General features: G+C 45.8%; 2 protein-coding genes across 17 annotated transcripts; both read right to left on the bottom strand.

The window, feature by feature from the left end:
- Positions 1-8,338: 8,338 nt before the first annotated feature.
- On the bottom strand, positions 8,339-86,051 carry PPP6R1 (protein phosphatase 6 regulatory subunit 1). Of its 9 annotated transcripts, XM_084805518.1 has the most exons (24): positions 85,954-86,013; positions 65,146-65,195; positions 60,050-60,282; positions 57,453-57,639; positions 56,053-56,190; positions 53,838-53,903; positions 53,345-53,457; positions 51,789-51,902; positions 51,006-51,171; positions 50,217-50,369; positions 48,931-49,074; positions 48,372-48,436; positions 47,060-47,175; positions 39,923-40,008; positions 38,465-38,554; positions 37,334-37,431; positions 34,562-34,619; positions 34,328-34,476; positions 29,504-29,652; positions 28,185-28,359; positions 27,882-27,964; positions 23,734-23,830; positions 13,644-13,766; positions 8,339-10,991 (listed from the first exon to the last, which is right to left on the bottom strand). In XM_084805518.1, exons 3-24 carry the CDS (start codon positions 60,274-60,276, stop codon positions 10,988-10,990), a joined length of 2,601 nt encoding a protein of 866 aa, XP_084661644.1. In that variant the 5' UTR covers positions 60,277-60,282; positions 65,146-65,195; positions 85,954-86,013; the 3' UTR covers positions 8,339-10,987. The 9 variants fall into 9 exon arrangements, with proteins under 9 accessions (XP_084661644.1, XP_084661642.1, XP_084661647.1 ...); XM_084805516.1 differs by lacking the exon at positions 65,146-65,195 and having other exon boundaries at positions 85,847-86,051; XM_084805521.1 differs by lacking the exon at positions 65,146-65,195 and having other exon boundaries at positions 48,931-49,029; positions 85,847-86,029.
- A 6,247-nt stretch (positions 86,052-92,298) lies between these two features.
- HSPBP1 (HSPA (Hsp70) binding protein 1) lies at positions 92,299-120,256 on the bottom strand. 8 transcript variants are annotated; one of them, XM_084805525.1, is made up of 9 exons: positions 120,183-120,256; positions 118,067-118,178; positions 113,525-113,694; positions 106,138-106,351; positions 104,455-104,679; positions 102,855-103,010; positions 99,907-100,003; positions 99,162-99,273; positions 92,299-93,875 (listed from the first exon to the last, which is right to left on the bottom strand). In XM_084805525.1, exons 3-9 carry the CDS (start codon positions 113,651-113,653, stop codon positions 93,798-93,800), a joined length of 1,011 nt encoding a protein of 336 aa, XP_084661651.1. In that variant the 5' UTR covers positions 113,654-113,694; positions 118,067-118,178; positions 120,183-120,256; the 3' UTR covers positions 92,299-93,797. The 8 variants fall into 8 exon arrangements, with proteins under 8 accessions (XP_084661651.1, XP_084661652.1, XP_084661648.1 ...); XM_084805526.1 differs by having other exon boundaries at positions 118,101-118,195; XM_084805522.1 differs by having other exon boundaries at positions 118,067-118,195.
- Between the last annotated feature and the right edge of the window lie 1,640 nt (positions 120,257-121,896).

Here is a 121,896-nt window from a genome sequence, read left to right on the forward strand (position 1 = left end):
ATTACTGCAGACGCTGACTGCAGCCAGGAAATCAGAAGACATTTACTTCTTGGGAGGAGAGCAATGACAAATCTTGATAAAATAGTGAAGAGCAGAGACATCACACTGACAACAAAGGTCCGCATAGTTCAAGCAATGGTATTCCCTGTAGTAACCTATGGCTGCGAGAGCTGGACCATAAGGAAGGCTGAGCGAAGGAAGATAGATGCTTTTGAACTGTGGTGCTGGAGGAAAATTCTGGGAGTGCTTTGGACTGCCAGAAGATCAAACCAGTCCATACTCCAGGAAATAAAGCCAGACTGCTCACATGAGGGAATGATACTAAAGGCAAAACTGAAGTACTTTGGCCACATCATGAGAAGACAGGATACCCTGGAGAAGATGCTGATGCTAGGGAAAGTGGAAGGCAAAAGAAAGAGGGGCCGACCAAGGGCAAGGTGGATGGATGGATGATATTCTGGAGGTGACGGGCTCGACCTTGGGGGAGCTGGGGGTGGCGACGGCTGACAGGAAGCTCTGGCGTGGGCTGGTCCATGATGTCACGAAGAGTCGGAAGCGACTGACCGAATAAACACCAACAAAATAGATATAAGAGATGTACTCACACACACGTGTGTGAATCATAACACATGGTTTGCGTACCAAAGGTCCCAGGTTCAATCCCTGGCAGCACCTTCAAATAGGGCAGGGAAAGACTCCTGTCTGAAACCCCAGAGCTGCCACCCAGTGTAAACAATACTGAGCTAAAAGTAGATGGAGCTGAGTTGTGAACCATCCAGACAGCTTCAGCTATTGGCCAGTATAAAAATAAAATTAAAAAATGTATGTATGTATGTACGTATGTATGTAGGTATGTATGTAATGGACTTATACTCCAGATCCAGGAGCGTAACACCTACAACCCAAAACTGCAACATGGGATCTTCTTTTGAAACCTGTTAAGGGCACAACCTTATGCACGTTTAGACAGGAAAAAATCTGACAACCCCCAGCACTCCCCAAGACTCTTACACAAGAGGGGATTTTTGAAACATGCAGGTTGGAATGGAGACGTGGGAAAAAAAGCCGTACCAACCCAAACGTAGTCTTCATTACAGAACTACGAAAAGACCATAGTCACCCTGACCTCTTTTGTATCTGGACACGATTTCAGCTTCCTCCCTGCCTGCCCTCCTCCCTAAAAAGAAACACAATTAAAAAACAAAACAGTGGTGGTGCCTCTGGGGCAGCCCACCTTCAGTTTGGAACGTGAGACACTGGGCGAAGACCAGTGCCAGAATGGACGCTCTTCACCAAGAAAGGAGAACTCTTTGCTGAGCAGGACAGAAGGCCTCGAGGGCCATGCTGCTGGCACGTTGGGCACAGAGGGCAATGGAAAACTCAATTAGAAACAGGATGCCAGGAAATCTATGTGGCATGTCTCAATCCTCCATGGGCACGTGGCTCACTCTCCACCCTGTGTGCCTGCACGTCATTGCCTCCGCCTTGCCACGAAGCATCAAAGCAGCAGTTTATGACCCAAAGAAGCCATGTTGCCAGGGAAAAGATGTGTTTTGGTTTTAAGGTTAACACTATCTTTAAAGCAGTATCACAGGGGGATCAGAAGCTAGTCCTATGCTACAGGGTAAAAGGGTCTTTGGACTTGCCGTGAGCATTTCTCCTCTTTGGAGCAGGGAGACCGTGGCTCCTCCCATGGATCTGAAGACAGGGTAAAAAAAACCTTAGCTCTGCGAGTTTAAACTAAACAAGTTAACTCTCCATCTCCTCTGCTGGAGGAAAAGTTTCCCCTATCAGTTTGAGACAAGCTGCAGTGGGATGATTGCTTGAAGAAAGATACTGTACGAGCCCTGCTCTTAGGCAGAATGAGGCAGCCACCTCGGGCAGCTGACTTCAGGTACCATGAAAGGGCAGCAAATTGCTTGTCACTTCAGGTCTTACTGTTGCATGCCTCCTCCTCCCAGGGGGAGGTGCTTGTGGGAATCTCTGCCCTGGGTGGTGCCAAGATAGCTTGGCCAGCCTTCGGTGCATCTGCACCTTGCAGTGGGAGGTGGGCAGGAGGCAGCAAAATATCTTGGGCCTGCCCTGTGTACCTTCTCCAGGGGAGGACAAGGGGGGAGCCTCCCTGGACTCGGCAGCAGACGTTATTCCAGCCCCAGAGGGCACAGCCCCCCAAAGGAGAGACGCTGGCACTCCATCTTGTACAGGAGCGGCAGGCAGGCCTGGCCCTCCCACCCGCCAGCGCGTGGCCTTAAACCCTTTTGCTTTCCCTGGGGAGGCAGGGCACTGACCCCCTGCTCTCTGGCCGCACCCCTGCCATGGGTTGTCCACATCACAAGCGTTTCCTGGGCTTGGCCTCGGCCCCGGAGACGAGAGAGGCAGCTGTGCTGAAGTGTGGCGCATTGCACAGGAGCAGCTGGGCCATATTGCGCCACACCAGCCTTGATGCAAACACAGGGACACGACTCCACCAGCAGCTTGCTCTCATTAAGTCAAACCAACAAACGAAAGAGGCCAGCCCGCCAGTGCTGCTCGGGAGCCTGGAGAAGCTGGCAGATCCAACGCCACCCGGAGCCGAGGCTGAGGCTGGAGCAGGGAAATGGGTATGCAGAGGCCTGCCACCCAGGTGGGAATCGTGGACCCTCCGGAAAGACACGCTTGACAGCGAGGCGAATGCTACAAGGTACAGGTGGGTCCTCTCCCCTCAAGAGAAACTGATGCGCAAGCTTTGGAGGCCTTCAGATCCCTTCATCAGGCAAGATGTTACAAAAAGCTGGTTGGGGTGGAGAAGGGGGAGGAGAGAGAAAAAAGGGCTGATAATGTTAAGAATAGGAAGATTCTGCATGGTCAGAGTCTTAAGGCTGCAGACATTCAAACTGGACTCTAGCAGGTGCGGTGAGGCTTTCACGTTGTACCTAGGACCAATGGAGGCTGGTGGCTCCAATGTCAGAGGGGCAGTGAATCCGCTCCAGGTTTTAGTCAGAACTCGAAAAGAGCTGTACAAGGTGCTGAACCTATTTTGGGGATAGGTTTCAAGCTGCTGCCACATGTTAATTATTTGATATACTTTTAAGGAGAATTATGTGAAACAAGCACAGAAAGAAATGCTGAACATGAACTGGGTTCCACTTTTCCGGAAGGGAGTGGCATGTGGGATAGAACTGCCTGCCTCTCATAGCTAGTCTATAAGGGAAAGCAGGAAGACACACAGAACACAAAGTGGCAAAAACAGGGAACAAGGAGTTCTTGCATGTGTACAACCAAGTTTAGTGTTGCCTGTTCGGGAATAGTATCTTTAGTTTCATTAAACTGGCATTAGAAAGGAAGGAATTTTATGAGAAAAGGTAGTGAGGGAATGATATTAATAACAGCAAAAATTATAGTTTCACAATACTAATGCAGAATGTACTGAATGAAAACAGGAACAAAAGAAGAGGGGAACCAAAGTAGGATTAGGAATCATAGGAACATAGGAAGCTGCCTTATTCTGAGCCAGACCATTGGTTCGTCTAGCCCAGTGTTGTTGGCACTGACTGGCAGCAGCTCTCCAGGGTTTCAGGCAGGACTTTTTTTCCTGTCCAACATAAGATGCCAGGGACTGAACCTGGGACCTTCTGCGTGCGAAGCAGGTGCTCTGCCACTGAGCCACAGCCCCTCAAAAAATGTATGTTCCAAAATTCATAATGGAGAAAGAAACTTGTTGAACTGCCTCTGCCTGCTTAAAAGAGCAATCCTATGGCCCCTAGACAGCGGGGGGGGGGGGGGATAGGATAGCTCAGATTCTTGGACCCGAGGTCAGAGACAGAGCTCTGACCTCAGGCCCAGGAGTCTGAGCCCCCCTCCACTTTCTCCTTGGAGCCAGCACAGAGAGAATCACGCCACCTGCCCCTCGGAGGTTGCAGAAGCAACCTTGGAGGGAAGGTAAAGGGGGTATTCCTGTGGGCAGGGAGGGGAGGAGCTTGGGGAGGCTGGCTTACAAGGAATTCTCCGGCCTCCCCAGCCTCCTTCCCTCCCCCTCCCTGATGCCTGACAAGCGCGAAAACCTGTCTAGCTGAAATTCAGAGGAGGAGGCGTGCAGAGGTGAAAATCACCTCTGCGCTTTTTCCGATCTGCATAGGATGCCCGTCAGCCTCTGGGTTTGGAGGCTGACGGGCATCCAGATAGGATTGCATCCGAAGACATACAAAACTGGCAGAGAATTTCAGGAGAAAAGCTAATGAATAAATAATATTAGAAATTAGAATTAATAAAATGTAATGCAAAATGTACTGAATGTTACCAGGTACAAACTAAGAGTGGAAGCGAAATGATGGGGGTGGGGGAATCCAATAAAAAACCTTTTTCAAAATTCAATAGGGGCAAAGAAGAACTAAGGTGTGGTGAAAATGCCTGGTGAGAAAGCAAAGCAAGAGACAGACAAAAATAGGGTGGTAATATAACACAAAGTGAGACTAGAAAAAGTGCAGAACAACAGGGACTAAATTCAAATTATTTCATTTCTTTTTCCTAACTAGGGGAGAGAGGAATTGATTCACTACCAATACACACATGGAAAACATAGAACTGGGAAACTAAAGGCTATCTCACAGGAAGAGACTTCGCAGGAAAAAAGGATCCAGTTAAAGCAGAAAGAATGAAAATATGAACAAACAAAATTTGGAGCCAAGTGACCCTACCCTGCCCCAACACACAAGAAACACCTATTTATGCACTTCCTACTCTTAGCTACACTGTACATAGAACTTGGAGAACAGGAACATAGAAACTGCCTAATACTGAGTCAGACCCTTGGTCCATCTAGCCCAGTGATGCTGACACTGAGTGGCAGCAGCTCTCCAGGGTTTCAGGAAGGGATTTTTTCCTACCCTACCTGGAGATGCTGGGCACACTCCGGGAGAGAGCGCAGGACAGGGAGGCCTGGCGTGCTGTGGTCCATGGGGTCACGAAGAGTCGGACACGACTGAACGACTGAACAACAAACCACTGAGCCATGGCCACTCCACATGGAAGACAAATAAATCTCAATCCTCCTGCAAAGCACAGTGCCCCTGGTAAAATGTGCCCTAGCATTGAAGGTGGACCTGTCTGTCACTCAACTGTACTTCCTTGCCCCTCCTAGCTTTTTTAGAGAAATTAAGCTCTTTTTCTGCTTTTTTTTTTAGAAATAAAATGCAGGAGACATTTAAACCATCAGAGTCTCCGAAACATGAGTAGCCAACAAAGCTTCATTCTGAAGAAACTTCAGTTCTGATGTATTTGAAGAGAAACCTGTTTTGCATCAGGAAGCAACAGAACAGGTTGGAAGTGGCCCAGTTCTGCTCAGGCTTTTGGCTTTGTCTGAGTGGGATGCATATCCTTACTGTTACCATTCCTTCCCACACCCTCCTCCCCAATCTTGGCTAAAGTGCTTAAAATGTTTTACCTATAAAAGTAGCCCACTGGTTGGGTCATATTTAGAATAGACTCATTGAAATCTATGAAACATTAACTTAAATTCCATTGATTTCAACAGGTCTACTCTAAATGTGACTAAGTATGGATCCAACCTGTTTAACCAAAAAAAAAATTGCCTACAGGAGTCCTAATCAGGGTGGTATAGGTGTTCCTAGATTGAAATACTATTATTTATTTTATTATATTTTGTTATATTTTGAATCTATATTCAATAAACAAAAAAAGCCTTCTCCAACCTGGTGCCCCCCAGAGGTGCTGGACTTCTGGCTGCCAATGATGGGAATTGCAGTTCCACACATCTGGAGGGCACCAGGTTGGGGAAGGGTGTTCCAGAGCATGCTCTTTTTCAGGATTAGGACAGAACATACGCAATCCACAAAGGAACCCCCAGACAGGCGTACCACTTTAAACCAAATGAGGAGACAACTGACCATATTTTCTTTATTGATTTATTTGTAAACTGTAGGTTTTTTGTTTATTGCATTTCATGCGGTTGTTTAACCTACACCCACTTACTTGGGTGAATGCCCCATTGTACTATAGATGAAAGGAAAGCATCATGATCAATTTTACTTTTAAAAAATACATTTCATACTGAAATGTACAATAATAAAACAGGAATAATGAAACAGGAAAATATGTTTCCTTTATGGTTTATCACTCCATTGTACCTGCAAGTGGGAATAATCTGCACCTGTGCTCCATGTATCACTGCTTTCCAAAATTGCTAGTCACTACACCTCTTTTTCATTTAGTCTGCAATCCTATACTTACTTACCTAGGGGTGAACCTCACTGAACTTAACGGGGCTTGCTTCTGAGTAGACATCTGTAGGATTGCTTGGGTAATCTCATACCACAGTCACCTATCCCCACCAGCCCATCAAACAGCTTGAAACAGGTGTTTAAGGACAGCCCACCTCATGCACCAGTTTCCCTGCAGAATTGGCCCCTCTTGCCATCACCTGTTTCGTGGAGTGGGAGGCCTTGAATCTGCTGGGAATGGGCTGGGCAGCGATTGGTCTTTCACTTTCTCACCCACTTTCTCAGCAGTGTGAAACTTGGCCCCCATATCGAACATTTTTGAGGTTCAGGTGGAGAACTTCATGAGTAATCTGAGAACCCTACAGAGATCCTGAAGCTCAGTCATGCTTGCTGCTGTTTTTGTTTCCCCAAACTGCACCCTGGCACATTCAAAGGTGCACTATTGGGGGAAAACATGGCTCCCTCTTCACAAAAAGAAAAAACCCAGCCAAGTTGTCTTGTCTCTGGTGTCCTACTACTTGTGATAAAAAAAAACTGCTCACTTTTGAAATGGTTAGTTTGCATGTGTCTTGATTTCTCCTCTCCTAGGGGCTTTGTGGACAGTTTGAAAGTGGGGGTGATTACTTTTCTCTTTTTACTAATCAAGGTAGTGAGTTGTCTTTACTTTTAACTCTTCTTTCACCCTTGCAGAGAAAAAAAAGAACAAACCTCCTAGCTGCCATGGCAACAAATGGCTTGCTGTTGACAGACATTTGTCAGTTATTCCAGGCTCCAGCCTAGAAGTTTGCATATGTGCCCATGCAGATAACTGTGAAGTTTAATATGTGGACAATCCTACCTACCCACACACATTCTCACTAAAAAAACAAATGAGTAAGAAACAATCTATATACATTTAAGATTTTATCCTCTGATTTCACTTTTGTAAGATAAAATTTAAAAAGTCCTTTTTAAAAAAATAAAAATTTAAAAATCCCAAGGTGCACAGCCCTAACGCCCCCTTAATATGAATGTCAAGTCTCAAGTGATCTTGAAACTATGGCGCTGACAGACACAAATCCTCCTGAAACTATAGTACTTTCAGACATAAATCCTTCTAAAACTATGGTGCTGACAGACACAAATCCTCTTATTATACATGATTCATCCTTGGTCCAGAGCCCAATGGAGGTGTCACTTTCTCCCACGTGTCCTCTTGCTGACACATCAGCCAAGGAATTCTGGGAATAGTAGCAGGCTCCTGGTTTTCAGCCCAGTTGACTCAGGGCTCTAGCATGCAGTCCTAGGAGGCGATCACCCACCTATCCCATTTCTGGCAGTGCCACAGAATTGATCCAAGACCATGGCTCTTGGAGCCAAGAGCAAGTGATTCATTGATCAGCCCTCTACGTACGTATGTAGTCCAAGGGCCACTGGGAGATGGCATCCTCTGCCTGCCAGCAGGAACATCACGGCACAAGGGTGAGACTAACCTGGACCTGCACATTGGCCACAGAAATAGCCGCCATGGGGAGCCATCCCTGCTGGAAAGAACCCCTATTAGAGCTGAGAGCAATCTGGCCCCATCTGCCAGCAAAGAACGAGCTGCGACTCCACTCCTTGCTTTCCTCTTCCCTCCCCTTTCCTTTTGTATCGTGACTATTAGATTGTGAGTCTGCTGACGAGAGACTATCTTATCTTGCAATATTTGTGCAGTGCTTAATACTAGGCCTTTTATACATATTAAATTAATAAATTAATAAAGTAGTAGAATGAAGTGGTAGAATGGACTGTACTTCTTCTGACAAGGAGACAGGAGCAATTTTTTCAAAGATGATGCTCTTTTGCTTAAAAGTACCCATAAATAAAAGGGTTGTACATTAGGAAGATCCTAGCCCAGCCTGCTCCTTGCTCTGTTTTCTACTTGCAGGGAGTTCTTTACATTGAGGAGCATTCAATACTGGGATCTTCCACCTGGAGTGGTACAGTCCACTCTACTACTAGGGCTCTACAACCTCATCCTGCAGCACATGTAGAGCACACTTAAGGGCAATGCAGAAGTAGAAGCCCTGATGACAGAGAGTGGGGAAGAAGGCAGCCACAGAGATATTGCTGTGCAGAAAACAAAACAGAGAAGAGCCTATTATGGCCATAGAATCTCTTTATTCAAACAGAACACAAACATACACACACAGGGAAAAAAAAATAATTACCGACATGGCATGACGCAGATGCGAAAGGCCAATTCTGTCCTGTGGTTTAAGAGCTTCAAGAAATATTGCCACTTATATTGGGGGGTGGGAAGAGAGAGACAGGAGGGGGTATAAATCCCACCTGCAAGTAAAGAGGTGGAGTGGAAGGGAAGAATGCTTAGTGCTTATGCAAGGGAAATAACCCCCACTATGACTTCTCTTCCTACCGCCTTTGATATTCAAAGACTGGCTTCCACAAACCCTGGTATTCAATCTTCTTGTCACCCCCTTCCACCCCCCACAGGCACTGGCATTACCTACCCTCCAAATCTCAAGGCGTTCTCGGCTGAGCCTTTTGCAATGCTCTTGTCCTGATTCTGTAGTCAGAGGCAAGGATGAGGCAGTGATTTTATTTTATTTTTTAAACACTATAAAAGGAGCTACAGAAAGTCCAAAACATGTCAACAGCTTGGGGTGGGAGGTCCGAAGAAGAGGGAGAAAAAGCAGTAATTCTGGGGCCTTTGGTGGAGAATTCTGTAGGAGCTGGTAGGGGTAGGTACCGGAGGGATGGGAACAAGAGCTCCTTGACCTTCGAGGAAGGGTGTGATGAGGTCTTCTTTGGAGCAAGTATTACAGAGAAGGGAGGCTGCAAGTCAGGTCCCCTGGACACACTACAAGGGTCATTTGGGTCTTGTGACTTGGAGCAAGAAATCTGGAGGAGGCAGGAGAGTTTGTTTTCCAGTAAGTAAAAAACACTCCCCCCTCTCCCCCACACAACCCAAGCAATTCTGGGATTTGGGGAGGGAGGAAGAATATGCTGGGATATGAAGTTACATTTCTGGGATATATACTGGAGGCATGTGCAAGGAATTCCTCCACTTTCTGCAAGACAATTCTCCCAAATGGAAGCCCTCCGTTTTTCCCCACCTGCCTTGAGGGCAAAGAACTCAGTTTTTGGATCCCACATGTGATCTATGTTTTGGGAGAGGTGAGCAGGCCAAAAGGGAGCCACCGACAACACTTTTATCTATAACATGCAGTTCGTGTCTCTTGTATCAGCAATACTGAAACTGGAGGGTGAACCTCTCAAGATGCACCAGTGCAGGAGACACGGAATTGCAGAACTTCCCTGCCATCCCCAGAAGAAACCGGTAGGCTTTTCCAATCATGGATGCACCACTTGGGGCTAAGGATCCTCTCCTAGGCCAAACGGCATCTATGCCACCTGCAGAAAGGCTATGTGGTTGTTCCCCACCTCCCCAGACACGGTTGCCATGGGAGGGGGCATGCAAGGATGGGCTACTGTGCTTCTCCCCCCCCCCCCCCCAATACAGCTGATGCTTGGATCTGTGGGAAAGACACCAGACATCCTACCAAGCCCTTTAACAGGTTACCCCCAAAAGGCAGAAAAAAATGGATGGGAGAAGCAGAACCCACTGGGAAGAAAATGGGACATGGTCAAGCTTAAATCCCAGTGAGTTCCTGAACGTACATGGGGGGCGGGGAGATCGAGATGATGGTAACTTTTGGAAGGGTTAATCCAGATTTCATGTTGGCATACACACAAAACGCTCCCAAATATATCTCACTGAGTAGATTTGTTGAAGCCCCACTCCTCTAAGTGATGGGCAGTTCGAGGGGTGGGGTGGGGTAGGGGAGAGCAACTTGTTTCAGCCAGGACAACATAAAGGGCTGCTCTGTTTTTCTCTCCCAGCCAACCACTGCTCTCTCTTGGAGATGAGCTTCAAAACGGAGTCATGGAGACTGAGCACATACATGTTAAGATGCAAAAAATGGGATTTCATCCCAACATAGAAAACAAATTCCGTATGAGCCCTGCACCTATCACACAATCCCACATACCTTGCTGCTGCTCTAAACATTACGGCTTGAGGTAGCAGTCCTCAGAGAATACCATTACAACCTTCTGAAGCAAACCCCCAATCTTTCTGGCCCTGTGCGATGCTTCTGTTAATCCCACCGACCTCCCTACAGACAAATTTGGAGGCAGATGCTGTGGGGATGGAGAAAAGGAAAGGTGTGACAGATTTGTGCTTGCCAGTGGGGCACTCTAAGGTCGAGAGAGGTGGTTGCTCAATGGTTTTTCTCCTTGCCCTATTCAGTGTTACCCCATCAGAAGACTTCTAGTACAATTCAAGCATCAATTTTAATAGCATCAAAACAGACAGGTTTGCTCAGTGCAGCAGTGTGTATGTATGCTTACTGGGGGTAGGGGACAAGGCATTGTGCCGAAGTAGGAGAGAGACTACCCCCCAACCCCGGGGGATGTTGTTGCTGGGATTCACCAACCAATGTGCCACAAGGAGGAAGATGCTCTTGCTCTTGCATGCACATCCATTTCTCTCGCAGGTGCTTGTTGGTACCAGGTCCTGATTTTCTTCAGTGATTGCTCGGGGTGGGATAGGTAGAGAGGCTGGGCCATTTCATTGCCCTTGCTGCTTTCTCTTCTGCCCCCCCCCCCGCCCCCCCTGCCCACAGGGATGAAGGCACCGGAAGGACTGGGGACAGTCCCTGGCAAAACGGACTCAATCGAGCAAGCAGCCGTGGTCCTTCCCCAGTGACGAGACCCACTGAGAGGCTTTATCTGGGGAGAGAGAAGAAGGGAGAGAAGTATGGTAACTTTTTTGTCTATAGCTTATATAGCATGTTAAGGAGTGGATGTGGGTGTTCTAGGAGTGCTGCATGATCTGGGAGTTTTGCATCTTAATGTAGGTTAGCATTCTCTTTTTGGTATTAAAAGCACCTCCCGCCCCCAAGTTTCTGGTCCTCACGGCTGCAGAGGAAATTTTGGCATCAAAGCACCTTTGTATAGAAGTAGCAACTAGATGTAAACATGGTGGGAGGAATAAAAGGGACATGGGGCTGGCAATCAGCAAAGAGGAGAAGATGGTCAATATTGTGCACAAAGTGCACTAAACAAAATCAAAATTCTGTAGAATAAAGAGCTTAATATACCTAAACAGGTTGCAGAAGGAAGCAAATCTGCATTATTTTACCTAAGGTATTTTGCTTCAATTAGCAAAAAGTGAGAGGGAAAGTTATGCAGGACATGAAAGCCCCATCCTGACTACTGGAAACCTTACTGAACATTCCTGTTTAACCTCTAAGATTCTACCAGGCACTGCTTCCACAAAGCCAAACCAATCTCTTAAAAAAAGAAAGAACCAAGATGCTAAATTCTGTGCTCAGCAATGATTTCTCATTTTGCACAATATAGAGACTGGAAAAAAATTCAGAGCTGTAGATGTTACACAGAAAATGACAACCAAAATGACCGGGAGGATGGAACATCTCTCTTACAAAGAAAAGGCTTAAAGCAATTTGCTCTCAAAACACCATCCAGTGAAATTCACTGGCAGTAAGATTTAAGAAAACACAAAGAAAGCATTTAAATTACAAAATTCTTTGCCACGGGAAGTGGTGATAACCACTAGCATAGATGGCTTTTAAACAGAGCATGGACATTATTATTTTTAATTGTGAGCACTGCTAGGAAAGGGATATAGGAGAGAACATAACTAAGAATGATTGGCCTTGGTTATATAAAGATGTGGCAAAATATGTGATTTCTAGCCCCACTCAAGGAAAGTGTTGATAGGATTCAATGTCATTGGTACTTGACTCAAAATTGTTTGAAACAAATTTAATCCGCAAGAAGATAAATGTTGGAAATGTCTGGCTCTAAGAGCAGGTAGTATACTTGGCGGGTGCAAACCTCGTGTACACCAAAAAGGGAATGCCACAAATAAACCCTTGGAAGTTTGCAGAATCGAGGCAAAACTTGATACACAGCTGCCCCTAGTAGGGAGGCACCTGACGCTCCATCAAATCCTCCGTCCCTTTCCCCCCCTTCATTCTTTTTGTTTCCCCCACTGGCAGTAGCATGCTTTGGATGCAGGCTCCCCCCCCAACTGTGCACTATGTTGCAGCAGTGCTAATTTGCAGTAGTGCAGTAGCGCATTGGCGCTATTTCACAATTGTGTACTTTGGGCTTCAGGCAATTGGCGCTTTCTGCTGCTCCTTATTTTTAAGTTAGACTATGTTGCAGTAACAACGTAGCATGAAATCACAGTAGCGCTTTTGGGAGATAGGGCAATTGGTGCTATATGATGCTGCTCTTTATTTTCACGTTGCAGTATGTGGCAGTACCACAGTTCTCATTGGTTATCTTTACCTGGCAGCTAGGTAAATCTGGGAAATACAGGTCTGCTGGCTGGAGCAGAGCCACGGCAGAAGTTTTGCCTGCTCCTGCTGAGCAACTCCGTAAGGATCTTTAAACCACTCTATAAGCCACTGTGAAGTACCAGACACCATGATAAAGCCATGGTAGTTTAAATAAACCTTGCTGCAGACCAGGGCTTATCTGGGTGCTTTATTTTGGCTTAAACTGGGGAAAACCACTCACAGATGACACAATAATCCATGGTGGTTTATCGTGGTGTGAGAACCCAGTCAATGTGTTATATTTCTGGAAAAAGTGGGAAGGGTAGGACACCTCAGTGGGCATGAAGGAAGTGTCTGGGGATGCACTGATGCCCAGGAGTACCATGTTGCCTACCCCTGTGCTAGTGCAAAGTTTCTACCACTGCTTTCATCCTTCCACAAGTGTCAAATCCAACACTTGTGATTCTGCAAGCCATTTCACAACTCGATACAACTTCACTAGGTTAGGTGTTGCTTGCACCTGTTGTGGTTGAACAACTTCTGCTGGAACAACACTATCTCTTGCTAGCATAATGTTGCTTATAACCCAAAGAGGAAATATATTCCAAGGGGTAAATAACAATAAAAAAAGTATTAGATACTTTCATGGAATATGTTAGCTAGAAAGAAAGCCTCTGTTTAGAGGCAATGTAGCTCTAGTTATTAGGTTATGGAGACACAGAACACAGACTGGCTGGCAAGCTCCACCAGACCCCACTTGGGAGCAGCCCATGCTGGAAGAAAGAGCACTGGACTAGACAGAATTTTGGTCTGATCTAGCACGATGGTTCTTGCAACTTTTTTGGAAACACTGAAAAATGGAGGAGACAAAACCTAAAGGAAATTGTAGAATTACAGGGAAGAGGCGGAAGAAAGGGTTTGTGGGAGAATCCCACATTACTGTCTGACCAAAGGACTCCCAGAAATTGCTGCCTAGCTCCTGTCTCCAACTACCATCCTTCTTGCACCCTTGCAAAGATGAGTGATCAAGAAGGCAGCCATCTATCACGATAGCTATCCCCCAACGCCTTACCTGGCCACCGGTGGTTGATGCTGCTGCTCTGTCTGTGGGGAGCTGTGCTCAAGTCGTGGAGCCTCTGTTGTCCCCTGAAGTGGTTGGGCGGAATCAGAGGTAGATGGGGGAGGTTCTACTGTGCTGTGGAGAGGGGGGAGAGAGAAATGCATGCAACTGATTAAAGGGTATGAATGACCAGCTTCTCCCAATCTTTGGTCTTGTCATGCCACACAAAATTTATACATATATATCGGATTTGGTGTAACACACACCTTTCATACTGTGGCCCCCCAAGATGTTTTGGCCTACAACTCGCATTAGCCCTTCCCAGCATAGCCAATGGTGAGTGATTATGGGAGTTGCAGGACAAAACATCTGGAGTGCCACAAATTGCTCACCCCTGCTCTGTATCTATTACTAGTAAAGTGTCATTTGTCTTAGCAGGCTGTGTTTGTCCCATAGAAGTTAATGGTTCCCAATGGCTATTACAGAAAAGAGTAAAGAGTGGCAAGTCAGGGACAGTGCTGAGGTGGCAGCAATCACTGCTCAACCCTGAAATGGAGGAGGAGGCATGTTTTCCTTTACATCAGTCTTTCTGGAGTGTGGCCCTTTAAATCTCTGCCACATTTATTAAGGTTATTTTAAGCTGCTTTTCAAAATCAAATAATTCCCAAAGTGGTATACAATTCAAAATCAACCATACAGATACACACAACAAAACAGAAGAAGGACAAGATAAAAATCAGAGCCGGCAAAAACAAGAGAGGCCCTCCCTCCACCCACTAGTTATAAAAAGCCTACTTGAAAAATAAGGTTTTAAAATCAACTGCTTAAAGGATGAAGTTGCCAGAACTGTTGCACTGTGTTGGGAAACTGATTCCAAAGCTTAGGAGACACATCTTAAAAAGACACGTTCAGCAATAGCCACCAACTTAACAGATGGCGTGACCACAAAAAGACTCCTAACACCCCAGATTTTACAGTCAGAAAGAATCATATGGCAGGCTGCAAAGATCTTAGGCCCAGACTGTAAAGGACTTTAGAAGAGCAAGCACCAGCACCTTGAATTTAGTCCAAAAGGAAGGAAGATGGTAACGTGAGAGCCAGCTCTTGTTTTGAGCTCTGCATCTTATCTCTGCTTTTTAGTATTTTTTTAAGAATTTTAACTGCTTGAGCTGTTTTAATATTATCAAACATTTGCACTGGACTTAACTGCTGTAACAGGCCATGTTTGAGCAGCAAGTTTTGTTTTGTTTGTCCTTTTACGGACAATTTTTATAGCTGAAGGGCTTTATCTGCCTTAACTGCGGGGAGCCCACATTAATAGTTGGAGTCCCCTCTGGCCTTCATTGTTTTATTCATCTTATCAATTGGTGATACAGCCTTGAGACTTTGTTTTAATTTTTTAAACTGCATTTAGGTAAATCTCAGTCATCACCATCATTTATAATTTTTAACAATTTCTGCCAGTGTCTGCTACTATATTAAGGGACAAACTGCCAGCACAGAGAGCCCAAGGAACAGAAAGGATTAGAAAGTGATCTCTCTGTGAGATGCAGGAAGCAACCTATTTACCAGGGCCCACTGAGGTGATGGTGATTGAGGGCCCAGAATTTAACTGCGGTGTCTTGGGACCCTTGGCCATCGAGAGTTAAAGGAGGAATAAGTCAGACCCATCTGCCATTTCCCAGAGGCAGGCCTGGTGGTCGTAGCCCTAGAGTGAGGTTTACAGAGCATGATTACAGCTCTGGTGAGAGTCAGTGGCCACGTTCAGACGTCACTTTAGTCCACAGTGGCTTAATAAGCTATGCACAGTAGCTTATTTTTGAAACAGTCCACGATGCCCCACCATACGATCATCAGGCTAATAAGCTACTGTGCCCAAACTGACCCATCTCCCCACCCAAGCAGTGGTGCTGTTTCACCCATTCATTACGTCACAGCAGGGTCCACAAGGAGCGAAATTCCACTGTGCACCAAAAAAAAAAAAAAAAAAAGGTGGTACAAATAAACCCTTGACAGTTTTTAGGATCAGGACCAAACTTCATATGCAGCCTCTCCTAGTCAGGAGGCACCCAAGCACCATCAAAACCTTGCACAATTACACCTAGAGAAGGGAAAATCCTGGGTGCGCCAAAAAAGGGATGGCACAAATAAACCCTTGAGAGTTTGCAGGATCAAGACCAAACTTCACACACAGCCTCTCCTAGTCAGGAAACACCTTGACACACACACAAAACCCTCAATTGTGCATTTCTCCTCACAGCCATTGCTGGCATAGACACCTTTAGTGTTCTTAAAATTGCTAAAGCACTATAGCGGAATTGCACATCCCCCACCCCCGCCCCCAGACACTGCTGGCAGAGCCGCTTCTGTTCCCAATATTGCTAAAGTGCAATTATGCATTTCACCCCATAGACATTGCTGGAATAGCCTTTTTAATTGTTCCCAGTAAAGCTAAAGTGCTAAATCAGTTAATCGGTAAAGCGCAATTGTGCATTTGGAGGCATTCAAGATGAGGCTGGACAGCCATCTGTCAGGGATGCTCTGACTTGGATTCCTGCATTGAGCAGGGGGGTGGACTTGATGGTCTTATAGGCCCCTTCCAACCCTACTATTCTATGATTCTATGTTTTCACCCCATAGACAGTGCTGGCATAGTCCCTTTAGCTGTTCCCAGTAGAATCAGCAATGCCCAACAGAGAATACCTGCAAGGAAAAGAGTGACAGCGATCTGAAATGCTCCTGTCGCATCACTCAATAGGTGATCAAAATAACCCACAGTGACCGCCAGACAACATGATAACCCACGGTGGGTTAAATAACCCTTATTGCAGACTGTGGGTTAACAGAGTGGGTTATTTTAGCCAAATAAGCCATCATGGGTTATCGTGATGTCCGAACCCAGTCAGTGTCTCCGCTATGCGGTGGGAATGAGAATCTGATTTCAGGTGGGCTGATAAGAGGGAGTGTCTTTCCGGATAAATCAAACCTGCTGTTTGGAAGGAAGTGATTTTGAAGAGATACAGAGGAGTGGGAGAGGTACAAAAAGAACATTTGCCCATCCTAATCTTGAGACATTGTTAGAGATCTGAGACTTGTTTGAGATCCTCCAAATCCTCAAGAACAACTAAGAAGTTTTCATTCAAGGCAAACTATCAGTCCTATAATATCAGGAATATAAATCTGAACTTTGTCAAAACATATTTATCAAAGGACAAACACATGTTCACCCATACTGTCAGTTTTTCTCTATTTATATTTGTTTAATAAAATTTTGTAGTTGTGGTATCTGTGTTACTCACAGTATGGGTGACACTAAATGTCAAGATAGCTCAGGTTCTAGTCCCAATGCTCCTAAGCCTAAGCCGATCAGGACTGATTCCTTCTTTGTTTCTTCCTTTATGGAGTTTAATGTTCCCACCACTAATCGATATGTAGCTCTTAATCCAGAAATGGTAGGCCTCCTAGAGGCCGCCAACCATGCTCATTCAGGTCTGGTGGAGGCTCCAGAAGTAACGCCTGAACTAGTACCACCTAAATAAGACAGGGATTGGGAGAATGGAAGAATTTTGGTTGACCAATGCAATTCAGTTGCCCAGACTGTGACATCAATCTATACTTTGTGAACCAGGTTTAAAGCAAGTTTAGACGGACTGTCCTCCAGATTAACTTTTCTGAACCCTGACTGTAAGGACAAGCAAAAACCTAATGATATTCAGTTTATATCTTCCTCAGTGGCTGGTGACAATTCTGAACCTATAGAAGTGCAACTGCTGATCTAGTTTCAGCTCTTCTTGGCAAGGAACAAGATACTATTGTGGACAGGATGGCTGAGTTGCACAACAAACTTCTTACTCTTAGGGAATTAACAGCTCCTATTACACTCAAGTCAACTTTGGTTAGACAGATATTTCTAGTATTTGACCCTGTGAGTCATAAAGAAAGAGAGTGCTCTCATCAGGCAATGAAAGCAACAGAATATAAAGAAAACATTCCCGTATCCAAACAGTAGGCTTGAAATCAGAAGACTGGCAGTCTGTGTGTTATATGGAGGATTTTGAATTAGGATTTCAAATTTTGATTAAAAGCCCAGGTGTAGAACCCAGATCAGTTAATCACAGAAGCAAAACATGAGCATATTTATTGACAGTGACGGGGAATTAGATAGAATCTAAAGTTTGGACCACTGGGATAGAGAGCAAAGCCCTTGAAGGGATCAGCCAAATACAGTCATGTGAAAAAGAAAGTACACCCTCTTTGAGTTCTATGGTTTTACATATCAGGACGTAATAAAAATCATCCGGTCCTTAGCAGGTCTTAAAATTAGGTGAATACAACCTCAGATGAACAACAACAGATGACATATTACACCGTGTCATTATTTATTTTACAGAAATAAAGCCAAAATGGAGAAGACATGTGTGAAAAACTCAGTACACCCTTACTGCTTCCATAGGTATGAAGAGGCTAAGTAGCAGCCAGGCGCTGCTAATCAAATCCCCTTGATCATCAGCAAGTGTGACCACCTCTAAAAGCCGAAGTCTCAGGAGTTTGCTGGTCTCGAGCATTCAGATGTGTGTTAACACAATGCCAAAGAGTAAAGACATCAGCAATGATCTTAGAGAAGCAATTGTTGCTGCCCCATCTGGGAAGGATTATGTCTGTCTTTGACTTAGTGAGCAGATCTAGATTATGGCGCAAACTAGAAGCCACCAATATAAATAAAAAATTTCTGTTTTTAATTAAAGAACTTCATACAAATACAACTATGCACGTTTGCACAGACCACCTAGGAACATTGACAAAGGACATCAACATGACTAGGGGAGTGAAACAGGGCTATTTCACTAAACAAAATCAAAATTCTGTAGAATAAAGAGCTTAATATACCTAAACAGGTTGCAGAAGGAAGCAAATCTGCATTATTTTACCTAAGGTATTTTGCTTCAATTAGCAAAAAGTGAGAGGGAAAGTTATGCAGGACATGAAAGCCCCATCCTGACTACTGGAAACCTTACTGAGCATTCCTGTTTAACCTCTAAGATTCTACCAGGCACTGCTTCCACAAAGCCAAACCAATCTCTTAAAAAAAGAAAGAACCAAGATGCTAAATTCTGTGCTCAGCAATGATTTCTCATTTTACACAATATAGAGACTGGAAAAAAATTCAGAGCTGTAGATGTTACACAGAAAATGACAACCAAAATGACCGGGGGGATGGAACATCTCTCTTACAAAGAAAAGGCTTAAAGCAATTTGCTCTCAAAACACCATCCAGTGAAATTGACTGGCAGTAAGATTTAAGAAAACACAAAGAAAGCATTTAAATTACAAAATTCTTTGCCACGGGAAGTGGTGATAACCACTAGCATAGATGGCTTTTAATCAGAGCATGGACATTATTATTTTTAATTGTGAGCACTGCTAGGAAAGGGATATAGGAGAGAACATAACTAAGAATGATTGGCCTTGGTTATATAAAGATGTGGCAAAATATGTGATTTCTAGCCCCACTCAAGGAAAGTGTTGATAGGATTCAATGTCATTGGTACTTGACTCAAAATTGTTTGAAACAAATTTAATCCGCAAGAAGATAAATGTTGGAAATGTCTGGCTCTAAGAGCAGGTAGTATACTTGGCGGGTGCAAACCTCGTGTACACCAAAAAGGGAATGCCACAAATAAACCCTTGGAAGTTTGCAGAATCGAGGCAAAACTTGATACACAGCTGCCCCTAGTAGGGAGGCACCTGACGCTCCATCAAATCCTCCGTCCCTTTCCCCCCCTTCATTCTTTTTGTTTCCCCCACTGGCAGTAGCATGCTTTGGACGCAGGTTTCCCCCCCCAACTGTGCACTATGTTGCAGCAGTGCTAATTTGCAGTAGTGCAGTAGCGCATTGGCGCTATTTCACAATTGCGTACTTTGGGCTTCAGGCAATTGGCGCTTTCTGCTGCTCCTTATTTTTAAGTTAGACTATGTTGCAGTAACAACGTAGCATGAAATCACAGTAGCGCTTTTGGGAGATAGGGCAATTGGTGCTATATGATGCTGCTCTTTATTTTCACGTTGCAGTATGTGGCAGTACCACAGTTCTCATTGGTTATCTTTACCTGGCAGCTAGGTAAATCTGGGAAATACAGGTCTGCTGGCTGGAGCAGAGCCACGGCAGAAGTTTTGCCTGCTCCTGCTGAGCAACTCCGTAAGGATCTTTAAACCACTCTATAAGCCACTGTGAAGTACCAGACACCATGATAAAGCCATGGTAGTTTAAATAAACCTTGCTGCAGACCAGGGCTTATCAGGGTGGTTTATTTTGGCTTAAACTGGGGAAAACCACTCACAGATGACACAATAACCCATGGTGGTTTATCGTGGTGTGAGAACGAGATAGGGCAATTGGTGCTATATGATGCTGCTCTTTATTTTCACGTTGCAGTATGTGGCAGTACCACAGTTCTCATTGGTTATCTTTACCTGGCAGCTAGGTAAATCTGGGAAATTCAGGTCTGCTGGCTGGAGCAGAGCCACTATTTACTTGCACCCTTTTTGTTCAGTGTTTATATCAACAATATAGTGGAGGCTCTAACAGTCCCTCCCTTCTACCCTCTGTCTATATGGGACCGTAAATATTCACTCTCTTGTATGCAGATGACATGGTCCTTTTATTGTCAACCCAAATAGGGATGCGAAGGCTACTGAGGAGGTTTGGAGAATACCGTAAAAGTGAACATCTTAAAATTAATCACTCCAAACCTAAAATAGTAGTGTTTGCCAAATGACCAAGACGACACAAATGGACCCATGATAGCCAGCCTATTATGCAAACCCCCTCCTTTATGCAGCCCCATCTTTTAAGTATTTAGGGATCCACTTTTCAGAAACATTTTCATGGAACAGTCACAAATCTGACGTTAACAGCAATTAGATTAAAAAAAAAATAACAGGCCTTCATTAAAGAGAAAGGTACCTCCAGCGCTTAAAATATTTAGAGGGAAAGTGTTAGCTCAGCTTCTTTATGGTATGGAATATGGGGTAAGGAAAGGCTTGAAGAATTGGAAGTTATTCAAAATAAATTTCTAAGATATATCTTAGCTCTACCCCCAAACACCCCAGCTGTTCTACCTCGTACTGAAGTGGATTTACCCTCTATTGCTGCAAGGGCAAATAAGGCCCGGTTTTTATATTTTAAGACTGTTGGATATGCCCAAGCAATATATAGCAAAACTATTTCCAAGAACAAAACAGTAAAGGAGGTTGGTCCCACGATATGAACGAAAGACTTGCCCAATATTCCTTGACAGTGTACCCCTTCTTTCAGGAGCGAGTTTCAAACAAAACTCCAGGACTAGATATATCTAATGGATGCAAGACAGGACAGGCCAACTATCCAGTCCTCAGGTTTTAGTAGATGGTATTGTGGTTTTTAAAAAGACGACAGGCGTCCATCCCCCTACCTTCAGATTCTGACATTTTCTCCTTTGAGGCAAGCCTTCACTGAGCTACACTTTCAGACAATGGCCTCTGCCTATTTAGATGGAAGGTATGCTAAGCTGCCAATCACACAGTGATTGTATATTTGTGGAGCCTTACAAATAGAGAACATTGTCCATTACATGTTGTTCTGCAAACTGTATTCACCTTCAAGAAAGAAATTTATTGCTCCGCTGTTAAAAACAATGTCTGGTAGAACATTCTCTGAGAAAATACTAGTAAGGTTATCTGATAATGATCCCTTAGTTACTAAACAGGTGGCCTTGTTTGCAATTGCAGCTAAGGGCTCAATCCTATAGGGATAGGCGGCCGCCTCTGAACTCGGAGGAGACCACCTATCCAATGCAGGGCAGGAGCAGTGCGGAGGGGATCGTCCCCTTCGCGCTTTGGCTGCCCTGCATTTGTGACTAGACAGACAGCCGATTTCAGCTGTCTAGCCGTGGGAAGTCGGAGCGGGGGGGCAGATGCCAGACAACGCAAAGGAAGCTTCGAAACGGCACTTCCGCCATCCCCGGCCCAGCCCCAGGAATGCCCTGTTTTTGCTGATCCATGCTCCTCTTACAAGCACGGGTCCAATCCGAGCTGCCTACAAGGCAGTGCGGGAGGGGATGGAGGTCAGTTCTCAGAGAACCGACCTATCCTATGGCTGACTAGCCGCTGATTAGAGGCCATAGGATTGCTCCCTAAGAAAATTAGAACAAAGTTCTTAAATTCTATTGCCATCAAGTGTAAAGGTGATGACCTATCCCTGTTTTAACTTTTTGTAACAACCTATGGCATATAGAAATAAACTCTTGATTGATAGTCCAAAACACAAACATCGGCAGCTGGTGGAGCTTCTAAAGAGCAAGTGATATGGACTCTCTACAAATATTCAATATTGAATAAAATATCCTTCTGGCTGCCAGAGTTTGGACTAGTAGTTTAGTAATACCCTTCAAAATGTAGCTGTGCAGACAACGGGCCTCTCTGCACAGGTGATTAATGGAGCTGGCCTTCTACAATGCACATGCCCCCTGCAGGCAAAGAGGGCACACCACATCAGACAGGCCAGTGAATTGCATTTTGCCCTAGCTCTGTCTTAAGACAGTTGGACAACATGTCCAGAAAATGTAATCTCAACTTGTCACATAAGATCAGTGCACTAAGATCACTGGGTGAGGCCCTTCAACATATGCCTTCTATAACAGAAATGCATTATGAAGCCACAAAAGAGGGAGTCCTTTCTGTGGTGGCTCCCACAACTCTGGAATTGCCTTCTGAGGGATATTCACCAGGTGCCAACATTGCATTCTTTCAGGTGTCAGGTGAAAGACTTTTTTATTTGCCTGGGCATTTTAATCAGTTTTTAAACAGCAATACATATTATTTTCTTGCATAGGAAGTATAAAGTGTTCAGTACAAATATATTAATAGGTTTTTAACTGCAGTATGATTTTAGCTCATTGAGGAGCAGTTTTATCCCTCTCACATTTAAGAATTGACATGTTACTGTATTTTATTGTTGTACTCGCTTATCTTTGTACACCACCCTGAAACCCACTTTTGTGGGTGAAGGGCAGGACAGAATTTAGAAAAACGAATAAAATAAAATGTAAAGAAATATTTTATTTTCCCGTAAACATCATTTTCCAGGAAAAGTATCATCAATAGATGCACATTCATTTAAGGAGAGAGTAGGCAGCCTATTCGCAGCAATCTGTTCAGTAATTCCACAGAATGGTAATACAAAAGGGTCTATAATTTTTGGCTCATCTCAGTAGCCAAACCACAAATTGTTGTCACCAGATTCCTTCCTCTCCCCTCCCCTGCCAGCTTGATGGAGGCAAACCCCTCGACCCCACAGCAGCCAAAGAAGCCCTCCCCATCAGCCCCCCATTTTCCTGTGAGAAACAGAGGTGGGGAGTGTACCAGCTTAAGCAGGGTGTCAGCCAAGCCCCTTGCCATACTTTCTTCCTTTGGAGCAGGAAAAGGCAAGGTGAGAGGCTTGCTGCTTTGGCCCTGCATAGTGAAGGCACCGTGGAAGCCTTGGCCACATGGTGCTGTCAAAACACCCCAGCCTTCCTCCCAACCCTGGAGCTGGAAAGAAGCAGGGACTGCCCTGGAGCTGTTGGGACAATCCTCTCTTCCCCCACCCCCATGACTGCAGCTTCAGAGTTGGGAGGAAGGCTGCTTGCTTGTCATGGCCACTAGAAGGCAGTGCCACACTTGCCATGGAGACAGTGGCGAGCATCAGTGTCAAAGCGGGTAACATGGGCCAGCCTTCCCAACCTGGTGCCCTCCAGATGTTGTGGACTTCAACTCCCAACAGCCCCAGCCAGCATGGCCAATGGCCAGGAATCCTGGGAATTTCAGTCCAAAACATCTGGAGGGCACCAAGTTGGGGAAAGCTGACAAAAATTTATGCTTGTTCTCAGCCAAGAGAAAAATAAAATGTATATATGTTTATATGTTTACATGCATCCCCCCCCCCGTACTTCATAACTTTTCCAGTATACCTGGCTATTACTCGAGGGGTTTGCCAACATTCATGTACGTATTCACTTTGAAGACGGGCACCCATCCAAAAACAACCTTTCAGAGGAACCAACAGCCAGCTGCCTCATACTCTTACCTGGCTACTGTTGTCACGGTGGAGGGATTTGGTGGGTCGCATCCTTCTGGGGGGCCTGTATCTGGGGTAGGAGAATCCTGTTGAACACTAGAAGTTACTTCAGAAAGGGGAGAGGGAGAAAGATCAGAAATGGATATGCAAAGTGGATAAATGGGGGGGGGGGGCACGCCAGGTATAGAGGTGAAAAGCTGAATTTAACTACCATAAATTTCATCTCCACAGAGTTGGTACGTTTCTGAGCCTTCAAGCAGAACAGCTTGCAGGGTTTTTTCCAAGTTTCCTTTCCCATTCATATGGACTAGACATACAGTAACATATGGAAGGCCCATAGCCTTGGCATTTAAAGGAAGCCTATAGTATTAGATGGCATCAAACTCCCACAGCTGCACAGAAGGCCATATACAAGACACTCTGGAACTCTGTGAGTTCTGACTGGGCTGATAGTCAGGGGAAATGAGAGGAGGGGAGAGAAAGGAAGAGCACACACAAGGTGGTGTAAGGGGTAGAATTACAATGCCTTGCATAAGTATTCATCCCCCTTTGACTTTTCCACATTTTGTTGTGTTAGAACCTCGAATTAAAATGGACTTAGTTAGGATTTCTTATCACTGATCTACACAAAATAGTCCATCATGTTGAAGTGGGGGAAAAATCTACATATTTACAAAACAATTTATGAATAAAAAACTGAAAAGTCTGGATTGCATAAGTATTCAAGCCCTTTGCTGTGACGCTCCTAAATAACTTCTGGTGCAACCAACTGCCTTCAGAAGTCACATAATTAGATGGAGTCCACCTGTGTGCCATTCAAGTGTCACATGATCTCAGATTAAATACACATGCTTCTGGAAGGCCCCAGTCTGTTGAAGAGCATATCTAAACGAACAGCTTCATGAAGACCGAGGAGCTATCTAAACAAGTCCAGAATAAAGTTCTGGAGAAGCACCAATCAGGGTTGGGTTATTAAAAATATCCCAAAGTATGAACATCCCCTGGAACACTGTTAAGTCCATTATTACAAAACAGGAAGAATATGGCACAACCGTGACTGCCTAGAGAAGACCATCCACCAAACCTCAGTGACCAGGTAAGGAGGGCATTAGTCAGAGCAGCAACCAAGAGGCCAACGTTAACTCTGAAGGAGCTGGAGAGATCCACAGCTGAGATGGGAGAAACCATCCATGGACAACTATCACCCAGATGCTCCACAAAGCTGGGCTTTATGGAAGAGTGGCGAGAAGAAAGCCATTGCTGAAAAAACCCATATGAAATCCTGTTTGGATTTTGCCGAAAAGCATGTGGAAGACACAGCAAACATGTGGAAAAATGTACACGGCTTGGGAGCGCAGTACCTGATGGCACACCTCTCCTGAAATGAACCTACCTGTACTCTACCTACCCATTCAATATATAAGGTCCTCCTCCAAGGGAAGCTCGGAAGGCAGCCTTCTCCTCTCCTTCTGACGGAGAGGGCCTTCTCAGTGGTGGCCTCCCATCTGTGGAACAAGCTCACTGATGCAGTCTGCCTGGCGCCAACATTGTTATCTTTTCGGCACCAGGTTAAGACCTATCTTCTTTCCCAGGCATTTGGCAGCACATGATGAGTTTTAAGCGGTCCTGCATGTGTCTTTAGTTACGACTGATGGTTCAAAGTTGTTTTTAGTCATATGTTGTTTGTGTATACTGTCTGTGTGCTTTTACGTAAATGGCTTTTAAATTTTTTATATTGTATTTTAATGTTTTAACTTCTGTAAACTGCCCAGAGAGCTTTGGCTATGGGGCAGTATAGAAATGTAATAAATAATAATGAAGATGATGTTCTCTGGTCCGATGAGACCAAAATTGAATTGTTTGGTCTTACCGCAAAACACTATGCGTGGCACAAAGCCAACAGTGGTCATTGCCCTGAGAACACCATCCCCACGGTGAAGCATGGTGGCGGCAGCATCATGTTGTGGGGATGCTTTTCATTGGCAGGGAGCCCATCTACATGGGAGGTTTTCTTCAATGCTGCTGTGGCTTAAAGTCCTTAGAGACACATGACGTTGTGGCCACTCTGCAGCCACCCTGGAGTTTACCTGTGAGGAAGCTGCATTTTTGCAGAGTACGTTTACTTCATTGTTTTCCTTTAATTCGGCTCCCCTGCGGTTCAGCTGCTGTGTGCCCATCCCTCCACTTTAAATTCAGTATGAGTGGGGCATTCATAGGGGGGTGTCTTCCATCTGGCCGTGTCCTCGGTAACCTAGGTAACTAGAATAACTAGCCTGCCTTTCCAACACATCAAGGTGCTGGAGCGCTCTTTTGAGACTTCAGAATCATGCTGCACTTCCTTTTCACTAGTGGGAGTAACTAGTCTGTGATTATGCACTTCTCTGATATTTGCATTACTTAGCTTCTGTGATTTTGTGTGAAGTCGCTTCTCTGATATCTCATAACTTTGCTTCTCTGTGATGTTTGCAGTAAGGGCTTAAGGGCATAAGCCCTTATGCACACAAAGGCTTAATAGCAGTAGCAATCTACCGCAATTTCAGGATCAAGGGAGCAGAGAAGCCTGTCATAGCGAGCAGGAAGCTCAGGGAAAGAGAAAGGGCAGTTGGAAGCTACAACTCCACAACAGTTTGCTGGAATGGGGTGGAATGGGGGGGGGCACTGTGCTCTCATAGGGAGCCTTTAGATGTTGCGCTAGAGAATGGGGGATTTTGCCTTCTTCGTGCAAAAGTGTGCACATTGGGGAAAAGGAAGGGAGCTCTAACTCTGTGACAGTTTGCTGGAATGGAATTGTGAATTAGTTACTCTCCATAATGTAGTAGCAGGGGGGAGCCTGGAACAGGGGTGGGGAAACAAGCCTCTCTCATTGGTTAAGCAGCTCCTACCAGGCTGATGCTGTTCAATTCCACTCCCCCCACCCCACTTCCCAACCGGAAGTATGTTCCTTTCAAGTGCTGTGTGACTCTTGAAAACTGGATCTTAAGGGTATGGTGCACTCGGCTTATCTTGCTTCATGTGTCCCTGACAGACCAAAGCTGATTCCATGAAAATCTGGATAATACTCCAAATGTGCTTCTCATTCTGTTGTCATGAAGCTTTATTTATTTATTACATTTATATACTGCCCAACAGCCAAGGCTCTCTGGTTGGTTCACAACAAGAACCCCCCAGCTCCCACCTGGGACTGGGAAACTGCTCAGGATTGCGGGCAAGATGGATGGAACCAAATACAGGGCAGTTCTATAGGAAAACCTGTCTCAGTCTGCAAGGGACCTGGACTGGGGCAGAGGTTCACTTTCCAGCAGGACAATGTCCCTAAACGCACAGCCAAAGTTACACTGGAGTGGTTTAAAAACAAGATGGGCCATCTGTTCATCAAGGTCTTTGGAGGAATCTCTCCCAGTGTCTTGGCTCACTGGGGAGAGTTCCTCCCACAGCCTCTGATCTAGCTGCTCCAACTCTGATTCAGAATTGGAGCTGGCAGACATCACAAGGCACTTAGACTCATCCCTGACATTAGGTTGCTTTGTATTAAAAAGTGAACCACACTAATTTCTCCCCAGTTCAAGCAGCCACCTTGAAGGCTTTTATTCAGGTCACAAGCAAAACTGTCAGCAGCCGGGTCCTATTTGTCCCTAATGCCTTACAGAAAGGACCAACCGACTATCATCTACTGCAGGGATGTGGAATATCCGATCCACAGAGGTCCAGCATTTGGCCTGCAGAGCCTCCATGGGTTACTCCAGATGGCAACGCTTGGTCACAAGCCCTGCCCCATAGAAGAATCCTCACTGTTATCTCTGATTGGAGAAAGGCAAATGGGTGTGTGGGGTGTGTGTGACAAAATTAAAACCCTCCCCTGCGTTCTGGTTCTGCAGTCCTGATCTACATAAATGAGAAGAAAGCACACAAAATGTCTTCCCCACAGAAAGGAAGGCACAGATCACCTGGCACAGATCAGGCAGCTGAGGTCACAGAAATGTTTGGTGAGCATTCAGAAAATGCGTTGCTTGAGTGTTCTCGTTTCATAGCAAGGGGACCACTACATGCTATGCACACTGGCAAGTGCTGAGGAGTATGGACAGAAGTGACGATGGGGAAACCAGTGGTGTGTTCTGGATACAGGCACACTGTCTCTGAGGATCCAGAATGTTACTCACCTCCTGCGAGCGATACATTGCTGTGTGCCACTTCCTGAGGGAGGACTGCAGTGGAGGCAGGGCCCACAAGTACTTTGGAGGGGCTGGAGAGGCAAAGAGATAGAACAGTAAGAAAAAGATGAACCGTGCCCATAGAAGCCCCTGCCTTGCTGCCCCAGACCTGTCTTCCTCAGCATCAGGCCTCTTCAATGAGATTCAAAGGCCCGTCTGCTCAGTCTCCCTAACATGCCCCCCCCCCCCCAATACTCTCCTGGTTTGAACATCCATGACATCTTGAACAGATGAAGCATTCCACAGCCTCACCTCTCTTGCTGTGACTGGGGCTCTGCAAAGGAGGCCCAATTCCCATCTGCGGTGGGGTGAGAGGCATCTGAATTGGGCCGGTCCCACACTGCTGCTCCTGTGTCAGCTGTCAAAGGCTGCGAGGGCACCATAGATACTGATGAAAGATTAGAAGGGCTGTCCACCCAGCTGGAATCTAGAGAAGAACAGGTTTGCACAGGAGGTCAGATCTAGCCAATGCTATAAGCCACCCCCTGGTAGGAAAAGGGTGGGTCATTATATGTCATTTTAGCCATTGCTCTATGGCAGGGGTGTTCAACCTTTTTTTAGCCTAAGGGTTGAAACCAATTTTGGAAAAGCTTTCAGGGGCTGGATGGGGCTGAAGGAAAAAACAGCAGGGACAAAATACCCCAAAATATCAGCATATTTTAGTTTAAAGCTTTTATTGTCAGTAATGAAGCCTTAGGAAAGGCATTTTCCTTTTAGATGGGAAAAAAACTGTGCAATAGCCAGGAAACCACCAAATGAGAGGTTGTCAGGGGAAAGGGGTGAGTGGAACCAAGGGAAGAGGTTGTGGCCATCTGGGGAGCTCTGGACAGCCAAATTGGGGGCTCAGGCTGGCCAAATTTGACCTGCAGGCTTGAGGTTCAACATCATTGCTCTATGGCTCTGGAAGTTTATGCAAGACAGCTAAGCACAGTACCATATTAGGGTGACAGGGCATCACTGCTGCTACCTCCCTTCCATGTTCGTCTTCATAGGTTGTAACCATAAGAGACAAAGGCTTAAGACACAGATATCTTAGCTTATTAAGCTGAGATATGCAGGAGCCTTGCACCTGTGCAGTCCTTGCTCCCGCTGCCCCTTCCCAGTCTGGCGTGCCAGGAATGAAGACCTCCTGGGTTAATTAACCATCATCTCCCATTCTGTCCAAGCTGGGAAACTATGGTTACCAGGCTGAAACAAAATCCAGATCTTAAACCAGAGCTGGTTTAAGATCTGGGTTTTATTGTGATCCTGGTAATCACAGCTCCCATCATCCCAGCCACCAACTTGGGGTAGGCTGATCTCCACTACTCAAAAATTTGATACAGGGAAACAGAAGGGCTCATAGGTATGGTGGTCTGATCCAAGTAGAGGTCACCTGGGTGGCTCTCGTCTTGCAGCTTTGCAAACAGGTTGACAACCTTCCCATTCACTGTGCAATGATGTAGCGCTATTCACTTTACTCCCTCCCTGCCTCCCGCCAAAATTGGTCTGGCTATGATGGATTCTACTGTGACAAGCCTCCATTTCATTTCCCCCGCCCTCACAACCCAGGCACCCCAGAAAGCCCTGACCTTCTAACGTTCTCCCGTCCTCCATTTGTTCACCACAGCCATTGCTGACATGGCTGGCATCTCCATCTCCCCCGCCAGGATCCTCCTCCTCGCCTCCTTCTCCCTCTTCCGAGTCCTCGCTGTCCTCACTATCAGTGCTGCCAAGGCTTCTGTACAGGGGGGTGGGGGGTGGGGGTAGGAGGAAGAGAAAAATGGAGAGAAAGGAATGGAGATGTTCCAGATAGTGTGTACAACAACCAGCTGCCTTCTCCATTCCAACCCTGATTCAAGGAGCCTGGCTCACAGGAATGTATCTGGCCACCTTATACTGAGTCAGACCTTTGATCCATCTAACTCAATACTGTCTAGGCCATTTCAGAGAAGCTTTTGGGGGCCACATTCCAGTGATGGGTTTGGACGAAGGCAAAAGGAAGTGGGGGCGAAGGCAAGAGGGGGGGGCAAAACATACTAGCATGTTTTAGCTCTTACTGCCGGTAACTAAGCTTTAGGAGAGGAATTTGAATCTTTTAGAAGGGGGAAAAAGTGGCTCAAAAGCCAAGGGAAATGGACGGGGCCCTCTGGGGGAACCCTGGAGGTCTGGATTAGGACCCTAAGAGGGCTGGATTTAGCCCCCGGGCCTGAGGTTCTGCACTCATGGTCTACTCTGATAGGCAGAGGCTTCCCAGGATCTTAGGCAAGGCACTTTTCCAGGCCTGCTACAGGAGACCCTTTCCCCAGGGAGCCTGGGTATGCAGCCTTCTACGTGGAAATCAGATGCTTGCTACCAGAGACTGTTCAGTAGCAGAAATCATTACAGAAACACAGCCTCTGTGGCCACATGTCAAGAGGAGAAAGGTAAAAAAAAAAAAAAAAGAAGGAAGCATTGCTGTGAGGCAGGACAGGTTTTCTCTCTACCACTGAATGGGGATAGAGAGCAGTCCAGCCAGGATAAAATAAAGTTTCGGACCGGTTAGAGACATTCCTAAGACTTAACTGGCAAAATCTGAGAAACTGGCAATGGCAGGGGTAGTGTAATTGCTGGAACTGGCCACAAAAGTGGTTCTTACATTAGAAGGAACAAGACATAAGTGCAGAGAGAGGGAGATAAGTCCTATTTAGGAAATGGGTTCCTACCCAGCTAAAGGGACATGTTGGAAGGATGGAACAGGATCCCACAGTGCTCTTCTTTTTCTTTTTAGCTGTGTGCAACCAAGGGCACAATCCTATGCATGTTTAGACAAAAGGAAGTCCTACAGTTCCCAGCATTCCCTAGCCAGCCATGCTGTCTGGGGAATGCTGGGAGTTGTAGGTCTTTTTTCTGTCTAAAAATGCTGCCTGAGGATTGCTGGGAGTTGTAGAGCTTTTTTCTGTCTAAACATGCCTAGGATTGCACCCTGAATGGTTTCACATTCAGTGCCAAAATTCCCGTCTGAAGTAAGCAGTAAAAAAAACAAAAACAAAATACCGGACTGGGATGGGAAGAACCTGGCCTCTTATATAAGTCTTAGACTAGACATGTTAGGAAGAAAAAATTGGTCCCCAAACAGAAAGTCTAATAGTTGGTCTTAAAATGGAGACAACTTACAAGGGAGTCAATACCAAATAGGATATGGGAAAGGGAATCAGATCTAAAGACAGGGCCCTGTATGTTTTAGAATATACCGGCAGATACTGTACACTGACTCATTGCAGGCTTGGATTTCACTACTACTACTACTGCTGCTGCTATGCATTATTAAGTGCTTTTAAGCTGTGCTGAGCACTGTACAAACCAAGCAGTCCCCCCCGCTGCAGTGTGCAACAGCCCATTTGAGAGATCCCAGCGGCTGTGCCCTTCTTTGCAGCACTTTCTGGGCTCATGGCTGGCATAAGGCCCTGAGGTGCCCTTGTGTTTAGTGCCAGGCATGAGCCAGAAAGCCTCCACCCTGCTTGACTAGTCAGAACGATTGGAGAGGGGTAGGAAGAGCTGTGAGGAGCGCCTCTGTAGAAAGGAAGGCCTTGTGGGCTTGAAGAGCTACACAGCAGCCTGCTTACTCGGTGGAGAAAGGACATACACTTTGTGAGTCTTTCTTTTGCCCACCAAAGGGAGAGGAAGTCACCTCTACAAGTCCTGCCAGCCAAACTGAGAAGGGGAAGGAGTCCCCCACCCTCTTCCCTATGAGCAGGAAGCATGTTCACAGCAAGTCCAACATTTCTATCTAGAGATATACAGTCATGTGAAAAAGAAAGTACACCCTCTTTGAGATCTATGGTTTTACGTATCAGGACGTAATAAAAATCATCTGGTCCTTAGCAGGTCTTAAAATTAGGTAAATACAACTTCAGATGAACAACAACACATGACATATTACACCGTGTCATTATTTATTTTACAGAAATAAAACCAAAATGGAGAAGCCATGTGTGAAAAACTAAGTACACCCTTACTGCTTCCATAGGTATGAAGAGGCTAAGTAGCAGCCAGGTGCTGCTAATCAAATCCCCTTGATCATCAGCAAGTGTGACCACCTCTAAAAGCTGAAGTCTCAGGAGTTTGCTGGTCTCGAGCATTCAGGTGTGTGTTAACACAATGCCAAAGAGTAAAGACATCAGCAATGATCTTAGAGAAGCAATTGTTGCTGCCCATCAATCTGGGAAGGGTTATAAGGCCATTTCCAAACAATTTAAAGTCCATCATTCTACAGTGAGGAAGATTATTCACAAGTGGAAAACATTCAAGACAGCTGCCAATCTTCCCAGGAGTGGACATCCCAGCAAATTCACCCCAAGGGCAGACCGTGCAATGCTCAGAGAAATTGCAAAGCATCCAAGAGTTACATCTCAGACTCTACAGGCCTCAGTCAGAATGTTAAATGTTAAAGTTCATGCCAGTACAATTAGAAAAAGACTGAACAAGTATGGTTTGTTTGGAAGGGTTGCCAGGAGAAAGCCTCTTCTCTCTAAAAAGAACATGGCAGCATGGCTTAGGTTTGCAAAGTTGCATCTGAACAAATCACAAGACTTCTGGAACAATGTCCTTTGGACAGACGAGACCAAAGTGGAGATGTTTGGCCATAATGCACAGCGCCACATCTGGCGAAAACCAAACACAGCGTATCAGCACAAACATCTCATACTGACTGTCAAGCACGGTGGTGGAGGGATGATGATTTGGGCTTGTTTTGCAGCCACAGGACCTGGGCACCTTGCAGTCATTGAGTCGACCATGACCTCCTCTGTATACCAAAGTATTCTAGAGTCAAATGTGAAGCCATCTGTCCGACAGCTAAAGCTTGGCCGAAATTGGGCCATGCAACAGGACAATGATTCCAAGCACACCAGCAAATCTACAACAGAATGGCTGAAAAAGAAAAGAATCAAGGTGTTGCAATGGCCCAGTCAAAGTCCAGACCTCAACCCGATTGAAATGCTGTGGCGGGACCTTAAGAGAGCTGTGCATAAACAAATGCCCGCAAACCTCAATGAACTGAAGCAGTGTTGTAAAGAAGAGCGGGCCAAAATTCCTCCACAACGATGTGAGAGACTGATAAAGTCATACAGAAAAGGATTACTTCAAGTTATTGCTGCTAAAGGTGGTTCTGCAAGCTACTGAATCGTAAGGTGTACTTAGTTTTTCACACATGGCTTCTCCATTTTGGCTTTATTTCTGTAAAATAAATAATGACACGGTGTAATATGTCATGTGTTGTTGTTCATCTGAGGTTATATTCACCTAATTTTAAGACCTGCTAAGGGCCAGATGATTTTTATTATGTCCTGATACGTAAAACCACAGAACTCAAAGAGGTGTACTTTCTTTTTCACATGACTGTAACAGAAAAAGGGGAGGGGGAGCAGGATGAACAGCTGAGGAATGTGTACTTTAGACAGGAGTCACAAAATCAAAGAAAGGGCCATTTAGGCCACCGAGTCCAGCCCCCTGCTCAGTGCAGGCATCCAGTTTAGAGCGTCCCTGACAGATAGCTGTCCAGTCTTTGCTTGAATACCTCCAGAGAAAGAGAGCCCACCACCTCTCTACGCAGTTGGGTCCACCGGTCCTATTCACAAAATCACTGAGGGGGAAATAAACCATGGTGGCCTATTTCCCCTGCCGTGCATGCTGGCGGGATTTGCATAATTACTTGGTGGCACTGCTTGCCATGTTGTGCAAACCCAGCAAGGGTGGCTTGTTGGTTAACAACCCACCCCCCAACCCTAAAGCAGCCCATGGGTTCTGGGTGGTTTGTTAACCACAGCAAACAAGCCAGCCTCACCAGGTTCACACTACATGGCAAGTTGTGCCAGCGAGAGTAATTGTGCAAATCCCCCTGGCATGCTATCAGCACATCCAACAGGGGGAAATAAGCCACTGTGTTCTCACTGTTAGGAAGTTTTTCATGATGTTCAACTGAAACCTGTCTTCCTGTAACCTCAGCCCGTTATTTTGTATGCTACAGTCTTGGATGATAGAGAACAGGTCGTGTCCCTCTTCTGTGTGACAACCCTTTCAGTACTTTAAAAGTGCTATCATATCTCCTCCTCAGTCTTCTCTTCTCAAGACTAAACATACCAAGTTCCTTCTATTTTTCCTTGTAGGACTTAGTAAAAGCTATTTTTAAATACATGTTTGCAATTAAAGCAGGAGGAATATGAGCTAGTTTGAGGTTAGGGAAAAAAAGAAAGAAAGAAAGAAAGAAAGAAAGAAAGAAAGAGTACTTAGACGTTTCTGAAAATAAAAACATGCAATAGGAAGACTATTCTAAGTGAAAGGAGAAGCAGAGGGAAAAGCTAGGAGATCTGGGCCTGAAATCTGTTTGACAGAAGCCCAGAGCAACACTGGGCCTTGTGCAGAAGATCCACCCCTACCTGACTGCTGCGGGCTGCGTCGTGCTGGAAGGAACAGCAGCCTCCTTCTCCTGCCAGATGTCCTCCCCATCAGAACCGTCAGCCTCCTCATCGTCATCAAACTGCTGGATCCGCTCCTTGTAGCAGATATCAAAAAGGTTGGAATTGGGCTGCGGGAGAAGGGAGGAGAGGTGGATCAGAGCATGGGACAGATTCAGTGGGAAGGAGAGGCAGCTTTAGAAGAGCGACACTTACGCTGTCATCGTCCGCATTCAAGGAGAAGGTGATGTTAGCTGTCTTGTCGAAGGGGGCGCTGAAACAAAGCAAGGAAACTATGGTGGAGGTTGGAAGACATGACTGCCTCCTCCTGTGCGAAAGCAGCAAGGCCTCATTTGGAAAGAAGGGAAGGAAGAGGGATCCACGCACTGTATTGGGGGTGGCTGGGTATTTCTCCTTTTATGGAAGCTCCGGAACTAACAATAAATTGTTTCACATTTATGCAGCACTTCAGAGTGTGCATTCAAAGCACTTTACAAACAGTAATCCTGTACTGGTCAGTATTATTACCCCCATATTGCAGGTGGGGCTGCTGAGAGAAAGAGAGTAGCTTGCCTAAGCCCACAAAGTGAGCGAGTTCATGGAGGGACTCTCCAGTGTGTGTGTCTGTTTTAGCTATACTTGCTCTTCTTCAAGCCATGCAAGGTTTCTCTCCACACTTGCATTTCAATAAACTCATCCCTCCCCTTGGGCAGGATTCCCTAGTTCTCATGCCCTTTGCCAAAGTCCCCTTCCCAGAAGAAACAGAAGCTTCAGATCCCTTCCTTGTTCCCAGTATTAATTGGAACACTAGCAAAGAATCCAAGGTGGCCGAACACCCAAGGTGGGAGGGCTTTTTTGTTGGTGGCTCCATGGAATTATTGATTTATACTTTTGATTTTAATGGGTGCATGCGTTTTAAGAAAAGGATGATTTTGTGCTATTATTTTTTTATTTTACACTGCCTTGTGAGGGCTATTATGTGCTAAAAGGTGCTTCAGAAATACTTTTTAAAATCTAGGCTGCCAACAAATGGGAGGCTGTAAAAAGGCACAACTAAACAAGACTTATACACCCACCCAGTCACAAAACATGGCAACCAGAACCAAGGCACCAATAGTCACCACCACCAGCAAGTGGGTGAGCCAGCCATACAGCCCTCCCACCAACCCTCCCTGCAGCAAGAGTCATGCTGTTGTCAACCATCTTATTTCCCCCCAAGAGGCACAGGGTAGCTAGCCACCCTTGAACACACAAAAAAGAGTGAGGCTCAATATGCATTTGTGTAGAATAGATCTGGGCTTTCACTTATAGCCTGATCTGCCTGGGTGATGTTATCCTTGGTGGGAAAAAGTTAGGCAGAACTGCAGATACGGAGGGGAAAGATATAGCCCGATGCCCCCGCTTGTGGCTTGAAAGAGGCATGGCAGCGCATTAGGCATTACCTTTTCAGCTGTCGGAAGTGAGCACTGCAGGGCAGATAGGCAGAGAGAGAGGGAGAGAAAGAGAGAGAGGCAGACACATGAAATTGGGGGGCTGGGGAAAGAGACTGCCCTGGGGTGGGGCGATGAGGGGATTGCCAGCAAAGCCCCAGTCTCCCTCTCTTGCACTAGTTCTGTCCTCTGAAGGATAAGATGCATGCTGAAGTGGTCTCAACAAAAAGGAACTGGCAAAGAACAAACTGCCGGGTAGTTTTTTCCAAGGACAGTGAATATTTCCGATGGTTAACAGGACCCAGGAATCCAAAGCACCTTCCTCCTCACCAGGCGAGACTGGCTGGTTCTAGCAAGCAGAGCAAAGCAAGTTGGTAGCCAGAGCCTCTGGGATAGAAGCTGGGTCTGGGCAAAACCCCATTCTCCTCCCCAAGAACCTAATCACCTTGGCTTCCTAGCTTTTGAAGGAATCCTTCATGCTCTGCTTGCAGGTCTTCCTGGGAGCATCTGATTATCCACTGTAGGAAGTAGGATGTTGGACTAGAATAGCCTTAGGTCTCATCCAGTTGGGCTCTCTTTACGTTCTGATAACCCACAAATCCCCTTTCAAAAAACCCAAGAATCCCAGGGTCTGCTCCATCAGCCTAGGCACCTTAGGGAACAGAGGTTGACACCTCAGGGAACAGAGGTTGACACCTCAGGGAACAGACGTTGACACCTCAGGGAACAGACGTTGACACCTCAGGGAACAGAGGCTGACATATGGGTATGCAAGGCAAAGCTGGAAACATCCCCACCCTTACTTTCTCTAGCCATCTTCTCAAGAGAAGCCAAGCAACGGTGATTTAAAGGCCCCTAGCTCCCTCTCAGGATGCAGGGCGAGCATTGAGCACAGCCTTCTCCAACCGATTCTTCTCCAGATGCTTTGGCCTACAACTCCCATCGTCCTCCCCAATCAGCATGGCCAATGGTCAAGGATGATAGAAGTCGCAGGCCAAAACAGCTGGAAGGTCCCCAGTTGGGGAAGGCTGTCCTAGCATCTCCCATGGGCTGCTTGTCAGCACAAGAGGCAACAGGCCAAACCTCTTCACTTCCTTCCCAGGTTACTATTGTGCCTCCTGGTCACTCCATGGCAGACTGCCTGGCGCAAGGATTGTGTGTGCAATCACATGCAAATTACATGCGCCCCAGCTTTCTGGAAGGCCAGTGAATAATCTGCTTCTTGCAGGTGAATTCACAATTGAGCGGTAAGAAGCTAAACACTGATGCAGGTGAGGATGACCAGCGGTGACCAAGTGTCCCCTCGCTCTTATCAGTCCAAGCAAATGCAAACCCACATATGGGGCTATAGACAACACCCACACACCCTTTCTGGAGTTCTGGCTCTGAACTCCTCATTAAAACATGCTCCCTTCCCAAAGAACACAGAAAGCCCCCATGCCATGCTACTGGTCTCATAGGAGGTAGGGATTACTGTCAGCCAACAAATGAAGAAGTTGACAATACAAAGCAGGGCACGGGAAGAGGCAAGGGAGAAAGCGATCATGGTGTCACTAACTTGACATTCTCTTCCTGCTCGCCAAATTCTTCATCATTAAAGCCAAAGTGGTCAATGAACACTGAAGTCATCTGCTGCAGCTGATAATCAACAAAGGCCTATTAAAAGAGGAGGAAGAGGAGAGAAGGAGACCATTCAAATGGGAATACTGGTGGGCGGGGCAGGGGTTGGGGAGAAGCTCACACACGTCATAACAGAGACTGACAAGGAGGGCAGATAGTTATTAGGTCTGATGCGACTAGCTAAATCTCTTCACAAGAAACACAGATCAATAAGCATTCTTTCCCAGACCAAAACCATGTATTCCCCATCAGCCCTTAATCTGAATTTAGAGAGTGAACCCTGCCTGGACTCCACTGACAGGCAGGGGCTCATCCCAAACACCATTTGCCTGGTATGAGTAGCAGCTGCCTAGGGTTATTTTATATCATCTAATTTTGTAACCTGCTTTTCTACATAAAAGATACAAAGTGGAGTACAAGTCAGGAAGACTGCAAAAGTCATTAAAATTATAACTGGAAGAACAAAATACCAGGATTCCATATCCAGTGCCTCAAAACAGGAGTGGTGATGAGAAATGAGGATGACAGGACTGATGTGTATTCCAGAATCCCTTTCCAAAGGAAGATGCCACTTCCAAGGTGAGCACAGTTGCTTACATAACCATCCCTCACTTAACAGCACAGATGGAATTTTCCTCTGGAATAGGAGGGGCCATTTGTCAGAAGGAACAAGGATTCTGCATGGCCACAAGCCATCTAGAGTGCAGAATACATTCCCAAATATTCAGTCCCAAATGACTGAAATGGAATCCCAAGCTTCCAATTTTTAAAGAAGTTTCTAGCCCTCATTTATATCAAGTAAGTGTATTTATTTCCATAATCAAAGCATAAATTGGCTGAGGGAAAGGAAGAGGGAAGGGGGATGACTAGAAGGATTTTTGGACCAAGTGTCACATTTGTAGTGCCAGGCCTGCCTTGAGCTAAAAAAAAACAAAAAACCCTGTTCTAGGTTCCTAAGTAACCAAGCACATGAGGATGGTTCCAGCCCTGGACTAGGCAAGAGCAGACCAAGGGCAGGAGATGAGGTACCAATCTCTCCCAAGGAGCCTGGATGAGCCCACCCACTTGCCTGCTGCAGGACAGCCTCCTGGGGGAAGCTAAACTCCTTGAGGTCGTTCTCATCATCATCGCTTGATGAGTGAAGGTTGTGCATGTTAACCTGAAGGAGATGAGAATTTGTTAGGAGAGCCCTTCGATAAAAAGAAGAAAGACACCAGGTAGAGGTCAAAATTAAGGTTAATGGAACCAACTGCTTTCTATTGCTTGGTTCCTCATCAGAGGCTCACATCAGAGCTATTAAGCTCCTCTGCTTGGCTCCACCATGCCTCTTTTCATCTATCTGCTGTCCCTTCCATTGCCCCACACATGTTCCTCCCACCACCACTCCCACTCCCTGATTTGCTGTGGCTGCTGGCAACCCGAGTCCTAGCTGCCAAGGTTGCCTTAGGCTACTGAGAATGGGCAGCACAGAAGGGACATTAGACACCTGGGACGGAGGCTGCAGCAGCTGCAGCAGACTCAGAGGATGGTCCCCAGGGAAGCCATGCAGGACACAGAACACATGGGTCAGGTAGCGATACTGGTATAATGTAGTGTTCCCCTATAAATACCACCACTGCCAGCCAGCCAGCCAATCTGAGCATTTTGGTTGCTAATAGCCATCAACAGCAGGAGTGGGCAACTTGCGGACTACAACTCCCATCAGACCTAGCCAGCATAGCCAATCAGGAGGGATCATGCAAGCTGAAGGCCAAAACATCTGGAGGGCCACAAGTTGCCCACCCCTAATTTAGAGCAAGCAGTCTTTCAACCTGGAAGGGTTTAAAAGTGGACACACAGAACCCGGTTTTCCTCAACGGCAGGGGTTAAACCTAGAACACGTGGGACATGACATTAAGAGGTAATACGCCTGTGAATGCAGAAAGAAAGGGGGGGGGGGTGTCACCTTCCCATCTCAGGTAGAACCTATTTCAGGACACTGTCAACCTGTTTTAGGACCCTGTCAAACCACGTTATGAACAGATAAAACGGCCATTTTTATTGAATTACATTTTATGAATTTTATTACATGTATTTAGGGATGTCAGAGAAATCCGCCGCAGACCCCATTGAGGCCGGATTCAAAGGAATCTGGCCTCCGGAGTCCACGGTGGAAGAGGGCGCTCACCTCCCCCACCCCCGGAATCCGCTAGCCTATTGCGTGAAAAACCACAAACGCAAATGGCGTAGTGGACACCATTTGCGGCCGTAAAGCCCTTAGTTTAAGCTAAATGCAGCCATTTACGGCTGCATTTAGGTTAATCTAAGAGCTTTAAGGCTGCAAATGGCGTAGTGGATGCCATTTGCGTCCGGATTCCTTCCTTCTCAGCAATACGGCATGGCAATGGCAGCCGTATCATTGGCTATACGGGGAGGAATGGATCACCGCCCCCCCTGTGGACCCCACCCCCGGGGACGGAAGGTAGGGGTTTCGTACATCCCTACATGTATTACATTATATGAAAAACAAGCTAGAGAGACAACTCACAAGATCCACAGTGTTCTTCTTGTTAGTCTCTGACAAGGGCCCCGAGACAAACTTATCCCACTGCTCCTGCTCCTCCTCAGGCAGCTCTGCAAAGTAGAAGATGTGAGCCCAGGACTTGGTGGACAGGAAAATCATCTTCCTCCACAGTACACAACAGTACCAAGGAGAGAGAGGACAGAAGGAGTCACCATATAAGGTAGCTTGGAGCCAGAGAACCCAAAGGAATCCTGCCTTCCTGTCAGGGCCAGCATCAGGTGTAGACATGATCAGGCACCTACCAAGGGCCAGCACCCCAGCAGGGGCCCACTGATAAGAGCTCCCTGGAGTTGCTCCACCTCTTTACAATTGCAACCTGCTTGTTCACCCTCCATTTGCTCTGGCCCAGATAATGGTCATGGTGAGGAGGAGGAGCAGTAGATGCTACAGCCTATGCTGGCTCTCTGCCCATCAAACAAGTAAGGGGCAGAAATGATGAGAAAGAGGAGGAGCAAAAGGGGCCACTTTCAGGTGGTGAGAAAGTAGAATCACCAAGGGAGGGGGCCCACTGAGAGTGTCTTGCCCAAGGGCCCTCCGAAACCTAAAGCCAGCACTGCTTCCTGTTCCCTTCCTGTAACCCATCAGTCCCCTTCCCTCCTCTCACCAGGACCCATACTATCAGCAGGGACCTTAGCTACATTGCTTTGGGGGCTTTCGGCTGAAAAACAGCATATAAAAAAACCTTTGGCTTACTTCCACTAGGAGGTCCAATAAATGAATATATGTGCACCAATTTACAAGTTCACAGCAAATGGAATTATGCAGCCAGTTAACCTGACTTCAGCTAATTATATTTGCTTCAGACAAATATAATATTGCACTCATAAAGCCCACTGACAGGTATCCCTTTCTTCTCATCCATGTGGGAACAAATGATACCGCCAAGCGGAGCTACAAAGAAATCACATCAGACTTTGAAGCTTTGGGAAGGAAACTCAAGAACTTTGGGGCCCAGATAGTTTTCTCATCCATACTTCCAGTAGTTAGATGAGGGATAGAAAGGGAACGAAAAATACTCCGGGTGAATGACTGGCTACAAAGGAGGTGCCAACGAGAGAGATTTGGATTCTAGGACCACAGGCTCTACTTCCTGGAAGATGGGCTGTTGGCTAGGGATGGGTTGTACCTCACAAAGGCTGGGAAGAATGTGTTTGGCCACAGCATGAAGAACTTCATCAGGAGGGCTTTAAACTGAATCCTACGGGGAAGGGAGATGTAAAGTTGGGGGTAACAATGGACGTAGGCTCATGCACTGCAATGGAGAGAACAGGTCTAATAGCGCCCAATAATAGTCTTCAGACACATGTAGGAAGAAAGCCAGACCTTGAAGCACATGGTCTTCGATGTCTATATACTAATGCCCAGAGTATGGGAAACGAACAGAACGAACTTGAACTCTTAATACAGGAGGGAAATTATGACTTGATAGGTATAACTGAGACTTGGTGGGATGACTCTCATGACTGGAAAACAGAAATTCAAGGATATAACTTGTTCAAAAAGAACAGGAGGAACAGAAAGGGAGGTGGGATTGCACTGTATGTGAAAAATACATATCTCTGCACAGACATACAGGAGGATGAGCTTGGTAGCCCCATCGAGAGCATCTGCATCTAAATTAATGGAGCAAAGAATAAAAGGAACCTGGTGGTCAGAGTCTACTACCAGCCACACAATCAAGGAGAAGACGAAGATGAAACTTTTGATAAGCAAATAGCCAATGTTTCAAGGAAGCATGATGTAGTAGTAATGGGGGACTTCAATTTCCCCGATATTTGTTGGGAGACAAATTCTGCAAAACATGGCCCCTCCAGGAAATTCCTGACTTGTGTGGCAGACAACTTCCTCCTACAGAAAGTAGAAGAGGAAGGAATTAGAGGATCGGCTATCCTTGACTTGATCCTAACCAACAGAGATGACTTAGTGGATAAAGTAGCAGTTACAGGAACTCTGGGGGAAAGCGACCATGTTGTACTTGAGTTCTTGGTTCTAAGGGAAGCAAAAGCTGAGTGTAGTCAAACGCGTACCCTGGATTTTAGGAAAGCTGATTTTAATAAACTCAGAACAATGATCAGTAAGGTCCCATGGCAAGCAACACTAACGAGAAAAGGAGTCCAAGATGGGTGGGAGCTTTTAAAAAAGGAAATTCTCAAGGCACAATTACAAACAATTCCAACAAGAAGAAAAGGTGGAAGACAACAGGAGAGGCCAGTGTGGCTTCACAAAAAGCTTAGAGATGACCTGAAAACAAAAAAGGACACATATAGGAAGTGGAAAGAAGGCCAAGCAACAAAGGAAGAGTACAGGCAGGTAGCACAGAATTGCAGGCACAGTGTCAGGAACGCTAAAGCTGAGGTTAGCGAGGGACACTAAAAACAACAGCTACGTGCATAGTAAAAGGCAGAGGAAAGAAATGGTTGTTCAGTATTAAATATGGATGGCAAAACAATAACAGAAGACAAAGAAAAGGCAGAGGTGCTCAATTCCTACTTTGGCTCAGTCTTCTCCCAAAAGAGGGCCTACAACCCCCCTGGCAAAGGCGAAGTACAAGCTGAAGGGGCAGGATTGCAGCTTGAGATTGATAGGCATATGGTCAAGGAACACCTAATTACCTTGAATGAGTTCAAATCTCCAGGGCCAGAGAACTGCATCCTAGAGTAATAAAGGAACTGGCAGAAGAACTCTCAGAACTGCTGTCTATTCTCTTTGAGAAATCACGGAGGATGGCTGAAGTGCCAGATGACAGGAGGAGGGCGAATGTGGTCCCTATCTTCAAAAAGGGCAAAAAGGAGGAACCTGGGAACTACAGACCAGTCAGCCTGACATCAATCCCTGGGAAAATTCTGGAGCAGATGATAAAGCAATCCATCTGGAAGCACCTTGAAAACAATGCAGTGATTACTCAAAGCCAACATGGATTTGTCAAGAACAAGTCCTGCCAGGCGATTCTGATCTCATTTTTTGATCAAGTCACCTCCCTTGTGGACCGTGGGAATGCTGTAGACATCATATACCTCAACTTCAGCAAAGTTTTTGACAAAGTGCCCCATGATATCCTGATGAGCAAACTAGCTCAAAGTGGGCTAGATGAAACAATGATCTGGTGGATCCACAGTTGGCTAGAGAATCGGACTCAGAGAGTGCTTATCAATGGGACCTTCTCAAACTGGGGAGAGGTAACGAGTGGGGTACCGCAGGGCTCAGTCCTGGGCCCAGTGCTCTTCAACATTTTTATGAATGACTTGGAGGAGGAGGTGCAGGGAATGCTGATCACATCTGCAGATGACACCAAATTGGGCGGGATAGCTAATACTTTGGAAGACAGAAACAAAATTCAAAGTGATCTGGATAGACTGGAGTGCTGGGCAGAAAACAACGGAATGACATTTAATAGGGATAAATGCCAAGTTCTGCACCTAGGAAAAAGAAACCAAAGGCACAGTTACAAGATGGGGGATACATCACTCAACAACACTACAAGCGAGAAGGATCTTGGAATTGTTATCGATCACAAGCTGAATATGACCCAATAATGGGATGTGGCTGCAAAAACAGCCAATGCTCTTTTGGGCTGCATTAATAGAAGCATAGCTTCCAAATCCCGGGAAGTACTAGTTCCCCTCTACTCAGCACTGGTTAGGCCTCATCTGGAGTACTGTGTCCAGTTCTGGGCACCACACTTGAAGAAGGATGCAGACAAACTGGAGAGGGTTCAGAGGAGGGCAACAAAGATGATCAGGGGACTGGAAACAAAGCCCTATGAAGAGAAACTGAAAGAACTGGGCATGTTTAGCCTTGAGAAGAGAAGACTGAGGGGAGAGATGATAGCACTCTTCAAGTACTTGAAAGGTTGTCACAGAGAGGAAGGCCAGAATCTCTTCTCGATCATCCCAGAGTGCAGGACACGGAATAATGGGCTCAAGTTCCAGGAAGCCAGATTCTGGCTGAACATCAAGAAAAACTTCCTGACTGTTAGAGCAATACGACAATGGAACCGATTCCCTAGGGAGGTGGTGGGCTCTCCCACACTGGAGGCGTTCAAGAGGAGGCTGGACAGCCATCTGTCAGGGATGCTCTGACTTGGATTCCTGCATTGAGCAGGGGGTTGGACTCGATGGCCTGTAGGCCCCTTCCAACCCTACTATTCTATGATTCTATTCACTATCCACAAAAAAGGATTAAGTTTCTGAGGTCATGGCTGTTTGAACTTTTTCTCTAAGAGCTGGCTTGACCCCTTTCAAACCGATGCAAAGTAGGAGCTGTAACAGGGCAGGGTGTGTGCACTTCAGGCTCACATGAGGAAACACCCCAAAAATATCTATGTGGGTTGCTTGAAAACATCCCAAATTCATGAACTTTTTGTTTAATATTAATCCCTTTCTCTGAGAGAGGACAAGGGTATGGAACACAATTATGTCTTTAAAACTGAAGACAGCCCCCTTCCCATCTCTTCCAATAATAGTTCACAAGCAGGTCATGAAGGAAATAGTCCTTACCTACCTACTGCTACAGTGGCATATTGCCTTTGAGCATGGAGGTTTTATCTAAGCTGTCGATAGTTAATAGCCATTAGTAGACCTCTCCTTCTTAGGTTAGACTAATCCTCTTTTAAAGCTATTGATCTATAAGAATGTAAGAGACTTGCAAGACCAAATCAAGGGTCCCATCTACAGCAGCCTTCCCCAACCTGGTGCCCTCCAGATATGTTGGACTAGAGGGCACCAGATATTGTTAGCGGCCGTCCAACACATCTGGAGGGCATCAGGTTGGGGAAGGCTGCTCTAGAGCAGCGGTCAGCAACACACAGCCCGGATGTAGACCCCACTGCGTCACTGAACTGAAAAAGCAACAACCACAAAACCCGGCACTTTTGTGCTACGGAGGACTAAAAGGATAAAAATTAGCTTGCAAACAAGTTAAACGTAACCCTTTTAGCATTCCATAGTGTTACAGAGCTGTTTGCTGTCAAATTTTGGCATCAAACTGGCAATTAAAAAACAATTAAAAAACAATTTTTAAAAAATTGGGGTGGCCCAGAGTGAAAATGGCCTCGAGAACTCCCGCAGTTGCCCATCCTTGCTCTAGAAGAAACTCTTGCAGTGAATAGATGAAATAAGATCTGCAACTGCTTACTAGGAATGCTGGGGAACTTTTCATGCTCCTCCATGAAGTTAAGAGTTGCTGGGTATCCTCTTGGCAAGTCAAAAGACCCTGTCTTGTTCTCCACCTTCCCCAGCACACTTAATTTTATTATTACATTTGTTATTATTACATTTATATCCCACCTTTTTTCCTCTTGCAAAGAACCCAAGGTGGCTTATATGGTCCTCCTCCTCTCCATTTTATCCTCACAACAACCCTGTGAAGTAGGGTAGGCTGAGAGTCTGTGGCTGGCTCAAAGTCACCCAGTGAGCTTCATGGCTGAGCGGGGACTAGAACCTGGATTTCCCGGGTCCCTGTCTAATGACTACATCACACTAGCTCTATTATTGGCAATAACAGGAAGGAGAATGCCCTACCTTCAGTTTTTCAGGATCCTCGCATGCCTTTCAGGTGGGTCTACCACGCTATCCTCCTGGGGTGGGGAGGACCCAGCAACATGCCTTACGACTGCAAGAAGAGTCCCTGTGATGCAGTGACTAGAGCAGGGGTGGGAAGCCTGTGGCTCTCCAGGTATTGTTTGCCTCCACTTTCCATCATCCCCAGCCAGCATAGCCAATAGTCAGGGATTATGGGTGTTGTAATTCAACAGCTTCAAGAGGGCTGCAGGTTCTGCACTTCTGGACTTGAGTGTTGGATTTGGACTAGAGGATTCAAGCGCAACAGATTTTATTTTCTTGGGCTCCAAGATCACCGCAGATGGTGACTGTAGCCATGAAATTAAAAGACGCTTGCTCCTTGGGAGGAAAGCTATAGCAAACCTAGACAGCATAGTAAGAAGCAGAGACATCACCTTGCCAACAAAGGTTCGTATAATCAAAGCTATGGTTTTCCCAGTAGTAACGTATGGCTGTGAGAGCTGGACTATAAGGAAGGCTGAGCGCCAAAGAATTGATGCTTTCAAACTGTGGTGCTGGAGAAGACTCTTACGAGTCCCCTGGACTGCAAGGAAGTCAAATCAGTCCATCCTAAAGGAAATCAACCCTGACTTCTCACTGGAAGGACAGATACTGAAGCTCAAATATTTTGGCCACCTAATGTGAAGAGAAAACTCCCTGAAAAGACCCTGATGCTGGGAAAGATTGAAAGCAAAAGGAGAAGGGGACGGCAGAGGATGAGATGGCTAGGTAGCATCACCGATGCAATGAATATGAACTTGAGCACGCTCCGGGAGAGAGCGGAGGACAGGAAGGCCTGAGAGTTGGACACGACTTAACGACTGAACAACAACAATTCAAGCTCAAATCCCATTCGGCCATGAAGCTCGCTGGAGGACCTCAGGCCACATTCTCTCAGTCTAACCTATCTCAGAGGGATGTTTGTAAGGATGAAATGAGGTGAAGGACAACACATATTCCACCCTGAGCTGCTGGAAGGAAGGGCAGGATAAAAACGTAGTCATCCCTTCCAATCGAAGTTTCCAGCAACATGCAGGAATTTGGGGTTCCCAACATTCAAGAGGTCAGACTTGTTCATTTAGCACAATACCCACATCATCGTCATCATCATGACTTTTTATACCTTTTCTTTTCAAAAAACCTCCTTTCCTGGTCCCTCCCAAATCTGAAAGCAAAACTTCCAAATGGAAAACACATACAAAGCACATTGGCAGAGTTCTATAAATTCAGAAATTTAATCTTGGTTCTTAAGGGTTCAAAATTCAGACTATTCCACATCCTTTGGTGGAGAAAGGCAGCTCACTCCACCTCCCCCTTAAATGAGAATTCCCTGTATTAAAGATCCTACCCGAGAGTCAGATGCACCCCTGCACTGAGATAAGGGGCCCCTGTCTCCCCACCTGAAAGGCAAGGAGTTGGATGCCCAGAATGCTCCTACAGGCCAAAGACTCACTTCAGCAGTAAAGCTCCCTAGAAGCTATTTGAGCTGACCCAACCAAGGCACTCAGCCCACCACACCCTGAAGGCTGCCCATCCCTGCTACCTTTCAAGAGCTGCTTGACGAGGGTGGAGTGGGGCCACTTCTCGGAGCCTTGAGCTAAGGCATTGGCAATGCGGGTGAGGTGCCCCATGTAGCCCTTGCGTCTGCCCCCATCCGACCTGCAACAGAAGGAGATAGAGAGGATGGAGGTGACCTGATAACAGAAGACAGAGAGGGTGGAGGCAGACAGGTACTGGCGTGGACAAGAAAAAGCACAGGAGACATTGCAAAGGGAAGGGAGACTTTGCAGGTGTGGGCAACCTAATTTCAAAAACCCTGTTCATGCAATCAGTTTAAAGTTCTGGCAAAAACGATCTGCCCTTTCTTTGGCAGCTTGCTTTATGGGAAGGAAGAGGGAGAGAGAAAGAGTGGCAGAAAGAGAAATGGGGCGACCCACCCACTTTTGGCTCTGGCCCTGCCCACTGCTGGCTGTGGTCCCAATCACTGCTGACATGGAGCCCCAGGAGGGAATGCGGCCTTCAAAGAAAAAGGGTTGCCCATTTGCCCCTGCTTTAGAGTCTGTGCTGCCCTTGCAGGTCAAAACTAATGAGGTTGTCCTGGGTTTGGGCATAGAGTTGATGGAGGCTACAAGGAAAATAGGACGCTGCCTTGTATCACGTCAGACTATTTGTCCATCTAGCCCCATACTGCCTATCCTGGCTGGCAGCAGATCCCCAGGTCTCAAGAAGGTCCCCTCACTTGCTGCCTGATCTTTCAGCTGGAGACACCTTGAACCTGGGACTTCTGGATACAAACTGAAATCTCTACCCATGAGCTACGGTCATTCCCCATGAAACTATGAGTTTTGCTTCACCTCACAAGTAGACCTTTTCCTCCATTGCCACCCCCCACCTGTAGCCTGGGTTAAGCTCTACCCACTCCCACTGAAGACTAGAGGCTGTCAGAAGGCATCCCAGAGGCATGTTATTTCCCCACTCCCAACAGATTTTTCACATAAGCAGCGGCAGCTGTATTCAAAGTGCATGGAAGAGTCTGAGGATCTTGGGTGGCAGATCAGAGTCTAAAAGAAACAGAAGCAGCCAGTGAAATGCCATGGGCAAAAGGGGTTAAGGGAAAGGCCCTGAAGCATTAGGGGATGAACAGAGAGACGGATCAAAATAGGAAAGAACTCCAGGAAGAGCAAAGGGCACAGAAGGCGAGGGTGGCTCACCCAAAACAGGGTTACATGGCATTATGATGCACTCCTACATTGCTGTTTGCCCTGGGCTAGAGACCCTTAGAGACTCCTGTTTCCCAGACAAGGGGAGAGGACCATCCACCTGTGCCACCCCAAGCTTCCCCATTAAGTACTCACTGTGACTGCTCATTTTCTTCCCAGGCAGACAAGATTCTTTGGATTAAGCGACATTTCTGCAGCAACTACAGGGAGGGGCACAATGGAGCTCACTCACATGAAGAATGCCAAGTTACATGAACATCAGTGCCCACATTGCAATAGCAAGGATTCTAGTTTCTCAACTGGGATCCTAAAGGTTTCAGCTGACAATTTTAAACAAGTGTCTAGCTCTCACTGGTGTAGAGCAAAATCTAAAGAGGGGGGGGCTAAATGGAAGATTCCGGAATTGAAGTGGCAGAACTCTGCTTGACCTTCTTACCCAGCCCTAAATATGGTTTGCAGCTTAGGAGCTTGTCAACTAAATCCAGCCATCCACTCCTGCCCTTGCCACCTTTACCCTGTCACACTCACTTAACCAGCCCCTAAGTTTCACCCCCCGATTCTTCCTCTTCAGTTTTCATATGTGGAGTCACTTGCTTGAAAGCAAAGGGAATCTATTGCTCCTCCCTTTCCAAAAACCTGCTCCCCCACCCATGTGAAAAACCTTGAAATCACAGGCACACCATATGAGACTTACATGCTGGATGACAGCGTTCTCTGGGAGGGGCTCGGAGTGGTTCTCAATGGTCTCATCCCCAGCGTGGGAACTGAAAACACTGCTAAGGCAGGCCTCCACCTGAGCGTGCAAGAAGTTGTTGTATGTGTACTTGAAGTAGAGGTCCTGACAGCAAGAGACAGAGGCAGAGTACGTATAGCCAGCTAGTAATTTATAGAATACCATGTCTCATGTTTTACACATGCGACCCTAAAATTAACACCATACTACCCTTTGTAATACCTAGGTGATAACAAATAGTGGTGCTGTAAACAATAACACAGATATTTCCTAAAGATGTAATACTTAGGCGATTGATTTGTTTGATTAAATCAATTCAGCATGTTGATCGACTAGAAAAGGTGCCTTCAATTAATTGGGCAGACTTGGATTCCTGCACTGAGCAGGCGGTTGGACTCAATGGCTTTGTAGGCCCCTTCCAACCCTACTATTCTATGATTCTATGACTTTAAAAAGACAAATTAATACAAGATTATAAAAGTTGCAGGTTGCAAACGCCATCTCAGTGAGAAAGGGATAGGAGTGGGAAATGCATTTTCTAAAATGATGCCTGTTGCAACACCTTAAATCAAAGCAAACATGCTTTCTCCCTTTATAACAATTGTTTCTTCTCACGCAGATTTACTTGACAGATTCAAACTCATAGGGCTACTTCACAGGTCGTGGCAGCAATTCCTGGGTTGTTTAACTAACAGAAGATGAACAGAATGGGCACCTGTTGGGTTAACTCTGAGTTTAAGCTGTCTGGGTTATTTAAACAACTCAGTTTCCAGGTTTGCACATCATGAAACCAAGAATGGGGTGTTCCTGGGTTGTTAATTAAAAGTAGAAACAACTCATGTGCTCTGCTCGTCCTCACAATTCCTAGGTTAAACCACCCAGGAATCACCACCACCATGATGTGCGAACGTGGTCATATATAGTCAAGATTTATTTAATCAGGTGACAGCTCTAGAATTTCTCCAACAGCTACACTACAAATACAACATCTGTATGTGTGTGATCAAGACAGGTCTTTTAATACAAGGTTTGGCATTTATTATCAAGCAAATACTACAAAGATAACATTTTTTTCATAGGTGTTGCCCTATGTCAAAAAAGGAAGATTCTAGCAAGCCTTTTAAGTTTCTAGAAATTTACATGTCTTACTCTGCCAGCAGCTCCTTAGAATTAGGGTAAGCAATTTTCTTACAGGTCAGGGAAAACCGAGTTTGAAGCAACAGCTGACCAGCAGTGTTGGTACTCACCAACATCGTGTCGAGGGCCCCAAGCTCTATAATCTCATCCTGCAGTGCTGCATTGTTGGTGCCCAGTGAGCTGGCCAGCAGCTTCACCACATGCAGGCGTGTGTTTCCTAATGGAGGATCTAGAATTCCCCATGTTGTCTGCAAGGCCTCTTTCTGCCAGAGGGAGAGAGGTGCAGAAATCTTATTTTTTAGCATTTCACCTCCCAACTCCATAACCCACCCTCAATATAGCTAATTTCTCCCTTCCACCTTGGCTGCCCCAGAGAGAGGGGTCTCAGGATATACCAAGATCATGGAAATTAAGCCCTGTCACCATACACACACACACACACACACACACACACACACACACACAGCAAGCGCGCATATATTAGATTTGTTTTATGTTTTTGATACTGTGTACACCGCCTTAGGATCCTGTAGATGAAGGGCGGTTTATAAATTTAAAACCATAGATTTTCCTAGCACAGAGCTGAAAGCAAACTACAGCTAGTGAATGAGTTGCCCTTATTCAAAAGACCTCCCCGCACCCCTGCCAAACCCTTGGAAAGGTTCCTGCAGATACTAACTATGCTTGTGGGAGCCACCGTGGTTGGGAATACCTGGGCTTCTTCTACCGCAGTGGGTTGAGGAGAGCACCATTCCACCCCAAGAATTTCTTAACTCTAAAGTGCCCTCATAGCCATGCATACTGCTAGGCTTCTCTCCACCCCACCTTCTTCACTCCCAGTCTAAGAAGTAGCAGCAGCAGCAGTGCGCGCGCGCGCACACACACACACACACACCAACCTTTGGTGGGTCGAGGAGCAGCCGGTGAAGCTCCCTGAGACGCTGTTTGATGGCAAGCAGAGTGCCCAGACTGGCCTGGCTGGAAGCCACTTCACAGTTGGGCCCAGTCATCTCCATCTGCCCCTCCAGGTTGCAGTAAAAGCCCCCCATGCCACCCAGCTCCGTCCTGCAAGGGACAGCAAGGCTGCTCAACATACAGATCCAAGGCTGTGTGCACCAGAAGAACACACACTTCAGATATCTGAAATCCATTCTAAGGAAATTCAAATCCTTTGAATAAATTATGCAAATCACGTTCATCAAGTCAGATGTTCTGAATTATGGCTTTTGAATCCATCTCTTTCTTTGGCATAATCCATTTTGCTTTCTGGATTCATGTTGTTGGAAAAAGAAAAAGGGGAAAAATGCTTTAACAAGGTTTTGTTTGCTTTAAACACAAGAATTGGAATGACAAAAGTGCAAACTTATGTCATGAAAGATATGGAGACCGAGAACAGGAAACTGTTCTCACAGTAAAGATGCAGAGTGCTAGGCAACGGATTCTGAAGCCCTGGCCCCTTACGCAGTCCCACTCTGGTTACTAGGGTCTTCCCAAGACACTGACTGCACGTTTCTGATCTGCTGATCACAAAACTATTTTAAAAGGAGGAAATGACCATCAGGATGCAACACCACTGCAACAAGATGCACCTGCTGAGGTACAGAACGTACAAGCCTGCTAACCTCTTTGGCTCTGCGTAGTTCCCTTGCATGTAAGACACTGCGCCCCACCCCCACCCCTACCTGGGTCTGCGCGGTTCCAGCAGGGTCAGCAAGACCTGGATCCCATTGACGATGACGGACTCGCTCTGTTCTCCATCCAGCATATTGCTTAGCAGCTGCTCAATCGTCTCCTGCCTGGATGCAAGGGAGCAGGATTGGAACTGGAGCCACCTCTCTCTGTAGGAGCCTACCCAGTCCCAGAGGTCAGCTTCAGAGGCCCTTCTCTGTGTGCCCCCTCCGACAGAAGCTTGGGGGGACGGGGGAGGGTCAGTTCAGGAACTGGGCTGTGCTGTGAACATCCTCCCCAAGGAATCTTATCTGGCACCAACACTGTCATCTGTTCCACACCAGGCAAAGATGTACTTATTTTCCCAGGCATTTGGACATTAGTTATGGCCAGATTGTTGTGGGCTGCTATTGTGATGTTCGGTCTAGGCTGTGAGCAAGGCGAGATGTTGTGTATTTGTGGCTGAACACTTTTCATATTGCACTGGTTTTACTTTGTTTGTATTACAGTTATTTTTATTTGTAGTATTGTGCTGATTATGGTTTATATTGATATTTGTTTGGGGTGGATTGTTTTTTTCCTGTTATATTAATCATGGATTTCTGTATTGTGTGTGTAAGCTGCTTCAGGACTGCTTTCTGCAGTGGGAAGCAATGAATAAATTTAATCATCACCATCACAGTAGCAGTAGTAGTAGTAGTAATAATAATACTAAAGAAAAACAGCTCTGTCAGAAATAAAGACTCACAGAGAAGATTCTCAATGATGCTGCAGAGTGATGCTCCTGATAACCAAGCACAAAGGTGTTTATGCCCATACTTGGTGCATGCTCAGAGGCCTGTTTCTTTACCCAAAGGGAGGGAATAGCACTGAGGTCATTCAACCAAAGCTTTAGAAAGATTCAAACTCTTTCTGGGGAAGTGCAGAACACCCTAATGTGGGACTGTATAGAGACCACAAATGTAGTTTTAAAAAATTCATTCATCCTTGCAACAACCCTGCACGCCTGTGACCTGCCCAAGGCGACCCAAAGAGTTTTCAAGACTGCCAGGTTCAAGCCTGACATGCTATCCATTAGGCTGTGCCAACTTGGAACCATATGAGAGACCTCCATTATTAACAGCCACATCGATGCCAGACGCAGGGACCTGTCAGTTTTGGGCAACGGTTCCTTGAATCTCAGCACCAGGTGAGGCACCACTGCATAGCAAGCAGGATGTCAATGGAAAGCTAGGCAGATTCATAGATAATTTTTGTGTGTTGACTGTAAGGCTCTTACTGATTACGTTTCATAAATAATGCTCAATATTCACTCAGCCAAAACAATGGCATTACACCATGCGGTTTGGTTTAAAGCCCACCCCCACTCCTCCAAATTTCCATTTATAACTGAAAATGCAGTCAGAAATTCAAGATGAGAAGACTTTTGACAAACAGAGAATAAGTTTGTTATTCTTTTCCGAATTCATTTCAGCTTTAGAAGGGTGACAGCCATTTTTAACCTAAAGGCAGCAGGGATGCATCTTTTGCCCCCTGCTGTTGCCAGTGATGTCACCGGCTTGGTACTCACTTTTCAAGCGTGGCGAGTAGCTGGTCCGGCTCAGGACTGTCCTGGATTTGGATCATCTGCTCACGGCTCAGCCGGATGATGTCACACAAGGACTGTGAAGCATTGGAATGTTGCTGTGTGGAGCAGGAAAGAAAGCAGAGAGTGAAAAAGGCATTAAGACTCACCCAGAGGGAACGGCACCTCGACATACTCAGAATCCGTATTTAAGCAGTCGCATGTTTGTGTTTCCATTTCTGTCTACTGTGATCAGCCAACAGAAGGAGGTTCTAGGCCAGCCTTCCCTAATCTGGTGCCCTCCAGATATATTGGACTACAACTCCCAGAATCCCCCAGCCAGCCATGCTGGCTAAAGAATTCTCAGAGTTGTAGCCCAATGAATCTGGAGGGTGCCAGGTTGGGGAAGGTTGTTCTAAGCCCTGACCTGTCCCTGCTCGGACACAGACACCCTTCTTGGTAGAAGGCAGAAGAGCATTAGGGCACACTGACTACTTACATTGTCATCCTTTGAAGGGTGGATCATCCCAATGAGCCTCTGCACAATCTTCTCCTCATTTAGCCACTTCAGATTATGAAAAACAACAACAACAACAACAGGCAAGATTAAGGAAGTTTCTTTCAATCCTGTTCCAATTATCCACTGAAATCTGTCCAGGGACAGAAGCAGACATGCACAGTCAAGAAATGCCCTGTAAATAACTGTTCTGTAAATACTCTGTGTGGCCTCTGAGAGGCTATAATGTATCTGTGTAGTGCCTAGTACTGTCGCTGTGCTGAAGGCCTGTTTTAGTAGTAGCTGCTTGGTGATGTTCTGGAGAGAGAGAGAGAGAGAGAGAGAGGATCATTTGTAATATTTTTAGATGGGGCCTGGATCAGGTAAAATCAATTTGGATTGGCTGGGGATTCTAGCTAGGTGGGAAAGAGCAATTGGAAAATGACAGTTGACAGTTAAGTAGTGGACAATTAGGGACTGAGGGAGTCTGCTGGAAACCAGAGAGGGAGAAGGTCTGCTGGTTCATGGGTGGTATTATAAAAGGACTGGGAGAAAGCTGAAGAGAAAGTGAAGGCCTGAATATTAAGCTATTCCTTCTCTGTGGGATAACCATATGTGGCTGGTGAAGATCAGGAGTAGGGAGCAGGTGGCGGTGTTATGCCAGGAGGCTGCCTTAAGATCTTGCCAGAATGTCACACAAGCAGGCAGTAGAAACCCAGATAAACTGGCCAAGCAGCTGGAAATACAACAGGAGGAGTTTTGAGAGGAAGACTGTACCCAAGAGCTGGACCTGGCTGTGAGTGTATTTGGCTGGGGTGGAGCTTGAGGGAATCTGGCCTGAGGTAAAAGAGGTCTTCAAAGACTTGTATTAGCAACAGTGCCTCTTGAGTCCTTAAGGAGTGTCCGCACGCATTCTTTTGAAAACCCCAAAGTAAATATTAGTATTCACTTATGTACAAAATATCCCTTTAATAAATTACTTGTTTAATAGTTCATTTCATCTCTAGTGGTGGTGCCCATCATGCCTAAGCCTCTTATTCCAATCTTCTAGGAAGTTTTAAAGTATTCTAAGAGAACTGGTGGTAGTGGAAAATGACCAGTTTGTGGAACTCTTGAGTTATAGTGGCAGAGAGTTCCTTAGGCCCTGAAATATAAGCATTTGCTAAAAAATAAGGAACGTCATAGGTGAGATTGCCCAGCGAAAGAGCAGTTTCCCCATAGATGGTGGCAGCGCTGCAGAGAAATTCCCCATTCACACACTCTGCTCCACTTATACTCCACAACACTGACCTCCGTGACCCACTGAGTCTCCAACAGCTCTACCAGCACCCTTGGAATCTTACTGATAGATGCCATGTAATTCTGGACTAGAGAAGCCTTCATAATGGAAGACAATGGGAGGGGAACAAACACCTTGAAATGAGGATGCAGTGAAACACTTTCCAAACAATTACATGAAGCCGCACGTTATGGAGAACTGTGGGATGTTTTGCAAGATAGGAATCTCCGAAATAACAAGATGTTTGTAGGGGAGTATCTGTTGCATAGGGTTGTGAGGACCTAGGGATGGCTACTCTATGGAACAGGAATATTCTGAAGTCAGGTATGTTTCTACACAGCCCCCAGAACCACAAGAGAACCAAAGCTCAGTGAAAATATACAAAGCCTGGTGGGAGGGTATCCTTCTTTAAGAAGGATGGCACCTGAAGTACCAGGAGAAGAGGCATCCAGTTGCTTGATAATGAAACCTGGACTAAGCACTCTTTATTTACACATTTTCTAATCACTTTAAAAAAAATGTTCACAAGCATCAAGCATTTCCTCCCACCTATAGGAAACCACTTTTTTTGATAGCTAAGGCTGCTGCTTCTCTAGCTGCTTCCTCCAGATAGGCAGAGCAGAACCCATGAGGAACAGCCAGATGAAACAGGTTGCAAATTAAAAATCAAGATGTCACAAGGTTCAAATCAGGAGGACTCTGAACAGCAAAATGACCACATTCTCCATCCAAGCCCATTTAGCCACAGCTCTTTCACCTCTAATTGTTCCAGTGAATAAGGCAAATATTATACTTTTAAAAACTTCCGTTCCATGATGGGTAAACTATTTCTAGACATATTGACCCAAGGCCACTAAGGCTGGATGTAAAATTATGTTGCCTCTTCTTTCAAAGAAGAGGGCAGAAGGTAGCCAGGAGTGCCTGTAGAAGGACCCTTACATTGAACACGTCTTGCCTGAGCTGCGGCTGCTCCACACACGTGAGGAGCCGCAACAGGAGGTCCATGATGGCTGAGGTACCAATGTGGCGTAGCAGCAGGTTGACAAAATCATCCTTCTTGCGCAGGAAGGCAACTATCTGGAAGACAGTCAAGCATGTTAGCTGTGGGAGGGATGGGAGAAGAGAGGTCAAACCACCTTTGGAAGCAGGTGGCCAGTTCTATCAATAACGTGAGAACCAAACTTTGGAACGCCTCATCAGGAGAGAAGTATGGTACGTATCACATACAAGTCAGTCTACCACTGGTTTTGTGAGCTCCCTTGAATAGGGGCTACACCAGAACTCTGCATAGTAATGAGATTTTTGCATTTTTGCAAGATTGGGGTGGTATAGTGGTTAGAGCAGGGGTAGGGAATGTGTGGCCCTCCAGATGTTGATGGACTGTAACTCCCAACATCCCTCACCACTGGCTATACTGGGTAGCTCTGATGGGAGTTGCAATCCACTAACATCTGGAGGGACACACATTCCCCATCCCTGGGTTTGAGTGTCTGACTAGGACTGGGGAGGCCCCGCTACAAATTACCACTCAACCAATGGCCAGTCAGTTTCTCTCAGCCTAGCTCAGCCTTCCCCAACCCAGTGTCCTCCAGATGTTTTGGACTTCAACTCCCATCAGCCCCAGGCAGCATGGCCAATGGTAAGAAATGCTGGGGATACAGTCCAAAACATGGAGGGTACCAGGTTGGGGAAAGCTGGCTACGCTCATAGCTGTGTTGAAGATAAAAGTGAAACTTAGCATGTATGGTGCCCTGAGATCCTTGGAGGAAGGGACAAATAAACAGCAATAATAGGAAAAATACACACCAAATGACTAAAAACCCAAGAGCAGCCCTCCTGCATCAGACCAAAGGCACATCTTGTTCAGCACCCTATTTCACAAATTGACCAACCAGATGCTTCCAGAAGCTCACTGGGCTGATAAGGCCCAATAACGATGCTTATTTTTTAAACATGGAAAAAGCCACCTTGAGTATATATTACCTCATTCCTTTCCCATAGTAAATGCTACTTCAGGGTACATCCTGGAATGGCGACAGCTGGTACTTACCATGGCAAGGATTTGGCAGAAATGCTAGAGAGCCAACAGGCTCTCTCATGAGATCCATACCAAGTGCTGCCACTGGCGAGAAAATATTCAGCTTGGATTTGTTTATGAGCTCAGTTTCCAAGGATTCTGCAAGCTATTCCGAAGGCCTATATAAGCATACTAGGGCAATGGAAATCCCTAGAGCCACATAATGCCATTTAGAGGGCTTGGTCATTTGAATAGCAATGGGTATGGCCCCCAACTGGGATGAAGCTTTCTTTGGCAGGCCAAGAAACCCACAAGACGCTACCTGATCAGTTTTGCGGTTGATAAGAATCCCCATGACCTTGCTGAAGAAGCTGGCCAGCAGCGGGTTGAGGACACCGCCAGTCTGAAGGAAGCTGTAGAGGCGCCGCAGGAGAGACTCGTCCTCACCCAATGCGTCGTTGATCTGCGTGACGTCTGACGTCAGGATCTCACACGACACACTTGGGTACCTATGGGAGGGAGGGTTTTTTTTAAAGCACATGCACACACACAAAACTTGCAGCGTGAACATCTCTGCCAGCCTCCAACTCCTGAGTAAAGGTTGTACAGCTGAATTGGACAGCACAATACTGTACTGCCCACCTCTTTGTAGAATATTGCAGAATCTCCAACCCAGGAGATACAAAACATACTTTGGGTATTCTCTGTTCCTCTTTAGGATAAAATAAAGTTCTGCAGCAAGGTAAACCCAAACCCTACTACACAAAAAAGTGAATCCCACAACCTCTATAAATTGTGCAAGTCAGGCAGATTTGCTTATTCTGCACAATTTATTCCTCTACTGAATCTCCCACCAACTCACCATTGCAAAGATGTCATCTCCTTTCATTGATTTCTGAGATTTCAGCAGGCACTGAACACATAATTTTAAAGCATACCTCTGATGTTATAAGGGCTAGAACTTCGATTTTAAAGAACAGCCAAACACAAAGCAAACAGATTTTCAATTACCAGAACCCAGAAACTGTATAGCAACTGTAGAATACATAAACAGCTTTGCGGTCATTTCAGTGGGTCCCCACTACTGTCTATTCTCATCTGCAGCAACGCATGTGGACGTTAGCTCTCTCCCAGTGCTAACATCAAAGGAGGAGAGGCAGCCCCAAAAGGACTGAAAGCAACAACAAAAAAAAGCTTCAAAAATGATTTTATTTTATGATTTAGCATAACCACTGAGTCGCTCTCTTCAGTGCCCAGAAGATCTTATTATATAGCAGCAGTTAATGTAGAACAATGGTAGGCAACATGTGGCCCTCCAAATGTTGTTAGACTGCAATTCCCATCAGTTCTAGCCAACATACACAATGGTGAAGGATGATGAGAGCTGCAGCCCAACAACATCTGGAGGCCCACACGTTCCCAATCCTTGATTAGGGCATGTTGCTTCCCAGTGCTAACCCACTCAAGGCACACTCAGAACAACAGGCCTGGGAAAGCCAAGGCAGGATTTTCACACCACTGCAGGCAACTGCCCACAACTCCCTAGGAAGCTTTGCCTCACTCTGAAAATGATACTCTGCTGGAGCCGTTGGACCGGCAACCCTAATCCAGCATTCCCTGTTCTATGGCACCTGGAGTCCTACCTCCCAGTTTGGCTGGTCAAATCCCAAATTGCAACTCCCAAGGATTGCTGCTTCACAACCTTCAATATGAAGCAGCACAAGACATTTGGCTTGCCTTTTGCTGGTGCTTCAATGGTACATCTGCCTACCAATTTAGTAGATGAGGTTCCAGCTCAACTATCTCCAAGACTGAGAACATCTTAATAGCCTTTGCAGAGGAAGGCTAAGGGATGTGTTCCCGGTGGTTGCTGAGCTTCCATCTCGTGGGAGACTTGCCAAAGTCAGAGCCTAGGTTTCATTCAGAAATAGTGCAAGATTTTTGTTGGATTTTGATTATCATGGCTAAGGTATCAGAGAAGTTGCCTGATTTAGAGTTAGCCTTACTTGACTAATTGTATTTCAATGGGATTTTATAGGTGCATGTTTCTCATCACCAACTCTTTGTTAATACTGACATGCAGATACCTTCTAACATTAGGAAGAAAATCTTCCCACGCACATTGTGTATATCACCAACTTTATATAATTATGAGTATATACTTATAATTCACTGAATAAATCACCCTGACTACATATAATAGATTAGTGATTTTATGAAGCACATGAAAACACCATGGAGCAATTGTCATTAAGTTTCCATTCAGTTCATGCAGAAAATGTTCCTCTGTCAACAACCAGGTTTCATCAGTTCGCAAGGCTGGCCACATATAAAACAACAAAATGACCCAGTTCAAATGTTATGGCCCCCATCACTTGTTTAAACCATGGGTTAACCATGCAGACATCATGCCAAACCATGGTTTTAGAATCCAAATTTACAGGCAAACCATGGTTTAGAAATGCTTACCTGCTCATATGATCATATTTTTCATCTGCTCAGGACGCATGCCTCTACATGCAGTGGACTTTGTGATGGAAGAATGGCCATTGCTACTGTTTGTTAATTCAAACATCATGGCAAGCTATAGTTCGCACAAACCACAATTTCCAATTCTGGTTTGCCAACTGACAGGTGAATTCAGATATTACACTAAACCATAATTAAGCAGGATGTCTGAACTAAGCAACTGTGTTAATGTTTTCCACATAACGCTTTTGAAAACACCAAAAACCCCTCACCTGATTGTCTAGCCCCCACCTCATACCTTAAAATGAATTGCACGGGTAGTCAAACGATTAAAGAACCAGGAGAAGGGAAGACGAACCTACCACATTTCTCCTTGGTTCTGGAAAGCTTGAACAGGAGCTCCACGCACAGATACCCTCCTCTCTTCCCAATCTCAGAAGCACCACTTACTTGTAACGCACTCTCTCATCCACGTCTCCGGGGGGCTCCTCCGTCACACAGGTGACTAGTGCTTCCATGTGCTCGGGCTGCACCAAGAAGTCCACCAGCTTGCGGTTGACCACCTTGCACTCCTGCAGCACATCCTCCTCGTCCAGAAGCTCAAAGAGGGTCACGCTGCCACGCTCCAAGAGGGTGTCAATGTGAGAGGTCGTGTGGAGGTCAAACTTCCAGAACATGGCTTGCTGCAGAGGGTAGGAAAAAGACAGAGGCACCATTAAAAAAGTGGGGGAGCAGAAGATGAGTGTGCACACCCACACAAGCTAGTCAAGTGCCAGTCCCTGAATAAAATCACCCCTGTAACGGTCGTTTCTCAGTTCAAAAGAGCCCTTGCGTAGGTGGAGAGGGATCAGAGCCAGGTGCACCATTAAACTAAATGGTGTGGAGGGACCAGGTCCCATCAGCTCCAGCCAGCATAGCCAATTGTCAGGGATTCCGGGAGTTGTAGTCCAAAACATCTGCAGGGTACCAAGTTGGGGAAGGCTGGTGTGGAGGTCCCAAAGCAAGAGGCATCCAGTATTGGCAGAAAGAGGAAAAGCCACAGCCAAGAGGATTAGCCAGTGTTGTGGAGCTGACGGGACAGTAGCAGGGAGAATAGAGTCAATTGGGGGGCGGGGCGCTCAGGGATAGAGACCATCAATCTCATTTGGGGGAAATTCAAGAAATGAAGCATGGGGTAAGATACTCAGATGAAGCCATCCCATCCTGGGGCTGAGCTAGAGTGGTGGTGATGGTAAAGGCCCAAACAAGAACATCTGGGGTTTACAAAACCCGACATTTGTTTAAAAACTAATATAAGACACAGTTAAGGGGAAAGATCAAATGGTTGACAAGCCACCCAACAGATTTCATACAATAAAGAGAAGACCACCCTATCAGAGATGGAGGAGTAAACAAGGTCCCACACAGAGGGCCTGGAATTAAGATGGGGGGGTGTCAATGGGAAGTGATTACAGAATGGCAGGCACAGAGGGAGGTGTAATCTGAGCACGTGAACTATGGTGCTAAAATGTCTGTTAAGGTCAAGTTGTATGGGTGGGGAGATCTGGAAACTACTGGCATTAGTTTTCATAGCAAATATTCAAACAAGAGGAAAGAACTATTCAGGACAAACAAAAAGTACTTCTTCGCACAGCGCATAGTTAAGCTATGGAACTGGCTACCACAAGATGTTGCGATGGCCACCAAGTTGGATGGCTTTAAAAGAAAATCCGATGCTGTAAAGAACAATATTGTTTAGGAACCTGGAATGTCAGATAAATGAATCAAGGTAAGCTGGAGGTGGTCAAACATGAGATGGCAAGATTGAACATCGACATCTTGGGAATCAGCGAACTAAAATGGACAGGCATGGGCAAATTTAATTCAGGTGACCATCATATCTACTATTGTGGGCAAGAATCCCTTAGAAGAAATGGAGTAGCACTCATAGTCAACAAAAGGGTGGGAAAAGCAGTACTGGGGTACAATCTTAAAAATGATAGAATGATCTCAGTACGAATCCAAGGCAAACCATTCAACATCACAGTAATTCAAGTCTATGCCCCAACCACTGATGCCGAAGAAGCTGAGGTTGATCGGTTCTATGAAGACCTACAACACCTTCTAGAACTAACACCAAAAAAAGATGTCCTCTTCATCATAGGGGACTGGAATGCTAAAGTAGGAAGTCAAGAAATCACCGGGATAACAGGCAGGCATGGCCTTGGTGTACAAAATGAAGCAGGACAAAAGCTAATAGAGTTTTGCCAAGAGAACATGCTGATCATTGCAAACACTCTTTTCCAACAGCACAAGAGACGACTCTACACATGGACATCACCAGATGGTCAATATCGAAATCAGATTGATTATGTCCTTTGCAGCCAAAGATGGAGAAGCTCCATACAGTCAGTCAAAACAAGACCTGGAGCTGACTGTGGCTCAGATCATGAGCTGCTTCTTGCAAAATTTCGGCTTAAATTGAAGAACGTAGGGAAAACCACTAAACCATTCAGGTATGACCTAAATCATATCCCTGATGAATATACAGTGGAGGTGAGGAATAGATTTCAGGGATTAGACCTGATAGACAGAGTGCCTGAGGAACTATGGACGGAGGTCCGTAACATTGTTCAGGAGGCAGCAATGAAATCCATCCCAAAGAAAAAGAAATGCAAGAAAGCCAAGTGGCTGTCTGATGAGGCTTTACAAGTAGCTCACGAAAGAAGGGAAGCGAAAAGCAAGGGAGAAAGGGGAAGATATATCCAACTGAATGCAGAGTTCCAGAGAATAGCAAGGAGAGACAAGAAGGCCTTCTTAAATGAACAATGCAAGGAAATCGAAGAAAACAACAGAATGGGAAAGACTAGAGATCTCTTCAAGAAAATTGGAGATCTCAAGGGAACGTTTTGTGCAAAGATGGGCATGATAAAGGACAAAGAAGGCAGGGACCTCACAGAAGCAGATGAGATTAAGAAGAGGTGGCAAGAATACACAGAAGAACTATACAGGAAAGATCTTAATGTCCTTGATAGCCATGATAGTAATGTCCTTGATAGCCATGATAGTGCGGTCACTGAACTTGAGCCGGACATCCTCGAGAGTGAAGTCAAGTGGGCCTTAGGAAGCATTAGTAACAACAAAGCTAGCGGAGATGACAGTATTCCAGCTGAGCTATTTAAAATCCTAAAAGATGATGCTGTTAAAGTGCTGCATTCAATATGCCAACAAATTTGGAACACTCAGCAATGGCCGCAAGACTGGAAAAGGTCAGTTTACATTCCAATTCCAAAGAAGGGCAACGCCAAAGAGTGTTCAAACTACCGCACCATTGCGCTCATTTCACATGCCAGCAAGGTGATGCTCAAAATCCTACAAGCTAGGCTTCAGCAGTATGCGAACCGAGAACTACCGGAAGTACAAGCTGGGTTTCGAAGAGGCAGTGGAACTAGAGATCAAATCGCCAACATTCGCTGCATCATGGAGAAAGCAAGAGAATTCCAGAAAAATGTCTACTTCTGCTTCATTGACTACGCTAAAGCCTTTGATTGTGTGGATCACAACAAACTGTGGCAAATTCTTAAAGTGATGGGAGTACCAGACCACCTTACCTGTCTCCTGAGAAACCTGTACGAGGTCAAGAAGCAACAGTAAGAACCGGACATGGAACAACCGCGTGGTTCAAAATTGGGAAAGGAGTACGACAAGGCTGCATATTGTCACCCTGCTTATTTAACTTATATGCAGAGTACATCATGAGAAATGCCGGGTTGGATGAATCAGAGGTCGGAATTAAGATTGCTGGGAGAATTATCAACAACCTCCGATATGCAGACGATACCACCCTAATGGCAGAAAGCGAAGAGGATCTCAAGAGCCTCTTGTTCAGGGTGAAAGAGGAGAGTGCAAAAGCTGGTTTGAAACTCATCATTAAAAAAACTAAGATCATGGCATCTGGCCCCATCACTTCCTGGCATATAGAAGGGGAAGAAATGGAAGCAGTGACAGATTTTACTTTCTTGGGCTCCAAGATCACCACAAACGGTGCCTGTAGCCATGAAATTAAAAGACGCTTGCTCCTTGGGAGGAAAGCTATGGCAAACCTAGACAGCATAGTAAGAAGCAGAGACATCACCTTGCCAACAAAGGTCCGTCTAATCAAAGCTATGGTTTTCCCAGTAGTAATGTATGGCTGTGAGAGCTGGACTATAAAGAAGGCTGAGCGCCGAAGAATTGATGCTTTCGAACTGTGGTGCTGGAGAAGACTCTTACGAGTCCCCTGGACTGCAAGGAGGTCAAATCAGTCAATCCTAAAGGAAATCAATCCTGAGTGCTCATTGGAAGGACAGATACTGAAGCTGAAGCTCCAATATTTTGGCCACCTAATGCGAAGAGAAAACTCTCTGGAAAAGACCCTGATGCTGGGAAAGACTGAAGGCAAAAGGAGAAGGGGACGGCAGAGGATGAGATGGCTAGATAGCATCACCGATGCAATGAATATGAACCTGAGCACACTCCGGGAGAGTGCGCAGGACAGGAAGGCCTCGCGTGCTATGGTCCATGGGGTCACGAAGAGTCGGACACGACTGAACGACTGAATAACAACAACAACAAAAGGGGTAAGACAAATGCATGGAGGATAAGGCTATCAATGGCTACTAGCCATGATAGCTATATTACCTCCAATATCAGAGGCAGCATGCCTCTCAGTACCAGCTGCTGGGGAGCATGAATGGGAGGATAATATTGAACTCATGCTCTACTTGTAGGCTTCCCATAGGCATCTGTTTGGCCACTGTGTGAACAGAATGATGGACTAGATAGGCCTTGGGTCTGATCCAGCACCATTCTTCTAGAGGGACAAACTGGTCATTTGGTATTGATTAATTATTCCTTAACCCAGGGGTTGTCAAACCTTTTGAACTCTGGGCACCTCTTCTAAAATTTACACTACAAAATTTTTTGTCCCTACTCACCTCAGCAATCATTCCTTTCATAGGTGAACATGACAAATTTGTTGTTAATCCCAGTAGTATAAACCAAATGCATTTCAAACAATTAACTCTTCATTAGGGGACCAAGCAAACAAACAAGAAGGGATTCACATCTACTGCAATTTCTTAGATGACTAATTCTAAAAAGAGCCACTGACCTTCTGACTCCAATTACAGCTGACTAGTCATCAGCTCTTTTTAGAGATAGTCATCTAAGAAATTGCAACAGATGAGAGGTATTTTGTTTTATTTCTTTAGATCCATTGATGAAGAGCTAATTGCTCAAAATGCATTCTCAAATCCATTCTTCCCAAATCACCCTGGGATGACAGGGCAAGTAAGGGTGCCCTCACTCCCTGAACAGTGGAGTAGATTAGTGAGGGTGAGCTGTCAGGAGGCATTCAATCTACCCAGGTCTTGGCTCAGAGAGAGGAAGGCAGCACCTGCCTCAGGTTTTAGGTCTCCCAGGGTCTTCCAACCTGCTCCATAGTTGGGGAATCACTCCTGTAACCCATCATGATGGGAACATGACAGTATGGTTAAAGAGAAGCAGGCGGGCCAGTTTCCCCTCACCTTTTCAATGCATGCATATGGCCAGTATGGATTCTCAACCGCTTTAATAACTGCAAGCAAAACCAAAAAGGTGGTAGTCATTGTGGAGAAAACAACATGGGAGACCAGTATGATGGGGGGGGCGGGGGCACAGCCTTGCTTTCTTCTATGCCATTAGGGAAACTTTGGTGAACGACAGCTCACTGCGTATGTGTTCTTGCAAGTTTCCCTAACTACAGCTGCAACTCAAAGTGGCCAAAGGACTCTCTGTACCACCGGGGGGGGGGGGGGAGAACCTGGAGAGAAACAAATAGTAACTTGGTGACGCCCCGCTTCCCTTTTCAACCCCGTTGCCACCACAACTGCGGAGGCCAGAAGTTTTCACCCGGTTTCTAAGCAACCTCTACACAAGGCTTTTGCAATATAGCAGAGCAGGCTGCCTGGCTTTGACCGCAACTCTTAGATCAACTTTGAGAGATTGGTGTTCAACATAGGCTGCCAACATGCAAGGGCCAGGCGGGGGAGAAAAAGGTGGAGGCAGGATCTGTGAAGTTCGGCCCTTTATTTCACTGTGCTCTTTACAAAGATCAGAGGTTCACAAACGTATGCTCTCATACTTTTTAGGCTACAAATTGCAACAACCCCTGAAGTAACTTGTTTATTTACTCAAAACATTTATATATTGCCTTTTATCAGTGATGCCAGGACAGATTACAAACAAGTAAGACAAACAATATATAAAACAACCAGCAGATCAACATGTAATTAAAAGGCAGAGAGTTTAAGATACTTATGATAGTAAAAAATGTTTTAAAAGGTTAAGCTAAAACACAGTTAAGTTGCCCGAATCAACCGATCAAGCTTCATGGTCAAGAGGGCATTTGAACCCAAGCCTCAAACCCTACTGTATCCACTACACCATATTACCTTTTAATTGCATTCAAGTCACATAGGGCTGCATAGACCTATTCTGACAGAAAGTTTCTAGTTCTCACTGTGGCTGGGCAGGACAAATCCCACAAGGGATAGCTGTCACTCACCAGATTGTCCTGCTTGTGAGCTCACCAGCTAGAGAGTGCTAGACTCGACTGAACTTTAGCGATTCTTATTTTAACATACTTGATCCCAGCCCTTCTTTGACAAATGTCACCTCTAGTCTGGGAATGACCAGGCCACACTGCTTTCAAATATTTTTAAGGCGCATGCAACCCCTAAAGCATGCGTGTTCCCCTCATCTCCCACCAGAGTACTCGTTTTTTGTGCTTGGGAACTTGTACCCGAGTACAAATAACACTCTGTAAAATAGCCCTCGAATTTTCCACTTAGCTGCAACTGCCTCTTTGCTGCCAGCAGCAAGAGAGACTGTGACGGACATGGGTGGATGACCCCTGCCACATAAGTACCTACCCCAATAGGCATGCACCTGAATATGTTTTCAACCCTGTATAGTGGAAAGGCAGAATGGAAAAAAAAATATTTCATGTTCTTAGCACACTGCACTGATTTTATAGAAGTGAGCCCTATCTCAGACTAGAAAAAACACTCTACAGCCTAGTATTTTCAGTTTCTAGGCACTAGCATCAAGTTTTTAAGAGCCCAGGCTATTATAAATGTGTTATTTTTCTTTCCCTGAATAAAAGCAGGAGAAGGGCACATAAACAAACCATGAATCTCAGGGGGCTGGGGAAAGTTGTTTTTTGCTGCAGAAGTTCAAGTAGTATCTTGAATATGATTGCTCAGGGGGCCTTGCCTAATAAGGACTCTCCTAATATCTAATGCAATAGTTCTGGGAGGCCCAGTCTGACTCCACTTGCTCAGAGAAACTGAAAAGAGGCTTCCATAATATATGGTGAAAGCAGCTTGCATGTCAGCTGATTACAAATGGGAGATTTGCCCTCTTAACTCCCTCTTCATCACAGACTTGCTTGAAAATAAAAAATGTCCATTTTTAAAAACACATATTTGTGCTAAAATTGATGTAATAGTTTTGGAAAATCCCCAGAGATTTGTAAGAGAAATCCCCTCTGAGCCAAATCCAGGGAGGAGATTAGACACACGTATTAAGTGTAAGAGTACAAGATTAAACTACATTGTATGCCATTCATTTCTGAACAGGGGAAACCCCCCCAACCCCATTGCAGAATCTCTTTTGTTACTTCACTAGTCAAGACACTGAAGCACTATATGGACACATACAGCCCTAGCTGAGTTAACATAGTATTAGGGTCCACTTGAAACAGTTAGGTTTGAGCGGAATCAACTCTTTACCTAGGATGCTTTCCAAAGTTAATCTCTCCAGCTCTGGTAATGTTGTTTCATTGCTTTCTCTCTCATTTTAATAGGCTGTGTGAGACAAAATAGTATTGAAGATGGCACAGCTTCTTCCAATCTAGTGCCTTTATACCTCTAGCCTGAAAGTATTCCTACATTTTACTGAATCTTTTTTGCTACCTTGGCTGTGCGTGTGTGTTTATAACCCAATTTCTCCAGTAAGGTCAGACAATTTGTAATCCAATTAACACAGTCCCTGTTTAACAAGGCATGAAAGAGACTTTCCTATGCGGGAACAGCATTTGAACTCCTGCAATTAGAAGAACAGGGGCTCTCCACCCTCCACTCAGCTGTGCCAAGTGGCAGCAGGACAATGAAAATCAGCAGATGGGGGCAGGAGTTTTCTGCGACTGTTCTCCCTGCCCCACATATGTAGCCAGGAGGATGCCCAGCAAAGTGAAGGCAGCAAAGACAGGAACTGCTCACCCACAAGCAGCTTGGCTAGATTTGAGATGGAGCAGAGAAAGCATTTTGAAACCCCTGCTGTTACTTCATTTTAAAGAACCTTGCCTTTTACAGAGTTAACATCCACTCAGACTTGAGAATTTATCCTCACTGACAAGATTTGCGTCTTTGATTGACCTTGAAGAACAAAGGGATGGTCTGTACAGAAAACCTCCAGCAGTAACATGAACAATTGGGATTATTCGCAGAGAACTTGGATCAGGTAGAGAACTTGGTTTATATTTTTAAGACAATGAGCCAGTTCTCATGTAACACTAAGCCATGGTTTGGCCTTCCTCTGGCCTGTGCACTTCCTCCTCTTATGCACCCTGATTTGGCATGTCTGAATTGAGCTAGAAGCAAGAGTAATACATACTTAAACCCTGTCAGAATCGAGGCTTGTGTGTACACGGTCAGATTCTCTCCCCAACTTCTTGGGTCTGAATCATGGTTTGAAGGGCAAGCACAACCATGGTTTGATTGTTCAGATGTAAAGGCAAACTATAGTTTGCTTGAACCAGGAAGTCAAGGAAGAAATGCATGCAGGCGGGCTGGGGGGGGGGAGAAGGGGAGTATGTGAACTCAAGGATTCTATCCAACAATAGTTTGGCCATTACATTGAACCACCCCAGTGTCATAAATACACTACTGGAACATGGATTAGGTCTGCATTACCCACACTCCTGGCCCAATTCATTCATCATGCCAAACCACAGATAAATGAGCTTGCCCATTGCCAAGAGGGCAGAAAATTAAAGCCAGTAAGCAACTCCAAACCATATACCAGTTGGACATTTGGAAGCTGAAACCATGGTTTGGGGTGATTTCTGAATTGAGCTTCTGAGTAATTTCATAAAAAGCACCAGGCTGCTAATAGACTTAGAGCAAACACACCGAGTACCTTACTAGTGTTATATTATAGATTCAGACACATAGGTACACACATAGGACATATGATAGTGTCTTATCCATTGGCTATCCAGCCTAGTATTGTCTGCTAAGACTGGAAGCAGCTGTCTAGGGTCTCAAGAGGACAAAGAACTTTCCCAGCTCTGTTCCACTTTGATGTGGAGATGCCAGGGACTGAACTGGGGAATTCTACATGCAAAGCAGGTGCTCTATTACTGAGCTATGGGAGCCTCCCTATACACTTCAGTGAAGATGCCAACAAAACTCAGGAAATTTCAACAGACTTGTAGTTACTCACCTGTGGAGAGCAAGAATCAGCTCCAGGCAACCAGGCAAGGAAGCTTTTGTAAACTAGAGAAGTGTTGCTTCTGGTTTTACTAATTCATGGCTCAATAGCCTACAGAGGTATGTGTGTACTGGTAAACATTTTTGAGGACTAGTTACTTGTGTTCTTATTTGCAACACGGCATTACAATGGGTTGGATCCAGATTAGGTTAGCTACACTCTGATCCCACTGAAGTCAATGTGAAAAATTAGCCACAACTAACTTGTCACATTGACTTCAATGAAATTAACTTAATCTGAGTACAACTCATTATCTCTCTTGTTTAGACTAGAATATGGGAGAAGTTGCTTTTTCCACTTTAGGAGTCAGTAACCAATACAGCTGAGTAGTTTGTTCCTTCTCTGTATACTGTTTTCTGGCTTTAAATCTCAATGGATCAGCCCATTTAATCCTGCTCCATTCATTTGGAGCTAAAGTGTACTGAAAAATGGAAAAACAATCCCACCCTCAGGGTATGGAAACACATTTCAGCTTGTGATATTTGGAAACAGGAAACAGCAAGAACCAGACTCTGGTCAGACTCTGGTCTAGTCAGGCTCTGCAAGACTAAGGAATAGCTGGCTCTACCTTTAACAGCCACGCCAAAAATTGAGAAACCAAATCAGGTCAGGCACGTAAGGTTAGATTTTATAACACGAAAACTCAGATTCTGTAATAGTAATGGGAACAAAATAATGCAAACCAGTTTAACGCAAGTCTGCTTCATCTTTATTCATGCTTGAGGCTTTTGCAATCATAGATTGTTGAGAGAGAGACTGATCAAGGAGGAACAGAACTCTTGGGACAGCCATCCCAGCTACTAGATAAGACTTTGAATTAGAAGTAAACCCAAGCTACTTTCTTGGTGGGCTGGAACTAATCCGATCCCAAGACTGTAACTGTTTACTAGCAGTCAGACAAGTAAGAGCAGCGATTCTGTTTCTCTTTTTCAACTCTTAAGGTTTTATCTCAAGAACTGATCCTGACCACCATTATAACCATGCAAGCTCTTTTATACCACTATAGGCCAAGGATTTTAGTTAGCATTAGAACAGGTGGTGTTACAGGCCAATGTTTATCACTTGTTTATCACTCTCTCAAATAAATCTCTTTGTGATTAATATTTATTGTTTCAGTAATTATTGTTATTACAATAAGTAAAAACAAATCAGCAGCAATGGTTATAAAACATGTGTACCATCTATAGAATTCAGAACAATGGAATCAATATGTTTTCCCCTCAAATTTAAAAGCACACACACAATGAATTGGATCCAAATGTAGTCATATTTTGAGTAGACCCACTGAAACTGTTGGGACTTAAATTAGTCATGACCAACTTAAGTCCCATGGATTTAAATGCATCTACTCTAAGTATGACTAAATCTGGATCCAACCCTGTAAAAGGCGAGTTGCATATCATACTACATCTTTACAGTTTACCAAATTAAACCTCAGTAAACTTCTGCCTCAACTTCCGTGCAGCCACTGCAGATGTGGCTGTCACAAGTTTATCTTGGTTGAGTAGTAGAAATATGATTTTAAACTTGATCATTGGTATTGGACATACCCCTTGCCAGATTAAAAATAAATTTCTTCCTTGGTTCAGATCACAGAGAACAACATGGTAAACAGTGACACAAATCTGGTGCTGCAAAGGCATCACAAATACAGAAGCACTGTTCTACTGGCATTTTTTTCAGTTAAGTAATACCCAAGCTCTGCTCTGTATGATTCTAAATAAAGGCTCAATCACTTTACATTTTTGCCCCTGTTCCAAGTACTAGCTTTTCAGGGTTGAGCAAGAGATGAGATAGAGAACATAGTGGCAACCTCCAGATATTCTGGAATACAAGTCCCAAGAGACCCAGCCAGTACGGTCAGTGGTCAGGGAATATGGGAGCTATAATCCAAAATATCTGTATAACACCAGATTCCCTACCCTATTTTTTGTCTGGAAAGCCAACGTTTAAGGTCAAGGTTTCAACAGGAGGAACTATCCCTAGTTGGCATTCTTACAGTCCTGTTCTGAGGTGCAAAAGATAATAATTCAACATGCCTATCCTTATTGAGATTACCAATGCCAAGATTAAAGGGCATTTGTTATTTAAAATATTTTGCACTCCAGAGTTTCTAAAGTGACTTACAACACAGATTTAACCACCACAAAACCATTAACAGTTGACAGTAGTATTTTCCAGCAGCAATCGAATCCTCAAGAGCCATTTTAAAGCCAACACTGAGAGCCATTAAAAGTCAGTTTAAAAATCATTTAAACCCCAGGAAAACAACATTGTTTAGTATCAGTATAAGGCAAACTGGTAAAAGGAGAGAATTTAAAGTGTTAAGGTGCCACCACTGAGAAGGTTCTATTTCTAGTAGTCACCCATCTCTCTTCATGAGGGGGGTGGGGTACTAACAACTGGGCCTCCAATGAAATCTTAACAATCAGGAAGGTTCATATGGTTATTTTGCAAAGGAAGACTAAGATCATTGCCAGAGCCCACCTGGAGCAACTGCACTCCAGCAGCACCTTCATGTGATATAAACAATGCATTGTACAAGATGGATGGTGAGCAGATGAAGGTGGACTAATTGGTCCCTTCCAGTGCCATTTGATAGGTCAACAAATCTGAAAGCACAGGTGGGCTGGGGAAGGGGGGGAATAGCACAGAACATTAAACCTCAGTATCCAAAGCCAAGATAGCATCATATCTATAACCTCCACTTCAGCCAACAACGAAGTTATGGATTGTCATGTAAAAAGTTACATCCAGTTTTGTTAAGTAAGGAAACTCAACTCTCCTGGGCTCTGCTTCTTACAATGCAAGTAAGCAAAAATCTGAAGGAAAGCACCAAAACAGGACCAAATACAAAAAGAGAGTATGTTTCCAAAGGTGCCAATGACATTTTTTATTAATGAGCCTAACACATTTCAGAACGAAGAGCTCCTTCGTTGGGGGAAATCTGCAGAAAACAAGTTTGCAATCAATTCAGTAAAGAAAAAGTTTTACATGAAAGTAAAGGTGTACATTGGCACCTCTGGGAATGCACTCTTTTTGCACTCCATCTTACAATGCAAGTAGACACTCGCTTTTTAAAGAGGCAAGCCTACATTCCTGCTGCCTCCACAGTTGAACTCTTCCAGTGTGAGCAGCAGTGCAGAAATTCTATGCTCTATTAAAAGTGCCCTTTATATTGGTTGTGTGAATACAGCCATTTAGCACACCTCCTAGAAGCTGGTTGGCTGAATGTGTTGATAAGTACTCCCAAAACTGAAGAGATGAGCATCTTTTGGCCACCTTCCTGCACCCTTTTCAAAGAAAGCATGTAGGGAAAAGGAAGGCAAGAAACAGCCTCAGATTTAAGATCTCAGTGGTCTTTCCTTCCACTCAAGAAGGCTATTATGAATTCCTAAAGTTCACTTGTCTCCTGACATGAGCTTTGATTGAAGTTTGTTGTTGTTCAGTCGTTCAGTCGTGTCCGACTCTTCGTGACCCCATGGACCATAGTACGCCAGGCCTCCCTGTCCTGCGCTCTCTCCCGGAGCGTGCTCAAGTTCATATTCATTGCATCCGTGATGCTATCTAGCCATCTCATCCTCTGCCGTCCCCTTCTCCTTTTGCCTTCAGTCTTTCCCAGCATCAGGGTCTTTTCCAGAGAGTTTTCTCTTCGCATTAGGTGGCCAAAATATTTCAGCTTCAGTATCTGTCCTTCCAATGAGCACTCAGGGTTGATTTCCTTTAGGATGGACTGATTTGACCTCCTTGCAGTCCAGGGGACTCGTAAGAGTCTTCTCCAGCACCACAGTTCGAAAGCATCAATTCTTCGGCGCTCAGCCTTCTTTATAGTCCAGCTCTCACAGCCATACATTACTACTGGGAAAACCATAGCTTTGATTAGACGGACCTTTGTTGGCAAGGTGATGTCTCTGCTTCTTACTATGCTGTCTAGGTTTGCCATAGCTTTCCTCCCAAGGAGCAAGCGTCTTTTAATTTCATGGCTACAGGCACCGTTTGTGGTGATCTTGGAGCCCAAGAAAGTAAAATCTGTCACTGCTTCCATTTCTTCCCCTTCTATATGCCAGGAAGTGATGGGGCCAGATGCCATGATCTTAGTTTTTTTAATGTTGAGTTTCAAACCAGCTTTTGCACTCTCCTCTTTCACCCTGAACAAGAGGCTCTTGAGATCCTCTTCGCTTTCTGCCATTAGGGTGGTATCGTCTGCATATCGGAGGTTGTTGATAATTCTCCCAGCAATCTTAATTCCGACCTCTGATTCATCCAACCCGGCATTTCTCATGATGTACTCTGCATATAAGTTAAATAAGCAGGGTGACAATATGCAGCCTTGTCGTACTCCTTTCCCAATTTGGAACCAATCGGTTGTTCCATGTCCGGTTCTTACTGTTGCTTCTTGACCTCGTACAGGTTTCTCAGGAGACAGGTAAGGTGGTCTGGTACTCCCATCACTTTAAGAATTTGCCACAGTTTGTTGTGATCCACACAATCAAAGGCTTTAGCGTAGTCAATGAAGCAGAAATAGACCTTTTTCTGGAATTCTCTTGCTTTCTCCATGATGCAGCGAATGTTGGCGATTTGATCTCTAGTTCCTCTGCCTCTTCTAAACCCAGCTTGTACTTCCGGTAGTTCTCGGTTCGCATACTGCTGAAGCCTAGCTTGTAGGATTTTGAGCATCACCTTGCTGGCATGTGAAATGAGCGCAATTGTGCGGTAGTTTGAACACTCTTTGGCGTTGCCCTTCTTTGGAATTGGAATGTAAACTGACCTTTTCCAGTCTTGTGGCCACTGTTGAGTGTTCCAGATTTGTTGGCATATTGAATGCAGCACTTTAACAGCATCATCTTTTAGGATTTTAAATAGCTCGGCTGGAATACTGTCATCTCCGCTAGCTTTGTTGTTACTAATGCTTCCTAAGGCCCACTTGACTTCACTCTCTAGGATGTCCGGCTCAAGTTCAGTGACCGCACTATCATGGCTATCAGGGACATTCAGATCTTTCCTGTATAGTTCTTCTGTGTATTCTTGCCACCTCTTCTTAATCTCATCTGCTTCTGTGAGGTCCCTGCCTTCTTTGTCCTTTATCATGCCCGTCTTTGCACAAAACGTTCCCTTGAGATCTCCAATTTTCTTGAAGAGATCTCTAGTCTTTCCCATTCTGTTGTTTTCCTCGATTTCTTTGCATTGTTCATTTAAGAAGGCCTTCTTGTCTCTCCTTGCTATTCTCTGGAACTCTGCATTCAGTTGGATATATCTTCCCCTTTCTCCCTTGCTTTTCACTTCCCTGCTTTCCTCAGCTACTTGTAAAGCCTCATCAGACAGCCACTTGGCTTTCTTGCATTTCTTTTTCTTTGGGATGGATTTCGTTGCTGCCTCCTGAACAATGTTACGGACCTCCGTCCATAGTTCCTCAGGCACTCTGTCTATCAGGTCTAATCCCTTAAATCTATTCCTCACCTCCACTGTATATTCATCAGGGATATGATTTAGGTCATACCTGAACGGTTTAGTGGTTTTCCCTACGTTCTTCAATTTAAGCCGAAATTTTGCAAGAAGCAGCTCATGATCTGAGCCACAGTCAGCTCCAGGTCTTGTTTTGACTGACTGTATGGAGCTTCTCCATCTTTGGCTGCAAAGGACATAATCAATCTGATTTCGATATTGACCATCTGGTGACGTCCATGTGTAGAGTCGCCTCTTGTGCTGTTGGAAAAGAGTGTTTGCTATGATCAGCATGTTCTCTTGGCAAAACTCTATTAGCTTTTGTCCTGCTTCATTTTGTACACCAAGGCCATGCCTGCCTGTTATCCCGGTGATTTCTTGACTTCCTACTTTAGCATTCCAATCCCCTATGATGAAGAGGACATCTTTTTTTGGTGTTAGTTCTAGAAGGTGTTGTAGGTCTTCATAGAACCGATCAACCTCAGCTTCTTCGGCATCAGTGGTTGGGGCATAGACTTGAATTACTGTGATGTTGAATGGTTTGCCTTGGATTCGTACTGAGATCATTCTATCATTTTTAAGATTGTACCCCAATACTGCTTTTCCCACCCTTTTGTTGACTATGAGTGCTACTCCATTTCTTCTAAGGGATTCTTGCCCACAATAGTAGATATGATGGTCACCTGAATTAAATTCGCCCATGCCTGTCCATTTTAGTTCGCTGATTCCCAAGATGTCGATGTTCAATCTTGCCATCTCATGTTTGACCACCTCCAGCTTACCTTGATTCATTGATCTGACATTCCAGGTTCCTAAACAATATTGTTCTTTACAGCATCGGATTTTCTTTTCACCACCAGACACATCCACAGCTGAGTGTCCTTTCGGGTTTGGCCCAGCCGCTTCACTCTTTCTGGCGCTACTTGGAAATTCCCTCTGCTCTTCCCCAGTAGCATATTGGACACCTTCCGACCTGAGGGGCTCATCTTCCGGCGTCATATCTTTTAGCCTTGTGATACATTCCATGGGGTTTTCTTGGCAAGAATACTGGAGTGGGTTGCCATTTCCTTCTCCAGTGGACCACATTTTGTCAGAACTCTCTGCCATGACCTGTCCGTCTTGGGTGGCCCTGCACGGCATAGCTTATGGCTTCACTGAGTTACGCAAGCCCCTTCGCCACAACAAGGCAGTGATCCATTTGATTGAAGACCTGCATGCTATTGATACAAGTAGGTTCTATGTTTAACAAATAGGCCTTTTGTATTTGCAGCAATGCTATGGACCTTGAACAAATTGGTTGTCCAAAGAGTATGTTGCCAAGAACAACCTTAATTCCAGTTTTCAGGGAAAGTTACTGGGGAACAAACTGAGGTTTTGATCAGAAAGATTCTAACCCCACATGATAGCTGCCTGGGCCAAACAACAGATTTGCCAAACCCATTCACTGATTTTTTTTGTTAGTATCTGTTTCAATTTAGATACAAGACTATATCATTAAGCCACAGGGCAAAAAGACATTCCTTATCTTCCTCAGCTGCACAACCACACAAACAGTTTGAATGTTACCCTCAGGGCTGCTAATACCAGGCACCAAACCATCTCAAATGGCAGATTCAAAAAGAAGTTATGCAAATATAGCATAGTATCCAATGTCAGTCCTACTTAGGGTAGACCTATTGAAATGAATGAAAATTAAATTAGTCATGACTAGCTTAAGCACCATTCATTTCAATGGGTCTACTCTAAGTAGGCCTAACACTGGATACTACCCAAAGAACACTTTTATGCAAGTTTATTCATCATGCTCCATTTGTTTTGAACCAGACCTTCGGATTTTTAAAAAAATCGCCAAGCAGTTGGGAAGCCCAACTGGAGGCCATGAGAGGGAGAACAGCTGTACAGACATGAAAGCTCTGCTGAACAATATAATGGATTCCACTGCTATTTTCTAAAAGATCTCCCCAACCATGGGGGCAAGAAATATGCCTCTTTAAATTAAAAAAGGGTGAGATTTGGCTGAGATTCCTGATAACCAGATTATGAATCTCAAAAGATGAAGAGCAATATCATTCCCTATTTTACTGATGAGAAACACAGCCAGATAGTATCTGGCTCAAAGCCATTATTTTGCTATGGTTTCAAGACACACACACACACACACACACACACACACACACTACACAGTGCATATACATCATGTATATACAGCTTAGCCAGCTTCGATCATGCTCCAAAGCTGCTTTTTGCATTTCTCATTTATGCCCTGGCACAAATGATGTATGAATGCCATTAATATTTCTGACACTTGCCCTCATTCTTAGATGCACCCATCCTCATACTCACCCATGGCTATCAAGTGTAGCGCAGATAATCTTCCGGCCCCTCCTCCGTCAGTTAGTAGGGTCAGCCAAGGTCACTTGCACAATTTCACTGAAGCTTGGCTAACTGGTCACAGTTCCTTATGGAGTCCTTTGTAAACCTTTTTAACTGGCAGGCCAAAAAGCCAGCCTGCATGACCATAGAAGCAGAGCCACCAGGGTTCAGATGAGGTGGAAGAGAGAGGCAACTAGCGCTGACCTCAAGTTCACCATAAACTCAAGCAGACGTCAGCCACTGCATCATGACCAGTTAAAGAACCATGGCTGGCAACCCGCAAATGTCTGTGCAGAAGCTAAAGTATGCCAAGAATTAGGTTTGTGCAGAATTCAGAGGCACAGCAGATGGTAGTGCCAGAGAATTGTGAAAGATTGAGACAACACACAATTAGGCAAACTGCAGCTCTTACCTAGTGCCTAATGCCCCAGCCATGGATAGTACGGCTAGAGCAGGGGAGGATAGCCTTCAGTCTGCAGGCCTAATCTGGCCCACAGAGGTGCCCAATCCATGGGCCCCTCCCTCTCCCTAAGCCCTGTCCACTGTCCTGGGGAGAGGAATCCCCATATTATCTCCAATCTCTGATAGGAGATAACAAGGCGATTCCCCTGTGCACCACTCGCCTTCCCAGTGGGAACATAGGGATGCCTCCACACTCTCCTACGCTGCTCATGCCCCAATGGGAGTGTGAGCAATGCGGGAAGGAGATGCTCAACTCAGGGAGTGCTTGTAGAGATGCTTTCTCTGTGCAGAGAGAAGCATGGCGCTCGATGCCTCTCTCTGCATGGAGCAAAAGAAACAGGTGGTGCAGCACGCGATGATGTCATGGGAGAGAGTGGGATCTGGGCACATGGCCCCACCCCATTAACATAATCCAGCCCACTGGGCTTGGCCTGGGGGCAATTTGGCTCCTGGACCAAAAGAGGCTGCCCATCCCTGGGCTAGAGCATTGTGGGGAACTCAGCCTAATTTCATGTGCCATTCCAGATGTTGTGGGCCTACTCTTGCTCTCTGGACCATTTCTCAAGGAATTGCTGGCACACAGAGAGGGGGGTGGCAGAGAGAGAGAGCGCTGTGCAATTCTGCTCTGCACTCTGCCCATTTTTGGCTCTGAGCATGACCCGGATTGACTTTTCCTAGAAGGAAACTGCCCTTCACAGAAAAAAGGTTCCTCACCCCTAGGCTATAGGCTAGGGCTAGTGATATAAAAGATACAGAGGATGCTGACGAGAACCTTGGGGAAAGCATGCTGAAGAAAATATTCTGAAGAAAATATCCTGCCTTCTGAGGCTAGGCTACTGAACTTGTCAGCATCCACATTATGGAACTCCCTTCTTTAGCATTTTCACCAGGCACCTTCCTTATCACCCTTTAGCTAGCAAGAAAAGCCCAGTGTGTTCTCCCAGGCTGTTGATATGTGACTGCTTTAACCATTCACTGGTTTTATTGTTATCTCTTTCATCTTCCACATGTTATTTTTAATGTTGTTTTTATCCTATTCATTTTGTTAACCTTTAAAGCATGTGTTAAACGGTAGGACTCAAATCCCTAAAATAATCTTCTAGGAGTGCATAGGGCTATAGTTTTTGATGCACATGACCCTTGTCACAGGATAGCAAAGGATGGTCTCCCTTGCAAGCCTCCAATTTCACTACTGGCAAAGAGTTTAAGGGCACATGCTTCCTCTGCTAGGATCAACATCTCAACCTCCCTGCTAGTGCTGTCATCTTGTGTATACCTCAGATCATTTCCACAGTCATGGACTCTATTTTATTTGGTATACTTTGCTAGGTAAGAGCTGACCCGCATTCTTGGACTGATACCCACTTTTTTTACACTAATCTTCCTAACCCCCTCCTCCTCTGCTATGGAATTTTTACTTTGGTTTCTGTAGTCTTTACCACCACCACCCCCAATTTTTCACAGAAAATCAGTAGGAACATAGAAGAAAGCCTCAAGACTGCTCAGCAAACAGTGCTGAAATGTTAAACAACGTAACAGGTGCATCAATACAGGAGCAACTACAGTTGGGGATGGGACAGGTACAGCCCCTCAACAGGAAATCTTGCCCACAGCAGCCACAGCTAATGATCTCCCAGAAGCAAGGGAGGAATCAATGAACCACTTAGCAAGCCAATGGGGAGCTTTTGCAAATACAAACAAAACTGATGGGGCGGTTTTGTTTGTATTTGAAAGGCTGAGCTAAACACCCACGCAGGTGGCCCAAGACAGACATGTGCAGGTCTATCAGGTTAGCACAAATGCCACTTTTTTATCCTTCCTCAGCCAGGCACTATGAAAGCACCCATGCTGTGGTTCTGTCTTTAAAGTATGTGCTGCTCAACACACCCCATCCATTTCAGTCCAGCCAAACAGTACTTGCACATGTTGCACACTCTTACTTGAACTGCACAAGCATGTTGAAATACATACAGAGCACTGGACCCAAGACCACAACCTGCCCTTTTTAAGACAAGAAAACTTCTTAACAAGTTTGCAAATCTCAGTACCCAGAGAACACAAATCCCAGAATCTGAAGAAAGTTTTCAAACAGCTGGTGAGGGAGGCAGAACACTATGTTAAATTTTTTTACCCAAATTGTCAAGTATTGGGTTTAGCAATACCTGGAGTGTATCACAGTGACTAAAGTGCTGCCCAAAGGATGAGGAGAGGAAGAAGAGACATGGGTTGGGGCCATAGAGATGTACAGAAATCTTACCTCCTGAACAAAACAATGCAAAGCCAGATTATTTCTTTCCATTTTATTAGTCTTTAGGTGGACATCACTCATGAGTTTCAGGCTCCTTCCCAGTTGTCAAGGGGCAATGGTGTTGGGACTAATACAAGGAATCAGTCTATAACCTATAAAGTAAGGTGGCATAGGCTGAAGAGTATAGGGTTGTGTGGACTGGGAAGAACAAGTTGAAAGAGGGGCATATGGGACTGCATGAGAGGGGCAACGAAAGAGCCCATCAAGGTACACAAACTTGTCTTCAGCAGTAGCCAACCAGATGCTTTCAGGAAGCTCACAGGCAGAGTGTAAAGGCACCAGATCACCCTGTCTACATCCTTGTTAACACCCTCAAGGAACTCTAGAAAGTGGAAATGCAAAACGTTCCTGTGCAGAAACCATGTTGACTTCCTCAGGGCTCCTTATTCTTTTATATATTTAATAATTCTAAGTTTAATTGGTTTAATTACCAATTTACTCAGGATAGATGTTAGGCTAACAGGCCTGCAATTTCATAGCTCCCCCTTGCATCCCTTCTTTAAAAATGAGTTTAGGGCACGTTAGGAAGAAGTGGCACAAGGGAATAGTTGTGACGAGTGGAAAGAGAAGGGGCAAGACACACAAAGAGAACATACTTTTGAAATGTGACAAGACCTGCACCAACTAGTGCTGGTGCACTGATAAATTTCTACGAGAAGGCCTAGAAATCTGGTCTTTTAAAAGAACAGAAAACAATCTTCTTACATTCAGCCAAGGCAAAGAGCCTTGGAGATGTAGGGCCAAACTGGCACCAATCCTCCCACTGGCCTTGTTTGCTCTGCACCAAGAAAGGCAGGCAGGAGGGAGCATTGGTTGTTGCTGCCTAAAGTCATGCGGGGCAGCTTTACTCAGTGGAGTCCAATTGCATGTTCTCCTTCCTCCAGGTTTAACAAACAGTAAGGGGGAGATGGCAATTACAATTTTTGGTGTGGCCAGCAAGGTCAGCCAAAAATTATAGACCCGTTACTCACCTCTAGTGCACAAGGAAGTGCCTATTTGCAAGCCTGTTGAAAGACTCTCCAAGTTATTGCAAACTTCAGTTGTTACGCGTTAGCAAAGCACATTAAAAAGAAATTAAGACCTCGCTGACTCTTGAATTAAAGGCTGTGGACTTACACATACACACAACCTTGGTCAATTATCACCAACCTCACTGTTATTGCACCAAGACCTTCTTGCCATCTAAAAATTCTCCAGCTTTCCTATGTATTCTTTTTCCCAGTCTTCCTCATCACTCTGCCCGAGTGCCCAATTTTTATTCACCATGAACAGAGAGTATTTAATTGTATCACCTCTTAAGCAATCAGATTGCTCACCAACTCACCTGGGGCAATAACCAAAGCAAAATGGGTGGGCTCCCCTCTCAACCCCTGCCTTCCATCCCTTGCTGTATAATCCTAACCTTTATACCTAGTTCTGGCAGCCCCAGTAGTTGTGCGCTGCACTCCCCAATCACAGCTGCACTCCTAGCGTTCTGTTTTCTAGGTTTAAAAGGCCAGAAAACAGAGAGAAGGCCAAGAATTGTAGATGTCATAGTGCCATGGTTCCTTGGCAGGGGAGAACTACTTGCATCCTGGTATAAGTGATCATACAAAGTGCTCTGTTATTTCATATTGGAGAAACACAGGGGTGTCTTCCACATTAGGCAGGGCAAACCTAGGTCTTCCACCAAGTTGGCAAATCCTGGCTTCCCGATGAGCACTTTTGTATGATATGCATTTGCCACAGCCACCCATCACATTTGAAGGCAAACACAAAAACACAGGGTGTGAAGCAGACCACAGTGACTGGAGAATGGGCCAAAATATTTAGCAAGGGTGTATGCCTCAAACTTCCAGGGAATTCCTTACTCATGTAGACAGGGCTTATCTCAAAAGAACCACCCTGGGATAACAGTCTTTGAATCTTGACTGTGTTAAAAAAAAAAAGAAAAAAAAAAGGCCTGTATCAACACAGTTCAGCTCAGCATTGTAGAAAGATCACTTGAACTTTGCTTGCAATGATCAAGGGGTGGGCATCTTCTTCCAACAGAGCTATAGAGCAGCTTAGCAAGAGATGACATTTGGCAGAACAAGAGCTAATTTTCCATGGCACCATCTCTCATATCTGGCTCATGTGCAATAAGGCCTTATCCCCTCTGCTCAATCAGCGATAAAAGCATGCATTACTTCTGCCCCAGATCAAACCTGCTGTAGGAAATAAATAACAAGTTGGGATCCTGGGCTGTCTGTCAAAAGATACTAAAAGAGAAGCTTTGTTGGAATTTCAAGTCTCTTACTTCAATTACTTCCTTATGTGCTGATTGTAGCAGTGGGATTAGTTTTATGCCTTTTCTGCCAAAACTGTCAAGGCAGGCTGCAGCTGTACACCTCCTAGATTTAACCATGACTGACTATGTAGCTTGAACTCTTGCAACAGGGCAAGCTCTATCAAAAAAGAACTCTTTGAGATGACATCTGTTAGAACTCCCCCAGGTAAAAGGAGAAAAGGTTCAAGCTTTCCCAAGTGTAATCATGGCACAGCAAAGACAGACCGGCTGGATCCCCTTTTGCCTTTTCCTTAATAGCAGACAGATCAATGGAAACGGGAAGGAACAGCATCACAGATTTTGTGTATAATTTAATCTCGCCAAAGAAAAATGAAAGATATGCACAACATCACACACACACACACACTATCTTTCCAATCTTCCCATCCCCAGCTCTAAACTAAGGGAACTGTCAGAGGATTTGGGGGATGGAGCAGGGGAGAACTCACCTGAGGCTCCTTAGTGAAATCTTTGAACTCAAGAGTAAGAAAACTTTAAAATATTTGCTCTCAAAATGAATGCTGAAAAGATTGCAATCTCTTTTGGTTGGTGTCAGAAAGTACCCCCCCACACACACTCCCCAAGGCTCCTTGGAGCTACTACCCAATTGAGGGCTAGTTCTTTATCCAAGTTATCAATGGGTTGAATCCAGACTAAGTTAGTTCCCACAGAAATCAATGGGACTTAAGTCATGACAAACTTGCCCCATTGCTTTCAGAGGGATCCAGATTCAACTAACTAAGGCTGCAATCCTATGCACACTTATCTGTAAGCATCATTAAACACAGCAGAACTTACCTCTGAGTAAACACATAGGGTTGTGCTGTTAGTCTGAATCTTATCCAATGTACGCAACACATGATATCACACAACAGAGCTAGGCAAAAATTAGATCAGACATAACACATTCTGAGCTTGATTATTCTCACAGCTCCCTATCTCCACTAGATTAAAACTAACTTCTCCCCACCCTTCCAATGATGTGCTGTTGCAATGTCTTATTATAAAAGCACTGAATGAGAGCAACTACAGGTTCTGATATTTAGTGAATTTGCTTGGCCCAGGAACCAATGGGGCAAAAGAGCCATTCAGTCAGAATGTCCCCCCCCCCCCCGCACCCAGGGTTGGGAAAAGATAGCTGTGAGGTAGAACTAAGCACATACCCATTAGCAGAATTCCCTTGCTACTTCATCCTGTTATGCCACAGTAGCAGTGGAGACTTGGCTGTAAGTTCCGATACCTTCTCTAGCTGAGCTCCATTTTCCAACAGCCTTCCCCAATCTTGCGCCCTCCAGACTACACCACCCATCATCCCTGGTCAGGCAATGGTGGCTGGGCAAGGTGTGAGTTGTAATCCAACACATCTACGTGGAGGGTACTACGTTGGGGAAGGCTGTCTCAAATCAATGTTGCTATTCACAAACAGGAGACAATTTCTGCTGTTGCCTAAGTATACTAACTCCTCCCCTCTAAATTCACACCTCTTTCCCAGAGAGCCAGTACCCATTCCAGAACCTAGCTAAGTGCCTCTCATTTACTTTAAGACACACACACACACACAAAGGATGCTGTGATGACTGTAATTCACTTAGAAATCTTTCCTTGGTCAATACACCAACATTTCTGCAACCTCACTTTCATGAATCAGCTGTTTATGGTTTCATTTATTTTACTGACAGAGCAAAAAGGAACCAATAGAACATTAGGTCCACAGCAACTGTGTGACAAGTGCTGTGAATTAATGAACAGAAAGTCAGATCAGAAAGTGGAACCCATTCCAAACTCCTGCTTAGAAAGCTCACAGGAAATAGATACATGCCCACAATTTGATGGGGTTTTGAAAAATAACTAAGGATATACAATTATCTTCCAAATATACAGAATACTAGATAATCACACACTCAGATGGTTCAACAACCAAACAAGCTGTACTAATGGAAAGCCAGAATCCACCAGTTACCAGTCAATTCCTTCTGGATCCCCAAACTGCCAATCAGCTTTTTAACATAAGAGCAAAATCCATCCATTCTTTCCACTTGTAAACACAAAACCAGTCTCATCCTCCAACCCCAGTGCCATCTAGAGCCATCTCTGGGAGATAAGAGAACAGATGAAGCCATAATTACTGCAACAACCTCTGAAAGCATAAGAAGACTCTTGACACAAAATATTCCATCTGAGGTCGCAAACATATTTAAAGATAGCCCACGTCCCACCACTGCACAAATGTTGGAATACACATTGTGATGAAAGTTACCATGAAGGGAGAAATAGAAGCCCAGCCCCAGAAGAAGACAGCAACCAGGTTCTGCCCTCAAGCAAGATTTGGAACTATTATTTCTGACTCACCAAAAACAGCACTGGTGATTACAAACCACAGATGGCAACCGGTGAGGAGCGAACAAGATTATAGTCACATTTTGCAGCTTAGCAGGAAAATAAAAGGTTATGGGAAGGAGGGAGTAAGCGTGGGAAACAACCAGGAGCCCTCAGTGAAAGCATGACACAGCCACATATGTGGGGTGGGGGTGGAGAAGGAGCTTGGGAGATCAGGCTCTTGGGGACATCCCTGTGAGAGGGAAATCAGGGTCATAGCCCTTGGGGTTATTCAAAGTCAGCAGGGAAGTGTTAGTGGTCCACGTGTACTCAGTTATCAGAGCTTAGTTTATCCATTAACACACATTAACCTTCCTGCTGTGCATAAAAGGGTGGTTACAGAGTGTTATATAATAAGGTGGATATGCGTCCCTCTACACTTTAAAATATAAAGTTTAAAGCCATGTCACTGATTGTGAGGACTGAACTACAGGGTAGCAATTATTTTGTACAGCATAAGTAGCAGCATACTGAATAGGTACCAGTGGGTGCTTCAGTGGGAAATAAAGAGAAATGCCTTGCTGGGAGGGAAGCAGAGTGGGCTTGAAAGGGATTAGAGATTGTGAGCAAAACACAAAGGGGATGGGGAGTGAACATCTAGGGCCATGTATTCTGAAATATACCCTTGTTCCCAACTAATCAAACCCAGAATAACAAAAATTCAGAACAGCATATGTACAGTCACTAATGTGCATTAGAAATCACCACCCCACCCACAGAGAAGTCTCCATCCTCAGGAATTGTGTTAAAATCTGAGCCAGTGCATCTTTTTAAAAGGCCATAAAACACCTGCTTATCAGAGTGGTTGACTTTGGGGGTCAATAATTAACTTCTAAAAAATAACATTAGTTTGTATTCCAATCACTTCAGTCGACTACATTTCAGTCCTGTTCAAATAGATTTTTATATACATTTATAACCTTAAGGTTACCATCCCTGAACTTTAGGGGTGTGGGGAAATGGTTTGGGTGTTTTGGGGTGGGTGAGAGTTCCTCTTTCCTCCGTTCCACACCCCAATTTCAAGAAGCAGAAACACAAAGAAAGTATTTTGCTCTTTTGAAAAGGTAGTTAATAAGACTTTCATAAACCTTGATTCGGCCCGAGTGTGGAGAGGAAGAGGAGATCGGGGAAGCCATCGAGTTCAGGGGAGCGGGGGAGAGGAATTGGAAGGAAGGAAGGTTGGTTACCTGACAGGGTGAAAGAGGAAGGCCTCGAGAGGAATTATGAGGCGGGGAAAGGAACGGACGGAAAGCAAATTGGGTTGGGGGGAGAGTATAGAGGGGGAGGGTCTCCCATAGGGAGCTCTAAAATGGCGGCAGCTTCCTTCCCACACAGCTCCCCTCTCTCTCACTCACTCACTCGCGCGCGCTCCCCCCCACCACCTTCCTTTCCCTCTCCTTCCCCCACCGCCAACCGCTCTCACCGGGCTCGAGCCCCCTCCTTCCTGCCCCTTCTTCGTTCTCGAGGGGGGGGGTCTCTCTCGCTCGCTCTACCTCTCTTCACTCTTTTTTTTTTTTTTTTTGCTCTCACCGCCACGATCCCACAATCCCCCGCGCGCGCCTCCAGCGGCCGACCTGCTGTTTCCTCCTCCGCCTCGCCTTCTCCCGCTTAGCCCCGCCCCCTTACTCGCCGAGTAGTTTCCTCCCCCTTGGCCCCGCCTCTTTTTTCTTTTCTTTTTTTACAAAGCGCGCTTTCTCCGCTCGCCTTGCTCCTCCCCTCCGCGACCTCTCTCGCTCCCCCACCTCCTTCACTTGGCCCCTCACGCCGACGGAGGGGAGAGGAAAAGCAGGTGCGCATGCGCCTGGCTCCCTCGCTTCTTCCAGCCGTGTCTTTTGCGCGTGCTTACGGGGAATTAAGTACAGCCCAAGGCAATAGGACTTACTCCCGAGTAAGTTTTGCATAGGATTGCGGCCTCACTGCAGCAGCTCGTCTATTTTACCCCCATTTCTTTCTCACCCCCCCTTTTGTTTCTTCATCCTAAAAAATTTATTTGAGGTTTATAAACACAACGCGTCTTGTGGCACCTTAAACGCTAACAAATTTAGAGAGCAATCCTATTCATGTTTAGACAGAAAAAAGGCCTACAGTTACCAGCGCTGGAGAATGCTGGGAGCTGTAGGACTAAACATGTATGGAATTGCGCGCTCATTCTGGCATTCAAAGCTTTCTTGGATCATAGTCACTTTGGTCACTTCTGTCCCGAAGAGCCACTGCCTTTGTTTATGCAGTATACCGGCCTTGGGGATCTTCTCTCTCTCTGTGTTTTAAGGATCATGTCCTTTGAGGCCCCCTAGGCCTCCTTTGCAAGTGTTTCATGGGAACCCCATGCCAACCCCAATTCTCTAGAGCATACACAGATCACACATAGACATGGGAGTACACAAGAGTTTAAACGTCTGGTCTATTCCCCAAGTTAGCTGGCTTGTGGTAATGCAAGTGTTGGTAATTTGTATCTCACACACACACGAAAGGTTCCTCCTGTGCAAGCACCGGGTGATTACTGATGCCTGCTTGCGCTGGCGTTTTCATGGCAGACTATAACATTGCTTTCCCCAGTCGTGACTACCTTTCTCCCAGCAAGCTGGGTACTTATTTTACCGACCTCGGAAGGATGGAGGGCTGAGTCGACCTGAGCCGGCTACCCGAGACCCGGCTTCCGCTGGGATCGAACTCAGGTTGTGGGGAGAGTTTCGGTTGCAATAAGTTTTTCTAAGTATATTTTGATACATTATAGTATAAGGTCATTTAAGTATACACTCAAATAATATATTTAAGTAGAAACTTAGTATATTTAAGTTCCTTTTATACTGATAAGAGCTTTTTTAAAAAAATAGTTTAGCTTATGCATGCTCACAATGCTTTCCCTTGTGTGATTTTCTCAATCTCTTTGTTTACCATGCTGTGGAAATCTGTGAATGCTCAAAGCACGTATTTGAAAACAGCAGCTGGTGCAAACCCAGGTGGTCTGGGGTTTACTTTTCAAAGCAGTTTGTCACAGGATCCAGCCCCAATGAGGCCTCTTCTGCAGAGGAGGGGAGCAAGATCCTGTAGTGACTCCTAGCACAAATGGAGAGTGTGGGGCCTGAATACCTCCTGAAGTTCAGCCAGAGGCTGCTTCCCCAGAAGACATCCCAACCAAGAGGGCTCCAGTACTGAAGCCCCCAGTGTTCCTTGCCAGGCCATCCATCCCAGCTCTGGACACACACATGCTGCTGCCCACTCCCCCACCCCCAATCCATCTCCAGGCAAAGCTCAGGTCCACTGACCCAGGGCCTAACTAGCAGCCTGAGGCCTCCCACCTGTTGGGCCTACTTAGGAGGAGGCAAACACTACATGTGCTCTGGATCCAGGGCCTGAGGAACTCCAGGAAGAGATAGACTATTAGGTCCTTTGCAAGAACCTGCCATCTCTTGGTGCTCAGCCCTAGAGTCAGGTTTTGGTGGGATGGCTTCCTTGCTGGCTTGAATGGGACAGTATTACTATGGGCTTGGTTCATCTCCAGCCTTCCCCATCTTGGCACCCTCCAGATGTTTTGCATTTCAACTCCTAGAAGCCTCAGGCAGCATAGCCAATGGTCAGGAAAGCTGGGAATTGTTGTCCAAAGCATCTGGAAGGCACCAGGTTGGGGAAGGTTATCTACACCAATTTCCACTGTGCTTCCTGGCTCAATTAATGACAGCCTTTCCACTGCATTCATTACTGCGTTCATCAAGGCCTTGCTCTGTGTCTTGCTGCCTGGTGGGCTGGGGCATGGGGCAAGAGTATTCTCAGTGACAGCATCCAGCTAGAAGCTGGAACTCTTCTACAATAGCAGCCTGGTTGGCTTCCTCCATTACAGCTTTTAGGCATGTTAAAAGAAAAAAAAGGCAGGCATTTGATCTTCTCTACCATTTGATCATTTTTATGGCTCCATTTTAAAGTTATCTCTTATGGTTGTTTTATTTGCATTTTTTATGTTCCTAAGGTGCCTTCTGGGCCCTTTCAATACAGAGTATACACATTATTTCATAAATGAATAAGCCATTTACCCCTGTGGGGACCACAGGACAGGGGTGGGCAAGTTGTGGCTCTCCAGATATTTTGGCCTACAGCTTCCATTAACGGTCACCATTGGCTATGCTGGCCAGGGTTGATGGGAGTTGTAGGCTAAAACATCTGGAGGCCACCCCTGGCATAGGAGAACAAGTGGACCGTCCAACAAAATGTTGGTGCGGAGTGCTCTTGTTTAGGATTCCAGCCAGCCAAGCCCTTTCTAGGTTACTCCTGTTTTCCACATGCAGACACCCAACAGTCAGCCAGGATGCTATGCCCACTGAACATGCTTGATCCTCGTTGGGCTGTTTGGGTCCCCAAATTTTTTCCTAAATATTTTTTGTATTTCTGCAAACCTTGGGTTCTGTCAAGCCGGCAGTTCCTCCCTCTAGCACATGGGTGTTGCTGCTTTGGCTACCTAAGGACCCACACTCAGAAAATGATATTAGTATATATAGAGTCATAGTTGGCCCTAAGCATCAGCCATTCCAGTTGTCTAAAGGCCTACCAGGATCTTCCAGAAGTGATAATACACCGTCCCCTAGCTTTTAATTATTTTTTTTAAAGTCAGATCGGGTTTTGCTGTCCGCTTCCTTCAAATATTATCAACCCAATCCAAGACTGGTATGCCTGTTCATGTCATTTCAAAGCAGGAGATGGCCCACACCAACAGCAGTTTCGCCAGCCACAGATTGCCTGCTTTGCATGCGAAGTCCCAGGCTTGTTTTTTGTCATTGCCCAGTGGGGCTGCCTGTAACCCTGGAGAGCTGCTGCCAGTCAGTGTTACCAGTACTGAGCTAGATGGACCAGGGGTCTGACTCAGAATAAGGCAGCTATGTTCCTAGAATAAACCTCAACATGGTTCTGATGTCATCAGCCGAAGTGTGACACGACATCGATATTCTGAACAAGTGGCGTTTCTTCAGAAGAATCAGGGCTGCCTCATTTTAAAATGGACCCCATCTACGATGTCGGCACCCTATAGGTCAGACACCATGGAGACAGGAGAGAATGTAGGGGCGGAGGTTAGTTCAGTTAGGGTGGACAGTTGGGGGAGGGCGGAATATGATGTTTGGGGGGAATTAGGGGCAATGGTGTTAATTCTTCTTTGAGCGTATGAGTGATTAATGTCCCTGTTCTTATACAGAGTTTTCATAGAATCATAGAATAGTAGGGTTGGAAGGGGCCTACAAGGCCACTGAGTCCAACCCCCTGCTCAATGCAGGAATCCAAGTCAGAGCATCCCTGACAGGTGGCTGTCCAGCCTCCTCTTGAACGCCTCCAGTGTGGGAGAGCCCACCACCTCCCCAGGTAATTGGTTCCATTGTCATATTGCTCTAACAGTCAGGTTAGACTGTTTTTCCTGATGTTCAGCCGGAATCTGGTTTCCTGTCACTTGAGCCCGTTATTCCGTGTCCTGCACTCTGGGATGATCAAGAAGAGATCCTGGCCTTCCTCTCTGTGACAACCTTTCAAGTACTTGAAGAGTGCTATCATATCTCCCCTCAGTCTTCTCTTCTCAAGGCTAAGCATGCCCAGTTCTTTCAGTCTCTCCTCATAGGGCTTTGTTTCCAGTCCCCTGATCATCTTTGTTGCCCTCCTCTGAACCCTCTCCAGCTTGTTTGCATCCTCCTTAAAGTGTGGTGCCCAGAACTGGACACAGTACTCCAGATGAGGCCTAACCAGTGCTGAGTAGAGGGGAACTAGTACTTCCCGGGATTTGGAAGCTATGCTTCTATTAAAGCAGCCCAAAATGGCATTTGCCTTTTTTGCAGCCACATCACATTGTTGGCTCATATTCAGCTTGTGATCGACAACAATTCCAAGATCTTTCTCGCTTGTAGTGTTGTTGAGCCATGTATCCCCCTCAAAATATTCTGGTCTGATTTACTGTAAAATAAACCCTTTTCTTATTCTTATTGGGGGGCAGGGTAGTCAAGGAGTGTACTCTTCTCTAGGCAGAATCAACATTTGTAGTCTGAAAGCACAGAGAAATATTTATTTTACAGTGGCAGTGCCATTAGTGTGTTCCCCTACTAAACACTTGACAGTTCAGCTAATTTTATAGTTGCGGTGTGATTTTTTAAAATAGTATGTGGTAATGACTTGTGTATGTGACATCACTTAGGAGTGGGACATCTTCATCCATACAACCTATAGGGGTTACCTTCAAAGTGTGTTCAGGATAGAGGCACAAAGCAATTCAGTAAGTTACAATTACCTCCAGCAGTCCAGTTTTAGACCTAGCCCAGGGTTCAAATGCCCACTGGAGCCATGGATTTGGTAAGTGGGATCTGGTAAGTAACAGTCCCCTTCCCCAGTTCCCCATCTGTAAAACAGGGATTAGTTATACCCCTTCATAGGGCCAAGGTAAAGATAAGCATTTCATGCTATTAAAAAAAAAGCATGAGCTCCTGTGCATGCACCACTAGAACTACTTGGGTGTAAGAAAGTAAGAATAATCCTGCTGGATCAGACCCATGGCCCATCTACTATAGCAGTCTGTTGCCCACAGAAGCCAAGTCAGGCGCCTGTGGGAAATTCACAAGGGGTGGCTTGTTCCTGCAGCTGGTAATCTGAGGTGTGCTGCTGCAGCTTCTGTTTTTATCTATCATGGCTAATTACATCCCTTTTGAACATGTCTAATCCTCCTAGAAAGCCACCTGAAAGCTAGGGGCCATCCCCACATCCCGTTGCAATGACTTCCATTATTTGTCATGCACTGTACTAAGAAAATGCTTCCTTTTGTCCTGCACTTACTGGCAATTAACATAATTAGAGGATCACAAAGTTCTATTAGGTGAGGAGGAGGGAGGAGGGAAGAAAAGACTAACTGCAGCTGCATCAGCAGCAGAGGTCAGATGCCATCAGCCCAGATAGGATCAACTTCCATTTGGCTCCTCCCAGAACTCACTGTCTCATGCAGTGGTTATTATGTATGGAAGAGTCAGTGCCTGAATATGCTTTTACTTCTCTTCCCTCCCTATTCCTTTTTCATCATATCCAGTAGATTCTAGGCCATTATAAAATGCCAGCCACGTTGAGTACCTCCAAACAGGGGTGGGCAGAAGGTAGATCTCCAGATGTTTTGGACTTCAACTGCCAGAAGCCCCCCGCAGCATGGCCAATAGTCAGGAATGCTGGGAGCTGAAGCCAAAATATCTGGAAATCTGCCTCCTGCCCACCCCTGCTTTAGAAGATAGTATATAAACGTAGCAAATAGTTTATTTTCATTAGCCTGGGGGAAAAAATCACAAAAGAAGTCTACACACCCAGCAGAGGTCACTCTGGTCTTGTGTTTCTGGAACAGCAGCTCTACCCCCCACCCGCCTTGCATAGCAAGCCTCCTTTGAAAAGGAGAGTTCCATAAGTCACTTGCAATAGGGCATGTCTACCCTTGGAAGAAAAAAACAAAATCCATTAGGCATACCCTTTAGATCCTGGCCACTCTTTTCCTGTTCTTCGTAATTTTGTATGCTCTAAAACATGGCTAGTAACTAGCTTTGTGGGGGAGGGCAGCCACCCCCTCAACCTATTTCACACAGGAGAGCACAAGCAGGTCCCATTATGATGTCCCACACTCCATCCACAAATCTCTCTTACCCAACCTTCCCAAGCTGGGGCCCTCTAGATGTGTTAAGACTGCAATGGCCATGGTGGCTGGGAATTATGGGTGTTGCTGTCCCACACATCTGGAGGGCACAGCTTGGGGATGTCTACTTTTACCTCTGGGTAGCAGCTAAGGCAGAGAGAATATGTTTTTATTCAGGCAGGCTATGGCATCTAAGCTGGTCTGCTATTGAAGTGAATTTGGGTGCTGCCCATTTCTTTTATTGTATTTTTAAGTTTATTATTAGATTTGTTATTACAGTTTCCTCTTGCAAGGAGCCCAAGGCAGCTTACATGGTCCTCCTCCTCTCCGTGTTATCCTCACAACCACCCTGTGGGGTAGGTTAGGCTGAGTGTCAGTGACTGGCCCAGAGTCACCCAGTGAGCTTCATGGACAAGTGGGGACTAGAGTCCCAGCCCAACACTTTAACCACTGCACCACACTGTCTCTCACTGATCTGGTTTTATGTTTAACTAATTGGTTTTTAATCTGTATTTGATTATTGTTAGCTGCCTTGAGTGCTGTTTCAGCAAAAGGCAGGATATAAATTTAACAAACAAATAAGGGAAGCTGATGATATTCAGAAGGCCAGTTTTAGCTTGCTGGGGGGAGGGAGGTACATCCAGTTGCTGACCCCAACAATGCAAGATCTCCTCTGTCATCTTTTTGTTTGCTTGTTTCTAAAGGTGAGAGAGACACAACAGAAGTTTTAAAAGCATCTGCTGGTAGGAAAAACAACAACGTGTCAGACTTATCACCCAAACCAGAAACTTGTTATTTTTTTAAAAAAAACCTTAAGCAGAGAACAAAGCAACAGCAAAAGCAGAGTGATGTGAGATACATGCCACAGAAATACACCCAGTTGTCATAAGCCAATTTTAAAAAGGGGGGGAATGCAATCACCACCCCAACCAGCAAAAGAGGACAGGGTTCCTGCACCTGTAATAGTTGTGTAGAAGAGGGAATTTCAGCAAGTGTATCTTGCATGACAAGCTACTCTAACTGAAATTCACTCTTCTACACAGCCGTTACAAGGTACAGGAACCCTGCCTTCTTTTGCAGCTGGCCACACTACCCTCAACAGAGACTTCAACTAGTATACTTTCCCCTATTTCCCCCACCTGGAACTTTCTTTCTTTTTTTTTGTTTTTAAGTGATGGGTAAAGATATAGGTTCTGTACACACACACACAACCAAACCCCTGCGCCTTTGAACCGATGCTCCCCAAATATGAGATGTGGCGTACACTTGTTTGTGGAGTAGCCAATTCCAATCCGATTCAGTTACTGATCTAAAGAGACCTTATTTCAGAACACCTACTTCCTAGAGAAAGAAATTAAATAGCCACTCAAGTATCTCATCTCTGAAAACAAGCAGTGTAGTGACTGGAAACGGGGGTCATTTCCCAGTTAAACATGGAGATTGTAAGAGCCATTGTGAAACTATGGCTGGTTGGCTACTTGAAGGTAAACCGCGTGGGGAGGAGGGCAGGAGACAAATGCTTCTGCAGGATGGCAGAGAGGAAGTTACACAGTGACGGCTTATGAAAGTGTCTTCCTGCTGATCATTAGGCTAACAAGCTCTGTATTTCGTTTCAGAGAGATCTTGTTACTCCAGCCTGTTGCCAGTTCAGCGAATCGAGGATAAACGTGGGCGTTTCCATCAAGAGTCTCCAACTGACATGGCTCCAAGAGAACTTCAACAGTGTCAAGTGGGAGTATGGGAAGCCAAGTTACCGGTCCATGTTGTTTTCATCAGGTTGATTGTGGAAGCAAAGGCGCAGAAGTGTCTCGCAGAAATCCTGTTCCTCCTATTTTTAAAAATAATAATAAAAAAAGGAGAAGGAGGTCAGGCAAATTCTGATTCTTCTTGGATCATTGCAACTTGACTTGATTGCCAATATATTGTTGAAGTAATGATGCTTTTCAGTTCCAAAGCAACCAGAAATATTTGTCTCACTAACCATGTTTGCTCTCTATACTGTTTCTATTCTATCCAATGAAGAGTTCTGTATGAACTCCAAAGCTTGCATACTTGTACATTAACAGGTGAGCCCTATATACATTCCTTACACCCCACTGTGATCTCTGTAGCTACAGTCAATTCAAATGTGCTGGTATAGTCCTCTCATGGGACTGTACCATTTCAGATTGCATGGCAGGAGAAATAACTTGTCTGAACGCAGCATTTATTCATATGAATGCCCCATATCAAAAAGCTCCTTGTGACTGGTCTGCCCTTTCTGACACAATAGCCTTCCATAAGAAATTCCTCCACATACATTCTCAAAAGTGGTGGTACAGTCTCTTGAGGATTATACCAACTATCAACCTGTCAGCTCCAAATGGTGCCCTCTGGTAGCAAATATGAACAGCAAATATGAACAGCCCAGGAAAGAAGTTCTCAATGTCTGAACTGGCTGCATTTCCTTCAGAAGCCCATCAAAGTCCAGTCCCAAGTATCTTCCAGCAATCTGTATGTATGTATGTCTCTTTAAAAGTGAGACAGGACCTAAGGAGCTTACAATCTAAAATTTTACAGAGGAGACAGAGGAAGGGGGAGGAGTAAACAGAGGAAGAATGTGTATTTATTTTAGTTACACATACTTAGGTTTGCAGCACAATCTTATGCAAGTTTAAAAGGTAAAGGTAAAAGTGTCCCCAACCAGTCGTGTCTGACTCTAGGGTGTGGTGCTCATCGCTTCCGTGGTCATGTGGCCGGCATGACTGAACACCGAGGCGCACGGAACGCTATTACCTTCCCGGCCAAAGCGGTATTTATCTACTTGCAATTTCTTGCTTTCGAACTGCTAGGTTGGCAGAAGCTGGGACTGAAGACGGGAGCTTACTCCATCACACGGCACTCAGGTCTCGAACTGCTGTCCTGCCGACCTTCCGGTCTGTAGTTCAGCGTCTTAACCACTAAGCCACCGCAGCCCCATAGCTATGCATGCAAATTTACACATGCAAGTTTACTCAGAAGTAAATCCCACTGTGTTCAATGGGGCTTACTCTCAGGTAGATGTGCATAAGATTGCAGTCTCAGTTACATGGGGGTTACCTGTGTATTTAATGACTGTATTCATAACAATCTTTTTTAAAAAAAAACAACGGCTATCATTTAGTGCTCAGGTGGGCAATCTGGCAACCTCCATATGTTTTGGACTACAGCTCCGATCAGTCCCAGCCAGTACAGCCAATCTTCAGGGATTTGGGGAGCTATAGTCAAAACATCTGGAAGGCACTGGGTCTCCCTACCCCTGATTTAGAGAAAGGGATTAGGCAGGATGTGAAACCAGCTTGCCCAGAGAAAGAGACTGATTTCTCCAGTTGCAAATGTGAGAAAGTTCAGAAAAGTGAGTGACTGTTTTCCAAGAATGCCTTGCTCTTGAAGAGGCTTGAACCCGGGTGGGCAACAGAAACCCTCTTGCCTGCAGTGAGTGGAGCTGGCAGCCAAAGCTGGACTATACCCTGACATACTGGTTTTTTAGGTGCATGGAAATGTGTTTACCTATTTATTTTTATGAGCATGAGCGAGGAGTATTCGAAATAGACAACAACCTCCTCCCCACACCCACCCCACCCTGCAGCCTGGGACTCTGCTGGTCATGTGGCTAACGTTGTTTTGATTCATTTCTTCAACTGATGAGCCACCCTATAGCCAAAGCTCTCAGGTTAACATACAGTATAAAAACCACATGCAAACTATTGGTTCCTTCTGGAAAGACTTGCTAATGAACTACTCCTTTGCTGGTGTTAGAGAGGATAGATGTCGGCATTCCTCAATTAATTTTGAATTGTTTTTGTTGTTTTTTAGGATGAATTGATTCACGTTTGAGATTTGTTTATAAATTCAATAAAAACTTAAACATCCCCCCAATACAATAAAACCAATAAAACACATGAATGAGTTGGCTGTGGCTCATACCTTTGCCCAGCCCCAGCTATGCGAATGGTAGGCCACCAAAACCACCTCCTTCATTTGTTTCACGTGACAGCCATGCAGCACCCTGCGTGTAAGAATGTGACTCAGGGTCTCAAAGCGTTCTTGTCTCATCTCAGCGATTTTGTAAAGCTCAACGGGGGAAGCGGGGGCTGGGTATTTTCAAAACGACATAGTGAGGCTTGCTCTTCACTCACTACATTACGCCAATTGTTTAATTATCAAGCTTGGTGTAACCTAATTGCTATGTTGGGAGAAAACTGCTGGTTACTAACAGTAGGGGGTGGGAACTTGTCTGTTCAGAGTAAACACAACAAGAGCCATAGACACAAAACAAAATCAGCATATCTCCGGTACCTCCACTGTGGGTTGAGGTGCCATCAATATGCGGATGACACCCAGCTCTACCTCTCTTTCTAATCAAACCCAGGTGAGGCAGTGGCTGTTATGAATCAGTGTCTGGGCACAGTAATGGACTGGATGAGGGCCAATAAACAGTCTCAATCCAGACAAGACGGAGGTATCGTTAGTAGGTGGTTCGTCTGCCTGACTAAGTGATGTTCAACCTGTTGTGGAGGGGGTCGCACTCCCCCTAAAGGATCACGTTCGTAGTTTGGGGGTGCTCCTGGACCCAGAACTGTCACTTGAGGTACAGGTGGACTCGGTGGCATGGAGCACCTTTTATCAGTTTAGGCTGATATACCAACTAAGCCTTTAGCTGAACAGAGATAGCCTAGCTACAGTTATCCATGCTCTGATAACTTCTCGTCTGGATTACTGCAATGCGTTTATACGTGGGGCTGCCTTTGAAAACGGTCTGGAAACTTCTGCTGGTCCAAAATAGGGCAGCAAGATTGTTAACAGGGACTGGCCAACAAGCTCATATTACACCGGTACTTTTCCAGCTGCCAGCCCATTTCTGGGCCTGATTCAAAGTGCTGGTATTAACACTCAAGGCCCTTAACAGCTTGGGGCCAGATTATCTGAAGGATTGCCTCCTCCCATATGTGCCTGCCCAGACCTTAAGGGCATCCTCAGCGGCCCTTCTCCGTGAGCCCCTGCCAAAGGAAGTGAGGCAGGTGGAGGAGGGCTGTGGAATGAGCTCCCTAGTGAGGTTTGCCTGGCACCTACACTGTATTCCTTCCAGCACCAGGTGAATACCTTTTTATTTTCCCAGGCATTTTAGCTTTCTAGACTTTTAGCTTTGCTGTTTTAAATCTGTATTTTAAATTTTGGCATTGCTGCTAGGTTTTATTCTGGTTGTATTGTTATACTGTGGTTTTAATGTTTTATATATTTTATATAGTTTTATTGTGTGCTCTTTGGTTTTAATTTTTGTGAACCGCCCAGAGAGCTTCGGCTACTGGGCGGCATAGAAATGAAATAAATAAATACTCAAATCAAGCTCTAAGCAGGAGTCCCCAACCTTTTTGGACCCACGGGTGCATTTGGGAATTTGAGACCATGCTGTGGGCACCACCACAACATGCCTAATCAGTGGATCACTGCTTTGATGTCTACCCATGCCAATTATGGATCTTGGGCTCCGTCTTCAACAAAAACATCTGCTTTGTGTGTACTGGACTCTGCAACATCTCTTTAATACAGGATTGTCTAATGTGGCTAATTGCTGGTGGTGCAATACCGCTAATGCTTCTTTTAAACATATGTTTTGGCACTGTCCAGTAGTTGCTTCTTTTTGGGAGGAGGTTATTACACAAAGGGATTTTGTACTGGAACAGTCTTTAATATTCATTGATGTACATGCTCTTTAAAATTACCTGCTTCATGGAAATTAAGAGATGGTCAGCATAAATGATTCCCTGCACCCTTTTGACAGCTCAAAAACTGACATTACAACACTGGAAGGACTAACGCACACCTCCTATAATGCAATAGACTGAGGACCTGAGAACACTTTCAGTATTTGAATGGGTGGCATATAGATGCCAGCTTCAAATGGATATTTATTTGAATATTTGGTCCACTTTTGTTGAAACCCATGTATAGTTGCTAGAAAGTTGTAAGTGTTTCATATAAATCCATGTATGTATATTTAAAAAACGGGGGGGGGGGGGGAGATAAAAAAAATATGGGTGCCTGTGGGCACTACGTTGAGGATCCATTCACAGGCACTGTTGGAGGTGCCTGTGGGCACCATGGCACTCGTGGGTGCTGTGTTGAGGACCCCAGCTCTAAAGAGGAGGAAGGAGAGTATCAGAATGAAGCTGGGTTCCAAAACAGTCTGGGAATCTGTGGTAAGGAAGCCATCTCAAGCCTCCTGCAGGTGGGTGGGTTTATCCGCTCCATCCTTGAGCAGCAGAGATAGAAGTTACAGAGACAGAAAACAGCTAGGGCCTCATACACACAGTCTGTATTCAAAGGAAAGCCACCCTCAACCACAATGCTCTGAGGACGCCAAGCAATGTCACTCTTTCCTTGGCATAACTACGGTAAAAGTTCCATATTGCTTGCACTGGAAAAAAAACCCAAGCGTGGCAAGCGGTTCAATTTAATATAGCCTTGTAAATAAGCCTTTGTGAGCAGGTTACTGGCCTGCAAAATTTTTTTTTTAACTAGCCTACTGGGGGATGGCAGAGGAAGGACAGAAACCTCTGGCCCCCCTGCAGCAGCCCATTGGGTGCAGAGAAGGGGGCTCCCCCTCTTCCGCCAGCCCACATGGTTTCTAAGCTGGGCGCAGAGAAAAGACAAGAGCGGTCCGTCCCTTCTCCACCAGCCTGCTCATTTGCCTGCATGCTATTCTTTGTCACCCAAGCTGATCAGGCAAGATCTCCCAAGCCTGGAGTACACCGACTCGTGCCTTAAGAGGTCAATAAAAATGCCCATGCCATCTCCATGATGGCAAGCAAACAGGGCAAAGAGACAATGTGAAGCGTAACAAGGTCCCTCCTTCCCAAGAAGCAAGCAAAGCTGCATGGGTTTCATAATCTGCAGGCTGGGGTGGAACTTGGCCTTCCAAATCCCAGCTTCTCTTCTTTCAGCTTTCTTGAGCTTTCCTTTCCTTTAAAAGAAGATTTCCAGCCCTTGTTGTAGAGAAAAGTTTGAACACGTCCTCATGCCTTGCCCTCCCAATCATCACCCACCCCTTTGATCAAAACTGGAAAATTACAGAGGAAGGATCATTTTGGCTTACCTGGAATTCGTCCTGATCCTTTAGTAGCTTGCATCGCTCTTTCAAGAGTTCCTCGAGTGCTAATTCTGGCTCTTGACACTCTTGTACACCTTGAGGAAAGTCTGTTACCAGGCTGGGGGGGGGGGGGGAGGTCACACAGCGGAAAGGAAGTGGAAATTAAAGGTGGACAACTGGGACTTGCAACAAAATGCTGCAGTGTATCCTCACACCCTAGCACGAGCACTCCTGTTCAGGGTGCCTGCCAGGCATGCCCTCCTCTGGGATACTCTGTTCCATCTCTTCATCTCAGCCTTTTCCTTTCCAATGGACACTAAACCTTCCAGAGCTACTGAGCATGCTCAGCCCTCACTAGGCTGTTTTTTTTGTAGGGAGTTTCCCTCTTAAGTTTTATGATTTAAACCATATTTGTACTTCTACAAACCTTGGGGTTCCTCCAGCATGCAGATACCTCCCCGTTTCTCAGTGGCCCCATTTTGGCTACACAGCCATCAACACTCACCGTCAGAGTTTGCAAACAAAGGGAGTGAAAAGGAAAGTCTTACCCTCTCTGGGGAAACTGGGTTGAAGGATGCTCAGGCCATGATCACTCCCTGCATCCCTTTGCCTATCACTACAAAGCTCTCCTCCCCAGAGACACAAGAATGGCAATTCCAAGTGTGTTTCCTACTTCATGCAACTAGCCCTCCAACCTCCACAGCACCCCATAGATCCAGGCACTAATTCTCTGCATCCCACTCCTGATTACCTGCACAACGCCCCCAACACATGCTCATGAAAAGTGCTGTGTTCAGACCGGATCAGGGCCACCAGTTGCTGGACCATCCCCATGGAACACAGAGTCTCTGTAGGGGGGGAAAAAAAAGGGGAAAGCATAACCCCTCAAGTGAAGCTGAAGAAAGGCATGCCTACTTGTGGGAAGAAAACCGTGCCACACTGCCTAGCTAGAAATAGCAAACTCTCCTCTAATGTGGCACTTCTGAAACGGTGTTGTCCTCAGCCTCCTTAAATCAACTTGGTTGATAAAGACCTATTCTGGGGAGAGACTCAGTTGGTGGGAAATGGCTAAACCCACTGTGTGTCTCCACAACTATCCCACAAACAAAGGAATCGTTTTCCCCACGGCAGCTTTCCAAGTTCTAAGATTGTTTTATTCACAAACTAGGGGCGGGCCCGGCTTTGCATGGGTTAGAATAGCCCTTAGTCTGATACAGTAAAGGCTTCAAGCAAAGTTATGCAGCTCTCAGAGCTGGACACAACGTGTCCACCCCGTCTAAGGGAAGGCATGCCCGCTGGGTCCCCTAAACATGGCCCCTGCCACGGTGCACCCCTACAGTTCCCCAAGGGATGGGTCTGTGCACTCCATTCCCCTGATGGGGGCTGGCACAGCAAGGCAGAGGAGGCAGGTGTATAACTGTCCCTCGGCCTACTAATCTCCCATGGCTTCCAACTGTATCGACTGCAAATCTATGCACTGATTAGGGGAGTCGGCCTCAAGTGGCTGAAGAAGTTACTGCAGGCTTCAACCACACGGACACATTAAAATTAATTAATGCATTTAAAAAACCAAACAATCCTGAGGTGCACACCCTGGAGCTGCCCTTAGTATGCATGCCAAGTTTCAGGTGTCTAGGTTTCACGGTCCTCGTGCTATGGTGTTGGACAGACAGAGAGACACACTTCCTCCTTTATTATTATAGTCTTCTAGCCAGTTGGTGTTGCAGGCAACAGTAAGAGGGTCAGTGAGGTATGGTGATTAATGTTGAACTTTGGCTGGGGAGAACAGAGTTCAATTCTCCATTCAGTCATGAAACTCTAACTGAATGGTCTTGGCCAGTCACTCCCTCAGTCGAACTTACCTCACAGAGTGGCTGTGAATAAAGTTCCTCCCTGACCTCAGTGGAGGAACGGTTGGATACAAATGTGAACAAATAAGGCGGTAAACTGTGTGTGTGTTGCCTGGTGCGGCGGCTAGGGCTAACCCCGAGCCTGCATCTAATGACCTCCATCAAGCTCCCCTAACAGCCACTCACAATCCTGGAGAATCCCACAAGGCAGCTCCCTGTGTGTGCTACAAATAGTCTCCCTGAGGCCTAGTCCATTCCAGCAGCAGAACTAAGTGGTAGAATCTTGAGGTAGCTGAGCAGACCATATCACTGAATAGACTATACCACTTTAGACTGTAGGTGGGGGAATCACAGCTTTGAAAATTCACACAAAAAGGCCCTACCTGCAAGCAGAAAACTAGCACACAGGGAATGGTATGGGCAAGAACCTGTGACCCTGGTATGTGTGCACTTTACTTGTAGGGGGAGTGTGTGTGTGAGCATTAAAAATGGCATTCCCCCTCCTTTTACCACTTCATTCTCTCGTAGTTCAGTGGCAGAACAGAGGCTCTGTATGCAAAAGGACCCAGGTTCAATCCCCAGGATCTCCAGTTAAAAGGGGCCAAGGTAGCAGGTGATGGGAAAAACCTCTGCCAGACTCTGGAGAGCTGCTGCCAATCAGAGTAAACATTATTGGGCTAGATGGACCAACAGTCTGACCCAGTGTAAAGCAGCTCCCTATAATTCCTATGTGCAGGCCAAGCCTGAGGGAGGCCAGTGGCTCCTGTGAGCCATTGCACAGCACAATCCTGTGCATGTCTACTCAAAAGTAAGAACCACCGAGTACGATGGGCCATACTCCCAGCTAAGTGTGTATAGCAGCCTTCCCCAACCTGGTGACCTCCAGATGATTTGGACTTCAGCTCCATTCAGCCCCAGCCAGCATGGCCAATGATCAGGAATGCTGGGAGCTGCAGCCCATAACATCTGGAGGGCACCAGGTTGGGGAAAGCAGGTGGATAGGATTGGGTCTGCCATCAATGAGTTAAAAGCCAGGAGTCCTAAGCATTATTTGGAAGTTCTGAAGAAATCAATTGCCCATGATAATGAGAAGGATCTCAGAACGTGCTGGGAACTATAAACACTGACGCAGCTGTTTTTTGTTTTGTACAGGGTTGCAGCCAAAGTCAATCAGCAAGTGGGTACACTGGGATTGTTTCTCTTCAGAACTAGACACACCTGTAAGATCATAGGAACATAGGAAGCTGCTTTATACTGAGTCAGACCACTGGACCATCTAGCCCAGTATTGTCAACACTGACTGGCAGCAGCTCTCAAGGGTTTCAGGCAGGATTCTTTCCTTGCCTGACTTGGAGAAGCCAGGGATTGAACCTGGGACCTCCTGCATACAAAGCATGTGCTCTATCACACTGAGCTAAGATGTAAGCCTTTACATTTGCACCCTTTTTTTTTAATCTTTTATGAATAAAAGGTGCCGGTGAGATGCTTCTTGGCTCATGCTGTGACTGGCCAAGGACACAGCCTAATTCTTAGGTTATAGGGGTAACTCAATGTCAGGATGTCATGCACCACTACAGTGAGAGAACTTTCAGCTGTCATGATCATAGAGAGGAAGGCACCAGAGCAGCTAGGGCATCCAAGATATGATGTGAAGGATGAGGTGGCCATGATGGAGGCAATGGAGAATTAAGTAGTTATAAGGAGCGGGCAAGTGAAGAGCCTAATATTACTGCGCTTTGGGGGAATGGTATCAACCAGGCTCCAAAGCAAGAACCCACAAAGGAACCCACATACATGAATGAACGAACACACACACACACAGTGAACAAAAGCAGTAAGTGATTCTCACCTTTTTGCTCTGGGTGGTTTATGAGAAGGTTCTGTAGGAGGAAGGCAGATTTCACTTTCAGCTTCTGCACATTACTCTGCATGGCCCTCATGAGCACCGAGAACCCATCAAGACGTAGGAATTGCTGCAGGCCAGCTTCTTGGGCTCTTACCAAGCCTGGAAGCACAGAGAGAGAGAGAGGGAGAGAGGGAGAGAGAGAGAGCATGAGCCAACATGGTTCAAAATCAGTCAGCGAGGCCCCATGGGCAGAGTGTTGGTCCTAGGTGCCTTGATTCACTTCCCACCTCAGAGATCAGACTTCAGGATGGGATAGGCTGGCCGGCACAACTTCTGACTGGACCAAGAAGTGAACCACTAAGAATAATGAACCAATAATGACACTACCATACACACAAGAATGGGGAGGATCAACACTAATATTCCAACAATGCCACATAAAATGTCAATTGGGCAAAACAGTAATAAAATAATAGTAATAGTAGCAATCATCATTATTATTATAATAATTATTATATTCCCTTTTGTTTCCTTGCCTGCAGCCATGGAGCTCCGGGAAGATGAGTGTTACCCGACTTTATCCTCACAATGACCCTGCAAGGTAGGTTAGGCTGACTAGTCCAAGGTCACCTTCAATGTGTTTCCTGGCTGAATGGGGATTTGAACTCTGATTTCTCCAGCCAAAGTCCAACACCAATTCCAGGGTCCCAAAATACACATTCACAACAGTCAAGGGCTCAGTTCTGAAGGTTCCAAGGTGTCTATCAGAAGCTTGCGCCAGGAATCTACAGAAGTGAACTGCAGAACTTAAAAAGAAAAATCTGTTGAACCACTGTCTCTTAATACAGTTACACCCTGTGGCTGCTCCTAGGCGTAAGTGCAGCATGCAATCCATCTCTCTCTGCAGCCAGTGACAAAACTCCCATGGATTGGTTGTTTGGGGGTTGTTTTTGTCATTGTATTTGTTTCGGTATGATTTTAGCTGCTTTCACCTTCCTTTTAGAAGGAAAAAAGCAGAATACAGACATTAAAATGAGCAATTTCAACAGCACCAGTTTACACCCATCTACAGGAGGAGAACCCTCCTGTAGATGGGTGTAAAACCATTAAGCAGGGGGTTGGACTTGATGGCCTTGCAGGCCCTTTCCAACCCTACTATTCTATGACCCTGGGGTCGTTAAGATCCCCCATGTCCAGAACGGAGGCTTTAGCTCTCTTCCTTTGTAACGTAACAAAATAGTAAGCCCATTGCTAATGGAAGGACTTTATTATCTCAGGGGGCCAGAACAGATGTGACATGGAAAATCCATGACTGATTCCTCCCTTTTGCCTCAAACATCTTAAAGCAGTTGCATAGGGTGGAGTCCTGTATTTGATTACAGGAGCAGTGCTAACTCTTCCCCCACTGCACCATTTTCCCTACATTAATTGCTGCCACCTGATATGTTGTTTATTCTGCTGGTGGGGAGTGGGACAGAAATACAGGAATTTAAATTTGGTCTGCTTCAGGACTAACAGAGGCGGTGGCCGAAACACAGACCTCCTGCATCACACCTTAGTCTTGGCCTCCACTCCCCAGTGAGTCAAGCATCCCCACACTCACAGGAGACAGCAAAGAGCGCCTTGATCCGGACGGCCTCACTGGGATCGTGGTCCAGCAGCCGCAACAGCTTCCGCATGCAGCCCAGCGCAAGGGCCTGCTCCTGCACCTTGGGCACATTCTGGGCACAGGTGCCCACCAGGTGGGCTGCTCGCCAGCGCAGTTCCTGCTCCTCGTGTTCCAAGTACCGGTGTGCCAGCAGCCGCATGCCCTCCAGTTTGCAGAAGTCTGGAAGAAGAGAGGATGGGAAAACATAATGCAGGCAGTCCAGTGTAATGGGTAAGATACCTTGCAACCGTCTGGTCCCCCGAATGCTGCAATTGTGGCCCACTGGGGTTAGGAAGGGCATTTCTTGACCTTCCACCATATAATCTTTGGTTTTCCTGACACGCCATCCTTTGGGCATCAGGGTCTTGCCAGATGTGGTTCGGGGGACTTTGTAGCATGGAGAAGCACCCAATTATATATCCCTTGGGAGGTGCTGATGGATGGATTTTGCTGATGCTCAGGGTCAGAGTGATCATCATATGGAGGGTGGGGGACAGGGATTTTTGGATAGGTGAGTGACCTTGGACTGATCCCCCACAACCCAATTACTTTCTCTGTAGCACACAGCCTGGCTTGCTTGCATGAGTCATTCCAAGCTATTTACTAAGTAAGCACTTTTCTGGCAGCACACACACACTCTGCCTGGAGCATGCTACAGTTTGAAGTAGGGAGGCTGATCAGGTGGCGCATAGCAGTGGGGATGTCTTGAGGCAACAGGGTGGATACCTTTAGCTCCATGACCCTGGTTGTGAGTATATTTGGCTGGGGTGGAGCTTGAGGGAATCTGGCCTGATGTAAAAGAAGTCTTTAAAGGCTTGCATTGGCAACAGTGACTCTTGAGTCCTTAAGAAGTGTCAGCAAGCATTCTTCTGAAAACCCCAAAGTAAATATTAGTATTCACTTTTGTACAAAATATCCCTTGAATAAATTACTTGTTTAATAGTTCATTTCATCTCTAGTGGTGGTGCCCATCTCACGCCTAAACCTCTTATACTAATCTTCTAGGAGGTTCTAAAGTATTCGGAGGGAGCAATCCCACGGCCGCTAGCCAGTGGCTAGACGGTCACAGGATAGGCCAGTTCCCAGGAACCAACCTCCACCCCCTCCCGTGCTGCCTCATGGGCAGCGTGGAATGGCCCCGTGCTCCGCAGAGAAACGTGGAGTGGCAAAACTGGGGCGTTCCTGGGGGCGTGTCAGGGCGGGGAAGTCAGAAATGCTGGTGCGACACATCCTACGTGTCATCCAGCTGCCACTTCCCGCACTCTGAGGTCCCATGGCTAGACAACCGAAATCGCCTGTCCAGCTGTAAATGCAGGGCAGCAGAAGTGCGGAGGGGACAATCCCCTCCGTGCTTCTCCTGCCCTGCACTGGATAGGCGGTCGCCTCCGAGTTCAGAGGCGGCCGCCTATCCCGATAGGATTGCGCCCTAAGAGAATTGGTGGCAGTGGAAAAGGGTCAGTATGTGGAACTCTTGAGTTATAGTGGCAGAGAGTTCCTTCTGCCCTGAAATTTAAGCATTTGCTAAAAAATAAGAAACCCTGTATTGCCCAGTGAAGGGGCAGTTTCTCCATAGGTGGTGTCATTGCTCGGAGAGAAAGTCCCTGATACGCACACACAAAAATGTGGTCGATTCCATACCTGCAGCGTTATCCAGGTTTTCACACAACTCTGCCAGAATGTCTAAGGCACCCTCTCTGCGGTCAAGGTCTGAATGTGCTTCCTCTGAACTTTCCCCACGTTCTGCTCCAGGGGTTGAAGCTTCCAGTAGTCGCAGACATTCCTTCATTTGTTCTACCTCATCCATTTGCCCTCGGAATGCCTCAACCATCGCCTCCTGTAACCACTGCCTCCGCTGGAGATCAGGCATTGGAGACGGTGGAGTGAAGAAGGGGAAAGAAAAGAAAATAAGTCAGGAATTTTCCATCACACACACATACTTCCTTTTCCTGCCAAGAGCTCACTCCCCTGTCATAAAAAGGATCCAAATGTTGGCTTCTGGCCGCCGGTATCAGATCCGTCTCCTCTCCTAGAGGACCCAGGAGTCCTGCTTATCAATATCTGTCACCCCAGCCCCTGTACAAGCCTGTGGAGGTAGGACAAGTTGTGCTTGCCTTTGGGCCCCCCTCATCTAGAACCGGCAACTTTAGTGATTGGCCCAAACTGTACTTTCAATAGCATATCAATGCTCAGACATTAGCATTTGATGTTGCCTTATCTCCTTGCCCTGAAAAAAACTTCAACCTGCTGATTTGTGCATACCAAGCTGCTGTTGAAGGCACAGGAGCAGTCCAGGTAGGTATTTTTCTGGCTAGCTAGCAACCCTAAACTCATCCCAGGTTGCCTCTACTGATATTGGTTTGGTTCTGGGATCTACCTTCTGTGAAAGGGCTCCTTTTCATGGAAGACCCCTCTGCCTGATGTTTGGGGATCCCCACACAACACTGCTCACCCCATTCAGCAGGGTCTCTTCACTTTCTGTACAGCATTTCCAGGGGGCAGAAGGGGATGCCATGGAAAGGAGGGGGCAGAGAAGTCCACTTCCATCATCACAGTTGTTCCAGTGTAAATCTGGATCCAACCCATATTATAGAACCTCATCTCTTGTTTTTCCGCCTCCAAAATGGAGGTGGCCCAAAGCAGCTCACATAATAATAAAACACCACAAACACAACCACCACCAGATAGATAGATAGATAGATAGATAGATATTAATCTATCTATCTATCTATCTATCTATCTATACACACACACTTTGATTTTTTATATGAATGAAAACAATAAAATACAAACGCGACAATAAAACTGGGAGACCTAAAGAGCTAAAACTAAAGAACAGCCAGGAGTAAACAAAAATAACAAAAAGAAAGACGCTTAGGAAGCAGACAAATGAAAGGCTGGAAAAGAACCATTCCACCACCACTGTGAAGGCTCCTCCTCGTCCAACTGTCACCACCAGCAGCCATTCCAGTGAGTTATACAGAGGAGGGAGATAAGAGGGGAAAGCAGGGCCATTCTACCAGCCCTGTTGACATTTTTGTCCTCTTCCCTCACCATCCCTTTTTCTCTGCGTGTTGTGTCTTTCTAAACTGTAATTCCATGGGCAGGGCCTGTCTGGTTCAATGACTGCATGCAAGCTGTTCTGGGAGCCTTTCTGGCTAAGGACTGGGATAAAAATACTTTAAATAAAGTAGTCTTCAAGCAGCAATGGAACACCAGCGAAGTAGGAGATAACCACACTTCCCAGCACAGGGCATCCCACATACTGGAAACACAACTTAATTGAGGGACATGGAGAAGGGCCTTATTAGATTACCTCAGAAAGTGAGCAGAAATGGTTAAGATCAGCCTCTGGGGTTCTGCTCCAGGTCTCATTACCTTCTGAGGCGAGGTGGATGATGAGAGAAGACAGGGCCCGTCTCTGGAATTCTCTCGCCTTGAGAAGTGTACCTATGGTGCCATCCTTGTTTTCTCTATGGTGAAAACTTTTTTTTATCTGCTGAGGCCTTTGAAGCACCTGAGGTTTCATGCTGGCGTTCTATCCTATTTTATTGCTTTGCCATGTCTTTCTTGTTCTACTGTGATTTTTTAAAATGATACATTGTTTTAAAACTGTAAATTTATTATTTTATTGTACGACGCTTTGAGGCACTGGTGAAGAGTGGCCTATAAATATTTGGAATCAATAAATAAATATGGGGGAAGCATTCCTTTAGGTACACGGTTCTAAGCCACTTAAGGCTTTAAAAGGTGTTAACCAGTACCATGAATTACACCAAGAAACGGACTGGCAGTCAGTGCAACTAATATAGCACCGCCCTCTCAGGCTCAGCTTCTTGCATGCAGAATAGGAGCAACAGCGATTCCACTGGGTTGAACCCAACAAAGACAGTATCTTTGTCAATCATGATATCCTTCTGGGTAAGCTGTCTGGGTTGGGTGCCTGAGGCTGGGTGTTGCAATAGTTCCACTCCTACTTGGATGACTGATTCCAGAAGACAGAGCTGGGGGATTATTGTTCTATCCAATGGCAGTTGTGTATGAGGCTCCACAGGGCTATATTTTATCCCCCATGTTCTTTATCATCTACATGAGACCACTTGGGACAGGTTATCTGGAGATATGAGCCAAGGTGTCATCAATATGACACCCAGCTCTTTCTTCTTTTCATTGAATCCAAGTGAGTCAGTGGATGTTCTGAATCAGTGCCTGGGTGTGGTAATGGACTGGATGAAGGCCAGTAAATTCAGACTCAGTCCAGACAAGCCAGAGGTACTGTTAGTGGGTGGTTTGTCTAGTCAGCTGAATGGTGTTCAACCCTGTTTTGGAGTGGGTTGCACTCCCCATAAGGCACAGATGCAAGAAGTGCGGCATGTGGGCTACAGGCAGCCCCCCAAGTTTTGTCCAGTGGCCCCCAGACCACCAGCATCTGCTGCCACCAGAAAAGTGGGGAAAGGAGGAAAAAAACTCTCTAGAAACATGCTCTAGGGTTCCTGCTATAGAAGCCTCATTCCTAGAATGTCCCTGGAGCATCCTAGGAAGCATTGCTTGAAGGTTCCTGCCAGCTTCCTAGGACCCCCTGGGGATATTCTAGCAATGAGGCTTCTATGGCAAGAACTATGGAGCATGTTCCTAGAGTTTTTTCCTCCTCTTTTTTTATTTGGCAATTGGGTTGGAGTGGCTGGGAGGAGGGAGGGAAGGGCAACACCTTGATGTGACATGGAATAGATGCTGCTGCTGCAAGACCAAGATCTGTTACTGCTGGGGTGAGAGAGAATATGAGCCCCCAACCCACCCCCCGGAGACACCCGATGTGGCCCTCAGGGCTGAAAAAGCTGTGCACCCCTGCCCTAAAAGATCGGGTTCATAATTTCAGGGTGCTCTTTTGAGCCAGCATTGTCATTGGAGGCACAGGTAGACTCAGTAATGCAGAGTGCCTTTTATCAACTTACGCTGATAGACCAACCACAACCCTATCTGGACAGAGATAACCTAGCTACAATTATCCTCGCTCTGGTAACTTCTCATTCGGATTACTGCAATGCATTATACATGGGGCTGCCTTTGAAAACAGTCCAGAGACTTCAGCCGGTCCAAAATAGGACAGCGAGCTTGTTAACAGGAACTGGCCGATACGATTATATTACGCCGCTGCTTTATGATCTGCACTAGCTTCCAATCTGTTTCTGGGCCCAATTCAAAGTCCTGGTTTAAACATTAAAGCCATTAGGGGCTTGGGGTGAGGTTACCTGAAAGATCATCTCCTCATATATACATACATATGCACACACCTGCCTGGACCCTAAATTAATCTTCAAAGGCCCTTCTTTGGGTATGCCTACCAAATGAAGTGAGGCAGGTCGCTCCTAGGGAGAAGGCCCTTTCAGTGGTAGCATCCTGGTTACAGAATGCCCTCCCCAGGAAAGCTTGCCTGGTGCCTACATCATGGCCTTTTCAGTTCCAGGTGAAGACTTTCCCCAGGCTTTTCAGGTTTAATAACATGTTTTAAAATCTTGAGCACTGTTGTTGGTTTCATTTTTTAATGCTATTTAACTTGTTTTTAATTTTATGTTTGTTTTGTATTTCTATACTGTATAGTTTCAACACCCCCAAATACACACACACACACCACCCAGACAACCTGTTAAGGGCTATAAAAAAATGCAGTTAATAATATTAAAAAAAACCTTTGCAAGTCTGTGTTAGGGGGAATGTCCAGAATTTAACAAATGTGAATGCTGACAACCCCAGATAAATTTTGTTAATGACCAGAAACTGAGAGATGCTAATGAAAGCTGACAGTCACCAAAACAGCAGGGGTGTGTGTATATAGTTATATTTATATCCTGTCTTTCCACTAAAAAATAGTGCTGAAAGCAGCTAACACAGATAACAATTATAACACATAAAAACACATGACTTGAAACACAATTAAAACATGTCAATTAAAAACACATCAACAAGAAATAAGCAGCACCCACCAGATTAAAACCTACTTCAACGAACAAGTCATCTTAAAGCCAAAAGCCTCAGTTCAAAGCTAACACTCCCAGCTTAGTTAATTTGGATTCAAGTCTTTGGGTTTCTATTTTCTCTGTAAAGGAAGTTTCTCTGTGAGTTCACCTCTGGGATCTCTTCTACATTCCCAGTAAATGTCTAATATATTTAGTCATCAATTAGTGTCCAAGTGCTGGGCAGTTGAAGGCACTATAAAGGGCGCTATATCTATGTTTTTGTTTTCATGACAGTCTCAAAATTCATCTGGGATGGTAAGACAATGAGAAAGTTATGTGAACCTCCAGGATTTCCCCTTTTATGAATTTCAGAAGCACGTCTGGCCACAGCCATCATTTCCCAGATTTTATTAATCCAGGATGAACCTGAGCACTTTCACCATCCTGCTCCTACAGTTTTGTCACTAGAAAGAAAACGGCAAAGCAAAGTGAGCGTACAGTGTGAGTGGACAGTCTCCTCCATGCTGTAACATCTCTAACAGGCAACTCCCAACGTTCCAGCGCATTATGGATGGGCCCAGGTATTGAACCAAGGATTGGGCCATGCAGATGAAGAGACGGAGCAATGCAAATACGAGCAGGCTTAGTTCTGAGCAGTCACCAGGAGCAGGAGCAAATTCAGCTCCCAAGTACAATTCTTCACTTTTGTCCCGTAAGAGTGAACAGCTGCTCTTCACTTCTAAGGAAGTAGAATGCTGAGCATGGGGGTACCACTGCAGCGAGGAGAAACTTTGCTGGCCATCAGTGACAAGGATTCTGCAAGTAATGCAGTTGGTGGTTGGGCACATAGCATGCCTACCTGGCCCCTATGCACTGAATTCTGCCAGAGGTCCCTACAGTATACAAACCCTCACTCCCTTGCCCCTCTGCCCCCCCACCTCTCCCTCCACCCACACCCCCACACAGTGCCAACATATTGGAGGTGTTTTGCTGGGATGCATTGTAAACCTCAGCAGTAGTAATGCGTTAGCGCTATTCTCTTGCAACCTTTTAGCACAGGGATGGGCAACTTGAGGCCCTCCAGATGTTTTGGCCTACAACACTCATCAGTCCTAGCTAACGTAACTAATGGTGAAGGATGATGGGAGCTGTGGGCCAAGACACATGGAGGGCCATAAGTTGCCCACCCCTGTTTTAGCACAAGCACACGTTCCAACACTATGGGACTCAGTGGTAGAGCACATGATTTGCATGCAGAAAGTCCCAGGTTCAAGCCACGGAATCTCCAGGCGAGGCTCGGAAAGTCTCCTATCTGTAACTTTGGAGAGGTACTGGACAGCATTGGGATGGACCAGGAGTGGGGAAGTGTTTCAACCCCAGGATGTGGATTGACTCCAGGGACACCGCCCCTCCAGGGCTGGATGATGGATGTCAGGAAGCTTTCCCCTTAAGCCCCACCCCTTCCTCTGAAGCCCCCACCCTCTGATGTTATCAGAAAGGCATCATCCGACGGGGCTGGGAAGAGAAGCTACTGTGCTGAGCAGGGAACGCCCACAGGGAGATCTGGCCAGCAGGGTCTGGGATTTCCCCATCCCTGGGCTAGACAGAGCAGGGGCCTGACTCTGTGTAGGGCAGCTTCATATATTCAAACCTATCCTGCTAAACAAACCTGTATTTATTTAAAATACTTCCATCCTGCCTTTTGGACTTATACTTCCCAAGGTGTCTTGCAAAAAATTGTCTCTAAAAACAATACTGTAATAAAAACTAGGCAACTGAAACAGATGATCCCTAAGCAGAGTATAGCAAAATCCAGAACAGAAGCAGCCACTTGAAATCAGTAAAATACCATTCAACGTGGGTAAAAAGTACACTCCCTACCTCGCCCCTAGTGAAGTAGGCAGTAGTTAAAAAGATTTGAGAAGAGTTCCCCAACTGGGGCGCCACCACAGAAAAGTCCCTGTCTCTGGAAGCCACCCACCTAACTTCCAAAGATGGGAGCACTGGGTGGAAACTAGAGGTAGGTGCTAGGAGAGGGGGGTTCCAGCTGTCAAATAATCTCTACAGAGACATGAAGCTGGGTCCCACTTTTACTAGCTTTCCAGTGCCAGGTGAAGACAATTTTATCCTCCTAAGCCTTTAATGCATGACCAATTTTACTCACACTGTTTCCCTGCAGCTACTGCTCCTTGTACAGCCATTTTATTGCTTTGTGATTCATTAACCTTTTATTGTTTTCATACGAAGTGAATTGTTGAACTTGCACAAGTTCATTGTCAGCTGCCTTGGAAGTTTAGGGATAGGAAACTTAAAAAAAAAATCTCACACACCAATTGGGCAGGTTCATCTGTTCATATTTATGGGAGTTGTTTTTAGACTAGTCCTCTAATCTTAATCTTTACACACGGGACCTGCAACAAAACGTTGCAGTGTGGACCTGCTATTAGGATTCCAGCCACTCCATTCCCTCACCAGTTTTCCATTTCCTCCCTTGCTCCCTCAACCTCCCTCCCCGCCCCCCACCCGCAATCTGTCAGTATTCAGTAACCAATGAGCATGCTCAGCCCTCATGTGGCTATTATGGGAATTCCCTTAGATTTTTTTCTTAAATAGATTTTGTACTTCTATGTACTTTAGGCATTTCCCAAACCTGTCAATATCTCACTCTTGTGTATGGGGGGCTCTGGTTTAGCTACATAAGCAAATAACAGCCTAAACATTGGAAATAGAGACTGCATTTTGTCATTTAGCTTGGGTATTACAGATTGCTTCTGTTTGAACACATGTGTAATTTTTATTGTACGCTGCAAAGAGTTCTGCAAATCAGAAAGACCACAACAATAACAACAAAAACACAGAGAGAATAATTTGACCCTGCTTCCTCTTCTACTTCTTACGTAACCTGCCCTGTCCTTTACTAGAAAGTCTTGGTACTCAGCATCCCCAGTCAACTCTACATATAGCCCGTGAGGATACCACTTCCAAGTCTGCAATGAGAGCCCTCCCATCTCAATCCCTAGGTCTAACATTGGATCTCACTACCCTCCCCACCCCTAGTGAGCCAAGCTTTGTACCTCATCAGACATGGGCTCCGTCGGAGCAGGCTCTGCGTTGCCTGCAGTGACCGCCATCTGCAGCAAGCCCTGGAGATTGTGGGGATGTTCACGTGGAGGCTGGTTTCCATCAGCACCTCCTTCAGCCATGATTGGGGAGAGTGTTTCCAGTCAGGAGGAAATTCACAAAACTTAAAGGAAAAGCAGAAGAGAGGGATGAGCCCAAGGGAGAACCCAGGAGTCAGCCAATCTCCTCAAGTTCATCTAGTCCCTCCTGCACAGAAAACCCAGGTCTGTCTCAGTTCCAGCTCCTCCTTTGGGTAAACACAATTGTTTGTAGTTGTGAGACCTGCAGCGAAGTGTTGCAGCACAGAGCACTCCTGTTCAGGGTTCCAGCCAGCCATGCCTTCTTTCAGAATACTCCATTGCTCCACCCGTTTAAACCCCGCCCCACACAACAACCAGTCAACATTCCGTGGCCACTAATGCTAAGTGGACCATTATTGGGACTGTTTCTCTAAAGATTTCTTTGTACTTCTACAAACCATGGGTTTCCCCCAAGCCTGCTGATACCTCCCTATTGTGCATGGATGGTGCCATCATAGCTACATAAAGGTCTGGCACTCGGAGAATCAAGGGCAAAGTCTGAGCAACCACAAATTGTGGACTCCTACATTTATACCCCCTTCATGGATCACTGCCTTGCTGTGGCGAAGGGGCTTGCGTAACTCAGTGAAGCCATAAGCTATGCTGTGCAGGGCCACCCAAGACTGATGGGTCATGGCAGAGAGTTCTGACAAAATGTGGTCCACTGGAGAAGGAAATGGCAACCCACTCCAGTATTCCTGCCAAGAAAACCCCATGGAACGTATCACAAGGCTAAAAGAGATGATGCCGGAAGATGAGCCCCTCAGGTCAGAAGGTGTCCAATATACTACTGGGGAAGAGCAGAGGGAATTTCCAAGTAACGCCAGAAAGAGTGAAGCGGCTGGGCCAAAGCCGAAAGGACACTCAGCTGTGGATGTGTCTGGTGGTGAAAAGAAAATCCGATGCTGTAAAGAACAATATTGTTTAGAAACCTGGAATGTAAGATCAATGAATCAAGGTAAGCTGGAGGTGGTCAAATCTTGCAAAGATGGCAAGATTGAACATCGACATCTTGGGAATCAGCGAACTACAATGGACAAGCATGGGCGAATTTAAGTCAGGTGGCCATTATATCTACTACTGTGGGCAAGAATCCCTTAGAAGAAATGGAGTAGCACTCATAGTCAACAAAAGGGTGGGAAAAGCAGTACTGGGGTACAATCTCAAAAACAATAGAATGATCTCAGTATGAATCCAAGGCAAACCATTCAGCATCACAGTAATTCAAGTCTATGCCCCAACCACTGAGGCTGAAGAAGCTGAGGTTGATCGGTTCTATGAAGACCTACAACACCTTCTAGAACTAACACCAAAAAAAGATGTCCTCTTCATCATAGGGGATTGGAATGCTAAAGTAGGAAGTCAAGAAATCACCGGGATAACAGGCAAGCATGGCCTTGGTGTACAAAATGAAGCAGGACAAAGGCTAATAGAGTTTTGCCAAGAGAACATGCTGATCATAGCAAACACTCGTTTCCAACAGCACAAGAGGCAACTCTACACATGGACATCACCAGATGGTCAATATCGAAATCAGACTGATTATGTCCTTTGCAGCCAAAGATGGAGAAGCTCTATACAGTCAGTAAAAACAAGACCTGGAGCTGACTGTGGCTCAGATCATGAGCTTCTTGTTGCAAAATTTCGGCTTAAATTGAAAAACGTAGGGAAAACCACTAAACCGTTCAGGAATGACCTAAATCATATCCCTGATGAATATACAGTGGAGGTGAGGAATAGATTTCAGGGATTAGACCTGATAGACAGAGTGCCTGAGGAACTATGGACAGAGGTCCGTAACATTGTTCAGGAGGCAGCAACGAAATCCATCCCAAAGAAAAAGAAATGCAAGAAAGCCAAGTGGCTGTCTGATGAGGCTTTACAAGTAGCTGAGGAAAGAAGGGAAGCGAAAACCAAGGGAGAAAGGGGAAGAGATACCCAACTGAATGCAGAGTTCCAGAGAATAGCAAGGAGAAACAAGAAGGCCTTCTTAAATGAACAATGCAAAGAAATCGAGGAAAACAATAGAATGGGAAAGACTAGAGATCTCTTCAAGAAAATCAGAGATCTCAAGGGAATGTTTTGTGCAAAGACGGGCATGATAAAGGACAAAGAAGGCAGGGACCTAATAGAAGCAGGTGAGATTAAGAAGAGGTGGAAAGAATACACAGAAGAACTATACAGGAAAGAATGTCCCTGATAGCCATGATAGTGCGGTCACTGAACTTGAGCTGGACATCCTAGAGAGTGAAGTCAAGTGGACTTAGGAAGCATTACTGACAACAAAGCTAGCAGAGATGACAGTATTCCAGCTGAGCTATTTAAGATCCTAAAAGATGATGCTGTTAAAGTGCTGCACTCAATATGCCAACAAATTTGGAACACTCAACAATGGCCACAAGACTGGAAAAGGTCAGTTTACATTCCAATTCCAAATAAGGGCAATGCCAAAGAGTGCTCAAACTACCGTACAATTGTGCTCATTTCAAATCGCCAACATTCACTGGATCATGGAGAAAGCAAGAGAATTCCAGAAAAAGGTCTATTTCTGCTTCATTGACTACGCTAAAGCCTTTGATTGTGTGGATCACAACAAACTCTGGCAAATTCTTAAAGTGATGGGAGTACCAGACCACCTTACCTGTCTCCTGAGAAACCTGTACGAGGGTCAAGAAGCAACAGTAAGAACCAGACATGGAACAACTGATTGGTTCAAAATTGGGAAAGGGGTACGACAAGGCTGTATATTGTCGCCCTGTTTATTTAATTTATATGCAGAGTACATCATGAGAAACGCCGGGTTGGATGAATCACAGGTCAGAATTAAGACTGCCAGGCGAATGATCAACAACCTCAGATATGCAGACGATACCACCCTAATGGCAGAAAGCGAAGAGGATCTAAAGAGCCTCTTGTTTAGGGTGAAAGTGGAGAGTGCAAAAGCTGGTTTGAAACTCAACATTAAAAAAACGAAGATCATGGCACCTGGCCCCATCACTTCCTGGCCTATAGAAGGGGAAGAAATGGAAGCAGTGACAAATTTTTTTTTCTTGGGCTCCAAGATCACCGCAGACAGTGACTGTAGCCATGAAATTAAAAGACGCTTGATCCTTGGGAGGAAAGCTATGGCAAACCTAGACAGCATAGTAAGAAGCAGAGACATCACCTTGCTGACAAAGGTTCGCATAATCAAAGCTATGGTTTTCCCAGTAGCAACGGATGACTGTGAGAGCTGGACTATACGGAAGGCTGAGCACCGAAGAATCGATGCTTTCAAACTGTGGTGCTGGAGAAGACTCTTATGAGTCCCCTGGATTGCAAGGAGGTCCAATCAGTCAATCCTAAAGGAAATCAACCCTGACTGCTCATTGGAAGGACAGACACTGAAGCTCAAATATTTTGGCTACCTAATGCGAAGAGAAAAGTCACTGGAAAAGACCCTGATGCTGGGAAAGATCAAAGGCAAAAGGAGGGGACGGCAGGGGATGAGATGGCTAGATAGCATCACCGATGCAACGAGTACGGACTTGAGCACACTCCGGGAGAGAGCGCAGGACAGGAAGGCCTGGCGTGCTATGGTCACGAAGAGTTGGACATGACTGAACGACTGAACAACACATTTATATAGTACTACCAATGCACGTGGCACTTTTTAAGCCTCAGAACAAAAGGACAGGAGCTTCAAATCTAAAATTCATTTATTCATTGATTGATTACTACATTTACATCCTGCCTATTTTCCTCCAAGAAGCCCCAGGAGGCATACATGATGATCCTCCTCTGCATTTTATCCTCAGAACAACCCTGTGAGGTAGGTTAGGCTGAGATTCAGTGAGTGACCCAAAGTCACCCAGTGAGCTTCATGGCCAAGTGGGACTAGAATCCAGAACTCACACATCCCAGTCCAACACTCTAACCACTACACCACACTGGCACTCAAATTCAAGGACACAGAGGGAAGGTGGAATATGAAGGCAAGTGTAAACACTATGGAGAAAGCAGTCCTATTGCCCCTAGACAGTGTCTGGGTGGCCATAGGATAGCTTGGATCCCTGGCTCCGAGGTCAGAGACAGCGCTCTGACCTCAGACCCAGGAGCCCAAGCTGCCTGCCCAGCCCTCCTGCCCCCTTGCAGCCAGTGCGGAGAGAACTGCGCCAGCTGCCTCTCCAAGGATGCTTTTGCGACCTCAGCAATGCCTCAGCTTGACAAGTGAAAAAGCCCATCTAGCTGAAATGCAGAGTAGGAGGAGCACAGAGGCGAAGATCACCTTCGCTGCTCCTCCCGCTCTGCACAGGATACCCATCAGCCTCCAAGTTCAGAGGCTGACGGGCATCTGGATAGGACTGCACCCTAAGTTATCTAAAAGGCCCATCTTCTAACTTTACAGTGCTGGGAGAACCCAGGTGTTCTAGTTACCTTTTCTCCAGTAGATGTCAGCTGAAGGGCTTACCAAAGGCTTTGGGGATCTTCTTCACTGGGAAGATGGCTTGGGAGAGGACACTGCCCCCAAGGAAAAAGGAAGACAAGTCTGTAAGGAATACAAGTCTGTAAGGAATACAGAAGAATCAGAAAGTTAAAAACTAAGTTGGGTGAGAAGAATTCGTTTGGAAAATGTGCATCTCGAGCCACTCACAAAAACAAATCCATTTGACATACATCAGTAAGGACCTCTTAACACCACTGAACCGCCCTGCTGGGTTTACAACCAAGGTAGTTAACAAGCAGTAAAAAAGGTGGATATTTTCCCCATCCTTTCCAGGCATGCTTCTCCTTCCTCTAAGGAGCTCAGGGTTACGTAGCTGGCTTGCCCCGAATTCACCCTCATCATAACCTTGTGAGGTAGGTTAGCCTGAAGGAGTTCTGACTGGTTCGTGATCACCCAGTGAGCATCACAGCCCAGCTAAGATTTGAACGCCAGTGCCTCCATTTCTAGGCCAACACTCTAACCACCACACAGGCTTACATGTCAAATGTGGATTGCCGTAGTCCACACTGGTGATTGCAAGCTCTCAACAAAGGCCAGTAATCATTAAGGATTCACTTATCATGGGTTAGAAGTGTATGCTTTTATGTATAGTTTGTGGACTCCCTGGTAAAACAGCCTGGCCCCACAATCAAGGGGGAAATAGGCAACATTTCAGCCTACGCTGAAAAGCCGGGTGGTGCAGTGGTCTGAATGTCAGGCTAGGACGTGAGAGACCCAGGTTCAAATCCCTACCCAGCCATGAAGCTTACTGGTTGGCCTTGGATTAGTCACTCACTCCTAGCCTAATCTACTTCGAAGGGCTGTTGAAAGGCTAAAATGGGGATGGGAAACAGCCACATATATCACCCTGAGTTCTTCAAATGAAGGACAGGATAAAAATGTACTAAGTAAACTAATAAATAATACACCAACCCCAGTTTTCTATTACAGGCAGAGTAAGTTACTTTTATTCTTGCCCCCACCTTCTGATCCTCCTTTCAAGCATCTCCAGCACCCTTTTCCCACTTCCAACTCCAAAAGCTGATAGGGCTGCAACCTCTCTGGTCCCCCTCCTCTGCTGGCACAGCACAGTGGCTAAGAGCCTAAGCCATGAATCTGGAAGTCCCCGGTTCGAATTTCACCTCTGCCATGAACACACTAGGGGGCCTTAGGTAGGCCAAACCCTCTCTCTCAGCCTCAGTCCCCTCCATCTGCTATATAGGGGAGAATAATACCAACCTACCTTACAGGGTTGCGATAAAGATTACAACTAGATAAGGAGCAACACAAAGCACCCTCAACATTCAAAAGCGCTAAACAAGTGTAACAAGGATAACTTCACAGCAGTCTCTTGAAGCGCAAAAATGGGAGCGAGCGAGGCTTTTCCTAGCTGGGAGGAATGGGAAAAACTTCCCCCTGCTGGAGGCAGGTAACAAGGTCTTTCTTCAAACAGTAAAGGTGCAATCCTGGGAATGCTGGCAATTGTAGGGCTTTTTTCTGTCTATAGCGGCATGGGACTGCGCCCTAAACGGCCTTCTGAGAGGGGAAAACGCAGCTCCTGGTGCGTAGTCCCCCCCCCCCACACACACACACAGCACCACCACTGGGTCCGTCTTTTCCAGCATCTAACTAACTTGGGAACTGAGCAGCCCCTAGTAGGGCTTGGCTGGCCCAAGGACTGGCAACCCCACCGTCTCCCCTAGCCCACTGTTTTCTCCCAGCCTCCTCCCTTCCTACACCCCACTTTATCCATGCTTATGTCTGCCCCCACCATCCTCTGCTCCCTCGGGGGGTGAGGGACAGCTCTCCCCCAAGGGGCTCCCTAACAGCCTTGCCCTCCAGATCGATGGCTGGGGGATGCTGGGAGTTGTAGTCAAACACATCTGGAGGGCAAGGCTGTTGGGGAGCCCCGTGGGGGAGGGCGTTAACAGGGAGAGCTCCCCCCGTAGCCCCCAGTCCCCGCCCTTTCTTCTCCTCCTGCTACCGCGTGGCTCTGCCCGCCTCCTTCTCCCCGACGCACCCCTCTCCCCCGAACCTCCGCTGTAGCTGCCGCCGACCCGCGCTCACCCCTGCGAAGGCCACGCGCCGCTCCTCCCCGACGCAGCTTCTGGAAGCGGCCATGTGCAACCACGTGCCGAGGCAAGGGAGGAGCCTGGGCCGAACGCGGAAGCGGGGGCCCCCTGCTGGCGCACGCTCGCCCATGGGCTCGGCGCGGCCGGCGGGCCTCGCTCCGGTCGCCCGGGCTCAGTCGGTGCGAGGCGACGAGCCCTGGCGATTGCGCCAGAAATGGGCGTCCGGAAGCTGCCCTGGAGGAGGAGTTGCTCGCCTTAGGCCACCCACGTGGCAAGGGCGACTCCAGGGTGGGGGTGGGGGATATCGGACATCCTGCAGGCACCCCTCCCTCGCACGTCCACCGCCTCAGAGCTGTAGCCTTATCGTAGAATAGCACAGAATAGTAGGGTTGGAAGGGGCCTACAAGGCCATCGAGCCCAGCCCCCTTGTAAGGGCGCAATCCTGTGCCTGCTGAGACGGAGAGAAGTCCTACAACTCCAAGCGATGTTGGGAGTCGCAGGACTTTTTCTGTCTAAGCATCCACAGGATTGTGCCCTAAAAGAAGCCCTGGATTCGGTGTAAGTGGGTTTCGCTTCCTGGGAGGAACCAGGGAGTGGTTGAGGGCAGCACCCACTGCTTGAGGCCTGAGGAGAGAGAGGCCGCTGGCCCAGAGAGCGAAGTGGAAAGGCTTTCTTTAAATAAAGCTTAGGTTTATTTGGGAGATGGAGTCTGTGGGGCGCAGTACACCAACGTCAAAACAGCAGCCGTTGTCACCAGCTGCTAGTGTTCCTTATCCGCTTTCTCATCATTGTTACCATTTGCTCGCTTGAAGGCAGAGAGAGGTGTCTACTGCTGCTTCTCCTTACCACCACAGCGTCGAGGAGCAAGAGGCAGGTGAACAGGCAGGTTGCAAAGGTGACGAGGAGTAAGCCCAAGGGGTTCTTGTCTGTGGACTCCCTGCTCAGTGTAGTCCCTCAGCAAGTGCCTTGATGCTGGCCCTGACCCAGTAGATCAGCCTTCCCCAACCTGGTGCTGTCCAGATGTTTTGGACTACGAGTGTTTCTGTGTTAAGCTTTTATTGTACACGCGTGATAGCTCACTCAGGGAACTTTGCAGGCCTTTTACATGACACTGCCATCCCCCCCCCCCCCCGCTTTGCAACCATTATCGGGTTGGGGTGGGGTTAGGTGGACGAAAGTTTTTTCTGGATGGAGTTGTAAAGCCCAGTGTAATTTCGCAATTCCACTATACCACAGCACTATCATTACACGCTTGTGTAATGGAACATAAAGGCAGAGAAATAAAAACACCTGGAAAAAAACGTGTAAAGAAGCCAATCTTAATCCCACAAAGAATCCATAATCAGACGCCCCGCTACAGGTCCAGGATAAAAACTTTATATAGAAATGTCCCCAAACTCCCAGGATTCTTGACCATTGTCTATGCTGGCTGGGGCTGATGGAAGTTGAAGTCCAAAACATCTGGAGGGCACCAGGTTGGGGAAGACTCCCGTAGATACTTTGCAAGATGTAATTCCCACCCCTAAGTTATTACCCAGCCAGAGTCCTGGCATCAGCAGCACCTGGCAAACTGGGTCCTCTTAGCAGGGGGGCTGCTGTCTGGCAAGGGCCTCCTGTGGCTGATGCCCTTACCTGGGCCCCAGTGCTGTCTTCAGTCACCACCTGGGCTGCCAGCGGTGCAGGTGTGGGTGCTGCTGGCTAGCAGTGCT

The sequence above is a fragment of the Heloderma suspectum genome, chromosome 6, assembly GCF_057233095.1.
Source record: "Heloderma suspectum isolate Gila_16-S chromosome 6, 16-S_ref, whole genome shotgun sequence".
NCBI lineage: Eukaryota > Metazoa > Chordata > Lepidosauria > Squamata > Helodermatidae > Heloderma > Heloderma suspectum.

Bases quoted from the DNA above. Each gene is read 5' to 3' on its own strand.
- PPP6R1 (XM_084805512.1), bottom strand. From the start codon at position 65,226: ATGACTACCACCTTTTTGGTTTTGCTTGCAGTTATTAAAGCGGTTGAG. The intron at 60,283-65,145 runs GTGAGGGGAAAC...TACCCTCTGCAG, and splicing joins CATATGCATGCATTGAAAAG to CAAGCCATGTTCTGGAAGTT. The intron at 37,432-38,464 runs GCAAGTGGGTGG...CTCTTTTAATAG, and splicing joins AGGAGGCTGTCCTGCAGCAG to GCCTTTGTTGATTATCAGCT.
- HSPBP1 (XM_084805525.1), bottom strand. From the start codon at position 113,653: ATGGCTGAAGGAGGTGCTGATGGAAACCAGCCTCCACGTGAACATCCC. The intron at 106,352-113,524 runs GTACAAAGCTTG...CCTGATCTCCAG, and splicing joins CGGAGCCCATGTCTGATGAG to CGGAGGCAGTGGTTACAGGA. The intron at 100,004-102,854 runs GTGAGAATCACT...CCCCCCCTACAG, and splicing joins AAACCACCCAGAGCAAAAAG to AGACTCTGTGTTCCATGGGG.